This window comes from Manis pentadactyla, chromosome 12 (genome assembly GCF_030020395.1).
Source record: "Manis pentadactyla isolate mManPen7 chromosome 12, mManPen7.hap1, whole genome shotgun sequence".
NCBI lineage: Eukaryota > Metazoa > Chordata > Mammalia > Pholidota > Manidae > Manis > Manis pentadactyla.
Genome location: NC_080030.1, coordinates 36,199,461 through 36,343,639, shown reverse-complemented (window position 1 = coordinate 36,343,639; position 144,179 = coordinate 36,199,461). Strand labels below are relative to the sequence as shown.

Genomic DNA, 144,179 nt, shown 5'->3' with positions numbered 1-144,179 from the left:
GCACAATGTTTTTTTTCTCTTTTTTTGGAAGGATGGATGGATAGGTACTCATGAGGGGATGGAAATTTCAGGATTGTAGAAGCAAAACCATGACTTGAGATAATTTAAACATTACCAAACTTTCCTATCCAAAGGGCAGGACTTCTCTCTTGATGCAAAACTTTGTTAGTAAACGAGATCATTTGAGGCTGTGCTAGCAGCAGGTGGGCTCTGTGAGCTCAGATCCTGATGGAGGTGAATGTCTCAATTCCTCATCCTAGTCTCTTTATTTGGCCCCTTCTAGGGGCATGACCTCCCTTCTAAGTTAGATTTGTTTACAGTATCCAGGACCAATGGTTTCCCCCAGGGTCCCACTGCAGAAGACAGTCTTTCACTCCTCCTGTGCTAAATGGAGATGAAGGAGAGGAGAGGAGGTTGGGCCGAGGAGCCTGTGGGTGGGGATTTGCAGGAAGCAGGCTGGTGGCTCTGCGGACCATTCTAGAGGGAGATGATGCAGGCTGAAGCTGGCGGGGTCATGAGGTCCTGCTTCTCATGAACTGGGGCCCAAATGATCCTGCTTTGGGTGCGCAAAGGATATAGTCCCCCAGAGAACTGAGGGGCCACTTCTTTCCCTCCCTACCCTGGGCCCAGTTGAGAAGCAAGGAGCACAGGGCACATGGCGTGGGAGCCTGTGGGGTGACAGGTGGCTGTGGTGGTGATGCCATCATGCACTCCACGCGCAGGACAAGCAGGAGGGGATTCACCCACGGTCCACACAGACACCCCTGGGGTTCCAGGCCACAGCAGGGAGAGGCTGAGAGGCAGGGCAGAGAGACCAGTCTGGCGAGGCCCTGGGGGCACTGCCTTCCACATGGGGTATGATTCTCGTTTTCAGGAGAGTCAGGTTGTCGTGGAGATGTATCTGATGCAGCCCCATCCCGGCATCAGGAGGCGAGGTGTTATGTTCCCCATTTCTCTTCACCTTCCATGTTTCCCCCAAGTGTCCCTTCGCTCACAATTAATGACGGTGTCTTTCCTTCCTTCCCAACTCCTATTTTATTTATTTTCCCCACTGCTCAGTGCAGTGATTTCTCTCATGTGCTCACATATTACTTCTGTTCACCCAGCCAGCTTACAGTGAGTTCTTTGAGGATGGGGACCTGGTCTCACATTTTTTTGTTTGTTTGCTGAAGGAATAGCTCGGAAAGCAGAGTGAGTGCCTGCAGATGTGGTCCCTGCAGGCAGCAGAGCGGCACAGCTCCTCCTGCCCCAGTACAGCCGCCCCGGCACTGGCCTTTGTGCTATGTTCAAACGCTGTGTCCCTTTGTCCTTCCACCCCAGAGTCCATCCGTCCTGTGAAGAGCCTAACTGACTTAACTTTGGAGACAGAATCTCTGAGGACTGTCCTCTCATCTTAGAAGTCATTTTAGAATTTCCGAGACCAACTTGAGTCCTGGGAGTGTGTCTTTTTCTTGCACATAGTAGGCACTCAAAGTTTGTTCAATAAATACAAACACATAAAGTAATAGGAGAAAACCACTCTCATTTGAGTTATTTGACTGTATTATTTCCACATCATCCTGTGCATAGCTGGGTAACGAAGGCGGCCTCATCTTTCCCATGATGGATCTCTACTTCCCTCTGGTGGCAGATCCATGCACTGTAGTTGATGTTTTTGAAGCTCCAATGCAGTTAGATTTAAACAGAATGGACTGCTAAAATTCTGAGTCTTTGGACGGTTTTGATTCCAGTATTTCTCCAGCTGGACTGTTGTGACAGATTCTGAATAGCCTCTGAATTCTCTACAAGATTAAAACTTTGACTTTCAATGATAATCTAAAATATAAGCATATTCTGGATGATATCTATGACTACTTTCTAATCACACACTGTCCTGCAACTCTGTTTTCTCATTTGTGTTTGTGTTTATGGTCAGGCTGGTGCCAGGTGTTCCTGTATCAGTTGCCAAGGGAAACCGAGTGAAGCTCAGACCAGGTGAGTTTTGCCAGTTGAGTTCTATCACTTATAGCGTCATTATTTATTTTTTGAAAGGTTTAATGTGCTTTGATGATACTTAAGGCCTAGCTCTTCTCTTTTAAAGTGGTTCACATGTTCATCTTGTTGAGATGGTGCAACCGAGGTTCAGAGGAGTGACGTCATTTTCCCAGCAGGACTTGCTCAGTTGGTGGCAGAACCAGAAATGCACACAAAAGGTCAGACTTTCAGAAGCTCAGTCCTGTGTTCTCTCTATTGTACCATCTGAATGATCTGGGTTAAAAAAATTTATTTTAGTATAAATAAAATATGTTCTTCCCTTCATGTTGATCAACAATCATTTAAAAATAATAGACATTGGGGTATGATACTCCTTTTTATGTTGATTCAAGTCAAAATGTATTTCACATTATTCACAGCACATTGCTTAGTACCATAAAATGTCTTACATGTGATTCTTCCCTGCGAGCAGTTTGAAGTTAAATTGTGGGGAAAGACATACATGGGATTTTTAAATAATTCATGATCGTGCAGCAAGATGAACAGCAAATGAGTGGTATGGCGCCAGCTCTGTCCCACTTGCCTGGTGTTTCCTTTTTGCATCTCAGCGGTGCCCTTTCTGTAAAGTCTCCCAGGAAGCTGAGGATGATCCTATCCCCTTGTACCAGGGGCACATTTGCTGGGCTCTGGGGCTGCCACGCCTGTCTCCAGAATGGCCCGGAGCGTTGCTCGGGGCCACATGCTGGAATAGGTGGGCTGTCCCTGGGAGGAGCTCGTCCCTGATGAACAAACTTTCCTTGAGGCCTTGCCACATGGGGGCTCCTCGGAAGAATCCGGGGCGCTGTGGCTGGTCATCCCCTCCATCAATGAGCAGTCTCTTTGCTGTGGGCATGGCCCTGTTGTCCCTGCTAAGATAGCAGCAAGCGCCCGCTGTGGTTGGCCACCAGTCCTTGTTCCCAGTGTCCCCAGTGGGGCTGCACATGCCAAAAGCCCTGTGGCCAGGAAGTGTGTGTGTGTGTGTGTGTGTGCACGTATGTGCCTGGGTGTGCAGGTGGCCGGCTTCCAGGTGGAGTCTGGGTGCGGCAGGCAGTGAGGCGTGCATCCTGTGGGGGTGCTGGAGTCAGGGCGGGGGTGTTCCTGACTCGCTGTGGACTCCCAGAGACAATGTGATTCCACCCCAAATCCCCAGACACAGGCGTGTGGTGTTTCCTAATTAATTCCAGCTAATTAGCTATAAACCCAGAGAGTGTCCTTTGAAAGTGTGGTCCAGTGTCTCCGGGGCCTATGGACACAGCCTGGTTGCTCTAACATGAGGCAGGGAGTAAGCAGGGGGAACAGAGGGCACACTAGCATAGCCCCCATCCTTTCACATGCAAATTATCCTTTAATCCTCAAACAGGGCATTTTATTATTTCTCACCTTTCTCTGGGTGGGTTAGACCAGCTGGACCGATAGTCTGGTGATGTCATTCCTCATGCCCTGGCTGGCCTGGGCTCCTGCACGGGTCCCTGTCACCTCTGCTGATGTCCCATTGGCCAAGACAGGTTGCACAGCCAAGCCCAGCCTCAAGGGGGTTAGGGAGTCCGTTAGACCTCTGGGGCATGGGAGGTGGGCGTAGCTGCAGAGTCACTTGCAAAGGGCATGGGGTCAAGGGATTGAGGACCTGGTGGGACTCTCCTCCATATGCAAAAAGCAAAGATGCAGAGTTGAGTAAACCCAGCAGCCGCCCCTAGTGGTGGGTGGAGGCTGCTGGAGGGGGCTGCACAGGGCAGGCGTCTGCAGCCCAGTGACAGGGACCCCAGCAGCGACACAGCTTGAGGTGATGGGGAGTGGGGTGGGGGGCTGAGGTGGATCTGGAGGGTCCCAAGGAGGGGAGGAGACAGGCGAGGCCACCACTACAGCTGATGTGACATTGTTACAGAAAGGGTGGTTCCATATTATTTTTAGTTAGTCTCATATGCTTGCTCAGGTGACTCAAAATTTTATTTATAATAGCCCTCACAAGTTTACCAGAAAATTGTGCCACTCTTTTCCTCTTTCTTTTTTTTTTCTGGCATTTATTGACGCAAGCGACATAGCTGAATGGAAAATATGCAGATGAATTTATATCACTAATCTAAGGATAATTTATTTAATCCTTCTTCAATTTCAGATGCATGTTGACATTTCTGTGGGAGTTACCCTTCTTATCCCAATCATACGGTCAAAGGAAAAACAAATTTAAAATTTGTAGGTGGAGCGGTTGAAACTTCAACTTTTTGGATTAAATTTGGCACCAGGATTTTGGCAACATTAAGAGCTGAAATTGCTGGAGATGCATTTACTATGGCCTGCGGCCACGGTAGCAGAAACAGAGTTTTGTTGGAGGTTGTAAAGAAAAGTGGCTCGAGGATTCAGGAAGGCCAGTGCTGGGCCTCTCCGCAGGGCCCATCGGTGCTGCCCGCGGGCAGGCGGGAGGAGCGGCTGTGTGCTTTCTGCTCCCGGACCGCAGGGCCTCGAAGACGCCCACCTGCCCCTTCTTTCCTGCTGTCCTCTTCCATTTCTTCCTCCTTCGATCCTCCGCCAGCCCCCTCTCTGCTCCCTTCCCTCCCTCGTCTTGCTTTGCCCCTAAAAGGGGAGGAAGCCATCTGGACACTCTCTAAGGCCCATGCACAAACCCGGAATAGAATGGCGACCAGGCCTGCCTGGCGGGTCGGCTGGGATGGGAAAAATCATGGGCTACTTTTCCAGAGGGGCAGGCGGGTATCTTGCTCAGAGACAGAGACAAAATACAAGGAGGTGGATGAGAAACTGGAGTTTTAACATAACCTTTTTCATCAGAGCATGCCCCACCCACCTGAGTCCCCGCATCTATTGTAGGTTTGGCATTGGGTGAGTGAAAGAGAGGCAGAAAGCTGAGGCGAGCATTCTCCTTCCTGACCCCTCAGGCCTCGGTATAAGGAGAGGGGAGGGAGGGAGTGGCGGGGACCGGGGAAGAGGCGCTGACGTCTGTGCTCCAGCACGTAGTGTATAGACCAGAACTATATACTTTGGGAAGGAGATTGGCAAAATATCTACTCAACTAAGCAAAGAAGGTTCAGGAGTGTTTGTGGCAGCATTGTTTATAATAGTGAGCTGTTGGAAACCACTTTTACATTCAATAATGAGGCAGTAGTTAAAAAATATGGTTTCTTTTCCAATGGGATACTATGTAGGTATAACACAATGTAGCAAACCCTTACCTATTGACATTGAAGATATCCACGATGTACTTTTAAATGAAAAAGCACTTTGAAAAATGATTCAGAACAACACTAGTATGGTTTTATTTTTTTAAATGAAAAAGTATACCTATGTATATCTGTGCATGGAAAAGTCTGGAATGACATACACCAAAAAGAACTGGGATTTTTTTTCTCTAAGTGGTAGGATTTGAGGGCATGCTACATTCTTCTTAATTTGTTGCAGTATGTTCTGACATTTTAAAATAATGAACATGAAAATTTTTGGAATTAGAAGATCATTAAAGGTATTGTCATTTTGAAAATAAAATCCATCTTGTGTGTTGCCTCAATAAGGTTTCTTAGAAACTTAACTCCAAGTTCATAATGAGAACTCTTTCCTGTGCCCTTTGTGCCTTTCTGTACCATGCACTTGGTTTTCTAAATCAGTGGTTCTCAAACTTGAATCACCTGGAGGCTCCTGAGAATGCAGATGGCTGGGCCCCATCCTGGAGTTTGTGACTCAGCTGGTGTGGTATGTGGCCTGAAAACTTGAATTTCTAACACACTTTTAGGTGGTATTGCTGCTGCTGGTCTGGAACCACACTTAACACGCTGTCAGAACCACTGTTCTAAATAAGCAAAAAGGTGCTTCAAAGTTAGAAATAATGATCTCCTTTCCAAGTTTTCCAAACTGTCTAGAGCAAGTGTTCCTTTAAAATATCATATACAAACTTTTATAAAAGAATTCCTGAATTTTTATGGGACCATCTTTTCTTAAACAATATAGCACGCCTGTCTGAATAAATACTATAATACCTACTGCCTCCAAATACTTGTACCTTGAGTTTCAGATAAAAGTAATTCTCTGCTTTGTCCTGGTATATGCCAACAGACATTTTGTATAGGTTGACAATCTCTATTTGCATTGTGTGGTATTTTTGCAGTTCTATTTGATAAATTCTTGGTCTGAAACCATTGCTCAAAAAGTCACACTGTTGCTGACATTACACGCTGAAGAATCTCAGTGAACCAGAGGGGTGCACACCCTTGTTTGGAGTTCTTTAAAACATTTTCTTCTCTCTGTTCTGTGTGTCTTAACATGTACAGCCCCCGACTTGGGGCTGCAGTGGGGTCTGCTCCCTTCAGTGCTTGCCTTCAGAAGTTCTTGCCTCACCTGTCAAGTCAGTAGGGCAGGTGGGGGTGGTGCTGTACCTGGCTCTGCCCAGGTCCCCTTGGGCTCTCCTGTACCATGTCTGTGTGCTCCCCGGCCCCTTTTAAAGGACAGCTCTTGGGTGATGCGAGCAGCTTAGCCCCAGCACCCACAGGGCCCTGCTTCCCGGCTCCTATGGGATAAACGCTGAGGTGAAATGTATCCTCCAAGACCCATCTGTGGGATCAGGCTCCCTGGGGCTTGGGCTTGAGACTGAAGCTTCGCTGGGCCGCTATCTTGCCTTTCTCGCTTCCCTGTTGGCCCGGGGACACTGCTTTCATAATCATCACATCACCTGCACACAGATCTTCATCACGGAGCCCCCTCCGGATACTTCTGACTCAGGGAGGCGTCTTCCTACAGGAAAGCCAGACGTACCTGAATCTATGTAATCCACACAGGACTGTTATCAACAATAATGCATGGGGGGTGCGCTACTGACCAGTGAGGACAGAGATGAGAGCCACAGTTGTTGCCCTGGAGGGAATCAAAATCTTGCAAAACACGAAGGACCAAGTTTAATAATGCATGGGGACAGGATATTATTAGGACACATTAGCCCATGGTTTCATCTTCAGGCGGTTCTTGACCACCTGTGGTGTGCTGGGGCAGCTACACGTGTCCTGACTGTCACACGGAAGGCACAGAGAGCTGGTCAGTGTGAAAGCTGGTGTGCTCAGGAGCGTGTGATATCTCCGAGGGGTCTCAGGTGGACAGATGAGATGATGGCCAGTCGGCACCCTCCCAAAGGCTACACTCCTCTGCACTCCTAAACTCATACATTACTCCAGGGAAAGGAGAGAGAGACCCTGATCTGACAGATTATATTTCTCTTCACCTTGGCAGGACAGGGTATCAAATGAGAAATTCAGAAGAAGTACATACAGAAAAAGAGGACTGAGACCCTTACCCGATACACACATGGGGCCCACAGCAAATCAGTGGTGCAGAAGGCAGTCCCAGACATTGAGCACAGGAAACCTTCACGGGTTCCAGAAGGCTCAACAATGTGTGTGTCTTCTTGTATAAAGTCTAGTACCTTAGACCTTCAGGGGAGTCAGACTTGGTTAAACCAATGAATAGGAAAACCCCTAATCAAAATCAGTCCTTCACTTTATGTTTTGCTTTGACTAGCTGTACTTTTAAGCTTGCCAAAGGCCAAGTAATCCTCAATTCAGGGCTGGTTGGAAGGAATCAGAAGAGCTTTGTTTAACACAGCAGAGGGAGGTCAGCCCTTGAAAAGCAAAACATTCAAGGGATTTAATTTTTGAGCACACAAATGCATCACCTCCTGAGTCCGTAATCTAGCCTAGAGTTTAGGTGGCCCCTGGGCTTCTTCGGGCTAAAGAGCGGTGGGGGACTTGCTTGCCTGGCTGTTATTCCTCCTCATCTTTCCTTCATGGTAACTTGTGGAATTAAAGATGAGTATGTCAGACCCTTGCTCTTCAAAACACTTCTGTTAACAATTTCTTTTTCTGTTTGTAATATGGGGAGGATGATATTTGCCTTGCTAATTATTAAGGCAATGAATCATTTTAAAGACTTTGTCTTGCATAGAATATGACCTGAGAACACCAATGCTTCTATGATTGATCATGTTGACAGTGGTATTGACAATAATAATACTGATAAGCCTCTGTGGATAAAATGAGAGTCCCTGTGGCCAGGATTCTCACCTGGCCCTGGCTGACTAGCTCACTGCACACCTGTGGGCAATACATGGCTGTTGACTCTATTATATAAAGAGCTCCGCCCAGTGCTCTGGGTGCGACATGGTGGCAGGGCTGCAAGGCTGCAGGAGAGCAGGGGCTGGAGTGGTGGCAGCACCGAGGACAGAGGCCCAGAGGACGGCTCTGTGGGACGACTGTGCAGGCAGAGAGGCCCAGAGGATGGCTGTGTGGACAGAGGAGCCCAGAGGCAGAGACCAGCTTGCTGCACGCAGGCTTGCTCTGAGTGAATGGGATTCTAGTGACTGACCTGCCACCTGGAAATAAAGTTGGGTATAACCCTTTCACCCTAAGAACGTTTTGCTGTCAATTTCTTCGGTCACATTGAATCCATAGCAAACTTGCCCGGGGCTGAAACCCATTGGCAAGACAGCCTCTTATATCAGTCAGGGTTTGATTAGAGAAGAGGCCTGGAATTCTGGGGAATGTAGTTCAACCTAAGCAAAGTGGCACTATACCAAGTCATCGTGCCTCTGAATAACACTTGTCTCAGGACTCTCGTAGTTCTCACTTTCAAGATCTTTCAAAGTTAACTTTGACTTTTTAAAATAGCACGTCCATTGGTGTCTTTTGGCAAATACATTTTGTAGTTCATAACATAACTAGTGATATTTTAGTACATATATTTCCATTTCTTTTTATGTATATTTTAAGATATATGCAGTAATTCTTCATATACAATTTCATAGCCTTGGACACATTTTATATGCTCATAATTATCTTTTCATCTCTTTAAAAATTATTTGTGAACTGAATTGTAATAGCTGAATATTTGATTGTGTACCTGTAACAAATATACTATCATCTCCCTATTCTTGGATTTTTATATAGTTCCTTATTTTCCACTATTGCAAGTGATGTAAATAATGATAAGATGGACCTCTTTTTGCATAAATCTGATTACTTCTTAAAATAGATTCATAGAATTGAATAATAGGAAAAACTTTGTCACTTGCTCTATATTAATATGTAGAAATATGTTTCAAACATTTTGATAGGTTACATCAATTTATACTCCCATCAGAAGTTCATTAAATCCATACATTAATTTGGGAAGAATCAATATCTATCATATTCAGTCTTCATATCTGAGAACATAATATATTTGATTGACCCCCTTTTTTTTCCTAGTATAACATCTCTGAAATTAGGCTTTATTTACATAGATGACATTTCATAATTTAATTTTTTTCTTTCTAGGCGTTACATACAATAATGGTAGTTTGACACTCCATAGCAGTTTGTATTTGTTGAATCTCTGCATTTAGTCAAGGCTTTTTCAAAGTTCTAAATAAGGTTTATAGTTTCCCATATGGTTTTGTTTGGCTTTATTACTCAATACAGATTTGGCTAAATTTCATAAATTTTTAGATTTTTGTTTAGACCAAAAAATTTTATCGAGCACCCACAGGTTATGGAAAAACTCTGTTACAGGTTGTACATTCAAAGATGAAGAAAATGGCTTTCTTGTCCTCAGGAACTCCTAAGATAGTAAACTAAAAGACTGGATTTTTAAAATTTTACTGAAATCAAGTGTCCACTGTGTATATTTGGAACAATATCCCATGGGCAACCTCTGCAGCTATATTCAGCAGCTTTAATTGCCTTAAAGGGGATTGAGAGGCATTGAAGTAGGTTAATATGGCTTCTAGAGCATCTGATGACCCTGCTAATTATTGCACCTTGACTTCTGCTTTATATTGGGAATATTTTCTGTAAATCACACTTTTTCTCTTTCAAGGAACAACAATGATTGAGTCACTCTGACTCCTGGTAATTAATACTGCTGGTAACCTGATGTTTCAGAAGTGCATCTCTAGTCAGCTTTTGACTAACCTTGACTGTGAAAGGTAACCAAATGAAGTCTGACTGTAATGAGGTTCCCTGTACTTTGCCTCTAAGTACTTACTTTAGTTTGGAAACAAAAGTGGATTTTAAAAGTTCTCTTTTTGGTTTTGTGTTGCCTGACTATGCAAGTGTGGCTATTTCCTGTCGGTTGAAGAAGCATAGATAGTCAAAAATTGTCACACTAGTGACAATCTGAGCTTAATTCTCTTTAATTCTCCTTCTTTGATTTTCCATGCACATAAATGATTATAATTTCAGAAGTGCCAGATTGATGTATCAAATAGCAAGTCTCATTAGTCATATTGTTAAAACATTCTTTTTGAATCTTAGAAATGAAAGACTACATTTATTTTGAAATATCTGAGAAAATTATTTTAGGACTATATGAGTATTTGTGATTAAAAATTGAAGTTTCCAAGATGGATACTAATAGTTAAAGTTCTCATAGAGTCCATACAGAAGTACGTGTTTCAATCAAAGTAGATTAACCACTAGCTGCTTTAGCAAACAACCCCAGCATTTTGATGGTTTACTCTAATAAGATGTATTTCTTGTTCCTATCAGAGTATAACACACGTTGGGTTGTTCTGTGAACTAGGATCCTCCCACCTAGGGGCCCAGCCATCCCCAAGGGCCTCGGAATCCTCTGCTGGATTCTCTCCAACCTACAGCTGAGAATGGAGCTTGGGAGGGGGCCCACCAGAGAAAGCCTGGAGGTCCTGTGGGATGTTTAGGGGCCAGGTCTTGAAGCCATGCCTGTCACTTTCATCTGCCAAGGAGCTTTGCTGCAAGGAGAAGCTTGACCATGGCCTGCTTGCATTCACCCTGCTTACCCTCCTTTCTGACCACAGCACCTTCATTGTCCTTCAGGGAAATACAGAGGTAATGAGAAAACATCTTTAATTTTGTCTTCTGCTGTTTGTGTTTTTGTTTTTTAAAACAAATACAGTGGGGCCAATGTTTGTCCTTTCTGGGGAAGAAAAGGTCCATTCTGCCCTCTTGTGGGAAAGCCAAGTCATGTGACCCAGCTAAGCCAATCAGGTGCTCCCTCCCAGGAACTGGAGTTTTGAACAGTGACACAAAAATGGGAAGCAGTTGGAGAAGTTTTGTCCCAAAAAGGGTGCTTTAAAGAAGCTGGCTGACTGTTTCTGCCCTGGAGTCCTGAGTCCTATTTTCCTTGAGACCTTATTCGTCAGCCTTTTCTTCAATCCAGTGAATGACTCCCTTATTCCATTAATGTTGTGGGTTTTTCTGAAACTTAATTTAGACTGAGTGAGTCTCTATTGTTTGTCAATGATATAAAGAATATGTACATTTAATATTTTGGCAGATACCTCCATTTTCCCTCCAATCTGAGGCAGCAGTTTAAACTGCCACTAACAGTTGGGCACTTGTGGACTTCCTTTTATTTCAGTTTGCTTTAAATAGTTCTGTGGTGTTATGCATAGACAGTCTCCTTTTATTCAGGTTCCCTCATACAATACCACTTTGATTTCCTGATAGAGTGATTCTATTTCTAAATGAATGAAACATCATTTGCAACATGTTGGCCAACAAATAGCTCATTTATTGTTGCTAGCCTACATCTGGCTTGTTTTAGCTTGCCAGAGGTATAGTTGATGAAATGGCCCCGTGTCTAATTAATTTTATTTATAAGTGGAGTGATTCACAAGGATATGAGCCACAAACTTGGACTCCAAGTATTCCAAAACTGAGTGTTCTCACATGATCACCTTAGCAACTGTAAATAATGATGTAATTGTCAAATACCAGCAAAAACAATAGTCAAGCATGCTACAAAAAGTTCCCTTAACTAATATCATGTTTGCCAATTACTTTATTCTTACTTTTTATATGTGTTAGGAAAACTGGCTCTGGAAGTAGAACAATTTGTGATTTGAATTGAGAACATATGAAAAAAAAATTCAGATTCTCCAACTGGGCAAATACTATCATTAAAAGGAATACATGTAAGGTTCATTGCTTTGTGTAAAGAAAAATGTCCAGGGGATTTATGGACAATGGGAACTGTAAAGATGAATGATAGTCAGTACTCGATCACTAAGAATTGTGTGTACCAGGGAGAGTATGGAGAAATGAAATCATGCCCACCACCAGCTTCTGAAATATTTCCTGCAGCATGAATAAGGGAAAGATGTGTATACATTTGACTTCTATCTCTTCTCTTCACTCCTTCTACTTTCGTTGAAATTTAAAGAAAAATGGGAAATTCCAGAACAGAGAGAATTATAATGTTAGAACAGGGGCTTTGCAAGGTTTTGCATAAGAGCAAGAGAGTTATTTCAAAATATTTGACAGCTAGTATGATAATGTAAATCAATGTATAAAGCAAAATTAAATCAATTACCACCACATGTTTTATTGGGTTTTAGAAAGAAATATTACCTAAGTAAATAAAATTGGTCTGTTCTGTTACTAGGATACATGGAAAAGATTGCCTTTCACGTGCCACTAAAAGAAATTGCCAAGTGCCTGAAACAGATAAAGGCTAGTTGCCGAGGCCTCCAGTGTAGTGGGCAGGTGAGAGTGGTCATCCCAGGCTTCTCTTGTTTCACAATTAAGAAAGGTGTTTGCATGTGGAAGCTCTTTATAGATACTATTCATCCACTCGTGCAATCCGTCTTGTATTTTGAGCTTCTTAAGAATTTTTTAGACATGAAAGGATGTTGAATTTCATCTAATACTTTTACTGAGTGAAATGAGAAGACCAGATGGTTGTTCTCCCTTAGTCTATTAATGTGGTAAGTTACATTTACTCTAATTTTAAACCTCCCCTGAATTCCTGGGATACAGCAAATTTGGACAAGATATATTTTTGTTTCTATGCTTGTTTGGATTCAGTTTGTTAATGTAGTTTAGGAGCTTTGTATCAATGTCTACCAGTTAGTGTCTGATTTTCTTTCATTGTATCCTCTGCATCTAGTTTTGGCATCAAGGCTCTGTTAACCTCACTGAAGGCTGCTGGGAGAATATGTCCTCATTTTCCATCTTTTAGAAGATCGAACGATTTTTCTTTGAAAGTTATGTAGAACTTGCTCATAAAATTGGCTGCACCTGCTATTTTCTTTATGGGAAGTTTTTAAACTACTGACTAAATTTCTGTAATAATTGTAGGATCATTTAGGCCTTTTCTTTCTTCTTGAGTCATTTAGTAAGTTATAGCTCTTCAGGAACTTATTTCTTGTGTTTCCAAATTTATTAACATTATATTTATGAGCAGATCAAGTAATTATAATGAGCAGATGAAGCAATTATGATACTTCATAATATTCTCTTTTCCTTTTAGTATCTGCTGTTTGTGTAGTTGTGTCTTTTTAAAAAAAAATTCCCATTACTCTATTTGTGCTTTCTTTTCCTTTTTCTTGTTAAACCTCAGTAAAGATTTGGTTATTGTAATAGTCTTTACTCAGTACCAGTTTTGGGGGGAATTATGCTCTGTGTTGTAACTTCATGTCTCTTATCATTAACATCTACTAATTTCTTCACTATCTCCTTCCTTTTCCTTTAAAGAGTTTTTCTTTGGTTCTTTTCCTAACTTCTTAATTGGATATTCAGCTTATTTTCAATGTTGTAATTTTAAATACAAGGGTTTAAGGCTATTTATTTTTTTCATATATAAATATTTAAGGCTATATATTTTCCAGTTTTGCAACATCCTACAAGTTATGATATGTACAAGATTTATTATTGTTCAGTTCTGGGCATTCAAAAATTTCTATTATGATTTCGTGTATGATAACTTACAAAAGTAGATAAAAAATTGCTTTGATTTTGATTTCTGACTTCATTACAGTATGGCAAGAGATAGTCTATAGAATACCTATTTTTCTTGAAATTTGGGATGGTTTCCTATGGCCAATTTTGATAGATTTGAATAATTCATGGCCAGTTTTGATAAATATCCCATGTGTTCTTGAGAATACTGTATATTCTATACATGAGCACTAAATCAATCTTGGTAATTGTATGGTCCAAATTTTTTATAGATTTATTATTTCACTTGATTTATATACCCACAATGGATGAAGGAATGTTGGAATCTCTTCTCCTGTTGGTTGAGAAGTTATACACTCTATGTTTTTAGTTGTTATTCTTAAAATTTTTGCAGACTTAATAAAAAAGTCCAAAGTTAATTTCCCAACCTTCTTCCTGAACAATACAAATTGATTTTAACACTCCTAATAATGATTGCCCCAGCTGTTTTACTCTTTGGAGAGCCAGTATTTTAGTTGTCTCCTTTTCTAACTCCATGACTAGACATTATTTTTATTATGTTGAATAACTGGTGTTTGTTTAGATTTTCCTACATATTTCCTTTTGTTCACCATTCCTTCCTGTATCCCAGACCTTTATTCTGAGGTCGTTCTTTTCTTCCTGAAGTACTTTAACAAGTTCCTGTAGAAAAAGTCTTTAGGTAGTAACTACACTCAAACATTATTTATGTGAAAATGCCTTTATTTTACCCAATTCTTGAAAAGTAATTTTGCTGGGTACACAATTCTAGATTTGTAGTTATTTTCTCTTAAAGTCTGAACATATTATTTATTCCACCATCTCCAACCTCCTGTGTTGAGAAAACTGTTGTTTAACTTTATGCTTTTGTAAGTCTTCTCTCACTTATTTCTGGCTGTGTTTAATCATCACTCTACATTCTGTGTTTTCAACGTCACTACAATGTACTTAGGTGTGGATTTCTTTTTCTTTATCCAACTTGGTATTTGCCGTGCTTCCTACATCCCTAGATTTATATCTTTCATCAGTCCTCAGCCACTGTTTCTTTGAATATTGCTTCTTCTCTATTCTGTTTATTTTTGTCTTCTGGGACTTCAGACAGATGCTAGACCTTTCAATTCTTCTTTTCATATATTTTCTTTCTTTATAGTTCCCTGCTTGCATCTCTGTACCACACTCCTGGTTAAGGTTTTTGGACCAACCCTCCAGGTTCCTAATTTTCTCTTCTGCCATGTCTAATCTACTATTTAACCATCCACTCAGTTTTCATTATCCATGGAATATTTTTCACTTATAAGTCTTTTTAGCTGTTGCTATTATAAACACGGTCTGATGATTCTTTATTTCTCTCCCTTCTTATTCCTCCTCCTCCCTTCTTCATATGTTGGGTATTTTGTTCTGTGCTCTTTTTAGGAGTGCTCCCATCTAGAGCAGTCCCTGTAGGATGCCCTGTAGAGGTGGTTTGTGGGAGGCAAATTCCCTCAACTTTTGCTTGTCTGGGAATTGTTTAATCCCTCCTTCATATTTAAGTGATAATCGTGCTGGATACAGTAGTCTTGGTTCGAGGCCCTTCTCTTTTATTGCATTAAGTATATCATGCCATTCTCTTCTGGCCTGTAGGGTTTCTGTTGAGAAGTCTGATGATAGCCTGATAGGTTTTCCTTTGTAGGTGACCTTTTCTTTCTCTCTGGCTGCCTTTAATACTTTGTCCTTGTCTTTGATCTTTGCCATTTTAATTATTAGGTGTCTTGGTGTTGCCCTCCTTGGATTCCTTGTCATGGGAGTTCTGTGTACCTCTGTGGTCTGAGAGGCCATTTCCTCCCCTAGTTTGGGGAAGTTTTCAGCAATTATTTCTTCAAAGACACTTTCTATCCCTTTTTATCTCTCTTCTTCTTCTGGTACCCCTATAATGTGGATATTGTTCCGTTTCGATCGGTCACTCAGCTCTCTTAGAATTCTTTCATTCCTGGAGATCCTTTTATCTCTCTCTGCATCAGCTTCTCTGCGTTCCTGTTCTCTGTTTTCTAGTCCATTAACGGTCTCTTGCATCTCGTCCATTCTGTTTTGAAGTCCTTCCAGAGCTTGTTTTATTTCTGAATTCTCCTTCCTTAGTTCTTGCATATTTCTCTGCAAGTCCATCAGCATGGTTATGACTTTTGTTTTGAATTCTTTTTCAGGAAGACTGGTTAAATCTATCTCCCCGGGTTCCTTCTCAGGGGAAGATGTAGCACATGCCGAAGCTGTCTGGGTTAGTCTTGTCTGGATCAAATTTTTTGCCTTTTCATGTTGACAGGTGCTATTGACTGTCAGCTGGGAGGGCCAAACTTTCCACTTGCTACTGGCCTTTCTTTGCTGGGACAACTGCGACCCCTAGTGGCTTGTGTTGGACAATTGCGTGTAGACTGGGTCTTTGTGTCTTGCCCTGGCCGGTATGGAGGAAGCTCCCTTGCTGAGGGCGTGGCCAGCCTCAGGCTTCTTCTCTGCTATGGCAGAGCCCCTGAGGGGTAATGGATGGGGGGCTGTTTGGCTGTTTACCTCCGTGAGGGGTCTCAGAGCTGTTGCCCAGGGGGTTAGTGCACCTGGGTTTCCCTGGAATTTCCAGCTGCTGCACTGTGACCTGGGTTGTTTCTGTCCAGCTGTTTCATCCCTGTCCCTTTAAGACTTTCAAAAAGCACTCGCTTTTCTTTGTCCCAGGGGCACCGGCTGCAGGGACCCACTCGCAGGTTTTACTGTCCCTTTTCCCTAGTATCCAGCACCCCCCACACACACTGTGTGTCTGTGCTCTGGCCCGGATGGCTGGGGCTGGGTGTTCGGCAGTCCTGGGCTCTGTCTCCCTCCCGCTCTGACTCCTCTCCTCCCGCCTGGAGCTAGGGTGAGGGGCGCTCGGGTCCCGCCGGGCCGGGGCTTGTATCTTACCCCTGTCACCAGGCACTGGGCTCTCACACGTGTGGATGTAGTCTGGCTGTTGTCCTGTGTCTTCTGGTCTCTCTTTTAGGATTAGTTGTATTTGTTGTATTTTCAAAAATATATATGTTTTTAGGAGGAGATTCCCACTGTCCTACTCATGCCGCCATATTGGCTCCACCCCCATTTTAGCTGTTGCTAAAATCATTATTTATTTTTATTTCTTTAAACATGATATATAATTATTTTATATTTTCAACTTAATAAGTCTAACTCCAAAGCACTTAGAAGCCCAACTCTTGTTTCTGCTGACTCTTCTTATGGTGTTTTGCTTTGAGGGCTTATGATCTCATATGTGATTAATGTTAAACTGTAGAAGTCCTGAGGGCCTAAACTGGGGATATCCCCTTCAACCAGGGACAGATGACTTCTCTGATCAGGACACTCAGGAGTCCAGGCTGATGTGGGGGTTGGAGTGCTCAGATTCAGTCTCTGCCTTGGATAAGCTCAAAGATTGATCATGGGGCCCCTTAAGAGCTTCTTTCCCATCACACATATACCACAGTCGGTTAATTTTACCACATAGTATCCTGCCTGTGAATTCACTTCTCTGCTTCATATTGTAGCCAATCTCCTTATTCACTCAAACCCCATCTTTAATAATTCTTCAACTAAACATAAAACGTACTGAAAAGATTCTCTGCATTTTAAGGGAAGCACAGTGGAAACATCCCCGAGAAGACCATGATGGTGAGCCCAGCATAACTGTACCCATAGGCTCCCTGAAAGATTTTGGTATGAAGAAAGGACTGGAATTTGGGTGTATTCAGTGGATGATTTCAGGGGACTTAATTCTGAAGAGCTAAAAGGCTAAAAAGACTTTCTACTGATTTGTGTTTTATATGGGAAGGAAGGGGAATAACTCAGAATGAATGAATGAGTGGATCCCAGGGCTGGTGGCAGTGTCTGTGTGCAGAAGGGTATCAGAGCAAAGGCAGGGGGTACCTAGTGAGGGGAGCCAGTCCTCAGTCCCTCTGCTGGAGAATCATGCTTGCCAAGGAGACTTGCCCTGCTCCTTCGAGAAGCCCAAGAGGTCTTCTTCTTGGAGAAACTAACAGCCACCTCATTTGGTGGCTCAGCAATTTCAAGTTTTCTTTGTGATACTTGAAACTTTGCATATTTTCTTCCTTGCTAACAGTTATAACAAGACATCTTACTTTTAAAAATACATTTCAATGACATTTTCATGTTAGGCTCTACAAACCAAACCAACAAGTGCTCAAAGAGAAAGTGCAGCTTGATTAATTAGCCTTGTGAAGGAGTTTGCTAACTATCACAATATGCAAAATGACCACATTTTGATAACTTGGTTGGAACCTCTATTTGATTAAAGTTTGCTTAGCCACACAGATAAATCACACTTGGAAGTGAACGATGCATGACTGAACATTATGCTTTCTTGCTACCAAAATATCATTCTTCTGAAAGATCTTCCAGACACTGTATTACTTATGTTTGTGCCTTTGGTATTTAGTATAGTGCTTGACACATAGTTAGGTATTCCATGAATGTTTATTGAAAAATCAATTAAGTTATTTAAAAATTATTTTCTAAGGCCTTTTGTCTTCTCTACATTCTTCATAGTTCTATGGGATAGTGAAAAGGAACAGGAATTTGCCATCAATCCAGGGACAAGAACATGTGATTATAAACTGTGTGATGCAGACCAGAAGTACTAAAGAAATCTGCAGGGAAACATTCTTTGAGGGTCTAGTCAAGATGCTCCCAGAAGGAGGTAGCAGAAGATTTGAATATATGCTGCAAAAAAAATTTGTTAAAGTCAACTGCTTAGGTGAAGGGGAGAATGGGTGGGGACGTCTAGGTTAAGGGAGGTAGGTGTGTGAGAGAGTGCAGAGGGGCGGCCTTGTGGAACAGAGAAGAGGAAACACCGCACTGCTCTACAGGGGGCCCCAGGAAGTGCAATGAGGCTGCAAATGGAATCCTGGATGGAACACTGCACAGAATTTATGAGCTGCTATACATGTCATGTTTTATAAGCACATGAGAAGGGTCCTTGCTATAAAAGCAAACGAGAAGGTCATCATCTGTTTTTAAAACATGCTCAGGGATCTCGGACAGTGGGACACATGAACAAAAGGCAGCAGAGGCAAGGGCGTAAATAAGAAGGGAAGGCAAGGGTGGGCAGGATGTCATGTTTTGTGACACTGAGGAGCAAGCATGCTAGGGCCTGTTCAGGTGATCTGCTTTCCCAGCAGTGTGGCCTCAGTTGGAACAAGGGTAAGTGAGCTTGCAGGGGAGATTCGAGAGAAAGAAATCACTGGTCAGTGAACCCAAGGATTTGTACAAAGGCAGGAGTATCACCACAATGACAGCATCAGCCTGTGTTACCTGGCCCCCAGGTGGGCCCTCCATGATCTGCAGCTCCTGGTATTCACACCTTTGTGTAGTCCCCTCCCATGCTGAATCAAGGTTGATCTGTGTCACCAATAAAATATGGTGGCAGTGGCTGAGAGTGACTTCCAAGTCTGGTCATAGAAGGCACTGTCACTTCTCTTTGGACTCCTGCCCTGCTTGCTCCAGAAAACACCAACTGTTGTGTTCTGAGGACACGCAGCTCTTTAGGAGGCTCAGATGGAGATGAGACCCCCCATCTAACAGCCAGCATGAACTTGCCAGCCATGTGAGCAAGTATCCTTGGAAGTGGGCCCTTCCGCCCCAGTCGAACCTTCAGATGACAGCAGCCCAAGCTGACATTCTGACTGCAACTCCCAACCAGTCAGAAGCTAGAACTTCCCAACCATTGGCATATTACCAGACTCACTACACCAGCAGTCCAGAATGGAAAGTCTGGTATTTCTAAATTGTGTTTGCTGGAGTGTCTCTTGGCCTGAGGGCATCTTCCCACTGGTTCATTGACTTGCTGGTTATGTGTGGAGGGTATTCAACACAGCCAGAATTTGGGTGGGAATGGAGTGGCAGTAAGGAAGAGGCCCAAGCTTATACTTCATTCTTGCAGAGGCCAATTCTACCAAGCTTGCACTACTGAGTACAGAATGCCTTCAGACACTCATGCACGCCTATGTACTCTCGATAAACATTTGCTGTGTGCCTGTATGAGTCAGGTCCTATGCCAGGTCCTGGGCTCTGGAGTGAGCAAAATTGGACATGGTCTCTGCACTCATGGAGCCTACAGTCAAGCTGTGGTGATGCAAAATGATTAAGCAGAGAGATAAGTACAAGCACACAGCCATGAGAAGGACTGTAGAGGAAAGTTGCATGGTGCTTTGAGTGGATGTAGAGGGGTGATTTTACCAGCTCACAGAGGTCAAGGGAGACTTTGATATGAGCTGAGCTATGAAAGATAGGAAAGAGGGCAGAAAGGAGTAGGGGAAAGAATTAGCTGGTGCAAAATTCCTGTGGGAGGATGCAGCATGGCAACTCAGGGACTGAAGGCAGGCCAGGCCGGGGATTGGGGAACACAGCCCGTAGCTATTGCAGCCCCCAGCACAGATGAGGTCTTCTAATGAGGGATGAGAGGGAGAGGACAGAAGGGCTCTGACTGCAAAGGAGATAGAGGCGGAGTGGTGGAAGACCCAGAAGAGAAACTGGGACAGGGATGAAGGTCAGGAGCAAAGGAAGGAATACCTCTGAAAGGCAGAAGCGGTGGGGCTGAATGCTGCTGAGGGCCATGAAAGTAGGGTGAGCAGGAACAGAGGTAAGGCCCTTCCCAGCATCTAGGTAACCTGGGAAATAGCTCAATACACTTTTCAAAAGATCATATAAATAATTATTAAGAGTAACTCTTGAGATGCACACAGATTTGAATGGTACAAAATCATAGAATGTTTTTGCCTAGATGCCTATTTTGGGGTGGATGCTAAAGGATGTAAAGAAAATTGACTTACTTTGCTTCTCAAATGTGGCCTGAAAGAGTTGTTTATAATGCTGATGCAGTAAATGGTGCCTTTTCTAAAGTCAGGGAAATCCGAGTGCAAGTGTGAGAGGCCCTAGTCCTAAAGTGCTGATAATGTGTTGCTGCTAATTCACCCAGTTGTTCTTTCCATTGGCCTATAACACTTGGTTTACAGACGGAGTGTCAGGATTTACCTCCTGGCCCTGACACTTCTAACTGGAACAGTGTAGGCTGGCAAGTAACCTCAGTTTCTACCTCTGTAAAACGGGTAGAACAATGTGTCTGTCTCCTTCATGGTTCATGAGGATGAATTAGATCATGCTTTGGGAATTGCAAAGACCACCTACTTACAGATAAGCCTGCCTGAAGCCTTATCAGTCACTTACTCATATTTCAGCCAAAAGGAAGTGATCAGAGCCTTCCTTGAAGGAAGGCTTGATGGGTGGGGGGTGCAGACATGAGCACCAAAGGGTACCGTGTGCCTGGGTACATGGTATGAGAGGGGATGCTACCCAGGAGGAAAGGGGCTGGAGGCTACACCGGGTGGCAGGTTGCTACCAGCCAGAGGCGGGCATCCTTTGGGAAAGAAGGGCCCTGCCAGGCACCAGGATTTCACTGAACCCTCCTGTGGCTGGCCTGGGGACAGCTCCTGGATGCTGATAGCAAAGCCCCTGTCATCTGTCCCAGATACCATTTAGGAAGTGACCACAGGTCTGTGTGCCTTTGAATACAGGCCAGGTATGCAATAGGAGCTCATTAAAGCCTTAATGAACAAGTAATGTCCCCATTTTGGGCATGAGTGTCTGTCAACATGCATGGGGTCTGAGGTGTGTGGCTGGGGACTGGCTCTGTGCACAGAACTCCGTTCCCAAGGCCTCTGTGGTGCCTACTGCTGGCCGCTGGGCTCTGCTCTCAACAGGAGGCAGGGTCAGGCAAATGCAGGCGGGACAGCAGCCAGACATGTGTTTTCCTAGCATAAGGCTGGGGCCAACTTCTAGAATTGCCAGCTGCAATTGGAAGATTGCACATTCTGAGCTTTTGTTCCACCCGATTTACTAGTGCTTCCTCCCCAAACTGGGCTCTTTTTATTCCACAGAGTTAGAAAGAATGCACCCCGATATATGTCTATAGAAAGTGCACATAGGGTTTAAATCTCCTTGGGGAAAAAAGAGAATAAGGGAAGGGGAGAGATAGACAACATGCAGAACAATTCCAGCAAGCTTCACGGCCTAAGTAGCCCACTCTGGAAGGTGGTTTTGTTGTTTTGGTTTGGTTTTGTTTGTTTCTCCCTCACCTTGACTGTGAGCTCTCGGAGGCAATGGTTGTTTGGGTCCCTGTCACATTTGTATCCCCAGATCCTAACACATTGCTTGCTTGACACAAAAATAAGTGTTCAACAAATGTCATATGGAGGAATAGATTAATGAATAATTTCTCTCGATATAGCCCCAGCCCTGGGCCCATTGGCAAGTGGTAGATGATAGCCCTGGAATATCTAGCTACTTCTGTTTGCAGTATGCATGCCTTATGACCTGGGGCACCAGACAGAAGCTGAGGAAATAGGTCTGTGGGCTTGTATATCATGGCAATAGAAATGTTCTCAACTAGAATCCTTAACAATCCATATGCCACGTTAGGTGTGTGCCATCTTAATCCTTTATGTTTCACTAATTCCCAGTATATTCGTACAAAAGAGAACTTGTCTTGGTGCTGCCTTGCAGTAGAAACAAGTTAGAACTGTGCAGAGGAGGCACATTTCAGGCAATGATGGATTTATGGCAGATTTTTAAGGAGCACCTTTTCTTTCCCACACTTCCGAACCCTGAGAAGATGAGTGACATAATACTGAGGTCTTGTGTAACTGTTTGCTAAGAAGGATGGCTCACATTTGGATGATGGAGTACCGGACATGGGCATGTAAAACGTACTGTTACCTGCCCTCTCAGCCTTGATCCTGATGCTTTTATTGAAAATCTGGTAGATGCTGGGAATGCCATGTGCCGTGGGAAAAGACCTACACTTGCAGTCAGAAGCTTGGGTGAGACTCTCACCCTCCCCAGTCACAGGGTGAGTTGAGTGAGCCATACCACCTTTTGGAGTGTTGGTTACCTCTCTGTAAATGTTGAGCAGTGCCTCTAAGCTTGTATGAATCACAACAGATGGCTACTGCTCAAGACGAGTTTAGTAAAGCGTTATTTTATTTGACTACTGGTTAGAAGCAATTTCTTTTTTCTCCATGTCAAGGTGAAGTCTACTTGCCTACCTGTATTTTCCTTTTCCTTTCCCATTTCCCCTCTGTTTATGAAATTCTAGAGACTGCTATTTTCCTTGAGATCTGTGTGCCTGAATTACTGATCTCCCTCCTCCCACCCCCCCATGACTACAAGCACTGTGGACACTACCTCTCCTTTATTCTGCTTCTATGCAGAGTCTTTTAAAAGCATGCATATCACCATTGTGTGATGGGGATTGTATAATGTCCTGCTGCTGTCACACCATATAGATATATTCAACCCTGTTACTTAGAAAGGAATTAAAGAGCCACGTGAGCCAATTTAAAGCCTGAACAAGAGTTTATGTCAGATGATGGTACAAGACACGCACTTTCCAAACTCTACTGGAGTGTGTGCTGGATGGTCATTTGAACTTGGTTTCCATGTATCCACATGAGAATAGCATTTCAGTCTACTCTACCACATAGGAATGTCATGACAATGTGTATGGGGAGTGTTGAACTCTTTGAACGTATGGTGATTTAAAAAATAACTAGAACCAGACGTAGTGTATGTGGACGCAGATTGATTAGTAAAGCTAGAAATAAATCAGAGAAATAACTTGGAGGCAAGCTGGAAAAGCATCCCGATTAAATAGTGATGATCTCTAGCCCGAGTAACATCCACTCTTTTCTGTTTTGATCAAAAAAATAGAAGTAATTACCAGGAGCTTAAGAATTATGTGAAAAAATAGTAACATCTATCAGGACAATAGTAGCAACGAGTGAACTAAAGCATTGATTAGAAGGAAGAAAACTTTTATTTTCAGATGATCAGGACAGATGACTATAACTTTTAGGTCAGGTTTTTTGAGGTCTTTTAAACCTAAAAGTAATGATAGTCTTGATGTTTCCTTTAGGAGTTTCAAAAATGAAATACACTTTCAAATTTGTAGTTAAAATCAGAATCCAGACTCATAAGCATTAGTAATTTCAGTTAATCTCTGACAACCTATGGCCAACTGTTCCAATCTAGTCTTCAAAACTCTAAAGGTGGAGTTAATTTTGCATTGTGTTTCACGCTGAAATACCCAGTACAAAAGCTGCTCTAACAAGTTACATGCTGGGGAAGTGAGTACACATACATTTCACAAGGAAGGAAGGACACTACCCTGCCATGTGATAATGTCATTAAAACTAAATTGAAGAGAGAAATCCTAAAATCCCCAAAGTCCTAACAGGGAGGTAACGACCAGGGCAAAAGAGTGTGACTTATCATATTGCCAATTCTCTTTCTCTTCTCCCCCTGCATCTGATCAGTGAGAGAATCATCCCCCCTTCAAGTGGTACCTGAGTCTCATTAGTCCTCGTCCCCTCTGCGGCTATACTTCAGGTGCAGGTACCACCTTCCCTCATCTGGATGAGCCTGGTTGCTGATCTCCCTGCTTCCACAGCTCTGCAGGCCAATCTTGTCTTGTGACTCCTCCGATCAGAATCATCTGGAGACCCCCACACCCTCTCAAAGCCTAAGTCCTTACTGTGGCCTCTAAGGTCTTGATCACTGCCTTTCCTCATCTCCCTTATCTCCCGCTAAGTTTTACTATCACTGATCCCAGGGCCTCTATGGAGTGGTGTCGAGCAGGGGGTAGGTACACAGTAAATCCTTACTGAATGAACAAATGAATGGCAACTAACCTATCAGCATTTCCTGGAAGTTACTGTGTGCTCGGTACTTTGAGGGACTCTTTTGGATGCATGACAGGAAGGGTAAATTGCACCCTCTTAAGGACAGGGGGATATCTCATGGTTAGGACTCATCGGTTACATAGGACAGAAATCCCACTCCAACTTAGCAAAGGGCATTAAGTCGGCTAGCGGAGGTCTGCAGGAAGGCAGGGCTGGAGCCCAGGCTTGCACATCTGTAGGGCACTTTCTTTCCATCTGCCGGTTCTGCACGTGTTGGCTTCATTCTTTCTGGACAGTGGCCCTCAAGGCAGGAGCCAGGGACACAAGCCCCTCTTGGCTACTGATTCAGTTTCCTGTGGCTGTTGTAACAACGACCAATCTGTGGGCTTAGAACAACAGAAATTTATTCTCTCACAATTCTGGAGGCCAAAAGCCCAGAATTAGTTCCACCGGACTGAAATCAAGGTGCCGGGAGGGCTGTGCTCCCAGCAGATCTCTGGGGGAGAGCCCCTCCTCGTCTCTTCCAGCTTCTCCGGGCTGCTGGCGAGCCTTGGCGTCTGGGCTGCCTCGCTGCCCATGTGCCCCTGTGCACACATTATCGTCTCTGCATGTCAGATCTCCTTCCCCTTTTTACAAGGAGGCATATGATGGCATTTAGGGCCCACCACATAATCCAGGATGGTCTCCCCATCTCAAGATGTTTAATCACATATGCAAAGATCCTCCCTCCGTAACATTCCCAGGTTCCAGGGATTACGACATGGACATTTTGGGGCGCCATCTTTCAGTTCACCACAGCTACCATCCTTCAACATCCACACGTCACGGGAGAAAGAAGAGAAGACTTTCTCTCCATCTGCACTTAGAAAAGTCCAACTCTAATCCAGCTTGGGCCACTGGGGATCCCTGGACCAGCTGGGGTGGGGAAGAGGGTGGTGGGGAGGGGACAGATTCCCCTGGAGTTTCTTGGGTGGAGTGGGGGAAGGGGCTACTTTCCGAAAGAAGCTCAGGGGTGGGAGGTGGCTGGGCAGACGGAAGCCATGACTGCGTTACATGGCGTGTGGGGAAACAGCGCAACACTGCAGCAAGGGAGTTTTTATTTAAACATTGAAGTGCTTGCACACTACATGAGCTCTGCTGCGCACAGAGTTTGCAAGATAAATGAAGAAGGAACCCTCACCGGGAACCAGAAGAACGTCTTCCCGAAGGGAAAGCTCTGCCACGGTGGATGTTATGTAACGCCTGGATGTGTGGCGGTGGTTTCAGAAAAGAGATGCTGTCTTTTTCATCAATCCACCATTCATTTACCAGTCTGTTCCTCTGTGCACAATGCCACAAATCTGGTCACATTTTGGGCTATCACAACAGAGAGCTGACTCAATGTCAGCGCTGCGCTTCTGCCGGATCAGGTGCGAGGGACCGGCCGCGCGGACAGAAGCCCGAGGCACCAGGATGGTGGGCCGCCCTGGCCCGGGCGTCCTTGTCGCCTCCGGAGGCGCTCCCAACCCGCTTGGAGCAGTGCTGGGGCTTCCAAGGCCGAGAGCTGACAGCAAATAGGTGGGAGTTCGGAGCAGGGGGACCCTAAGCAGTGCTGACATCAGGGAAGTTGGAAGCAGCGAGGCCCATCAGTCCTCAGCCTGGGCTCTGCGCGTACTTGGAGGCGTCTTCCTCTGAGACTGCAGAGATGGCAGCCGGGGCAGCAGCGTCTAAGGCCACTAAACCCCCTCTCAGGGGGCCCCGGGCGTGGGCAAGGTCAGGCTGAGCGGCAGGACTAACACGGTGTGCAGGGAGGTGAAGGGCTTGGCTCCCGTTCCCAACGTGGAAACCAGAGGTGTTTATTTAAGGAGACACAGGGCCTTACTGGGCTTGGGATCCACTGGACGCAGAGCCATTTCCCGAGCCAGAGAACAAGAGGTTAGATCATAGGAGGTACTTCCCTGGGCGCTTCCCACACAGGAATCCCCGAATTTTCAGACCCGGGCCGCGCGCCCCGCCCGCCCCGGCCCGCCACCCCGCCGCCAGCAGGGGGCGCCCCCTCGCGGCTAAAAGGCGCGGCCGGTAGCCGGCGGCCTCAGTGCGGAGCGCGGCGGGCGGTGCGCGCGCCAGAGCCATAGGCGCAGGGCTGGAGCGCGCGGGCGCGGCGCAGAGCGCGCAAACCCACACGGACGGCGGGGCCCCGACAGCTGCGCCTCCGCGCTCGCTCTCCTCCTCCGCCCAGCGCCCACCGGCCGGCGTCCCGCCCAGCCCGCCGCGCACCCCGGCTCCCGATGGCGCCCGAGGCTGGGGAGCCCCCGAGCGCGCGGCGCCCGCTTCCCTGGGCGGCGCTGCTGCTCCTAGCCGTGCTGCTGCCCGTCGTCTTGTCGGTGGGGCCTCCAGGTACGCGCAGCCCCGCTCCGCCGCCCGGCTCTCCGCCCCGCCTCGCGGCTTCCCTGTCCGCCCCGCGTGCGCGCCCAGCCCTGCCTGTCGCTCGGGGAGCGCCGCACCGCCCTGTGCGTGTCCTGTCGCTAACCCGCGTGTCCTCGTTGCTCAAGGGTCGGGTCGCGGAGGGGCGTTTGGTGACGCGGGGCCTGGGCACGTGGCGCCCTGCGCACGGGAGGCGGGCGCGGGGAGAGCATCGGTGCCTGCGGACCTCAGCGCGCTCGGTTTCCCCTTGGCCGTCGAGCGTCCCTCAGTCCAGAGCCCGGGGGAGTCTAACTTCCCGGGGGGATTCAGGCAAAGGGAAGAAAAGGAAAGCGTCTTCTTGGTTGCGGCGCGGGTGGGGGAGCACCTTTCCTTGGCCCGGTGCGTCTCCCAGGGCATCCTCCTTTTCTCCAGCTCACCTGCCCCGAGGCAGGCTCTGCCGGAGCGCGGCCATCAGGAGACCAGACGGGAGGCAGTGAGGCTGGACGGTCCTAGGAGCGCCCAGCGGGAGGCTGCGGCCACCAGGGCCGTCGGGTACCCCGGCGCCCCAGGAGAAGCCGCGCTCACCCAGAGGCCGGGGCGTCCGGGTGGGAACTTTGGAGCTGGAAGATGACAGTTGTCTTGAGAGGAGGGACAGGGAAGTGGGAAAGCTTTCTGCAGAGGCTCACCCTTGCCCTGAGGCTGAGGACAGATGCTTTCCCTGGGGCTGAAATGTGAGCAACGCTTTTCAGAAAATGCCAGCTGCGGCTGTCAGATTCCTTGTACATTACCCGCAGAGAGAAAACAAGTTTGTGGTGGGTTTTTCATCCGTAAGCCTTTGGTGGCCCTTGTTCCCACCTCCTGTGCAGGCATTTTCGCACTTGAAACTGTGTGGCTTTTATTTATGTCATCTGTTTGTGGGAATCCAAGAAGTTGACATTTTTGTTGATACTGTTCACTCCCAGCTGGGGTCTGAAAATTTGGATGCGATTCCAGTGAGGGCTGTTTGCTTTAGGACGGATGCCATTTCGTGTCTCTGTTGCCCTCTTAGTACAAGGGAAAGGGAGAAAACTTGGGGGGTCACATTGTCTTTGACTCTTTTTGGCGTGTATATCATGCATAACGTTTGCTTCAGGTTTGCACCAAGGGCTGGGATGCCAAACGCCACTTTTCATAAAAGCCTGCGCCAGTTGAGGGTTTTGTTTTCTTCTCTGTTAGCCATCTGTAAGATAGCATTCACTGAATATTTTGAACAGAACTGAAGAATAAAACTATTTCAAAGCTTTTCAGCTTCCCAAAGTACAACCCATGGCACTTTTTTCCCCCTTCTAAATAAAAAATCTCTGAATGTTGGGAGAGTTTCTGTTTCAGAAAGTGGACTGACAGTGGAACTAGTACTAAACTGGCTTCCTGATGATTGCAGCTTTATTCCTATGTGATTCCACTGCCATCTGCCAGATGGGCTACATTTGAGTGTGTCTGGAGTGACGGCTGTCTGTGATAGCCCCCAGAGTCCTGCTGTGTTCCCTGCTTTTCCTTCTCTTGCCTTCTGCTCTGTAAATCACTGGGCTGTGGAATGTTGGAGCTGGGACACTTGCTGGCACTTCTCTCAACTGTGTTGACGTGGTTTTGCAGTAAAATGATGGCCAGACTTGAAATGGACAAAAGAGGACAAGCACCTTTTGAAATGAATATCTACTGCATTTAAATGAAATAATAGAAGGAAAGAAACAGACTAACCTGTGGAGAACTCCTCACTGCTGTACAAGAAATGGGACATGTAATTTATTTCATCTGCTCCTCTAGAAGGATTTCCTGTCTGTCTTGCCGCATGTATCTACAGTTACTGCACCAGACTTGTATTCTGGGTCTGGCAGCGAGGGCTTGCGCACACTACCCCCTCTCTGGCTGAACCAGTGCATGAGCCCAGCAGGCTGCCTCTCCTATCCACCAAATCTTTGGGGCCAGAATCCCTCTAAGGAAGTCTCCCTGATCCACATTAATAGTGGCAGACCACCAGAGCTCAGAGGGACTTTCCCTAAAACAGAGGTGATTTGTAGGCCATGCTGAAGAGCTAAATAAACCCTGCAACTTAGTAGTCAATTAAAATGTAAAACAAAGTAAGCAAGTGATGCCTCCCCACCCCCCAATCTATCCCTATAACAAACTACTATCAACTATTACAATTATGGTGGTGCTTGCCAGTCTGATAGGATACATTTTTCTAAAAATGGGGGGACACATACACTCACATGCATTTATAATGGTTATCTTAATATGATTATGGGTGATTTTAATTTTTTTCCTTAAAGGTGAAAGACACTTTTCAGGGAATCCCAAGGTCAAAACTATTTTCAAAGAAATATTAAGATACTATTTAGCTTGGTGGGTAAAACTGCTGGAACTTTAGTGTGACTCAAGGCATTGACACCATAATGAACTAGTAGTCTTTGAATTTTTCAGGCCTTTTATTTGAGAAAAGATATGCCAGTTTGAAGAATGTCCTTGGTGCAACAGTAAAAATTACTCATTTTACCAAACCTCTACCCTTGAATGCATATCTTTTTAATATTCTGTGTGAAGAAATGATGCATATCTGCTGACTACCCAAGTTCAATGGCAATCCTGAGAAAAGCACTTACATGACAGTTTGAGTTATGAGCAGAACCAACTGCTTTTTTTTTCATGGAATACTGTATTTATGAGAAAGCGTGATCACAGACAAATTAGTTATTCAAACTTGGGTATCTGGCAGACATCTCAGATATGAACAAAGTGGCCCATCACTTCTAGAAAGATAACTGCTAGCATGCCTTGCCAGTGATAAAATTTGAGCTTTCAAGTGAAAATTGGAAATTTGCCAAGTTCTTTCTGCCATCATAAGTTGAAAGCTTCACCATATGTAAAAACTTATCTATCAAGACAGATGGTGATACAAATAAATGTGATTTTTAAATACTGTGGTATAAAATGTGTCAACACTTAGATGGTCTGTATAACCAAGTGCACCAGTAAATCCAAGTGACCAATACTTGGTGTTGCAAAATCTTGCCTGGCTACAAGACCCATCCAAAGTGCAAGATAGCCCAGTGGGTTTTTAATGTAACAAAATATGAAAAATTCTTTATAAGGTTTCAGATTCTACATTGCAACTAACCTTTAAGAAACTACTACTTGATGAGTTTTGGTGTAGTATCAAAAGTTTTCCAAAAATCTGTGTGAGGCCAGATTTTCTTCAGGTACTTCACCCAGAAAAGACTGAAGGAGACCCTGCTGTCTCCTATTAATGAGATTTGCTGAAATACAAACAATGCCCACTCTTTGCACTGTTTCTTTTTGTTTTGGAAAATAGTTATTTTTCATAGCATACAGCCTTTTCATGTCAACATTTAATGTTTTACTATTGCTATTTTTAAATGAATTAATAAATACATAGTTTAACCTCTTCCTAGTTTTAATTTCTGGACAGTAGATTTCAGTAGATAAAACTCATGTAAACATCACCTCTAATGCATGAGGTTCTCATTAATTTAAGAGGAGAAAGGAATCTGGAGAACAGATAGTTTGATAACCGCTGGTTTATGGAAGGTAAGTAAGGGAACATCAAGATGCCTGAGTTCGAGTGTCAGTGCTGTCATTCCCCGCATGTGGCTCTGGGCCAGTTAGTTAATCTCCAGTAGACAGAGCAAATGGAATGAATCCTTCCATCTCCAGAAGCCCTCAGAGGCTTTTCTGTGGCTCAACCTACGTCTAGCTCTATACGGTTTCCCTCCTACTTCTATCCTCTTTGAGAGGAGGAGGTGAAAACACCTTCCTTTTATCTTGCTCATTGGTGCCCACCCAGTGAAAGGACTGTTTTATTCATCAGCTGAGCATGAAATTTGTTACTATGGGATTAGAGATTGTAAGAGAATTGCAGACTGACTATTCATGTCCCTGGAAAACTACCAACCAGACAGTTCCAGAGCATTGAAAATGTCTTACCAAGACCATTCAAATCTCTATTTAAGTCATGAAGGCCCATTCTCTGAAAACAGTTGGGGTTTCCTATTGTTGTAACAAATGGCCACAAATGTACTTGTTTAAAACAACACGAATTTATTAATTTATATAGTTTAGGAGGTCAGAAGTCTAAAATGGGTCTCACTGGGCTATAATAAAGGGCCATGTTCCTTCTGCAGGCTCTGGGGGAGAATCTGGTCCTTGCCTTTTCCAGCTTTGAGAGGTGCCAAGTTCCTGGCTCACGGCCCTCTCCCACAACCACATCACTCCACCTCTATCCACATGTCATCTTCTCTGTCTCCCCTTTCACTTATAAGGATCCTTGTGATTACATTGGACACACCGAGATAATCTCCCCATCTCCAGATCCTTAGTTTAACCACATCTGCAAAGTTCCTTTTGCCATATGAGATCAGATATTTGCAGGTCTGGGGATTAGGACATGCACATCTTTGGGGGCCATCATTCTGCTTACTGCAGGGGGTGAGGGTGTGGATGGGGGAGTCTATGTGAACATTTCAGGAAAGTTCCCATCATCCTTCCCTGATTTAGGATCAGGCCTCCTTCCATTGCTCCTAGTGGATACTAAAGGATTTCTTGAGTTATAATTAAACTTCTTATTAGGAGCTATTTTATATATATACATATATATACATATATATATATATATATATATACTTGTAAATCCACAGAATATATTCACATTAGGATGCATCCAGAGTTGAAACCTTAGGTGCCTTCGGGGAGAACTGGCTAGCTGGGGGCGGGGTAGGGAGGCATACCATTTCATTATTTATTTTACCCAGTTTTAGTTGACATATCAGAGCAGTTGGGTCAGGGGGTATTGGTTATACATATGAGCAAATATCCTCTTTTTCTTCTTTCTAGAAGTCTTCCTTGTCTTAGTTACAAAGACTATGAATTTAATTCAATTTATTGGAATCGTGTTATTATTATTATTTCATTAAGGAAACTTCTCCGATATGGACGAGATGGTTAAAATTTAGAAATTTTGATTGTTAGGCGACTTGTGGAAGGCACTTCTCCCAGCTCCTGCCTTTTCTGGCGCCCTCGCGGCCCATAGAGGGCGCTCCTGGCCTTCCGGCGGTTCCACTGCCCGCTGGCCCCAGGCATCCCGCCCCAGCAGAGGTGACTTCAGATAAGAAAACTGGGACAGACGTTCAGTTATCTGACTTTTTCTAATTTCGCTACTCATATCAGACAGGAAGGACAAATCACTCATCGAGAGTGGAAATGTCTGCGTGTTAGTAATTTTCAACTGGAAATTGGTGAAAAATAATTTGAAGCCTTAACCTGAAGCTGGGTCGCACACCTTTAGCTGCTGGGGCACCCCTAGTGTTTCTGCAGGCCTACATAATTCTACACAGTCTACATAATTCTGCGCTCTTCCTGCAAACTACCCGGGATCCCGTTGGTTTGGGTGTTTAAATATTTCCCTTTTCTTCTCTAGGCTGACAGTGGAAGCTGACAATGCCACTTCTGATTTGCTTGGGATGATTCAATTCTACACCCTCGTAACATTGCCCTTGGCTGTTGAGAAATGATTGTCACACACTGAAGCGTGTTGAACTCAAGTAGGGCTTAAGATGAAATTGCAGTGAACCCTGTTCCCTGTTAAAAATGCACTTGGCCTTTGGGTATAAGCAAGACCCTTGCTCAGTGGATCCTGTGAAAACATGCCCTTCACACCGGTGCTTGGGTCTAGTTTGTTACATAAACCCGTCATGTTTAACACGGTGGTTCTCTGTGAATGTTTGATCCTTATGATGGAATTCTGAGCTTTGAACCTGTCAGCGTTGTTTTAACCAGAAGGTTCCCAGAATTCAACTTTGTTTGCAGTGGACCATTTAAATCAAGGAACCACACCGAGAAACAGCAATTGCTAATCTAGGGGCTGACAGAGCCCTGCCTCTCACAGAGGTGGTGGGATTGTAAACTAATAGTTAACGTATTAGGAACTTCTCAGGAGAAATGTGTCATTTTAATGCTGGAATTTGCTTTTAGGGATTATTTTACAGTGTCACACCTCTTCATCCACATCACACGTCCTGATCCAGCCACTGATGTGCACTGTGTGAGGGAACTGGACTGTAGAGGTGCTAAGGCACCTACCTTCTGGCTCTAACTCAGTGTGAGTCTCCGTTTTGCAGCCCGTCCATCCATTCATCCAGCCAGTCAGCAAGCATTCGTATGTGTTGGACACGGGGCTGCCAAGTCCAACAAACCCCATTCCTGCGGGGATGCACAGGCGGGCGGGGGTGGGGGAGAGGAGACAGACAGTGTGGGGCACTTTAGGACAGTCCCTGGGGGGAGTCAGGCTGGAAGGGCCAGGACAGCTGTGCTGGAGCTGGGTTTTGACGAGGGGGTGGCATTGGTTAGAGAAGGAAGAAACCTTGAGGAGGAGTGCCAGCGCCTTGCTACCTTGGAAGGCTCAGAGGCAAGAAGCATCGTGACATGCGTGGGAACGTCAGTGTTGTAGGTGGCTACTGCAAGGTGGTCCCCCGGGGAGCCACGGTACACGGGGCGGAGGGGTTGTCAGGCAGCTCGGGAAGCTTGGGGTGTGGCTGTAATCCAGAACAGGAGGGTCTGTGGCGCGGCACATCTCTGGGTCGCTGGGAGGTCACCCGGGCAGCTGAGCGGAGCACAGTGCTGGCGCCTGGCCGGATGGGGTAGCTGAAGCCTCCATTCAGTGTGCTCAGGGGTTCTTTCATATATGCTTACTTTTTTGGATCTTTGAGGCCTTCTTCATTTATAATACAGACCAAGCTGATGGTTCCTAACTATTTTTTTTTTTTAACCTTCAGTTCTATCTGAAATGGTTCATATATTCTAGAACAATCCATTTTGGAGTGGGTTCCAGGGTACCATGTCTCACGAATTCACATACGGGCAGATTGGTAGACTTCATTGTTAAGGTAGGTGTGTAATGACTTTAGGGTCAAGGGCAGGTCTATGGACAGAATTCAGTGCAGTTTCTAAGGGAAAAAAGGATTAAAGAGGAAATCAGTGGATATAGTTTATGTAGACTTTACAGTGGTAATAGTGATGCTCCACTCTGCAGTCACCTGTAAATGGGTTTGAGAGCTGTTCCGTGTGGTCAGATGGTTGGTTAAAGCCAGCAGACACACACTGGGCATGAACCCATGCTGGTCTTGGAGGAAGGGTAGGTGATGAGTTCCCTAGGCACAGACGCTGTGGCGGGAGCCGGTTAGTGTGCAATAAACAATCTGAGCAGGTGGTGTAATCATGGCTCCCAATTTGAGATGACACCACGTTTGCTTGGAGATGAAATCTCAGCTGGGCCAGGTGAGGGTGGCCCAGGGTAGGTGATCCCTGTGTGCTGCATTCTGGAGCGCCAGGCCAGGGGCTGCTGTTGAGGGCAGGATGGAGGCGCAAGCTGCCTTAGTGGCATGGTCTCATGGGGCAGTGTCACCTCTTCCTCACAGGGTTTTCTAAGATAAAATTCCTCTACAGAGAAGGTTCAGTTTCTGTGGGCTAGTGGTGGTACAGTTGTGCTGTGATCACAATGAAGCTTCTGCTTAGAAGATGGAAATCTTAGGTGTGCCTTTCATACACCGAAACCTTGTGGTTTATTGTGGCTCAGGTTCAAAGACTGTTTTAAGTGATCATTTATGTGAGTCTACTTTGGTGTGCTTTCCACCCCCAGGCGTTACGGGGTCAGAGTTTGGGGCTTCAATATAGACATAAAGGGCTATTTTTTTAAATGGCTTCAAAGTCTTTATTTTGAGATAGTGGTAGATTCACACATAATTGTAATCCCACGTGCCCCTCACCCAGTTTGTAACATCTTACGTAACCATAGTGCAATATCCCCATCAGGAAGCTGATATTGGCACAATCCATTGATTATATCCAGATCTCACCAGTTTTGCAAGCTTGTGTGTGTGTTTCTGTGCACTTTTGTTATGTGTGTAGATTGTGTGGGCCCACGGTCATGATATAGAGCATTTCATCAGAAGGATCCCTTGTGCTTCTCTTTTACAGCCACATCCACCTTCCTTCTATCCTTCCACCGCAACCCTGGACAGCTACTGATCTGGTCTTCATCTGTCATTTCAAGAATGTCAGATAAATGGAACTGTACAATATGTAACCTTTTGAGATTGGTAAAAGCCTATTTTTAAGAAGTGCTTATTTTGGCCCATTCTGCTTGAGATCACTGCAGTTAGCTGGCAAGTATTTTGGTTGTGCTAAGATTTCATGGTATGTAATTTGGCACAACAGAGAGGTACTCCTGCCACCCTGGCCCAAGACACCTCCCATGGATTGTTGCAATAACCTCCTTACTGCTTACCCTGAGCCTGCCTCCCCTGTCTGCGCTCTATTCTCAAAACAGCAGCCATGGTGATTCTCATGATGCATGAAGTCACAGAACCTTCCAGTAGCTCTCCGTTGCTCTCAGGTAAAAACTGAAGTCCTAACAAGTTTTCAAGGCTGCACATGACCATCGTCCCCACCACAGACTCCCTCACTATCAACTCTAGCCCCTTGGCCCCTTGCTGGTTTTCTAATGTGCTAGGTACCTTCCAGCCCCATTGCCTTTGTGCTTACTATTCTCTTGCCTGAACAACTTTCCATAAACATCTGTGGGTTGATTCCTCACCATCTTCAGGTCTCTATGCAACATCATCTTCTCATGAAGTCTTACCTGACACCTTCCCCCCATTTAACAGTGTGATCCCATCCCTACCATCCCCAGTACTCCTTACCCCAACTTTATTTTTCTCCACACCTTTATCACCACCTGAGGATTTCACTTTTGTATTTGATAATTGCCTGTCTTCTCCCATTTTGGAACATAAACTCCACGAGGGCAGGACATTTGTTAGTTTTAGTCACTGAAGTCTCCTTGTGGCCTAGAATGCTGCCTGCAAACAGTAGATGCTGAGTAGGTATTTGCTGAACGACTGGATGTGCTTTCTTTGGGATTAATTACATATGATGTGCATTACACATATTTATGTATGCTGGCCTGACACCAGCAGGACTTGTGGGGATGGTGTGTGAGACTGCCTCCTGCATCTCTCTCGGCCTGGCTCTGTGCGGTCAGCATGTGAGCTCTGAAGAGTGTTGGCTGGTGTTGGAGGTTCAATCTGCTGCTGGAATGAAGAATTATATTTATGCTCTAACAAACTGGGTGGCCTTAAACAACAGAAATTTATCCTATTGTAAATTTAGTAAATTAAATTTGTTCTTTAACAGAAATTTAGGTCTGGAGGCTGGAAATCTGAAAGCAGAAGGGCAGGGCCATATTCCCTCTGAAGAGCAAATCCTTCCTTGCCTCTTGTTAGCTTGCGGTGGTTCCCAGGGATCCTTGATGTTCCCTGACTTCTAGATGAGTCGCTTCAGTCTCTGTCCCCAGTGTCATCTGGTATTCTCCCTGTGTGCCTTCCGATAAGGATACTGGCCATATTGGATTAAGGCCAACCCTAATCAAGCATGACTTTATTTTGATTACATCTGCAAAAACCCTATTTCCAAATCCCATTCACAGGTGCTGGATGATATGACTCAACATATCTTTTTGGGGGACACAATTCAACCCACAACAAATGGTATGCCTACCAACATGATTCCTTTTCAGTAGGTGAAAGAATTCATGTAGCCTCTGATCCCAGGCTGTAGTTGAGATGTGGGAAGATACGAGTCACTGCACTGCGTTATGTGTATTGACCCATTACCCCAGAGTTCCAAAGACCCATGCACATTCTGTGGGCCTGATTTACAGATCAAGCCTGTCTCATGCCTTCAATCATAAAGTGAGTAATTAAGTAACTAACTCAAATCTTCTGTGGGCAAGTAACTGTGCTAGGCTCCCAGGCACAGGCTACAAAGTTGGGACTGATGAAGAAGTAGTAATGGCATTGGTTGTGGTAAGGGCAGCAATGTAGGATCATCTAGTATGTTCTAGTCAACTCCCCTCGCCAGATACAGTGTTAAGTTCTGGGTGTTTTTACACTGACACACGTAGAATTGTAAGATCAGCAAGAGAAATCACCAAATTCATCTGGGGACTTTGGTGTGCACACTTTGATGTTAACTCAATCTGCATTTTTTCCCTGTTCAGTAGAATTCGGAATGTGCCACTATCTTTCTTTTATCTAGATTGTATCCTCTGGAGGAGACTTCTAGGTGATGAGATGAGGCAGCCTTGCTCTCCCACAGAATGTCTGACTCTTTTTGACACTCTTTATGTTCTGGAAGGCTGCCATGCTCTTTCTGCTGTGACGCATGCCCTGGCCCTGCTCTGTTTTTTACCATTTTCTACCTCACCCAACAACTTCCTTCTGCTATTTCCTGATAAACTGGGAGAACTGAGGCATCCTCTTATGATTAATAACTCTCAGAATCCGCGTGTGTACCTACAGCTCTCCCAGCAAACCATAGCCAAAAGGAAGAGAAATGAGGGGCAGAGAATACTAAGCTCCTTGACTTGTCTGAGACCTGGGCTGAGTGCATTTTACAGCTGTTGTCATGACTACATTTTGATTCTAACACCTATGGAGGAAAAGGTCTGGGAGACCAGGCGCAGGCCATTGTTTCAGCAGATTGCTTGTCTCTCATAGAACATGAAGGTTTTTGACTTGGGGTCTCTGGGATGAGTTCCATATAGTCCCCTGATGCTCTGAGATGTAATGAGTTTTCATTAAAGGAAGCAATTCAGAGCATTCTGAGTGTAAAGGGGTAGCCAGGGTAGTCACACAGAAGGCTTGATTAAAAATTCTCTTAGAATTCAAGGTGTGGAAAGCAGTGGCCTGTGGAAAGAGTGGGGAAATCTCTAGCAGAGGCCCGTCTTGAATCCCACCAATGCCATGCTTGGTTCTCTGATCATCGTAGCTCGAGGAGGATCCCTTTCCTCAGCCTTTGCTGCCCTGAAAATGTCTAATGTTGGCGTCACTCAGCTGATATCGAATGTGTGATACCCTTGCTGTTTTTAAGAGCCAATATAGTGCTTCACACAGGAGATCAAAGACCATTCCCTTTCTTAATTCTGTGAATTAATTCACTTGTATTCCTAGATCAATGCCTTGCTTAGTAACTCTCTGTTACCCAACTGAGTATCAGATTCATAGAAATTTCTTTGGAGGTGGGGAATGTGTTATATTTGACTGGGTGGAACTGTCTTGTCATGGAAAGTATTGAAGATCATTTTAGACACAGAATTGATAGATTGGGAAGGGGAAGGTAGATCAGATTACCTAAGTTTCCTTCCAACTCTCAAGATCCTAAAATTCTAACTCCAAGTACATTTCCTAAATTTGAGGAATATGGGGACCCGAAGCCACTCCTGCTATGGAGGAGAACTGGCCGAGAGCCGAGGTCCTAGGAATCCCGCCAGATCATTTTCTATTGGGTTTTAATTGGTGACATCAGTCCTTCTGTGGCTCTTCTTCTCACTACTCTATCTCACATTTGTTGAGTGTTTTGTATTTTCTTCCTTACTTTTTTCTCGTATCAATGCTTTGAAGGTAGCTATAGAAAAGGAACTAATTAAATTTGGTATGTGTGGAGAGAAACTTCGGTGGCACATTTGCTTTTTCAGGGGGCCTTGGATGGGGGTGGACATTTTCTAATTCTTAATGGAGAAAATAGGGCCCCTCTCAGCCTTTACTTGACACTGATGGACAATCCCATCTTCCTGAAAATTGCTCCACTCCTGTCTTCCACCAGGCAACTTGTTTTCTGGTTCTTCTCTTTATCACTAACATTTCAGATTTAAAAGGTCTCCTCCCTGGTCATCCTCCAGGCCCCTGTGTTTTTCTGGTCCCACTGGAGACGTCAAGTAGACAGTTGAGCATGGTGGACCTCCAAGGAGAAGCCAGGGCTGGAGTTAGGGATTTGGGGGCCGTCCCTATTTGGATGATATTTGCAGCAAAGGATGAGAGGTGCTAATGTAGAGAGAGAAACAGAGAGCGCATGCCAGGAGGGAGGGCCAGCACTGGGCTCGGAGGCACCTTGATGTTCCAGTTCTGGCGAAGGAGACTAAGGCTGTGGGAGAGAAACCAGCGAGCCTAGTGTCCTGGAAGGTAGAGGCTGTGGGGCCAGGGAAGACAGGTGAAGGGGTGCTTCCAGGAAAAGCACTCAGCTGTTGTTGGAAGCAGACTAAGGCAAAGTCCAAGAGAGGGGCGCTTAGCAGCATGGAGTCTTCTTGACATTCACAGGAGTTCATTCAGTGTAGTGAGGTCATGGACCCCTGTGCATTCATCCACCACTGATTGCTTTAAATTTCATACCTTCAGTTCTGATTTATCTCCAGGCCTATATTTGTGCCTTTTAAGTGTAATTACAGCTGAGAGACAGCAAAGTATAGCAGAAAGAGCATGGTCCATGGTTTGGGATAGATCTAGGTTTGACCACTGTCACCTACTAGGTGTGTGCTCTTAGTGAGCCACTTAACCCTCTAAGACTCAGTTTCCTCACTTATAAAGATGGGGATTCCAAAGACAGTTTTCAGGGTTGTTACGGAGATTCAGGAGCTAATTGTTGCAATAATGCAGAATTCTTTTTAATCACCTCCGGATCCCTAGTGCCCAGCTCAGAATCTCACACATAGTAGATACTCGACAGGTATCTATTGCGGAAGTCATGAGATGGCTGGCATTTCAAACTGATCGCTTCCTTTCTTCTCCTTTACTTCTCCATGTATTTTGTATTTACCACTGCAAAACTTAAACTCCTTGCTCAGTAGGTGTGTTGTGCATTTTTTCTTCTTTACTGATGGATTATTTTTCTATGCCCATGGTTAACTGTTAAGTGGTTATCTGAAATGTTAAGAAAAATTTACATATAAAACATTTTAAAAAATAATGATCATTAGCAGCCTGGGTTGTTATTGGGTCCACGTGGTGCCTGGCTTCTGGGGCATTTCTGTCTCATTTACTCTGTTTCATGCCTACCTCTTCCCAACATTTGCTTGGCTTGTCTTCTAAGGCTATTTTTTCAAGGAGCTTTCTGACCAAGATGAGTGGTAATTTCAGGGACAGGAATGCCCACGTATTTAACATAGTTAGACAATGACTTTCACATTTTGGGAAAAGGAATGAGTTTTCAGGGAGGTTTTTTTTGGCTGGCATCTCAAGCAGTTTCTAGTAGGCCGAGTTTAAGCTGGACCAGCAAACAATGGTAATTCTTTAAACGGTTTCTCAGTAGGGAATTGAATTTGAAGAATGTGCAAAAAAATCCCACAAAAACCTGCAAGTACTACTTTCTAGTGGGGTCTCTGATGCTGGCCAACAGCAGGCATGAGTTCTGAATTCATTCCCTTCCCATCCATATGTATTTTTTTCTTTAGGGTCCCCTTGTATTCTTACTGATGTTACAAATAAATAAATCCATGGAATGCCCCCAGTTGCATTTCCCTAAGCCCTTCTGGCAAGCTGGTGGTTCAGATGGGGTAAAACGCTTTTGCCTCTTTTCTGGAACAGTAGCTTTTGCTTACATTGGTTCCTGGATAAAATGGCCAAGAGCTTTCAAGCTTTAAATCCTAATGATCAAATTCTGCCAGCTTTGCTGGTTAAGTTCACTGTAATTTCTGGCTGCATCATTTTCTAGACAGATGTACTTACTCAAGTCAGTGGCATACTGACAAATAAAGCATCAACATAGTTGAAATTAAATTTCCAAAGTAGATCCCTTATAAACAGTAAACAGAAAGAAATTAAAGTTAAAACAAAGCAGGTCTCATTTAGGAATCAAGAGAAAATGTGACTTGATTTTATGGATCTAGAAATGAAAACATCAGGTAGCAATGGCTTGGGCTGCGGATCTGATGAACTTGTGACCTTGGGCTGCTGATGACACACCACCTGATGAACATGGGACCAGACAGGCAAGAGAACTGTTTATCTCCCTCACCAATAAACTGGGCAGCAGAGAGGCTGCAGGGACCCAGGATCTTTCCATTTTTCTACTCTGCCACCCCAGGCCTGGACACCATGTTCAGGCCTTGTCACTTCATGTTCCAAGATGGCATCTTTGTGTATCATGCTGACATTCCAGGGTGGGGAAAGGAGAAAGATACAGAAGGCCAAGAGCACGTGACAGCAGATCGTGACCCCTTTCTGAAGTCTTCCTGGACTCTATAAAGCTTCCTCATATGTGTCATTGGCTAGAATATATCACATGACCTCCCCTAGCAACCCGGGATGCTGAAGGGTCCTGACTATTTAGTAGCCCCGCCTGTCCTATAGAAGGAAAGGGAGGAAGAAGCTGGGAACAGGTACCCAGCCCACAGCGTCAGCCACGGCAGTTTCTGTTCAGCGTAGGCTGCTAAAATGTTACAAATGAGTTGGGAAACTTGACTTGAATGGGACTAATAAAAGCTTAAAACATCTCAGAAAATATCCTGAGAGAGGAGGCAGATTCATTTGGAGTATCCTTTGGGTGACACAAAAGTCCTTGCTGCTTCATTTTGTTGTCCATTTTTGCGTTTTTCTGCTTTGTAGATCTTTCCCAAGTTGGGGGTGGGGGATGGAAGAAGGAAGATAATGAAAGGGAAAAATGTAAGGTAAACAAATATTCTTTCTCTTTTCACCCCAGTTTCTCTCCAAATACAAATAAATAACCTAGAATCTAGAATATTCTAGGCACTTTGTCCGTAGGAAGCCATTAACCCTTGGGGGAATGAGAGCATGTGAATGACAGCGTCACAGGATTGTGGCTGCAGTGAGGTAGCAAGTGGCCTGGGGCGGGAGGTTGGGGGGCAAGTCCTGAGGAGATGGGGACATGACACGGGCCACCTGAAACTCGCCCAGGGTGGAGAGTGCTCGCACAGAGGAATCAGGGCAGTGGCCAGCAGTCTGAGAGGATGGAAGTCGACTCAGACCAACTCTGCTTAAGTTTAGATTTGGAGGCTTCGCCATATGGCTTCTTTGAGCTGATGGAGAAAAAATGTGATTCACAATTGTATTCAGTGACCATCTAGCACCCTCATAAGCACATCGGCATGTACACATGTGAATTTGGCCTTTTAGTCTGAATAAAATGATCCTTTGTTGTTATAAAAAAATACTGGGAAATGCCTGAGGGGCTGGGAGCAAGCACAGGGACCTCAGGTTTAGCTACAGCCAAAGGGGAGGCAAGCAGGACCCTGGAGAAGCCCAGCAGCCCAGCTGGGCAGCAGGGACCAGGAGCTCCAGGCGCACCCAAGAGCAGCCAGCACATTTCGAATCTTGTAGCTTCCCACTGTCCTCGTGTACACCCTCACCGGGTAAATATGACAGTACATTTTGGCCATAGGGGTTGAATCCTTTAAATGACAGTGGCTCAGGCAAATTGATTGGGTTTGAGGAATGTGAACCTGGGATAACGTCTGAGGAGACCTGGCTGCCCAAGGGACCAGGGCCATCTGCTTGCCTGGGTGTTTCCCTCCGCCATGAGGACAGCACTACGTGGCTTCCTCGTCATGGGGTCAGAGGTTCTGTTTGCAAAGCTCTTTCAGCTCCCTGGAGTGTGTCCTAGATTTGAGGGCTCCAGCGACCTTTTGGTTTCATTTTGTATGGTTATCCCTGGAGAACCGTGCCTGCTGCAGAGAACACTCTCACTGACCCCCATGCACATTGTGAAATGTCAGAAGAGCCAGGCCATTATCATAATACTGAGACTGTGTCTCCCCGGCCCCAGCCTTCCAGGTGGAAAATGCAATCAAGCATCTATCACTTTTCCTAGTATCAGTTTTACTTCACACAATTGCAAAACAACCTGTACTTTCTCTGTTGCTTTTTATTATTTGTTTTCAGGGGAGGGCCATCATTATTTGGCAAATATAATTCCAACATCCATTTTAAAAATTATTTAAACCTCACTCAGTCATTTCGATGTTTCACCCACATGTTGCCAACCATCTGGATGTTTCCACATTTCTGAATGTTCCTGTGCTGTCTCGTATCTTATGGACAATAGCTGAATTTTCCCACCTTTCCTCAGACATAGTCTCAAAGTTGCATATCACCTTGATTCCTACCCCTTACTCCCACCCCACCTATACTGCAATTTTAGTATATCCTAACCTTTTTTGGCTTATTGATTGGAGTTTTGGTCAAATGCTCGTGGTTACACTGAGATCTGTGTTTTATTCATTTCAGAGTCTGGGAAGTATTTGGCAGTTTCCACTGGAAAGTAAAACTTGAATTTCAAACAAAGATCAAGTAGGGAGACTTACATAAACATAAAGTTTTGTTGCATTAAAGAGCAAGCCTTGGTATACTTGAGAAACCGTTTTAGCATTCTTGGGGTTTTAAGGGACTAGTTTATTTCACAAGCTGTTCACATTCCTCTGGGGGCTGTCTTCTTGACCTGGGTTGTCCTCCCCTGCTCCTCGGTACTGACCGCCAGGCTCGGGGGCTTGCGGAGTACCCGGCTAGGCACGGCAGCCCGCCCCGGCTGGGATCTGCCTTCATTTTTTGGGTGTGTCTGCGCTGGCAGCCTCTGTGACCGAATGTATTGGCTGCTAGGGTGGCTTCAGACAGTTATTTTTGACTGTTTGACTGATCACAGAAGATCCTGATTAATCCATCAGGGTGTGACGACAAGTGGCAAAAACCCAACTTGGACTAACTTAAATGCTGAAATTCTTTGGTTTGTGAAGCCATCATTGGGAAGTGTTGGGGATGAGCTGGCCATGGGGATGCCTAGAGCCTGGGCACTAAATGCCCCACCTCTAAATGCCCAGACTCTCTCTCCATTTCTAGCCTCTTCTCTGTGACAGTGAGAGCTGTCCCCAGCGATTCCAGGATTCTGCCTTCCCAGCCTCCAGACCGGAAATCAGGCAGCACCCAGGGTCCAGCTCCAGGTGGAATAATGCCAGGGAAGTCTCCTGGGCCGTCCAGTGTCACATGACCACAGGTCTCTTACCAGAAGAATCGGGGGAAGCTTCACTGGGTAGACAAAAACCGTATGTGTCCTTTATACACCACATTTTGGATACCCTGTCTGAGAGAGATTTTAGGATCTCGGGACTCTTTAAGAATTTAGGCAAGTGGGAGTCTTTGGATTCAATTATTTTTCCTTCAGGATATCCCCAGGAATCTACACAAATTCCAGTGAAAGATGGCAGGAACTGCAGTCCCTGAGGGAACCCTGACCCCATCTGGGCATTGAATGAATCTCCTCAGGCTGAGGCTAAACGGCATAAGTAAGAAAGGAAAGAAATTTGCGCTTTCCTTTCTTTAGACTTTAAAGATTTTAAAGTCATTCTTGAACTTTAAATTTTCCTTGGGAATTTTGTAATGGGAGGGACTTACTGAAATTGGGACATTTTTATGATTGCTGGTCTATATTATCAGAATATCTGTGTGCTCATCTCCTTGCTTAAACCCTGGCGGGCTATTTTGGACAGTGTGAGCTGGGGAGCAGCAGGCCAGGAGTGGATTTTCAGCCTAGAGGTCAACTTGCCTTTGGAGTTGGCTAAGTGAGCCTTTCAGAGCCTTTTGGGCCCTAGGCGGTCCCCCACCTGTAACGCAGGAGGTACTTAGTAGGACAGTGGTTAGTACCGGGGGAGGCTCCTGAAGGCAGGGCATGTGGTCCTGCCTCGCTCTGAAGAGGCAGCCACAAGCTGGCCTCAGGCTGATGGCCATGCCCAGTGGGCTCAGGGAGCCTCCTGCCAGGGATGTCTTGGGGCCTTCTGTTTTCCTCTCTCTCTCTGTCTGCCTTCCTGTAGGAAGGCTGCGAAGGGCTCATCGCTGCTCCCCAGGAAGGGCACTGGGCGGAGGCCCAGGCCTGTTGTTCCCGCCCACCTGTGAGGCAGTGTCCTCAAGTGTGTGCCCAGCAGGCTCAGGCCTCCCTGCCTAGTTCACTCCGGGGTCCAGAATCACAGAGGGGAGCAGGGCCAGGAAGCATGAGGGTGGTCACACATTACACCCACCTTCTCCAAGCCAACCTTACCAGTCACAAACCTGGATAGCTTGATTTCTGACTCCCTTACCTGTTTCCTCAAATTGGTTTTGATGCAGATGTTCATAATAAGCACATTTGTGCCCTGAGCTTCCAATTGAGGGAAATCTGCTCCATCTGTTTCATACACCACTCAGTGAGGTGAAATAAATTGGATATGGATTTGTTGTTTAGAAACAGTGAGGCCCTTTTTATTGCTCACCCAAATAGATTCTGTTTGCTATTTTAGAACTCACACATAGGTTCTAACAATCTATGAATTGTGGAGTACACTATGACCATGAGTTTTGAGATCCAAATCTATTTTTCAAATTTGGTTTTCAAATCAAATCAAACTGACATTTAATTGGAGTGATCGTCTTCAGGAAGTACACAGTGAGAAACCAAAGAAGAAATGACCTTTTTTTTTCTTGCAACCCTTGCAGCAGTTATGGTTTTGGAAAATGTGTGGTTCTACCTACTCAGCATTTCATCAGTGGATTTTCCTCCCCGGCTTGTGGGTTTCAGCCTCACAGTCCGCAATATATGTGAATGGTAGCACTGATCAGGGCAATCACAGAGATGAAAAGATTTAAGCGTGCTTATTAGCAGCTGTTTTGTTTCTAGATGGCAGGTTGACTGTATATCAAACAAAGTGGCCATTCATCCACCCAGTATTTACTGAATTCCGACCCCGTGCCAACACTCCAGTGCATAGCGTACTTGGCTAACATCTTCAACCTCAGGAGCCCTGAGGGAAGTGCGCCAGGATGAGGCACCTCTTGCAGTTTCTCCTCGTCCCGTGGGTCTCCTAACGTCCCCTTTCCCTCCTGTCAACCACCCCTCCCTCATCCTTCCTCTGTTTGCCTGTCTGGAGAAGATAAGGAAGTAACCATATGTGGTTTTTTAAAAAGTAAGACAAAGTGACAAACAACCAACAAGCAAAAACAACACTTTGGGTCCAGGAAGATTCAGCTGTGTGCCTGAATCAGAGTCTTCTAAGCACTATTTCTCCATGAACTATGTCATTTTGTGATTACATCTACCACTGGTTCATTTTGTTGGCTTATTCTGAACTTCCCTTCTCTTTTGTCTGAGAAATAGCCCTTGATAGAATTCTCTTTCTAGGAACATACTTATTTTTGTCCATTGTGTGTAAGTCTGCACATTAAGAATGGGTGATGATGTCTGAACCAGGAGAGTGAGCAGTAAGAGAGGTAACATTTTGAGCACGTTGAGTTTGGACCTCCCATGGGACTGTTAACAGGCAGCAGGGACTGTTCTGGAATGGTGAGGCCGGAGCTGGACATGTGGAAGTGCTCAGTTTTGCTCGCAGCTGACCCCATGTAGCCTCCCACGCTCCTGAAGCCGTCCTGGGATGGATCTTCCTGACCCCTTCGGAGCCCAGGCCATTTTTTTCTTTCAGAGACTTTAGGTCTACTAGGGGAGGGAGGGAGGGAGGGAGGTCTGGGGTGAGGTCTGAGTCCTTGAACAAGTCTGTACCTAAACTTAAACTGAATTGTGCCTTTAGGCAGAGTATATACTCCTTAATATGTCTTCACTGATTTCCTTGATCTTCCTGCTCCTTGGAAGTGTTTGGGGTGGATCCCCTTTGTGAACCTCATTAGTCTAAATCCTCCTAACATCTTCTTCTTCAGTTTATCAGCCATTTAAATGAGCACTGGGGGTGTGGTCAGTACCCGGTGCCAAGAGAGATGCCAGAGTGGGAGGGTTGAGAGGGGCAGGTGAGGTATCGTGCCCCTGTCCACTGTGATAAGTAGGCCCTGCAGATGTTGGTTGGGCCAGGCTGGCCCTGTGACCTAGCTCTGCACTCAGGCTTCCTGAGGGCATCTGCCAGCCCTGAGGCTCCCTGGAGGTCACTCTGCAGAAGCTAGAGCCCCTCCAAGGACAGGCATTGCAGAGCCATGGGAATTTTGTGTCCATCCTTGAGCAGATACAGATCCATACTTCCACCCTTGAATCAAACTGGCCTCCGAGGGCCCTCTTGGGTAAGACCTGAAGTTTGGATCTAGGCCAAAGTAAGAAAGAACTCCAGGTCAGTACTGCACCCTTATTTTCCATTCCCAAACAAATCAGTATATATCTCCAGGGAGCCATGGCACGGAAATGCCTCATCTGGCAGTTGCCAGGTATCTGAAAGATCACCAAAATATCATTTTTATTCTTGGCACCTGGAAAAATATTCTTGGACCTGGACAACGTTTACTCCTATGAACTATGGAAGCGACTTTGCCTTGGTATGAAACTGAGTCATAGCAGACTCTACTGGCTTCCCTTTGTCTGGAGCACCGTACCATCTGGTCTCCACTCAAAGACAGCCCTGAATGGGGAGAGATGGGGGAGGACGTGGACAGGAAATTCCTTTTGCTTAACCTAAGATCCTTTAGGCTGCAGATTAAGTTCATTTCCTCATTTTACACTCTGTGGAGAAGAAAAAACATCTTCACATGTCATGTACACTCTGTGAGGTTACCTCCCAGTGTTCCAACCTCTATTTAGCTATATAATTCCAATTGCATTGACTTCGGATTTGTCCTTTTCCCTCTTTAGGGAAGTCGTTCATGGGATATATATATATGACTTTCAAGAATGTACCCAGTATCATCTTCATTAGATGAAAATACTGATGACTTTTACAAGAGGATCGTCTAGTCTAAGTTTCTAGGAACACTTAAAATACATAAGGAGCCCAAATATTTCATCTCTGTGCTGCCAGAATGCAGATCCCACAAAATACAGAACCCAGATTGCAGTCTGCAGACCCTAAGCCAAATTTCATACTCTTTATGCCTTTACTTCACATTTAAGGAATGAAGTCATGGGGCCTACAAAACAATGATCAGGAACAGAACAAATTGTCGTGTTTCTGTCCCTAAGAATAAGCTTTGTCAACTAATCCAAGTTCATGCACACTGATAGCCTGGAATGGTTACTCCTTAGAGAGATGCTGGTTTGATGAATTCACTCAGAGCTCAGGCACTGGGGGTCCAGGGTGGGGCTGGGATGACAGATAGGAATGCTTTTTATTCAGCCTTCCTCCCCTTTTTGTCCAATTCTTTCTGAGCAGGACATGAATGGTGTTTACTTGGAAGCATTAAAAATGACATCAGATTTAAATATCAAGATGATGAGAATCCAGGGAGTGAAAATACCTCCTAGTCAAGTCACCGTGGTGCTTTGTCTAGCTGGCCCAATCTCTGTGGGTTGGGAGGCCGGGGTTATGGAGGATTGGCCTAAGGCCTTTGGAAAACCCTAGTCAGGTCTTTTGGAAGTCCAACTGAGGTCTGATCTTACAAGGAGACTGACCTGAAGGCTGCCTCAGAGGTAGGATTTCAGGCTTCCTAATAGTCTTTGTGTTAAAAAATGACCTTCATTGAGTAAATCTCTAAGGCCTAAAAGGTCCCTATTAGAAAGCTGCTTGTCTGGTCTAAGGTTTAGATGTCGAATGCAAATATCCCTGAGAGAGTATCTCATTCACTATTCCATCCCTTCCAGAGAGAGGGGAGGATGAGGATTTTCCAGAGAGAGAGGTGGGGTGGCAGGGGGGCGGGCAGGAGCATCCCCCAGAAAAGAAGACAGAGGGGAAGGCTGGGTAGATGGTGGAAGAAAAGGCAAACTCATCTCTGGAGGCCTCACTTTGGTTTAGGAGTCACGGCTGCCTAACTTAATTTGCAGGAGGTGTGTCTATGGGCCGTTTGTGAGCAGGGACGGGTTCTGCGGTCTGCGAGCTGTGAGAGGAGCTGGACAGGGAGCTGGACAAAGCAGGGTCTGTGTTTGGCTCCATGCCTGGTGCAGCTGGGTGACTGGGCCGTTCTCTGAACCTCTTTGCCACAGGCCTTCTTCCTCACCTGTAACACGGGGGGAATAAATAAGAGCTCCCAGGTTGTGTGTGTTATGAGGGTCTCATGCAAGCTGAGAGCAGTGGGTGGCAGATGGTAGACACTTGGGAAGCCCCCTTTTCCTGTCAGTTGCATTCCCCCATTTTTATGTACTTTAAGGACTCTCACACCATACGGCCCTTTTCTTAGCCCAAATGCTGGTTCAGGCAGTTAGCAAGTTGAGACACACTGTTTAATGGTACATAATCATTGGCAAGAGGAGAACAAACAAACTCAAGTATGGACACAGTTGGGAACTGATTGCATAAGCAGAATAAAACAATGTTCATTAGGTTTTGGCAATCGTGAGGTATTTGCCCCTTACCCTTCTTCCCTTTGTTCATCTTCCTGGAGCTCCTTGAAGGTTTTGAATGTCTTATGCTGAAGTGATGCCACCAATTGCATGTGGTTTCTTATGTGAGTTAGAAATTATTCTATGCTGTGTCCAAGGATAAATGCAAGGCATAGCATTTATCCTTGGACACAGGGAAGAACAATTGAGTGTATTTATAAATTGTTCTTTTCAGAATATCAGTAATGAAAGTAATTCATTTTCTGGCCTAGCCAGTTGTGTACTGATTGAATCACAAGTGGCCAGTGGAAAAAGTGACAGCATTTGGGTTTCACAGATCCCTCATTTCAAACTGTCTATCCAAGATCTAACTTTCCGAAATGTGGATTTGGAATTGAACGGTAACGAGAGGTGTTGTCACATCTTCATTCATTCTTTTTCTTCCTTGGGAGAGTTACCCAACCGTGAGCTTCCCTTTGTAGTTTCTGGAAATCTTGCTTTGCCTCTTCACACCTTTTGGTCAGTGTGAAATATCAGATTCCTGGGGTTGATTTCTGCTGTTGTGGGAAATAGAGATTGCAACTGGAAAAAGCTAGGCAAACAGATGGCAGAGAAGGAGGAGAGGTTTTTGTAGTGAAACTACAGAAATAAAGGAAGGGAACCCCAGCCATCTGGCTAAGAAAATCCTGCAGAATTTTTGAGAGTTGAGGAAGGGTAAATGGGAATTATTGAAAATAAGGTTTCAAACATTAGGTAACATTAGGTTTCAAAATGTCCCGTCATGAGTTTACAAGAACCTCACCTCTGAAATTGGGGAGGCAATGCTTTGTGTATTTGGTCTGTACCCAGAGTTTGACATTGCATTTTTGTTTGCCAAATGGACATTCTTTCTCTAGTGCCTCAAAGATCATTATATTCACACTCTTCTTTTTCATTCCTTGGATTCCTCTAAGCGGAGTCACAGGCGTTTTCTACTTTTCTGATCATTTTCCTTGTGAGACAGTGGGAAAAGTTGGGAGGATTAAGTGATGTGTGTAAGAATCATCTGTACTGACTCTGTTCAGGATTTTCACTTGTACTAAAATTGAATGCTAACTAATCTACATGGCGCCATGGGAACTCTCCTTCTCCTCTCTCCTTCTGAGATGCCAAATTCATCTTCCCTAATGTTACTAAGTTTAAAGTTTCTGGATTTTTAAGGTAACTTTTCTCTTTCCTGAGAGTTCCTCACATCGTTGAATAATCAGTTTCTGATCCAAGTTTGCGTAAAATCTATTTGACTGTTGCATGTGTATTTAGCATATTTTTATATTACCTTACATTGCAATATCGGTTACAGTGTGAGTGGAGAGATATTTGTTTGACAAAATGTTTTGTCTCATTTTGGTTATTTTTAAAAATCAAGACTACTTTTATGGAATCTCATAACTGAAGATAAAAGTATAATTGTGCTTTTTAATGACTTGTTTTTCTTCTTCTGAGACAAAATATGGAAACACTTGAATTAGCTACATGCAGGAAAACAAGAGGTTTACCTCCCTCTTAAGGTATTGATGATCTTGGGTTTTTGTTTTGTTCTGTGGGAATGAATGCTTCTGTTATCTCACTTTGGATGCAGTGACTATTCCTCCTGATCCTGAGAGCTGCGTGTTATCCTTCCCAGAGGTGTTTTGAAGATTGTCTACCTTGCCATACAAAATACTAAAAACTTATTTAATCTATGAATGCCTCTGGAGAATATGTCAAGTTACTAATTTGTTATTCTTGCACTAGCAAGGCAACATAATCAAGTTGGAGAATGCCTAGCGTTTACTGTGATTTGTTTCACTTTTATTGTAAATTTACCACCCACAGTTACCCAAACTACATAAAAGCTTGTGGGTTTGGTATGTTTGTTTTGCTCTTATACTGTAATGATGTCCAAACACAACCATACTTAAACTCTTTAGGATTAGACAGATTTAAAGTCATTTGCTCTTTTCATAGCAGTATCAGAGAACATTGGAAAAATATTCGTTTTCCCAGTCTGCCCTTCCCATAAGTTGATAGTTGCCCTGTTTGCATAGCTGACCACCCACTGAAGCCAAGGCACGTGAAACTGCTGTCCACTAAAATGGGCCTGAAAGTCACGTGGGACCCACCCAAAGATGCTACCAGTAGACCTGTGGAGCATTACAACATTGCCTATGGGAAGTCAATGAAAAGTCTTAAATACATCAAGGTGAATGCGGAGACGCACTCCTTCCTTATTGAGGATGTGGGTAAGTGACACTCTAGTCTTGTTCCCAGTCAGAACTAACTGTACACCAACATCCCCAGTTCCACCCATAGGTTGACTGCTTGTGATGGTCAGACTCAAGCTTCTTTGGGAATAGGTAGCCAAGGTCAGGGGGCTGTTGTTTAGTAGTGTTCACCTCGCCCCAGGCTCCCCATCCTGCCTTTGAACTGAAGTATTCCTGGGTATCTCTCCAAATTCATATAGGAAATGATTTTTAGTTTCTCCATGTTCTCTTGGAAAATATGTTGGTCCTTTTTAGTCTCATAGAAACTTCACTAGTGGACAACTTTGTAGTCTCATTTTGAGATTCATAATTGATAAACCATTTTACAATTAGAGATTACTCAAGTAAAATGTCCATCTAAAGGTGTGGGTGATTATGTTATGCCTAGCCACATCTGGTTCAAAGATAACATTTTTCCCCATTAAATTTGATTCTGGAAGCTTGGAGTATTTTAAATCTTTCCTAAATATATTGTTTTATCAGCACAGGTATATGTGGTTTTGCTCAAGCTTTGAGTAGCTTCCTAGGGTTGCTCTATCTTTGGCTGTTTTGATCCCAGTAGCCAGAAACTCTATTTATTCTACCATCAGCCCATGGTTCAGTCTTAAGATGGATCATAAGAAAGTAAAAAAAAAGTGGGGATCTGCGACAACCAGGTCTCCCTGCACCTTCCTTTCATGGCTCCAAAACTGCTGGTGGCTCCTCAGGTGCCTGGCTGTGGTCCACCACACTTACTTCTTCTCCAGCTCCTGCTCTGAAATATTAGGCTTTCTGGGTAACAGAGCAGGAAGTATAGGAAGGAGGTAAAGGGGACCAGACTTCCTACCACATGGTTCCTGCTGAACATGTGATGCTGAGTCTGTCTCACATCATGTGGCCCCAGAGTCAGGCTGTGAGGTTAAAGGGAGGTTCTATCAGATGGAAGGCATGAACAGGGTCATATTTGCTTGTCCAAACCTTGGACTGTTATGATTGCTTTAGAGGAGAAACACATGCAAAAAGAGAGCCCTAGAACTCACTGAAAACAAATAGTGTCTCTCAAGCAACTTACTGATGGGTTAACTGAATGGGAATCAGAGACATGTGGGTTGAATTTCTTTGAGTATGGTCAGAACGGGAAGAAAAACTACATGATTTTACATTCTGTCTGACCTAGGGCATTTCCCAGTCAGTCTGCAGGTTGTGCTAAACCCTAAATGCCACCATGCCCTGCCATAGTCAGCAGAAGTCATACCCGCCTTGGGCACAGCAGGCATCCTACATGGCATCAGCTGTGTCACCTCTGGCTTGAGAACTGACCTTTTGTTGAAGGAACACTCCTCACTTTGGGAAACGCACTTACCATATGGCCTTTGACACAAGTAACTCACCACTACAGCCCTTTGTCCCATCAAATGCCTGCAAGCTTTCAGCTCTTCAAGGAACTGGCAGCTTCACTTACCTTTCACAGGATAGTAATTCATCTGGACAAAATCCAGCAGCACAGAATTGTGCTTTTTGAAGCTGCAAGTTCAGGGTACACTCCCTTTGTAGTTTGGTGTCTTGGTTTCCTTTTGTACCCCAGCAACTTCAGAAGCCCAGCCAAACAGACCACCGCTATTTGACCTTGACCCCTAGATGCCAGTCAAAGAGTGAAGCCCAGTTATTTCAAGATTAACATATCCAAGATTCCAGGAACTATTTTTCTAGATTTTTGTTGAAATAGTCAAAGACAACATGCAGACATAGTAAGGGGAATATTTTATTGTGAAAAGGAGAAAATTTCATAAACCTTTATATATTGCATATTGCAATGAAGATATTCCATGTACTACATTTTATGAGTTATATTGACATTTTCTTCCTATTTTTTGGAGATTTCTATTTGGAACTTCCAAAGGGAAGAATTATTTGTAGTTACTAACACTGTAGGTTGAAACCCCTATTTAGTAGACTGAATTCCTGTTTCCTACATTGATTTCACATTAAAAAGCTCAAAAACCTTTTTTGTTGAATTGCTCAAGGACCCAGGTTTATCACACATGCTGTGTACTTTGTACTAAATAAATTTTGTGTTCTATTATTCAGTTGTGTTTTAGTTGCATGAGAGAAATGTTAGCAATTTTGATTTTTTAAAAAAGAGAAGACTACAACTAGGTTTGTCATTTAATTTAGATTTTTATGTTTGGTTATACCTGGTATAAGGAAGACAGTGAATCAAACTGTCGTTCTTGGAGATTTGAAACGGTGGCTTCATATAAACCGTATGTTTCAGAGCCGGGGGTAGTGTACTTTGTGCTGGTTACTGCAGAAAACCACAGTGGAGTGAGCCGTCCAGTTTACAGAGCTGAAAGTCCACCCGGTAAGTCTCATCTAGAATTGGACGCTGTATATTTGTTACTTAGATTGAGAGAAATATCCCTCCTTGCTTCTTCAGGTCAATATATTAGAATCATTAAAGAGTTCCTGTGTAAGAAACTCTTAGACTTGCATAGCAAGTTGAAAGATTGAAAAGTAGGAGAGATTTATCTCTCCTCTTAAAATAATTTTAATGTAGGTTGTTAGCATTTTGTCCTAAATTTTTGCGTACTTGCTAGCACACCATTTGCAAAAGATAAAAAAGATGTGTTGTTCATAAAGCTTGGGTGCTCAACCACTAGTATGGCCTGAGCAGATCCTTTTGAAGACTCTTGAAAAGACCACTTAAATATATGTTAGGGATGCTTTGAAATGTGGAAAATCCCATAGTTCTCCTTTCTAACTATCAAGTTGCATTTTCCTAATTTAGGAGGTGAATGGATCAAGATTGATGGTTTTCCCATTAAGGGTCCAGGACCATTTAATGAATCCATCACAGGTACTATTTGCTCATCCGGTTCATGTCTTCACTGAAGCACCATCTCTCAAGGGGGTTGTGCTTCTGTCACACACATGTGCTCACAAACCTTCATTGAGTTCCCATCGCTAAACTAACACACATGCCACATGGTTTGAGTCGATCTGCTCTGCACCTGATGGACCAGACCGCAGCCAGTGTTGCTTATTTCTCACTGTTCTTTCGTGTCCTGGCGTGGGGAAGTGTCTGTGTCTACATCTGGGAATTCTGTTGTGCTGTTAACAGGCAAATATGGTGGTTGAGATGGCAGTCCTGGCCCGATGAGGAGGCTCACCTGTGGTTGGCATAATGGAATGGAACCACCAAACAGGGGCTTTTATTGGCTAATATGCCACATCTAGTCTTGCTCTCTTTTCTTATAACCATGGGATGGTTTCTGATGCGTTACCTACCTGCCTTCCATCTCTGCTCCATATTTGTATATATTTGTTTTATCATTTGGATGTCGGTGTTGTCCAGTCATATTGTTTTACTTGTTCAGAAGTGTTGACATTTCATGTGTGTTTTTTGAATATATTTAATCGATGGTGAAAAAATAATGCAAAATGAATGAAGTTGTTTCAGAGCATGGTTGGGCAATATCCCAAAGGCAATATGGTAAGGAGCAATGTTCTATTCTCATGAAGCATGTTTTTAAATACATCAATCTGGTATTATTGTTGAGAGGAAGGTGAGTACTTTGAAACCACAACCATAATCTGCTTCTCAGATCCATTTTGATGGGTGTAGGCCGTTTTCAAAGTCCCTTTTAAATGAAAAGGAGGTGGAAGAGCAAGATAAACAGAAAAGGAAGCTGGCTTTGGAGATAAAGTGATATGTTCTTGTTCAGATATGTTGGATTTAAGGAGACCATGGGTGTTGTTTTGAGATGCCTTATAGGTGATTCGTGATGGGGGAAGGAGAGTTGGAGAGAAAAGAAAGAGGCAGACTTGGATTCAGGAGTCGTGCTACAGTGAGAGTTGAAGCAGAGGTAGTGTAAAGTGAGTGAAAATTAGGAGAAACGAGGAATTCCGAGGATCAAATGCAGGAGGACATTGGCAGAAAATATTCAGGAAGGTAGTACACCCAGGAAATGTACACAACAGGAAAGGAGTAACTCAGAGGTTGTCTGCACAGGTCAACATTTACATAAACCTTTTCCTGACAAATGTTTTGTGCCTTGTATTTGAATCTGTATTTTGTATTTTAAATGACCATTTTATTTTTATAATCTTCCTGATAGTTTTCTGAATGACAGTTTTAGAAAAAGTAATTTTCTAAATTTTTTGAAGTAATTAATTTCTTACGCCTTCTTTAATAGAAATGTGTGTGTGTGTGAGACCTTTCCGAGTAGCATGTGTTACAGAAACCCTGAGAACTGGGCATCAGAAACAGTCATGCTCCAGCTCATTATTGATTTTTGGTACTGTGAGATCATTTAACCTTTCTCTGCAGGAGCCTCTGTAGGCCCTAGTTGTCAAAGAGTACTCTGCTATGATACAGAATTCTATATTTGTCATACATAATGATAAAAAAGATACTAGAAGAAATTGCTAGCTGAAACTATTTACGGCATGTGATACAAAGCAGATTAAAAAAAAAAAGTTTGAATATCCAGAATGCATAGAGTGGGTAACAGTGCTTCTGAAAGAAATTACATTTCATTGTTAATAAAAATAAGAATGATTTATGAGAATTATCAATAAGTGATCAACATACATCTATACCTTTTTTATAAGGCTTGGGAAATATGCTATGCTGTTGTTCTTAGGAATGGTTACTATATGATTATCCTGTTAAGCAAAAAAAGTATTCTGAATTTCAAGTATATCTTCATTCAAAGTAAGGATTTGTCCTTGAAATGCTGACATTAGCATCAGCACCTGGTGTAAAGCCCCAAGATTTGCTTTGGTGCTTTGACTGATAACACCTCGTATTCTTTCAGGTTTCATTAGAAACCAGAAGAAACTCCACTCTTTTATTCTGCTGGAAGCAGTGGTTTCAGTTCAAATCCCAGAAGGCCTCCTTTGCTGCTGAGACCTATCTCCACCTCCTTGCCTTTATTTAAAAATAGGACTTTTATTATTTAATACATTCACTCAGTGCCTGTGATTTTCCAGGCACAGGTCTGGGTGCTAAAGATGCAAGAGTGAGTCAGATACACAAGGGCTTGCTTCATGAAGACACATGCTGGTGGGAAAGGAAGACGATCAACATGTGGGCAGAAAGCCATGCAGAGAATCTGTATTAGTTTGCTAGGACCACCATAACAAAATGCCACTGGCTGGGTAGCTTAAACAATGGAAATTACTTCTCGCAGTTCTGGAGACTAGCAGTCCACGAGCAAGGTGTCAGCAGGTTTGATTTGTCCTGAGGTCTCTCTCTGGTCTGTCTTCCCCTTTGAGCATCATTCTTGGTATCTCTCTGTGAGTCAAATTTCTTCTCCTTGATAGGACACAGTCAGATGGGACTAGAACCCACCTGATGGTCTGTCTCATTTGAACTTGATCCCTCTTAAAAGACTCAATCTCCAAATATGGTCACATTCTGAGGTAGTTGGGGTTGGAACTCCAACATAGGAATTTTGAGGGACACAATTCAGCCCACAACATCAATTCTTTGAAAAATAAACAATACCGTGATATGGAATAAAGAAGGTGGGGCACCTGGGAGGTGCTGATGACTGGTGGCAGCAGGCTCAGGCTGAGACCACTGGGCCACGGGAGCAGGACGACAAGCAGGCAGGGAGTCCAGTAGGCCGGCGGGACTGGAGTGCTTCTCAGGCTGGTCACGCACCCAAGTATAACAATTCTTAGGGTTCAGCAAGTGCAAGGACTAAGCCCGGTGGCAACTCCCCAGTGGAAGCTCTGGCCTCATATTTGGGTGGCTCATCCCATATTCTGCAGTTAGAAGTTTTCTTTGTTTTGCAATGTGAAATCCCTCCTGTTGAGATATAAAGCCCCTGTCCTTTTATTTTGTCCCCAGGGAATATCCCTTCAGATACTGGAATTCTATTATTTACCTTTCCTGTAGACTTTTCTGAAGTCTTTCTAGTTTTTTTTTCTGCGACTGGATATGGGGTTATCTGGGATGTACAGGGCCAGACCCTGGGGGAGCAGGACAAGGGTCACGGCCAATCCTGTTTTCAAGCAGCGTAGGGACTTAGTGGGGGTAGTTAAGTTGTTTTCACCAAGCTCCTCATCTGGGAAATGTTTGCTCTCAGTAAGGTCACATGTATTTTTAACAATGTTATGGTTTTCTAAAAATCCAGTTGTTTGTGCTTCTTAAGTATGGAGCCCAAACCAGGCACAGCACTAAAATAAAAGTCAGATTCTGCCTCATATTTTCTTTACATTATGTTTTATAGTTCATGAAGCTTGTTCCTGTTTTTGACAGTTAAATTAGAGCTTGGACTCAAGGTCAGCATAGAGTTCACAATTCTTGGCCATTCTCAATCAATGCTGGCATGATCAAGCCATTCCTATTCTCCTGGTCACCCCCTGACCTCCAGGCTGCTCCCTAAATGCAAACAGCATGTAGGCACTTGGCTCATAATGTGCCCATCCCCGCCAGCATCCTGGATGCCATTGGCCTCCATGACCCTGGCCTGTTTGATGACCTCACCTTGTGGCTTCCCACTGCTCCTCTGTCACCTTCAGTAGACTTGCTTCTCCACCACCGAGAAGCTCGGAGTCCCCCCCTTCTCACCTCTCCATCCCCCTTCTTATCATCGGTTTGCTTTCAGACCTCATCAGGCCTGAGATCTGTAGACCCTCCCATTTCCAGAGTGGAGAAGCTGTCTTCTGGTTCGTTTCTTCTTTACTTTATCCAGGTTCCAGCATTTGAACCACTCCCATGTCAGCCACTCACCCCCATCACCCCTGGGGCTGCCTCACTGGACGGCTGGTTCCCAGGCCAGGGCCGCCCACCCTACCTGGTTTCCCCTCCTACGTGCTAATTGCTGAGCATTGGGGAAAAATAAAAAGCTAAGGTGGTCAGCATTGTTATAACTCTTCATAGCTGGCTTCCTAACTCCATCTGGGTCCTCAGAGCTGCCTGACAATTCTTCTGTTTGTCCTCACTTGGCCCCCTTTCTTTCTTCCAAAGCGGGAAGTTCAAAATGTTGCCACTTTACTTAAGCTCCTTCCTCCACCTGTCTTCCTCTCACTTCTAGCGATAAATGCCATCAGCGTGACTCCCCCTGTCTCATTTCTTATGAATTTGAAACCCTCTTCTCTCCCTTTCCTCCTCCTGGCTCTGAGGGAAGTTGTCATCCCCACTTCTCTTTAAGGCTGGCTTCATATCTGTAAGGCTTCTCTGCCAGCGCGGTTAGACCCAAGGGCAGGTCTGGGTCGGATTGGTCTTTGGACACCACCACTCGCCACGGTACCTTCTCAAAAAGCTGATACCTCCTGTGGGGCAGGTGTCCAGTCATTTGACAGCGAAACAATGGAACTATGAAAACCACAGTCTGGCATCTTTGCTTTCTTTCCTGGCACTCCTTTCCTAGGAAATATCTATGGCCATATGAGAAACAGCATTTTCATAAGCTGGAATCATGAATTTTGGCCTTTTCCAGCAATAGTTCATCAAAATGAGCACCAACCCTTGGAAATATTTTCTTGCCAGTTTGTTTATTTAAATGCGACTGATGTGGACTCTGAAAACTCTAACCATAGTGTCCTGAGATGGGCTCCCTCCCGAATCTGTTGATGTAAGAGCAGCATTAATCCATCAAGCGACAGTCACGTCCACCATTGGCATGTGCACGCCTGGCTCTGGCTCCAGCATGGCCCTGACAGGCAGCTAGCTCAGCCATCAATCAGCAAGAGCCCATCTTCTCGGGGCTTAGATCTCTCAGCCACAAAATGCTGGGACTCGACAAGAAGGTTCTAGGCCCTTTTGCAAGAACCATCTCAAGGTTCAAGTTCAAATCTAAGGTTCTAGGGTTCCTTTCAGCTTTGAAATTTTGAGAACTTATGACACTAAGTGGACCAGTTCTGTCGCTTTTAATGAGTGATCCTAAGCTTTGCAAGCAGCTGGGAGTCATTTGGATTACTGAGAAATGGCTACCCATCTTTTTTTCCACCTTACTTTAAATGTTTTAGGTCAGCAAATCCAAAAATCATTTTGGAGAAGGAAGAAACCAAGGTGTAGTTTCTGGGTATTGCACAAAGGTGCACAGAATGAAGAGTTGTCCCCAGCGATACACTGGAAGGACCTCTCCCAATGGCCCCCTTGTCTGTGCCACCCTCTGCTTCACCATATGCAATGGTAGGAATTCTGCCAAACAAGCCAGGGAAATAGCCACATTACCTTATGGAAACTGACACATGTCAGCGTCTCTCAGGTACAAGGTGCTGGCGTAGTACACCAGTGGGCAAATCTCAGTGCTGCCTCAGGGATGCCATCAGGGAATCCTGGAGCCTTACCCATGAGCTGCTCTGTGCCTGCTTTTTGCTTAAAGTGTTCAAAAATTTTAAATGAATTATGAATCAGACTGTCCTCTTTTCACATACTAGTTTCAGTTAAAATCTTTTGCCAATGGGGAATTAATAATGTCTGTGGCATTATTTTCTCAGTCACTTTCTCATGCAATTACGAGTTTTATTAAGTATCTAATTTGCAGGGCAAAAATCAGTTTCTGGTTCATGGCCTGGATGGTGAAGTCCTCAAGGGTAGGATGCTTTGATTTACTCATCTTATCTCTCCAAAGCCTGGGACAAGTACACAGTAGGTGCTCAATAAATGTTAAGTGGAACTGCATTTGGAGACTTCTTCTCCATGTCTGTGCTCCGGTACAGCACATGAGCGTTGACAAGAGCTGAGATACCACTGAGGCAGAGCTGTCAGTCAAGACAGAAGGTCAGGCTCACCTCTGTCTAGTTCAGCCACTGACTCAGGGAGTAGTCCTGCACAACAGTAAAAAATTGAGTTAATCAATGGCTTTTTAACAAAACAAGGTCTTTCATTTCCAGAAAACAAGTGCATTATTTGCTATTCTCTCCAGGGAGATGATGGTGGAGGAACTTTAGACCAACACCACCAACCAAACCTCCAAACGGAGGCAGTTTCCTTAGAACATTAACCCTCCTGCCTCTTAACTCGCCTAGTCTGTGAGGCCACCTCTGTGTTACATGAAGAAACGCCAGCTGTCTGCAGCAACTGAAGGGGTAAAGGGGGATAGCTTCCTTTGCTTTCTGTGGCCCTCGTGAGTCCCCAAGAAGTGCCACTGATCATGGCTGCACCACCAGATGGGTCTGGAGCAGATGCTCTAATGCCTGCACTTCAACATCGCCAGTGGAGGAGACCTTCCAGCTGGGCGTCTGGAGAGGCTCCCAGCTATCCAGACTGCCAGTGGGCCAGGGGAGGCCCACCTCAAGCCCCCGTAGCAGATGGCCGAGGACATTGGTATTGGTCTCCCAGGTTACAGATGAGCCACAGCCATGAGTAGGGCTCAGAGATCCTATCCCTGCCTGCACAGAGGTGGAGTAAGACTGCTGGCTTAATGCAGGGAGAGATGCCCCTCAAGGGCTTCTTCTTCTGTGAGAACTGAGGACATGTCTCTGCACGTGGTTGCAGAAGCTCTTAGTTCTTGCGCTGGTAGCAGGCTCATGGCCAACTTGTGCAGAGTTCTCCTGTGTCATCAGTGTGGTGCTGGCCCCCATTTCAAGGTGACTTGGCCTTTTGCTGCCCTTGTCTTCGGGGTTAAAAGTAATGGTATGAAGTACTTGCAATGATATTCATAGCAATACCAGCATCAGGGTCTGCCGCTGATGGACATTTTGGATGACATCCTGCGGCTGTTTGACATAATGGTTCTCAGCTTCTCAAACTGGGGTTCTAGAACTTGGGAGAACATGGCCCTTCCAGGAGTCCAGGAAGGTACTGGATAAACTAGCCACATCCAATGGACAGTGTTTTCTTCACCCTCAGTCATTTAAAATGTTACTGTTTACTTTGAAACAAACACCAAAATAATAAGGAGTGTTCTACAAAATGCAAAGACAGTTTTGAGATAAAACTGAGATGGTGAATAAATCGCCATGCTCCAGGCTTCTGGGGATTGAGTTCATGTTCTTTGCTGTTTGATAAGCTTTGGTGAAATGTTTGAAGGGCTCTGTTAAGTGGTAAAATGATTCAGCGCTTTTGCGAAGCAAACAGCCAAACAAAACAGACAGACTTGAGTGGTTTGAGGATGGCTGCAAGTATTTGCTGTGTTTGGCGACAGTCTTCGGGCTTTTGCAGACCACGTTTTGGGGCACAAATGCTGGCCTCCACACCCTGGCCTGAGGGACTGGCTTCTGTCCCTTTCTGTACTCCATGTCAAGAAGGATTCCCTGTGGCTTCCTCATGGGGTGGCAGCCTGGACGCCACTGCCTGACGCTAGAAAGTAGGAAAGAAGAGTGTAAAGGACTGGACAGGTCCAGTGGGCAGCAGAAATCTTGAGCTGAAGGCACTTAGGTTTGTTAGTTTGTTCAAAGAGTTAGTTTTAAGCATTGTATAAAGGCTCTTTGGGCTTCCACAGTCTGTAATATTATCAGGAATTGGCACTGACTAGCTTGGGGAAAATCAAGGGTTTTTTCTTTTTTTCTTTCCTTTTAACAACTATCTTCTCGCAAACCTGGGAAGGCAACAAGGTGTTACGGAGTGCAGGTGTTGGCCGAGGGGTGCTGTTCTGATGTTCCCGAAGGATGGTGATGTGTGCATTTGCACTAATTGTCTCTGCAGGGTCCTGATGGCTTCCCAGGCATCTGGCCCATCGGTGTGGCCAACTGGGTACCTGGCTCTTCACCAGATGGTCTTTCCTTGAAGAACTGGAACGTGTATAAGAGTCAGGGGAACAGTGTGATGAGTGGCTCCTGATGGGACAGGAGCATGACTTCCCCTGAAGGGTGCCAGGTCCTGGGGTACTTGACCAACCTCTTCTGCAAGTGGGTGTACACGTGGCATGGAGGTCTGCACAGTGACTCCTGGGGCTGTAGAGCAGATCCTTCACAGGGGGTCTGTGAGGCACCAGGGGGCCTTCTCCTGGAACAGGCACCATGCCTGTGCCACAGCGTGGATGCTGGCCACACGGCTCTGCAACCACCAGGAGCTCTGGAACGAAAGTGAGTGGGCAGAGGCAGGGCCACAGACAGGCAGCCCCGGGTTCCAGCTCTAGCCAAGCATCTACTGCCGCCTGGCTTCCAAGTTCTCTCTTACCCTTTCCGAGCCTCCCTTTTTTTGTCTGTAAACAGGGTGTTATCAGGTTATTGTGAGGATATTTGCAAAATGCCTTATACCTGGTAGGGATCCAATAACTAGGAAAGTTTGTGATGCTGTGACAGACACTATTCCAAAATAAAGAAATAAGATCCCCTTTCTCCTTGTGAAATAGTCACACATAAACTCAGAAGCTAAAAGTATTGAGGTTGTTTATTGCAAAGTGTGGCTTTGAGAGACTTTAGAGTAAGTATTGCAAATATCGGTGTGTGAAAGAAAAGTTCTGTGAATCATTCAAAGGTGTTTCAGGAGGAGCAGGTGTCAGGACTACCCAGGAAGAAGGAGCCCTTGGAAGATGGAGCTGGTAAGGTGTTTGCTGAAGTACCTTGGCAGATGTCAGTCAGCCCTGGGGTCATCGGGGTTGGGGATTCAGCCTCAGAGGAGGGACAGCAAAGCACGCAGCCCGTCTGGTCCGGCAGTCTGCAGCTTACCTTCCTCCTTTTCTAGCATATACCCCCACCCTGTCCTTATGCTTGTTCGTCAGCTGTGCACGTCAGCTCTGGCATCTCTCCTGGCCCGGCTGAGACACTCCAGTGTGAAGGCCACCACTGTAGCCCCATGGGCTGCACGTCCCCCTCCCTTTCAGAACAGCGTCTCTGCTTGCCTTGATGTTTGATGCCTGGGATGGTGGGGAAGCTGCCTGGGGCAGAATATGGGTGGGCGGAACTCAGTGAGCAAGCAGGCCTGCCCTGTCAGGCCACAGGGGTGAGGCTAAGGGCCATCTTTGTGGAGCCTGGAGGTGAGCACAGTGGGGCGTCAGGGTGGCCAGTGGACAAACCACTCGCTCTTCCCAGCCATACACTGAGTGATACCTCACATGCTGCTGGACAACAAGAATGTCCTGTTAGCGGAGACCCCTGGCCACCAGACAGCAGACACCATACTCTTTTATACCCAGGAGAACAGGGGCTTGCTCAGAGCACTTGATCATTGTTAGATCTTGATGAAGACAAAGGATAGCGCTTTTAGCTTATGGCGCAGAAGAAGTCACCTGGATATAGACAACCTCTTATCTGAAGAGGTTTTCAGTGTACAGTCTTTGGTAGTAAGTCCATCACTTTTTATGTACCCTCTGTGTGAAAGTCCTCGAGGTAGGCTCTGTGGTGTGACCATGGACAGGGGGCCACCCACCCCTCCAGTGACCCTGATAAATGAGGGATTTCATTTTTATCACAACCGCAAACAGAACTAGCAATTAATGGCTTGATATATGCCAAGCCCAGCATTAAATCTCTTATGTAGATGATATTACAAACTTGATATGCCACCCACCATTTTACAGAGGACAGAACAGGTCAGTGAGGCACATGGCCAGTGAGCAGTAGACTCACATTCAGACCCTGACCTTATAGCCTGTGGAAGCCCAACTCAGAAAATACCATGTTTAACTAGCATTGAATCGTAAGTGGGCACAGCATCATGTTGAATTTTGGATTTTTTTCCTATGTGGAAAAGACATATTTTGATTGCATATAATTTCAGAATATTTACCAATTAGTGTTGCTGGAGATACAAATCAGGAGAGATGTCCTGATCCTGTCTGGCTTGCTGATGTCCATTGCAATCTAGATGGTGACTGGTTCACCCAGCTGACCTGCCAAGTGGATGGTGTGTAATTAATCCCTGCAGGTCTTTGGTTACTAACCAGTTCTGGGTAAGTCCTACCTGATTCTGTTGTACCAGGAGCAATGGACGGAATGTGTTCCCCCAAATTGAAAATATACTTGGCACTGGTGGATGTGAACGTGATTACTCTTGGCAATTGTGACTTCCTGTTTTCAAGATAAAAGACTTAGAGAGATTTATTGGAAATTTTTCAGAAGGCTTCTGTGAGCCTATCACATGTGACTTAGAGAAAACACTTAAATAATTTCATTGCAAATGAATTTGAACCATATGGATAGTTTTTCTTAATGTGCCCTTTGGCTTAAAAGAGGATTACCAGATGATCTATTAAAGATGTTTGATGGTATGTATAACCCCGAATATTAAAGAAAGGAAATTTTCAAATTGCTTATTAAAAAAGATTGTGGTTGGGTTTTCTAACCCAAAGGTCTGAAAGAAGGCTGTGTTTAGAGGGGTGGTACTCTCACTTGACTGTGTGGTTTTTCATCAGTGACCTCCATGCAGTCTGGGAACAGTTCCAGGGTGCAGTCTTGGGGAGGGGACCTGTCTTGCTCATTTCCCACCTACTGAGTATACTGTCTGGCCTATTAAAAAAAATACACAAATATAATGCCTACTGTGCCAGACATTGTGTGCCCACTCTGAAGGGCTGGTCAGGCAGAACCTTTGTGCTAACGCTTTGTTGGGTTGATACCCAGGGGGAGAGCAGAAATTCAAGGGGCCTAGTCAGATGCAAATGGTACTTGGCTCATGGTTGTTGAATTCAGGTCCCTGTTGGCACTTCACTGTGTGGCTCTGGGTCAGTCACTGCACCTCTTTGAGCCTGTTTTCTCATGGGGGTTACGACATCTGTCTACTTAAGTGGGAGCTCTTGTAAAGAAAATTAAAATAAATCACATGTGGGCTGTGACAAACTGAAATTCTACATAAGGCAGGCAGTGTGTGCGGCTGGACGTAAGGGCTGGCCTCAGCCTCCCTTCCACACCTGGAGAGGCCTGGCTGCATTCTCAGACCTGATGTGCAGTGGACGGAGAGCAGGCCAGGGCCTGGGGTGACCTCTTTCACACCCTTACTTCAGAACCGGTGGAAACTCAGATTCAGAAGCTATTAAAGTTGAGGGGGCAGCTACCATCCCTGCCACTGGGCCATGTGGCGGGTGTTTGGTGGACCTGGCATGGGTTAGGACAGAGCCAGAGGTTGGGCACCTCAGGCAACCAAACTTGTGCCATCCGGGACCCTACTCGTGTCCTTCGAACCAAACTCCTTCTGCCTCCTCAGAGACCCTGCCACGTAAGGACACTTTGGTGGTCTTTCTCCTCTGTGCTGTTGTTTCAGTATTTTACTGTTGCCTGTCAGGCATCGTTGGTCCCGGAGCAGAGACCTGCAGCCCTCCCCAGGGCCCAGGGGTGACAGTGCACACCCAGGAACACTTTCCATGGCAGCAAACATGCGTGGAAGCGTCCCAGGGCTGGAGCAGGGCCACAGAGAACACTGTCTCTGTCCAATCATTTATTTTCTAGCTGACTCCTGTAAGACCCAGCCACGTGTGTGTTCTCGGTGGATTTGCCCATTTTGCTGGAGATTATCCCAGAACTCCCATGCTGTGGGTTGCTTTCTGCAGTGGGGGAGAGCGTGGCTGTGGGCCACAAAGGGCTATAGAACAGAGCTGTGGAGGGTGACTTTGAGGACGGTCAAGCCAATGACAGCACCATGGACGTCTGTCCCGTTTCCTGCTGCCCCGGGAAACACTATGGCAGTGGTGGCTGGGCAGTGACCCTGTCAGCTCCACCTGAGCAGCCAGCAGTGTGTGTGGCTTGGGGCAGCTTGAGCAGCAGTCACCTCTCAGCCCCACATCACTGGCAGGTTTCCATGAGGGGGTATGAGCTTCTCATGAAAGTAAACTAAACACCATATATGATTGGCAGAGGTCATTTGCACCTTAGAGGCTTTTTTTAAACATAGTTCTGATGCTTGGCCAAAGCTGGGCACCCCATGAGATCAAACCCCAACCTCAAGCTGTTCACCCTTAGGCAGTCTGTGGTATCACCCATGAGAGGGTCTTCTGTTAAAACTGAATTTTGTGTGTGAGGTGGTAGTTTGTATTGGAGGCCCACAGAGGGGAAAAAAATGACTTAGGAGATGTAAAAACAGAATAAAGCCAAGCTTGTTGCTTCCTTTAAGTTTTTTTCTCTCAACATCTATTCTCAGGCTCTTGGCTCATATAAAGTCTATTTCATAACTTTGCATAAATCTGAAAATGACATGAACACTATTTCTGCAGAATTAAACTTGGTTATGTATTTTGTTCTGATGAATGTCCTCCAAAAATCTGCTCACTTTAAAACGCAAACCAAATGTCATGGTTGATAAATGAGACTATGCATGCTGCTCCTTGTCCAGATTCTGCTTTTCTTAAGTAGATTTTGTAACACATTTTCCTCAATATTAAAAAGAAGTTATTCTTACCGTAACCCCACACAAGTTCTACTCATAAGTGACACATACTGATGAAGAAAATTCATGTCCACTTCTGTGACGCCATCACCCACGAGCAACCCAGACACTTAAGATTTGCAGCCGGATTTCTAGAAACATTGGACATCACACTGTTATAAATATGAAGCAAGAGATCCCCATTGGGAAGGCATAAGAAAAATCAAATCAGAAGATTAATATAATAACTCACAGGATTTATTAACTCATGAGATTCATATCCATATTAACCCATCCAGTTAATCAACGCTGGGCTACCAATGAGTTGGACTTTTAGAACTAAACACTTTAGGTAAATTATTTACTTTTGAACTACATAAATGAGCATATATGTCATGTCCATAGCTGCTGGATGGTCCCTAATTTTTATAGAGGCTAGACCTTGAAACTGAGTTGTCAACTCTTAACTTGGAACAAAACTGAGATCAGTTTAGTATAACCCATGAAAGTGGTTACACTAAAAACTCCAGGATGGTAGGCGGAGTTTCATATAGTTAGCCCACTGCATATGCTATTGGATTAAAAACAAAAAAATCTTAATAATTCCTATTTTAAATATTGGGAAAAATATTTGTTGAACCATAACAGTATTCTCTTAGTAACTGTTGTAACTGTTAGGAATGGGAGTGCCCAGTGACTGATCAGGTAACTCCCCGTAATGTACAAAAGGACATATTCCTTTGGATTAGACCCAGGACATGCAGCCAGGTGTATGGTTTTTCAGAGTAATAATCTCCAATGGCTATTTATGTAGTGTGCTAATTGAAGCTCACACGAACTCATGACATTAGATTTTGTTTTTATATCTTTTAGCTGGGAATTTTCCAGTGTAATAAATTAGATTTGATAAAATTAAATCAGATTTGATGGTGGAGTTAATGGATATAGTGGAGGAAGCCTGCCTGGGAAGTAACTGGTTTGCTTAACAGACAGGTGCTCATTAGCCTAACTGGATCTCCAAATAAGGGCTAGAATGAGACCTCTCCGTCAGAAATGGGCAATGTAGTTGTCTCACTGTCCATGTCCCCAAACCTATCAGCTCTTCATTGATATAAAAGCAAAACTTCAAACATTAAGTATGGGCCATCAGGGTGCAGTGCTTTGAAAAGTTAACAATGGGTGTTTCTTGAGATTGAGTCACTTAGCAAGAGGATTTCTCAAAACTGATTAAATTAGCAAGAAGGAAACAATAGAGGTTGAGGATAACAGCATGGTTTGACTGGAGGGGCAAGACAGACATGTAAGAAAGAATAAGATCAAAACCAGAAATCAGTTAACATTTAGACTTTAGTGATCCACCTTAAAGACAAAGAAAGCCTGTCTTTCAACCTTATAGTGGAAACGCTTCTTGGAAGACAGCTATAAATAGCACACAAATGTGTTTGCTGTATATTTTTGCTGACCTGCAGCTCTCACCAGAGAATACATAGTTTTGGCCTTAAGGAGGCAAAAGGAAATAGATGAAAATAAAGATCGTGAAACATCTCAGACTTCTGGCTGGTGGTCTCACACATGGTATGTTTTCATTTTAAGTTCTTCTGACCTCTTGGTCTGAAATGAGGTGCAGAGCGTGTGCATGGAGTGTCATATTCTTGGGAAGAAAATGTTCTTACTGGAATTGATTCCCAGAAACACATGTTTTAAGCCCAGCTACTAATTGCTACGTCTCAGCCTTTAGACAGGTGTTCTATTCTCGATGGTAGACTCTAAGGGGTGTGTAATCGCTTCTGTGTCGTGTCCTCTTTAAGAAAAGGAAGTGCCAAACAAGCCCTTGCGTGTCCGCGTCCGATCCTCAGACGACCGGCTGTCTGTTGCGTGGAAGGCACCACGCCTGTCCGGAGTCAAGAGTCCACGCAGATCACGAGGTTTTCTTCTGGGCTATGGAGAAAGTGGCCGGAAGATGAATTACGTTCCACTGACAAGAGATGAGCGAACACACGAAATTAAGAAGCTGGGTGAGTTTAATGTTCTTGGCATTCAATGTTTTGCAATCATTTCAATATTTAGAGACTCATTCATGAAAGATCATTGCATTTCAGTTGTAATGTTCATTTTCCAGGTATTACAATTGTTCAACATTTTACTCCTCATTCTCCCCTCTGTCCGTGCCCCCATCCTTTTAACCTTCAGTTAGCAGCAGGACAAGGCTGCCCTCCAAGTGCCATTTTTCCGGACATGAAAGGGGGTGAACACTGTTCTTATCTTGGCTCTGCTCTCATTGTTTTGCTGTTTAAACTTTGTCTTAGATCCTAGGGTATTGGATGGGTGCCATCAATATGAAATGTGGGGGCAGTTGATAACACCTGCAAATCAGGCCTGCCTTCCTCTCTCTTTGCAAACCCTCACTGGGTGAAAGAGGCGCTGGCCCTGGAACTGTGAAGGGAACATTTGCTGTGAGTGGGAGAGATTATGTATGTTGTTCCAGCTTGGATTGAGGCCTGTCCCTTGCTGGCCTTACTCACTGACAGGCCTGGACAGTGGACATAGGCCATGGTCCAAAAGGGGCAATGCTCATCCCTCATGCTTAGCACTTTCTTAGTGTGGACCAGCTCCAGTAGTTACAATGCTCCTGACTTACTCCCCCTTCCCTCATGCCTGCTTATTTACTTAATGAGTTTGGCAGGAGGCACTGGGTAAGCACGGGTTGGCCCCTTCATATCTCCTCTTGGGGGGAAGCCCAGCCACAGAGAGCACACTCTGCCCCAAGTCATGCAGAGCCCAGAGCTGCTGGGGCAGCAAGGCCTGCGATTTTGGGTTTCAGTACTAGAAAGTATATTTTCTCCCCGGTTCTCCAACTTAGTTGGCACCTGCAATAAAAATTCTGGCCCCGCTGCTTCCTTTCCTGTCATTTCCCAATTGAATCAGTACTCAAAGAAGAGGGTGTCATCTTTTGGGCCCTCCTGGAAGACTCCAGTAGGTCCAGCGGGCTCTGCACTTACTCAGGTGGGGCTTAGCTTCCAGCATCTGAGACAGGAAGGAGGCCTGGCTCCAGGCAAAGGCCATGAGCTGAAGGACTGTGTGCTGCACCAGAAGGGTGCCTGTGGCGCACCCTCAGTTACCAAGGCGAAATCTTCCCTCAGACATGACGAGGGGCAGGCAAATGGTGGGAACTAAGACTGGAGGGACCAGACAGAGGGCGGAGCCCAGCAGAGCTGTGCAGGGGTGGACCTCGGAGGGAGCTCAGAGAGCAGCCGGGGCGGGGGCGGTCTGCAGTGTGGAGAAGGCCAGCCGGTGCCCTGGGGGTGCAGCCCACTGCTCCAAAGGCACAACCACCCCGCATTCTGGACAAGCAGCCCCACACCAGGGCCCCCAGGCTGGCTGCCTGGGCTGTGTGGTGGGCACTGACCAGGGCAGATCTGAGCTGGTGGAGACACTGTGAGGAAGGCCAGGCTGGCTCCCCCTTGCAAGCAACCTCAGAAGGCACCGTGCTGTCCCCACTGTGGTCAGCCACCTGCTGAGACTCCTGGAAAAGTCCACTGGGTGCTCATGGCACAGGGTCAGCTGTGGCCTGCGGTGGGCTTTCTGTGGACTCCCCGTGGCACACGCAGCAGTGAGCCAGGCAGCGCAGCGAAGACATCTCAAGACAAAGGCTTCAGACTTCTTCCAGCTGAAAGAGGCTAGTCACCTCTCTGCCTCAGGAAGCCATGAGGGACTGAAGAAGCAAGCGGGGAAACCTGAGCTGTCCGTGCTTTTGCAGTGTTAGCAGCGAGACCTCAAGCTACAGGCTCAGTCACCTGGGGCCACAGGATAATGTGGAGATCCTTCGGTTGTTCACTCCTGAGCGGACCCCTCGCCCTGAGTAGGGGTCCTGTGCAGGTTATAGGACTCTGTTTTGGTGTTTCAGGCCAAATTCCACCCAGACTATTGGCAGAAGAACAGAGTTGCCGCTTTTGCACTTCTGATAGTGCTGGAGAGCATTTTTAAGTGGAAAGTTTTCATTGTTGTGAGTCTTTCATAGATGTCCCACATTAAAGTGTCACTTAATGTTGACAAGTTTTTCAACTGGCTTGTTCTGTTTGTCTTTTCATTTCCTCAGTAGTGAGCCCCTGACTAACTGCAGGATAGCAGAAGGGTTTCTTTTTTTTTTTAAGCCAATGGTGGAACCGAGGTCAGGGTTTGGCCCCAGCCCCAGCCTGAAGGAGAGTGCAGGTCTTTGTTGCAGTTCTGCTACGGCATGTTAGCTTTTGAATTTTCACCAAGTAAAAAACAATGAACTTGCCTTCGTGAATGACCTAAGAGGTTGTCAGAAAGAGGAAGGGGTCTCCCTGCACGTGTGCTCCTCCAGGATGGGGAGCAGTGGGTAAAGTGAATCCCCAGGGAGAGGTTGGAGCAGGCCTGCCATGTTACCTGATGCCTATCTCCTTATGTTATCGTTGGATGAGTTTAAATTCCTCTTATATCTGAGAAGCCATTCAAAATGTGGTATTGCAGAGAATGGCCAAACATTATAGAGACATGGAGAAAAGTGGGCCTGAGGTCTGGTCAGCAGAAGCCCCCCTTCCAAGTCCTTCATTAAACACGTCTTACTGGGCATCCTCTGTGGCAGGCCCCATGCCCAGCCCCGGGGTCCCAGCTGTCCCTCCCAGAGAGGCAGTGAACAGAGACAGAGCTCACCCGCGGAGGGCACCGGAGCCCCTCTCGCAGGCCCGGGAGGCAGGAGGTGCTGCTGCACAGCACGGGGTCTGAGAAGGCCACAGGGAGGACGGGGCTGTGGGAGGGAGGAGGAGATGACCAGCCCCAAGAGCTCAGATTGGGAGCCAGACTGTAATCAAGAACAAATGTGTGTCAGTGTGGAGTCTTCCCAGAAGGCATGACAGACCTTCCCAAGTGGAGCCCCTGGGGGTCCCGCACGTCACACTCCTGAGGTCGGGAAGCGAGCCCGCGTGGCGTCCCTGACAGGGAGGGTGGTGCCTGGGGCTACAGAGTCACTGGGCTGCAGAGGCCATGGCCATTTTGGAAATTTTATTTCCACCCTTTATTCAATAATCAGGGGCACCCAAAGAAGGCTGTTTGTGCACACCTGTGTCTTCGTTACATTGCTGTGATAAAGGTGGGTGCTGCACGGCCCGCTGGCGGGCACTGTCTTGGTCCAGGAAGAGCGCCTGGTCAGCTGGGGGCCCCGCGCCCTCCGCGCCTGCATCACTGAGCACCGCACTGACCTGGGTGTGGGACCCGGCTCTGCTGCTCAGTCCCTGGCCTCCGGGGGTTGGCTCACCCCTGCACCGGGTTCCCCGAATGACAAGGAGACAATGACAGTAGCTTCCTGGCAGGGCTGTCGTCAGGACTCCATGAAGAACTGACACGAAAGATCCCACAGAGCCGGGCTGTTACTGTGGCTACTGCGGTACACAGCCCTTCCCTCCTGACCGTCTTGGGCCAAGTTCAGTTTGGAGAACACAGTAAATCAAGAATCCGGGCATTAAAAAAAAAAAAGGAGAACTTCAATGAATACATCACAGACATGTAAAAATGTTGACTGTGGGATGGTTCTCGATCAGTGACGGGCTCCTGCTTTTCCCATTCAGCTGTCTATACACGCTCCTGGGCTGTGAGGTTGGATGGCAGGGATTTGTCCTGGTTGACCTTTGGCGTGGTTCTGCTGTCAACCGCACCAAGAAATTAGTAGACGGGAGGGGACTCCTCTGTTTAGAAGCTTAGTCTGATGTTCCGTGAACCCAAGTGTTACAAACTTGATTCCTTCCTTTTATGAAACCTATGTTTAAAAATTCTCTAGTAGAAGAAGGTCTGAGGGCCTTAGCCTAAATAATAATTTACTCCTGCCACAGCATGAGTTTCACTCGCCCTGTAGGTGGAGGCGGGGCAGGTTGTAGATGATTATCCTCTTCCCTTGCAACCTGCTTAGCCTACAGCAGCGTACTTTACATAAAGAGGTTCTGTATGTGAGGTTTTTGAACACAGGTCTCCTCTTATGTTTAAGTCAACATGCTGTTTGTAAAAACAAAAGACTTGTTTTCCCACTGCCCTGTGGAAGTCAGCAAGGCCAGAAGGAAGGGCGCCTGTGTACAAGTTTCCTTTGGGATCTTGGTGTCACCTTTGTTCGTTTACTCAGATATTACTTGATGGCAGAGCTACCTGCATTAGAAATATATCAGGTTGCCTCATTTTGATTCTTTAATTGATTAAGGCTGCAGGAAGCTCGGTCAGTCAGTAGAGTCTGGAGTTAGGCATTAGCAACCTCAGATTCAGAAAATTATGAGTCCTTCTGAGCGGTGTGCCCTTGGGCAAATCAATCAATTTTTGGGCTTTATGTCCTTATTTGTAAAATAGAAGGTCCAATTGAAGGATAGCCAAGGCTTCATCCGGGTCTCAGACTCTATGATTCCACAGTACTCAAGAGTAACAAATTTTTTTTTTTTTTTTTTTTTTTTTTTGATAATTATTTTTTATTGAAGGGTAGTTGACACACCGTATTACATTACATTAGTTTCAGGTGTACAACACAGTGATTCAACATTTATATACATGATAATTCTAAGTACCAGCTATCACCATACCAAGTTGTTACAATATTTTGACTATATTCCTTATGCTATACATTACATCCCGGTTGCTTATTTATTTTACAATTGGAAGTGTGTACTTTTTCTTGGTTGTTGTTGTTAGGGCATCTCTCATTTTTATTGATCAAATGGTTGTTAACAACAATAAAATTCTGTATAGGGGAGTCAATGCTCAATGCACAATCATTAATCCACCCCAAGCCTAATTTTCGTCAGTCTCCAATCTTCTGAAGCATAACGAACAAGTTCTTACATGGAGAACAAATTCTTACATAGTGAATAAGTTACATGGTGAACAGTACAAGGGCAGTCATCACAGAAACTTTTGGTTTTGCTCATGCATTATGAACTATAAACAGTCAGTTCAAATATGAATACACATTTGATTTTTATACTTGATTTATATGTGGATACCACATTTCTCTCATTATTATTTTTAATAAGATGCTGAAGTGGTAGGTAGATACAACATAAAGGTAGAAAACATAGTTTAGTGTTGTAAGAGAGCAAATGTATATGATCAGGTGTGTGCCTGTAGACTATGTGTTAATCCAAGCTAGACAAGGGCAATAAAACATCCACATATGCAGAAGATTTCTCTCAGAACAGGGGGGGTGAGGTTCTAAGCCTCACCTCTGTTGATCCCCAATTTCTCACCTGATGACCCCCCAGCGACTGTGCCTGTCTTAGGTTGTTCCTCCCTTGAGGAATCTTACCCGTCTCTGGCTAACCAGTCATCTTCCGGGGCCACACAGGGAAATGTTAAGTTGGTAAGTGAGAGAGAAGCCTTATTGTTTGAAATGGTTAGCTTTTTATTTCTTTGCATATTTATGCCCTGTGGCTTCTATGCCCAGCATTTGTCTTGAGGTATCTTTACCACTTGGAGGAGTTATGATACTCGGTAAATTTGATATGAGGCACGAATTCTATTTAAGAATTCGTTGTAATTAGGAAGGAAGAAGAAAAGCTATAGAAGTAGCAGGCGGGAGAGAACATGGGAAGATTGATTATTTCTTTGACGTATCTTCTTGTAGAGTAACTTCAGCATGTATATATTTTAAGCTACTACTTAAATTGCGCACACACATTAACATAATAGGAGTATAGTTACATAACCAAAGCATACCTGTAATTACCAGCCATCTCCAGTGAAACCAAGAAAACCAGTTAGGCACCCTAGGCATTTGTGAAAACTTATCAATGATATGATGGTTATTATCTAACTGAATTTGAATAGTTTGAGAAAAATCAGACAAATTAAAACAACCCATTCCTGGGCACTGTTCACATCCCATATGTTCTTTTAACAGTAAATAGTCTGTAGTTGTAAGATTTTGGAGCGCTACAATTTGCACTTCTCCTAATTCTTGGTTGAGTTCCAACAGTATAGATCCAGTCAAATTTGTTGTTTTACTGTATGCACAGGCCAGCTTAGATATCTCCTTCATTCCCATGGCAAGTCCAGGAGCTGGTGGGATGAGTGCATCTACAGCTGTAGCAGTGCGTGGATCTTTGTTGGGGTTTTTTGATGATCATCTTCTGGCATGAGTCTTCCCGAGAGTGCTGATGTTGGAAGTTCTCTTTCATATCGTTTCTTAGTTCATTTTCGGAAGAGTAACAAATTTTATCTCATCGTTTTAATTTTTTTCCTAAATAAAGTTTTCAAGTTTAGGTTAAATTGTATACTAGTGGGCCCAGTGTACAGTTTGGAGAGGGATGGGAGACTAGCTGGAAGAACAATCTAGAGATAGAGGATGTGTTTAAGCTCTTACATTTGCTCTTAGCAGATCTTCAAAGACTCAGTTCTGAGGATTTTAGTTCAGAGAGTAAATCGTCAGCTCTGGGCTGCTAACCAGACACTCGCTGTTTTTGTATCTCTCCTTTCTATTTGATGACAGATAAATACAGAGTCACCTCTCTTCTCTATTTTGGAGGTAAAAAGAAATTGGGGGAATTATGTGGATAAATATACTCTTCTTTTCCTTTTTGAACATTGTTCATCTTTCTTCGATGCTGATGAGATAAAAGTTTCATTTTTCAGGAATTATAGGTAAAACTCACTTCCACATTTCCTAACGTAATAGTGTTCTCTTGCATTCAGTTCCTATGTTCTTGGGCTCTTCTTCCATTGTCCCGAGGAAGGGGAATGCCCAAGGAAGATGAGATGGGAGGTGGGGTTGGGAACGCAGACCCCTCGGGATGTGTGTTCCGGGGGCTTCTAGCCCAGAGCCTCACCCCTTGCTGTCGATCCACAGCCTCTGAGTCGGTGTACGTGGTCTCCCTGCAGTCCCTGAACTCTCAGGGGCAGAGCCAGCCAGTCTACAGGGCCGCCCTCACGAAACGGAAGATTTCAGGTATGCTTCTAAGGATACATCTGCTCAAGCCACGGTTTAATGTGACTGCACATGGTCCCTAAAAGAAAAAAGAAAAAAGAAAACAAACGAAAACCCCAAGAGAATAAAAAGCAAAACTGAAGACATCTTGTTAAGTTCTCAATTTATGTTAGAGGTTGAACAAAACTATAGGCTTTGTGACTCTGATGTATTCTGTTGGAAATTGGAAGATGAATTCTATTTTATATCTGAATATAACTTTTAATCTGTCTCGGAATCGCATGTTCTCAAATATGAGGACATTTAACCCAATGTGATTTGTGCAGTTGTTTGAACCAAAATTTCCATTTCATGTCATGATCACCAAGGAAATACTCTGATTTGAGCTTTTCTTCCCCTAAAATATTGCTTCCCATAAAAATGGTATAATTTCCCAGCAACTTTCTAGTGTATATTGAGAAAACAGTGGGTTACTTGGAGTATCTTCGATTAAGGCAAAGCATCCCTTCTGTACTGTTCTGTATGTCAGCAAGGTTGGGCAGCTTTTCAAGTGAACTGTCCATTTTTTAGACTCTGTGCAAAAAGAGCAAGAGTGGAGATTTTGGTTTTTCTACAATGACCAATCAAATAATTTTGGTTTAAATTTCTGTTCATTTCATTATACCTAGATTATGCAAAAGTAATTCAAAAATTATAGGGTGAATAATAAATTCCGGAAGCCAGGGGGTACTCAGGGAAGAGCCTGTTGTTAGAGACAGCCTTTCCATGTGGCCCATTGTCATTTCAGAAGAGGATGACCTGGACATCCCTGAAGACATCAACGTGCGGGTCATGTCGTCTCAATCTGTGCTCGTAGCCTGGGTAGACCCTCTTGTGGAAAAACAGAAGAAAGTTGTTGCATCTAGGTACTTTTCCATATTTGCCTTTATTTTATACATGAAAGATGTGTTTTTTCTGGTCCTGACATGACACATCTTTTTTGAATGATTGAATCTTCTGACACATATGAATGCTAGCCTCTTCTGTATAGGAATGGTAGGCTATTTAATGACATCTAGCTAATCCTGAGTGGGGTCACACATATCAGATGCTCCCAAGGCCTCATGTGGAATGCACACAGCAGAATCTGCATCTCACTTGCTCTGGAAATTTTCTAGATTCTGTTTCTTTCTTTACCCCATTTATGTTTTGCTTTGCCTCATGATCTGTTCCTGTGCGGAGAATGTGAACCCATCTGGGGGGTGGGGGTCTTTCTGTTCCTTTTGTGATCCAGGAAGAGAAGAAGTAGGAAGGATTCTCCCGTAGAGGGGTGGACATTTATCCAGTGCCTTGCCCACAATCGTTCCTCTTTAGACATTCTTCAAACTGCTGCTTGAAGTTTGAAGTTGGCTGCTTCATGTCCAACCCATTCATGCATAGCAAAATGCATTGTTTTTCTCTTAAGACATGCTGTTAGGCTACTCTGGTTTTCATATTGATTTGCAATAGCAATGGAAGAAAAGCCAATCATAAAGTTAAAATAACTTCTACGTTTAAAAGGCCACTGTGAGCACCATTTTTAGTTAGTGGTAGATTAATAGAGTCATCAAAACTCTACATGTTAAATGACTGAATAATTTATATAGCCAAGAGAAAGCCAAAGATTTGGTGGCCTAGTCACTATGTGTTAAGTTTTGAACCGACCTGCAACCTGGAAAAGTGAATGTACTTTAAAAAGCGGACAGATTATAATGCTAAGAATATGTCTGTATATATGTGCTATTATTTGTATTAGATACAGTTTCATTGTCTGCTAGTAAAAAAGACATCTGGTGTTTTTGAAAGACCTCAGAAGTTTCACAGTGATCCCCTCTCTAGCCAGATGGTCTCCCAACATTAAGTGTTCTGGATTATCACTGAACTTTTATTTCCAACATCTTGATGCCTTCCAACAACAAAAGAGGGCTTGAGTTTTTTTAGCAGAACTCCTTTTGTGTTAATTAGTGTGCCATGTCTGCAACTGCAGTCTTATCTGGACTTATTAAATATCATAATGAATAGCACATTCTTAGTGCATCAAATGTTTTCTAAAGAAATGTGGCTACAAAGAAAATTTCTTGGAAAAGGAATCCAGTAAATGCCATTGCGACTCTAAGAATGTTGAGGATGTCTTCTTCCTCTAATTGTTGAATATTACCATGTTTGGTCACACCAGTTTCTCTCCATGATCATCACACAGTAGAATTCCTTTTGTACGCTCTCTGTCCTCCTCCAATTTTTATATAGGTTTTTGCTCCTTCTCACGGTAAAAAGGCTACTCAAAACCACATGTGGCCTTTCCTCCAGAACCTATAGAATATATGCCTATTTTGGCATGAAATAAGACTTGTCTTTCTTTTCTGGAGAGCCAAGATACCTTGGGCCAGTTCTGGTTCTTAATATTGCCCTTTCCACACCACACATGTAAACACACACACACACACACACACACATACACACACACACACACACACACATTTGCCTCACAAAAGCTGTCCCCTTTCTATCCCTTCCTTTCTTGATCTCTGCTTGATCTTTCGAGCAGTAAGATGTTTTGGCCTTGAAAAGACACAAACTCCATCTTTCCTGGCCACTTTAGACACCTTTCTGTGGAATTTCAGTAGATTCCTTGAGTTCATAACATAGTCAGAAGGTTAGATTTTTCTCCTTGATTTCTCTACTTCCAAAAATCATCCTTTAGAGCAGGAACCTAGTGTTGTGTTGCAGAGAACAGGTCAACAGTGTTGCCTTGTGTTCTCTTACAGACAGTACACTGTGCGCCATCGAGAAAAGGGGGAGTCAGCAAGGTGGGACTACAAGCAGGTTTCCAACAGACGCGTGCTGGTCGAGAACCTGATTCCAGACACCATGTATGAATTTGCAGTCCGTATTTCACAGGGCGAAAGGGATGGCAAATGGAGTACATCTGTCTTTCAGAGAACACCAGAATCTGGTCTGTATTTAAAAGAGCCTTTGGACTTTCAATTTGGGAGTTACCCCTAATATAAGATTTAAGAAGCCAAGTGATAAAGGCCAGCTGAGGCACTTTTTTTTTTTAACATTAACCTTAAATCTTGGAAATGTTTCGATATATGAATGCAAAGAGTTCAGGAACTGCTTCCTTGGATATATGTTTTATCCTTCACTGGTCAGTTTCATCAGCATGTTATTCTGACCCACGAAGCACATTAAACCCCAGTGTGGAGTATCTGTAAATCACCACTACTCATGAGCACCCCTGAGTAACGTGTCTCTGAAGTCTAGGAGAGACTCTCCTAAAACAGAGCTTGAGTTTGGTTCTGGGGGAGAATTTTGCTTTGTATCCAAGACTACAATTATTTTCTTTTAAACTATGTCTTTAAAAGCTTTATTTTAAAAAAAGGTGGAAATGGATTTTAATCTTCTTTGTAGATTACAGTGTTCAGCAATGAGAGAAATTCTGAATTCCTAAAAGCATTTCCCTAGATAGTTCCAAACTCACTATATCAGTTGGTAGAACTGACATAAATCACTATATTACACAAAAAGCAAAGGTAGAATTTTATCTCTTATAATAAAAATTAACACAAAGTTCTTCAATAAAAAGTGTGTACACAGGCATCAAAACCGAAAGTTTCTGTGATATGACTGCCCTTGCACTGTTCACCATGTAAGAACTTATTCACTATGTAAGAACTTGTTTGTTATGCTTCAGAAGATTGGAGACTGTTGAGAATTAGGCTTGGGGTTGATTAGTGATTGTGCATTGAGTCCCCTATACAGAATTTTATTGTTGTTAACAACCATTTGATCAATAAATATGAGAGATGCCCTCTCAAAAAAAAAAAGGTGTGTACACAGGGACCATCGGCCACTGATGTTTAAATATCCCTCAGGGCATTTTTAAACCTTGGTCCTTGTCCTTTTGTAGCTCCTACCACAGCTCCTGAAAACTTAAACGTCTGGCCAGTCAATGGCAAACCTACAGTTGTGACTGTAGCTTGGGATGCACTGCCTGAGACGGAGGGGAAAGTGAAAGGTAGGAACTCATTACTTGAGGGATAAGGTGTGCACAGGAGTGGGATGCCCCAAATGGAGATGTGCATGTACACTGACTCTGAGGAGCACTGGTTCTGACGGCAGGCTCACCAGCCACAAAAGCAACAGGGGAGCAACATACGTATATGGGGTGCAGACCCAGTGGACAAGGATGTTTCATGCCCGGTGTTCATTGTCAGTAAGACCCAGGGCATAGGGAAGATGCCTTTTCATCTTCCCCATACACAAGGATTGTGGCACAGCTCTCAGAAGGGGTATTTTTAATTGGATGAGTGTGTCATTGTCATGACCTTTACCCATACAAATGACACCTTTTTCATGGTATGGATTCTTTCACTGTGCCAGTAAGGTCATGGAAAGTAAGACTGAGTAGGAACCCAGTGGGACCATAAATATTTAATGAGTTTGAAAATCTCATTAAAATTTTATTGAAAGTAATAAAATCAAATAGACAATGGATTTTCCCCCACTTGTTAGCCTTTTTATTAGTTAACTCTTTTGATTGAGGAAAATATGACCTTAAAATAGAAAATAAAAGTACTGTAGATTAAAAAAATTTAAATAGAATAGTCACAACTAGTGACTATTTATTAAATTAAAAATAGTCTGTTAAGAATATTAAATAAAAGCACAGACCACTTCATTTTAATACAAAAACATTCAAGAACCTTTCAGAAGTCTATTTCAAGATATTTTAATGGGCTGTATTGAAGTTTTTCCCTGACATTACCTATACAAACGTACCCTGAAGGTACTTTTCATTGTTACTTGATTTTGGAAGGTAACTTTAAGTCTAATATGTCCAGAAACTATGGAAAGTTTGTGTAAGCTTGAAATCCAGACTATTATCACTAATCTCCTTTGAGAATTTAATAAGAAAAATTGAATGGTTCTGTTTTGTATTCATCTGTAAGTTATCTTTGCTGACTTGTAAGGACAGCTTTCCATGGAACAACTGAAGTTAAGGAAGTTAGATGTGGGATCCTATTTTCTAAACTTAATGCTTCTTGTTTTCCAGTTTTTTTAAAGATAACATACTGTACTATTCTTGCCCATTTTTTTTTCAGTGGAATAAGCCAGAATCATATGAAGAAAAGAAATATTTAATTGGTTCCTTTGAACTATTCTTTTTATGACCATTCCAACACTGGTTCCTTCTGTGTTAAATGTGTGGTACTGAAAAGGCTTCTGAAAATTGAAGACATTTTTCGGCTGACCACATTTTTTAGTTATAAAAATGCCAATTTTTGCTCCTTCAGCGACTACTTACTTGTTTTCTTCCCCTCTCCCACATCTTAGTTGATATTTACAGCTCTTTAGTGGAACAAGGCCACTGGTAGTCGATTAAATACTTCCAGAAATACTAACAGCTACTGAGTTTTTATGTCCAGAAGAGCACCATGTCCTAACCCTGCTGGGACAGTTTTCACAAAGGGGGAGTGGTGGGATTGAAAATTATAACTCTACTGGGGCCCTGATATAAAACATCATAAAAGAACATACCTTTACATGGTTAAATGCTTTCCAGATGAATTGGATCTATAAAAAAATCCAAATTACAAAATTTTATAGACAGTGGGTTCTTTTCATTCTTACTTTTGACCACCACAAATGACTAGCTTGTTCAACAAGAAAAGAATGCTGTGTTTTTTTTTTTTAACCCCAGACAAATGCTGCAAAAGCATTTTTGGTTGAAAGTTTTAAAATTAGTTTAGTTTTAAAAGATTAAATCTTAGGGAAAAAGAAAAGATCTCCCACGCTCCTCTCTGAAGCATGGTAATTGTTTGGTATTTCCGTAATTTAAATTCTTTTTCTTGGTTAGCTCCTATTCATATTAATTTGATAAGTTTTATAAATTTTAACTCCATTGGGAGGAAAAGAGGCATGACAGTTTTTAGTTGAGGGTGAAAATTATGCTTTAAAACATGGCTTCTGTACATTACAGTGTTTCCATATAAGCATAGAGATATAGTAAAGTCCTTGGACTGAACTTGCTATGATTCTCAAAGTTCAAGGACAGGATATGTTTACAGATATAGCCATTTAAGATGGAAACATTAGACATCACAGAAATCTACTAGGCAACTTTTCTAGTTTTAAGTACTATGAAATATCCTTATCTGCATATATTAAGAACTTCTATAGTTCCTACAAAAATGAAATTATATTCCAAATGTGGACTTTATTTGGCTTAATGTGCAAATAAAAATAGCCCGGATTAACAAACTGGAACTCCTAAAGGTGTCAGCAGCTATTCAGAATCAGTTCCCATCAGTTGTCATTTCTTTTTGCATGGTTTCTTCTGTTTAGGATATATTAATTCTGTCATAGTGAATTAGCAATATATATAATGGCAAAAAAACCCACAGTATAAATATTTTTGGTAAATTGTATGAAGACTGGCCTCCTGGGTTCCATATGTTTAATTCGCTGAAAGTGGAAACTTGCCAGCTAAGTAACTACACAGCCCTACCCGGTAGCCTAAATGAATGCTAGTTCACCTTCTACTGTGTCTTTATGCTCCAGCTGCTGACTTGGCGTGCATTGCTAGACTATTAATTTTAGTAATGCACGTTCTAATTCATCCTGCCCATACAGTCTGTCTGCTGGACACAGGACTGTTTTCAGTTTCCTCCTTCCAACCGTCTGCCAAATCATTTCAGAATACATTCTTTCATACGCCCCGGCTCTCAAACCATTCGGAGCCAAGTCCCTCACCTATCCTGGAGAGACTACTTCTGCGCTAGTGGATGGTCTGCAGCCTGGGGAACGCTATCTTTTCAAAATCCGGGCCGCGAACAGGAGAGGACAGGGGCCTCACTCCAAAGCCTTCGTTGTCGCTATGCCAAGTAAGCGCTGGGTATTCGTGACTCCCTCTCTCTCTTCATTTCTGCATTACTTTGAGTTGTACTCCTGGGTTTAAAACTGCTTCATTGATTTTGGGGACAAAGTTTACACACTGATATCTAAAATATTTTTGTAGTCCCTTTGGAGATGAGTCTTCCCCAAAGACTAAAATGTTATTGATTGCTGAAAACAGTAATTATTTAAAATTATGAGAACATGAATATATTAATAATGTGCTTCATCTTGTATCACTATACAAGTTTGGGTTTATGATGACAGAGAAAGAACATTTTTACAGGTGTACTATGACATTTTAATTGTTGCCTCTCTTTAATTTCTAAATAGCATTTAAATGTTTTAATCTGTATTCCATTATTTTGGGGAACAGCTTTTCTCAGAAGAATCTCAGTTACCTTGTTTATTTGATCAATATCAAAACTAATTAGGTTAATAGAACCCAAAATCAGAGTGAGGTATTTTTGGACTGTGTTTTTTGCTTCCTCACATTTATTCCAAATACTGGTGTCTGCCTCCCTCATTATGCACTGGGACCCACAGTACACTGCAGTGTGGAACCGTGCCATCCTGGAGAACTGAAATAGATGCAGTTTGTATCCTCTGGATCCCCCATTGCTCTATGAATTCACCTCCCCTTCTAACATCCCTTCTAGAATTCCTACTCCCAAGAAAGGGTAAATTAGAGGGTACACATAATACGATGTTTGCTCCTCCCAGAAGTCTTTTTATTTAAGGCCCTATTTTGGGATTACGAATGTATCTATTATTAGAGGTATTTTAGGCAAGTAGGAAGAAGCAAGCAAGGATGTGGTAGGCAGAATAAGAAGCTCGTCGTAAGGCCTCAAAACTTACAAATTTGTTGCTCACCCAGTCACCTGCACATCATATACAACATATCCCCATACAGTTTTAAGTCGAGATCACTCAACATTTGGTACCAGGTTTAAATGTATTTCTTGCCTACATAGTTGAGAATGTTTATAATGCATTCTAATATCCTGACAGTTATATTAAGAAAATCCTACCTAAGATTTTGAATTTACAAAGTCAGTGGACACTTTAAAGTTCTCAATTTGGAATTCCTTCAAATAATAAGCTGCGACATAACTTGATTCACTTTATGGAAATTCAACACACACGTTTTCTAGGGCTGTAATTACTTAAAGCAAAACAGAACTTTAAAAAGAGATTGCTATAACTGGGAAAATATGTGTCCCAGATCTAAATAATGAAAAGTTATCAGTTAGAAATACTAATTTTAAATGCCTCCATACTGCCATCTTAAATACTTTCTGTTGCTCAGCTTTTGACGGCAAATTCTTTGAAATCCATTACAGCCCTTACCAGTGAGACGGATGGTCAGCAGAAAGCAGACTCAGAGAACTGGAACCCTAAAAAACCCGAACCTCCCTCAGCGCCTCCCAAAGCTCCAGCTTCCTTAGGACACACCCATTTGCCTGTTTCTCCCAGGGGCAGAAATGTCAAGAACTCTCTTCTTGATTTGAAGAACAAAATACTGGCCAATGGTGGGGTGCCCAGGAAACCCCAACTCCACCCTACAAAGACTGAAGGGTTGGATCTTCAGTCGACAGAAATCACCGCAGAGTTGGAGCTGGATTCCCAAGGCGACCCACCAATGTCACCCTCGGAGACCCAAGACCAGAAGCCACAGCAGAGGCCACCAAGTAGATCTGTCCACCCGATTCTCACTTCTGGAAGGACTCCAGTGAGAGCGCGAATGCCAGTGCCGCCCCGAAGGGAAGGCGTGGATAGGGATGGCTCCTCCCTGGCCTCCCACCCTCGTCCTTCTTTCCCCAACAGGCCCACCGAGGGCAGCGCTCCCCGCCCTTCAGGGGGGCCCTCTTCCAACCTACCTTCCAGTTCTGCTGACAATGACTCCGTGGGCCAAGAGGAGGAAGCACCAGCCGCAGGTTATCCGCACCCCAAGGCCACCGCCTCGCAGCAGCCGCCTCCCAAGAGCCCTGTCCATGCGCGGCCAGCGCTGGGGCCCAGCCGCCAGTCGGCCTCGGGCGCCCTGCGGGACAGCTCTGTGCACTATGGCACAAAACCAGCCCTGCCCGCTCGGAGGGAACCCCATGTTGGGGATGGGGAGGAAAATTCGAGTGCTTCAGCCCCACCGTCGAGACTTTCTCTATCCCAGGGGGGCTCATCTTGGCCACTGCCCACCGAACCACAGCCCGGATCTCCCCTCTCCAGGGGCTGGAAGGATGGGCAAGACGGCCCGGCCGCCAAGTCCTATGCGCCTTCCCGGTCTACCAAGCCTTCCTCGGTCTCTTCTCGTCTCTCCTCAAGGGCACAGGTGTCCGAGGGAGTGGCCGCCTCTGAAGGTGATGGTGACAACGACGCGCAAGTTGGAGGAAGGCAGGCCGAGGCCACCGCCCCGACGTTTCGGGCCCGGCTGCCTGCAGGTCCACCTGTCCCTGGACATTACAGTTTGCTCAGAAACAAGCCCTTTGTTGCCCACAGCAGGTACCCAAACAGGCTTGGCAGCGGCCGGGGACCCCGCTTACAGGTTGCCAGCTCCCCGCCAGCCACTGTGTCCCCCCGCGTTCACTCGAGGGCGAATTCCCACCCAGCTTCTGACCACAGGCGAGGCTTGGAGATCCGTGGGGACAGCGAGGAGCGAGAGGCAGAGGACGAAAAGCCCCTCTCTGCCACCATGGGAAATGAGCGCGTGCCTTCCTCCAGGCAGCCTGCCTTCCGGAGCAGGGAGCACCTCAGGCGAGGCCCCCAGCGAGGGGCGAGCCTGCAGCGGAAGGACGCCCTGGCGGAGACGCCCCTGTCCTCCAGGCCCCCGGCGGCCCCGCAGCCGCCCCGTGGCCCGCAGCGCCTGGACGTGGGGCACCCGCCGTCCAGACCCAGGCCCGCGCCCGCCCCGGTGGGCCGGCCGCACCCCACGCTGCAGGGCGGCGCCTCCTCCGACCCCCACGAGGCCCGAGGCAGTCAGTCTCCGCTCGCAGCTAGCTCCCGAGGGGTGCTCCCCACGTCTCCCCGGAATCACGACGAGGACTCCGAGCGCAAACTCGGCGGAAGGCAGCACGACGGCACGGAGGCCGAGGCCGAGGCGCGAGCCGTCGGGTCGCCCGCACACCCAGCCCAGGCCAAGGACGCCGCCCCGTCGCCACCCAAGCACCGCCAGGTGGACACTCGGGCCAGGGGCTCGGACAGCCTCCTGCGCAGACTCCCCGGCAGGCCCGGCAGCCACCACACCCACATCCGCCCCAGGGGGTCGGGCAGGGCCGGGCCCCGGGAGGCGGGGAAGGAGGACGGGGCCCCCCGGGCTTCGCCGCCCAAGCGGGAGCCCCTCACGTCCAAGTCTCAGCAGTCCGTGTCAGCAGAGGCAGAGGATGAAGACCTGGCGTTTTTTAAAAGAAAAAAGGACGAGGACTCTCTGTCCTCAGTTTCAAAGTGGCCCTCGTCCTCCATCCCCAGGGGCAACAAGTTTGCCGATGGGAACATCAGAAAGGGGGAGACAGCGCCGGCCATAGTGCTGGCGCCCCCGAGAGTGAGTGCCCCCGCGGACAGGAGCGCCACTCCGGTGAAGCGTCCGCCTCCTCCTCCAGGCAGCCCTGCACGGGCCTCGCTTCTCCCTCCCAGACAGCCCCCTGGCAGCCCTGCCACCCCAAGCCCCACAGTGGGCACCCCCGCCCCACCGCGGTACACCACCCGCGCCCCTCCCGTCTATTCCTCCACCACCCCGATGCTCTCCCTCCGCCAGCGCATGATGAACTCCAGGTTCCGGAACCCTTTTTCACGCCAGCCTGTGAGACCCCCTTTCAGGCAAGGTAATCTTTTTAACTCAACATTTTCCTTATGGCTCTCAGTGTTCATAGGGATTCTTGAGAAGCCTTTGTTCTATTGAGCATCTACTATGCCCAAGCGCTCTGTTGAGAGCTTTACATGAATCAGACATGCTTTCACCCTCTTTGCCATCTCAGGGTTTGCACCCCTTCTCCTGGTGTACAGAGGAGGCTAAGGCTTGGGGATCTGCGTGCTTTACCTGGAGTCAGCTGTGAAATGCCTCCCCAAACACTCTAATTCCACAGCCCTGTCATTCCACTATCCATCCTGCTTCTTTGAATTATTTAACATATGGTCTTAACCTGTCAAAATGTGTGGCAGCCGTGGTACCAGACTCAGCTTCCTGTATTTTGGGTTATTTGTAGTTGCTCACCCTGCCAGGATTATTTAAAGGACTCACAGTAAGGAATTAGCTACCTGTGCATGTTGGATCTCTGCTGATTCTGCACATAAAACTCTCAATTGAACATACTCTGAGACAAACTCAAATGTGTTGGGTGTGAAGTGCTTAGACATCGCCATCAGTGAATGTTGTGTAAAACCTCCAGAAAATGCAGAGTAAAGATGATTGTCACCCAGGGGAGTAACAGGCAGATGTGTGACTCACACTGAGGACAGAATGCAGACAGCTATGACAGGGAGGCTACGTGGACCCCAGGGCAGGATCTAAGTATTTACCCTAAGTCTCTGTTCAGTTAATTGGCAACTTGCACTGTCTTTGCATGGAATCAGGGCCTAATAGAACATTATTGAATGAATGTGTTAGTATTTGTTACTCTGTACAAGGTACTGTTAGTTTAACCCAATGTAAAGATATAGAACAGCGTCCCACTTGGAGGTCAGTTTTCCATTGAAATTGGCTCCTTCAAGGAAACCTAAGACCCTGAAAATAGATGTGAAACCCACATTCCCATGTATATAGTAGAAACCCAGTATTTAATCCTCATTAACTCTTTGAGTAAGAGAAATGAGTCTCTGATCTGCAAATAGTTGTCAGAAAGCCCAAGTACTTCATCCCCTGGGTGAGGCTGGACCACAGAATGCTCCCTTTGGGGCCTTATGTAACTGTAGCTAATCAGAAATGGCCTGAGATGAAGAAAAAGGGCAGGTGCAATGAGCAGGCAGACAGCAACTGAAGGGGCAGCTAACCAGACCTCCCATGTCCTCTGAGCAGCTACTTCTCAAGCAGCCACAGAGAAGTCAGCAAGCATTGAGTGCTCCCTGCCGCATCGGCACTCAGTGATTGATGGTTGGTACCTGAGTCAGCTAGAAATAGTTGCTGGGTTTAGAAACGGCCGAGAAGAGCAGGGCAGCATCTAATACACTCTAGAGATAATTTTCTCCATCCTTCCCACTCTCCCTGCCTCAAACTTCCATCCGGCTGAAATAAAGTTACAACCACTACAATCTTAAACCTTATCTGGAAAATGTACTTATACTGAACACTGTCATTTCCCCAGTGTTGTTAGAAAATTGTGGCTTTCCCCTCCTCTTATCAGACATTCATATCTGTCATGTAGAAATCACGATTTAAGATTATCATCTAAAATGTATGAGCTGTTGGTTTAGAATTCTGTTTAGTGTTTCTGTTTGAAATGATATGTTACTGCTTATAGTTTCAGTATGAAGCCAACTTTCCAGGAATGTTGAATTTACCAGGTTCTGTTGTTTTTTATTGCACTGTGTAGGTTATAATGGCAGACCAAATGTAGAAGGGCAAGTACTTCCTGGTAGTGATGGAAAGCCAAGTGGACAAAGAACTATCAATGGCCCTCATGGAACAAAGTGGGTAGGGTGAACTTCTTTACACACACCAGTTGTTCTCACGCTGCTGGGAAGAGAGAAATGGTGGACACCAGTAACAATGAATGAAGTGGTCTTTTTTTTCTTTGGTAGTTTTAATCACACATATGTCATTATGCTTGTGGATTGTTTCTTCTAGTGCTCAGAAAAATTTTTGATTCTCCTGAGTAACTAGTTCGTCTTCTTCTCGTAGCTAGTAGCATAAGACATGGGCCTTTGCTCCCTGTCTGTCTTGACTGGTAAGGAAGGCCATAGCAGTTACATGGAACCTGATGCCTAGCCTCTCAAATGAACTTCTTTGCTGCCGCTCCTGGTATCTTTTTAATTTTTTTTTTTCAGTTTTGTTTATTTGAATAAGTAGTGTACATACTTTCTGGAAATTGTCTCAAATCCTTTGTAAAAGGAAGCAGGGTAAAAACAAATGGGCAAACCCAAATCCCCTGAATCGAAGAGGCAGTTTTTATCAGATTGCCTTTCAAATATTCCATCAACTGTTTGACTAAAATAAAAAATAAGTATTTCTACTTTATGTACATTTAAGTTAACTGACTTTAAGTTCCTGGGGTTAAGACAAATGTTCAGAGGGTTTTTGGTGGGTTGAGGGTAATGGACAGAACACTTTATAATGTTTAGGGACTTAAAATATTTTCAAAAAAATCAAAAAATTATTCGTAGTGAAATTCCCAGTCAAAACTTACCATTTATAACAATAAAGATTAGGAAACCATATTGATGGACTTCATAAAATGTTAAGTCACAAGTGATCTGAAGATACATTTTGTCATTTGCCTTACCATTCAAGCAAAATGTCATTGTAAACAATTTTGAACTGAAATGGTATGGAGTAGAGTTCAACAGTAGGGTTTGTATATAATTAAGTTTTAATGACTGAGACAGCACTGAACAAAGTGACCTGTTTGCAGGGGTTCCTCCAATGGCTGGACCAAGCAGAGCAGTGATTCTCAAATATGAGTGAGCATCAAATCACTGGGGGCTTGTCAAATACGGTGACAAGCAACTGATGGGGCAGCTTGTCAAGTACTTGATGAGTTCCCAGGTGATACTGAAGCTACCAGCCCAGGGCCACTTTAAGGGCCACCAGTGTAGAGCATGAGGTTGTTCCTTAACAAAGATAATAATAGCTTTTTTCCAAGTTTATGATTCCCTAGAATATGAAACATTTGCATGCATAGTGTATTAGGCAATTTAATTACACATTCAATTGTTTTTGCTATAGTAACTTAACAGCAAAGTGGAAACATATCATTGTTTTGATGCACTAACAGTTCATGTTCATGGCAAGGAGTTAAAACAGTGCTGAAGTATCTGAAAAAGATAATAAAAGTAGTAAGCATGCAAACCAGTTCCCAGAGATAAGCACTGCTGACGTTTGGGATATAGCCATCCAGAGTTATTCCTCTGCAGTTTTAAGTTTATATACACAAATGAATATATTTTAATTTTTGCAAAATAATCAGTCCTATAATCTGAGTCTACATCAGTATGTATCAGTTCATGTAGACTAGCCAAATCCTTTTCATTGGCTGCTAGTATCCCACTGTGTGGACAGGCCATGATTTATTTAATCTCTAACTTTCATTGATGAACACTGAGGTTACTTCCTACTTTCCAGCACCACCTGGGAACTAGTCAGGTGTTTGACAAGCTGCCCCATCAGTTGCTTGTTACCGTATTTGACAAGCCCCCAGTGATTTGATGCTCACTCATATTTGAGAATCACTGCTCTGCTTGGTCCAGCCATTGGAGGAACCCCTGCAAACAGGTCACTTTATTCAGTCCTGTCTCAGTAATTAAAACTTAATTATATACAAACCCTACTGTTGAACTCTACTCCATATCATTTCAGTTCAAAATTGTTTACAATGACATTTTGTTTGAATGGTAAAGCAAATGACAAAATGTATCTTTAGATCACCTGTGACTTAACATTTTATGAAGTCCATCAATATGGTTTCCTAATCTTTATTGTTATAAATGGTAAGTTTTGACTGGGAATTTCACTACGAATAATTTTTTTATTTTCTTGAAAATATTTTAAATCCCTAAACATTATAAAGTGTTCTATCCATTGCCCTCAACCCACCAAAAAACCCCTGAACATTTATCTTAACCCCAGGACCTTAAAGTCAGTTACCTTAAATGTACATAAAGTAGAAATACTTATTTTTTATTTTAGTCAAACAGTTGATGGAAGATTTGAAAGGCGATCTGATAAAGCACAGAACACTGAGGTTGTTTCCTACCTTCAGCATTACACACAGCATACTGAATGGTAAAAGTATTTTGAACATCTTTTGTATATTTGAGAACCTTAAAACAATTTACATATTATATGGGTAAGCAATTATAATATGAAATATGACCATTTTATACTTTTTTCTTATTGAACCTTGTGCATGATGCAACAAAAGTAGTTTCCTACTCATAGTATGGTTTCCTTCAGTGAAAACCATACAGGTGTTCATGTTGTTGGATTTATGCAAACATTTTGAAATGTCCAATATATTTTTTAATCTGTGTCATGAATTTAGGTTGTGGATCTTGATCGTGGGTTAGTATTGAATGCAGAAGGAAGGTACCTCCAAGATTCCCAAGGAAATCCTCTTCGGGTTAAACTAGGAGGAGATGGTCGAACCATTGTGGGTAAGTGAGAATGGTTTTGAAAGAGCAAAAGTGTACTGAATTAGCCATAGAATAACTTCTCTCTCCCATCGTTTTCGTTGGGCCCCTTTGGCCCAGTAAAAGGAGTGCCTCAAAAGGGACAGAATGTAGCCTTTTCCCTGATGAAACTATAGTTATACTCTTCCTATCAACTCTGCCCTCTAGAAAAGGGAGCGCTCAACTTCACCGCTGAGACTGGACGGCTAGAATTAGAAGTCAGCAAACCATGTCCTGAAGGCCAAACTCTCTCTGTTGCCTTTTTTTGTACAGCCTATGAGATCAGATCAGTTGTTACATTTTTAAATGGTTGCAAAAAAATAAAAGCACAATAATATTTGAGATGTGAAAATTATATGAGGTTCACATTTCAGTGTCAAGTTTTATTGGAGCATATAAACACTCATTGGTTTGTGTACTGTCTATGGCTTTTTTGCCCTACAGCGGTAGAGTTCAGCAGTTGCTATATGAAGCTTGAAATATTTACTCTGTCACCCTTTACAGAATAAGTTTGCCAAAGAAACATTTTTCCTCTTGAGGTGTAGGAATGAAGAGGCAGAAAGAATTACTTTCCTAACCAGAGACTAAAAATTATTTCAGGGAAATGGGGCACACTGATGAAACATCTACATATTTTTACAAAGTAATATAGAGTAATCTGCACCATAGTAAACCCAGAACTTTCTGATAGCAGCAGATACCTTTTTAATTAGTCCTTTGCCTTCTGCTCATTAAAATATACAAATGCATAAGCTTTGAGAAGACAATTTCCATTTGCTTTTTACTTCCTCTGAATTGTTTCACCTTGCTGCATAGCTTTTGTTTGATTTTTGTTTCAGATCTGGGTGGGACCCCTATGGTGAGCCCTGATGGTCTCCCCCTCTTTGGGCAAGGGCGGCATGGCAAACCCCTGGCCAGTGCCCAGGATAAGCCCATTTTGAGTCTTGGAGGGAAGCCCTTGGTGGGCTTGGAGGTCATCAAATCAACTATCCACGTTCCTACCACAACCATGCGACCTACCACTACCACAACCCCACGGACCACCACGACAACCCCTCAGCCCACGACTACCACCACCCGCCGCACGACTACCACCACGCGCCGCACGCCCACCACCACGCGCCGCATGACCACAACCTCCCGCCGCACGACCACAACCACACGCCGCACAACCACCACCACGCGCCGCACAACCACCACCTCCCGCCCCATTACCACCACCTCCCGCCGCACGACCACTACCACGCGCCCAACCACCACCATCCGAACCACTATGCAGACAACCACCACCACCACCCCTGAGCCCACCACCCCCGTTCCCACCTGTGCCCCTGGGACCCTGGAACGACATGATGAAGACGGCAATCTCATAATGGACTCAAGTGGGGTCCCGGAGTGCTACCCTGAGGAAGGTAATCATCTTTGTTGTAGTGGTAACCAGGTAACTAGCATGCTGCATTTCAGAGTAGGGTCACAAAGGCTGCAGGGAGGGTGAGCAGGGTCGCAGTGGAAGAGCAGCTGCAGACATGTCTAATCTTGTAAGGTTGGTTTGACAGTACTGTGTCACAGTGAGGGTTATTAGATTTAGCAAATAAAAATATTGCATAGGACACACTTGATATGAAAAATTATTTGCTGTTCATCTAAAATTCAAATCTAAGTGGGTGTCCTGTGTTTTATCTGGCAACCATTGTCACAACACAGGTCACAAATTTAGTTGAAACATGGGACATGATTAGTTTGGATTAGTGTTTCCCAAACTGTCCTACTGGATATTAGTGGATTAATATGTTTATATTAAAAATAGAAGGTTTTGTGATTAGCTATGTGATTTAAACAAGGTTAAATGAATTTCTTACTGTTGGACTGTGTGGATCACTGAATAGTCTCATTGTGAGTTTCTAAGAGCAGCAGTTTCCCAAGCGCACTGGGCAGCTGAAGACTCCTTCTTTGGGAGTGCTAACCCTTGTGTGGCTGGGCTCTGGTGGCAGCAGAGCTTTCCACTGGGAAGGGCCACACCATTTCCCATCAGGGCTGTCCCCCTGCTGCATCTGCCTACTGAGAAGGGCCTGTTCCCCCTAAAGAATGGAGGCGAGGACACTTCAAGTCAGGCCACAGTGCCGCTAACGTATCTTCATCTTTTCGGCTCCCTGTTGAAGTGTTTTTGGTGGAGATCATTCTGCCCTTGTGTCAGGCTTGGAGGAGGCAAGTGCATTTATTTTTCTCAGGTTGAGATGAATTACAATATCAGCTCTAAAGCTTAAGTCTTTTTAAGCTAATGCAGAGTGAAGACCGTTCATTTCAGGCATCATTTGTATGCCCGAAATTCTTAACACAGCCTCGCTGGTCATGATAAGCCCAATCAGTTTGAACTCAGATACTCTGTCCAAAATGGGAATTCTGTTTGAAGCCAGTCTTTCCAAAGAAAAGTTCCAAATACACAGGGACATCCAACACTAAAAAATCACACCGAAAAACAAGGAAACCCACCAAGGAAGAGAACTGGGAGGAAAATTCTCACACTATCAATTGACCCAGTGAGCACAAGTCGGAACTTACCTTCGGATTTCTGGTGAAAATAGCACATACTTTCCTTCACCTCTTACTTCTATACATTAATGTGTTTGTTTTTAAAGACTGATGTTTAATCAGAACAGTATTTACTTAATAATTATTTGTAAATTGAAGAGGGACATATGGATATGGTTTTAATTACTATTATAATTAGTTTTGCATTTTCTTTCATTTGCTTTTAGAGAGGAAAGCACGTTTGCTTTCTCGACTTTGTAATTCTGGACTTTCATGTATCAGGAAAGTCAATATTTTTCTTGGCATTTTTGTTTCTTCTTTCCTTTGCAAATTATGATATAGATGTATACTTTTTACTTCACTTGGGTCCATTCTTCTGATTCTCTAGCCCAGACCAAACTAGTATCCAAGTGGTAGTAATAATTTGCCTCTAGGTAGTGTTTTCAAAATAAGTACAAATCAACACAACATCTTGTGGAAAGAGCAAGATATCATTCCCATATAATACTGGAATGTGCCATATTATTCTTAAATGCTTCTGCATGAGCTGTCTTCCTGTTTTATTTCTGCTGCTCTACTAACAACTTTGTTTTCCTCCTTACATTAATTCTACCCATAGTTATTTTTATTCAAACACTTTTAATAATAGCTTTTTTTGAGAGATAATTCATGTACCATAAAGTCCACCATTGTGAAGTATATGGTTTAGTGGTTTTAAGCATATTCACAGAGTTGTACAACCACCACCACTATCAAATTCCAGAACATTCTCATCACCCCCAAAAGAAACTCATATCCATTAGCCATCACTCCCCATTTCCCTTCTTACCCCTGGAAACCACAAATCTACTTACTGTCTCTTTATATTTGCCTATTTGGACATTACATGTAAATGGAATCATACAACATGTGGCCTTTTGTGTCTGGCCTCTTTCACTTAGCACAATTTGTCCCACAGGTTCATACAAATTGTAGAATATATCTGTACTTCATTCCTTTCATCTGCTGACCAAAATTCCATTGTGTGGGTATACCACATTTTTTTCATGTATACCCATTCATGTGGGTATATTCATTTTATTCATTACGTATACATTTGATTTGTTTCAACCTTTTCTGCTATTATGAATGGTGCCACCATGAACATTTGTGTGCAAATTTTTTTACCCCTTGTTTTCAATTCTGTTGGGTATATACTTGGTAGTAGAGTTGCTGTATCCAGTGGTAACTATGTTTAACTTTCTGAGGACCTGCCAGACTGTTTTCTACAGTGGTTATGCCATTTTACATTCCCATCAGTAATGTACAAAGCTTCCAATTTCTCTGTATCTTCACCAACACTTGTTATTTTCTTTTTGATTCTAGCCATCCTCGTGGGTGTGATGTGGTATCTCTTTGTAGTTTTGATGTACGGTTCCCTAATAACTCATGATGTTGACATAGTTTTTATTTTTATACTTTATTGGCTCTAAAGTGAAAGTGAAAGTGAGCATGATTAAATTTTGTGTCTAGATAAACCCTGATTTAAAATTGAGTAAATTCATTTGATCAATGTTTCTTTATATCATGACTATGATTTCATTATGAGAAAACCTATGTGGTCATTTAAAGAAGATGGAGTAGCTCTTGTTTTTGTTTTTCTCACTTTATTCATAATTTTGAAAGTAAAATGAAATCCCCAATGATCATGACTCACTACTCCACCTGGACCAGGTCCTGTGGGAGATGCAGAAAAGCAAGTGCCGAGGCTGTGCCTCTGACAGGCTTAAAGTCTAACAGAGATTACAGTTACTAGAAACAGCTCTCTCATCAAAAAGCCAAATTGTTCATCTTTAAAACAGAGCAAGACAGATAAAGACAGGAGCATGTCACAATTAACCCAGAGAGTTGTCCGGGCTGGAAGCCTCTGTCTCTTTTGGTTTCTTTTGCTCTTTCATCCCCGTTGTCAGGTCTCACCAGTTCCCGCTGACCCTGCCTCTGTTACTTTTCTTAGATTTGCTTCGCTCGCTCCATGTCTAGGCTGGCCTTATTGGCCCAACGCTCAAATTATTATTCCTTGTTGGGCTTCCTTACACTAGCCTCCACTCACCTTCTTTCCGGATGTCCACCTCAACATCCATCTATGGAACGTCACTCTGGGCCTGACACTCTGCTTGCCTTGGGAGTACAGAGCAGAGTCCCTATTTCATCCCTCATTGGAATGGAACACGTCCAGGCTAATGATGGAGAGAGGCATAGAAATGAGCATCTTGGGAGGGAATTAGCTTCTCAAGATGGCTTGTTGTTTGAAAATCAGAGTGAAGATTACTTTGGAAAATCCTATGTATTGCCTCTAAATAGAATAGAGTGGCCATTTCTTGGTTAACACCTTATAATGGCTTTGATGCACCAAACTGCCTTCTGTAAATTCTGTAATGATGTGGAGTAGAGGGATGCTTTCAGTAAGAGGCTCTGATGCCAGCCAAGGGACAGCCCCAGGGCTCCCCCTCATCACATGTAACCCACAGACCACCCTGTCTCCGTGCTGCTTGCCCTGCTCTCACAGTTGTTTTTTCTCTTGTACATCTTTCCTGTTGTTGTAGTAAATATAGTTCAGTCCATACTGTACACTTACAGGTGCAGGGGCTCCACGTGTGTACAACCAATACTTACTAAGCAACATTCTGGCCATGACATTTTGCAGCCCAGTAGCCTGAAGTATTTGCTGTAGTGCTTATGATTTAGGATCTGCACTGTTATCACTGAATGAATGCCTGCCCTCCCAAGACCCATCTTCACATCCCCCATATAGCTTACCATTTGTCATTACTTTCTGTCAGCAAAGTCTTAAAGTGTTGTTTCTAGCTCTTCAATTTGAAGTCATCTTTCAAATCTCAATATCTTGGCCCCCCAGGTTAAATCATGCCCCCTCCCTTTCCTTTAAGGCACTGTTTTATATAACGTTCTAGGAATAACTTCTAGGAATAACGCTGTCATTCTACCATTCCTGTAACTCAAGGAGAGTATTTATGTGCTTCTGCATTTGTTATGGGTGCTGTGTTTGTATGTCTGTTCCTGTATGTAAAGGTGTTCATAGCGTGCTTATTTCCTGTGTTGTTTTGCTCCTCTCTCTCTTTCCTTATATACATACACACAAACATGTATACACACACACGCTTTTTTTTTTGCTTGATATGACTTCCTCATTAAATAAACTCCTTGCAATAGAGACAGTGTCTTCCACTTCATCTCAGATTCCTCTTGGTACCTAATTATTCATCTGATCTAAACAATCCCCTCTCAACAATACCCTCAGCAGTAAGCATTCTCTGTTTTCGAGCTGAGAAATAAAAGCCAGGGATCTCTGTGTTTCAGGTTTCATTTCTACAGCAGATCAGACGATATCATGTGTGTTTGGAAATGCTATGAGCCAGCTGAACATCTTCCACACTTTTTAACTTGACCCTGCGGCATGTTTCAGAAAAACATCAGTCATTATGGAAAATGGTTCCACCTGCCCCAGCACATCCTCAAGACAGAAAATACAAAGAGAATAAATTGAAAATTCACTTGAGCTCAACCAGCCATACAACTTGCAAATATCTCTGCATTTCAAATGGCTGTCATCTACCTTCTCTTCAAACTTCTACTGTGAATATTTTTATAGTTTTTTTCAGTATTTCTGGAACTGAGGCCCTAATCCTTTCTGACATTTTACATTCATTTTTTTTTTTCATGACCATTTGGCTAAACCACTCAAGAAAACACCATACCACCATGGTTGGGGGATGGCAGCTGCTTTGATAAGAAAAGGTGGAGCCTTTTGACTTTGATGCTGAGTTGACTTATAAAACATCTAGTTTTACAGAGTTCCAAATGCTTCAAAATGGCATTCAGGTGGGACAGATTCTTATAGTCATCTTTTTAAAAATATTGTAGAAGTACTTCATTACATTTGGAAGTTACTTTTATTTGGAGTTAAGATGGTGCTAATTGAGAAAAATTATGCCTGACTTTAGTTGGTCTTTTAAAAATTTTCTCAATAGGATGTTTATTTTTGCCAGAAGACTTCACTGTCACTCACCCAAGAAATGATGTCTGCCTGCAGGTAAAAAGCATCATATCTGTGGCCTGCTGATGTACCAGAGTATTTCAGCACCTCAAGAAATTAAACTCAACACCAGGAATCAAGGAAGGAAGCACTTTACTTTTCCCCTTTCTTGTTCACTCTGGGATACAAAATCGGTGTATTCATTTTTGACCTGGCTAAAAATAATAATGAAAAGAAATGAATCTGAGCCAATAATGAGGACAAACAAGACTATGTTCTTAAATGTTATTGGAAAAAGTTGGAAAGCAGTATGGAGGTTCCCCAAAAACTAAAAACAGAAATACTATACAACCCAGTAATTGCACTTCCAGGAATTTACCCAAAGAAAACACAATCTCTGATTTGAAAAAATATATGCACCCTGTGTTTATTGCCACACTACTTATAATAGCCAAGATACGGAAGCCACTGAAGTGTTCTCAGTGGATGAATGGATAGAGATGTGGTACATGTGCATAATGGAATATTACTCAGCCATAAAGAAGAAGGAATCCTACCATTTGTGACAACATGGATGGACCTAGAGGGTATTATGTTAAGTGAAATAAGCTAGGCAGATAAAGACAAATACCATTTAATTTCACCTATAGGTAGAATCTAAAAACAAAACAAAACAAAATGAACAAAATGGTCATAGACTCATAGACACTGAGAAGTGACTGGTGGTTACCATTGGGGAGGGGTTGGGGTGGGCAGTTGAAATAGGTGAAGGGGATAAAGAGGCACAAAATCTCAAGCATAATATATACATTAGTCATGGAGATGAAAGTACAGCATAGAGAATATAGTCAGTTCTGTAACAACTTATTATGTAGACAGATAGTAACTACACTAGTTGGGGTGAGCATTTAATAATGTAGATAACTGAAAAAAGAAAAAAATGTTACACTGACAAAGGAATGAGATGGTATTCTGGGAAACAATGGCAAGGTAATCCCATACTTTCTGGTGGTGTGAATTCGAAAACTGTCTGATTTGAACCAGCCCAGAAGAAATTCCTCTTGGATCTGGACACACTGACATTGGAATGACCTAAGGAAAAATTATGTCCAAGAGTTTTTCTTGAAATGACTGTCCTGAAGGTGAATAGTGATGTATAACTTCTCACTTGTTGACATTCATTGGCCCCATCAGAACACACCCAGGGTCAGTACCTCAAGGGTGAAGCAGGCACGGGGGTGTCTCACAGGCCTCTGGGGCTGCCGGCTTTCCATTGGAGAGGGCGGGTGTTAGAAGGTGGCAGCAAAGCCCCGAGCGCCATGTCCCGTCACTGGTTTGCCGAGTTAGGATGTAGGAGAGGCAGGAAGTCACCCTGCTTCTAGGACAAGTGAGTGACAGGATGGCGGGGGTGGAGAGGAGGAAGGGGTCATGAGCGGGCTCACAGGTGGGGGGCTCTCCAGATCCTGAGCACCAACTGCCCACCCCCCTTGCTGCCCCGAGAATGCCTGTGCTCAGGCCTGTGACACACTGGCCCAGGGGCCCTTCCATTGGCACAACCACGCTTGGGCAGGCAGGCCAGTGGGCCTGAGTGGCGGGAAGGGAGGGCAGAGATCTGGCTGTGCCAGAGGGTTGGCATGCTGTGAGGCACCAGTCCTTTGATCCTTGGAGGGCCCTTGGGCTCAAAGGCGAGAAAGCCTGGACTTCATCTCTGTGTCCTGATGCAGGCCCTCCAGACTTAGCGACTTTCCCATGAAACAGTCCTTGTGCCCTGGCAGGGTTCTGAGACGATGCAGACGCAGCTGTGGGGCACTCAATGACCTTCCTCCCCTCTTCCTTCACTAGATGGTTTCTCAGGGTTGGAGAGCGACACAGCAGTGCCCACGGAAGAGGCATACGTGATCTATGATGAAGGTACTGACGGGTTTTAAACACTCTCTTTGGCCATTTCTTTCCTGATCAGAGGCTCTTATTTTACTTACTAAGTGGGTGGTCTTATCTGCAGTTTCCTTCAGAACTCTGGGCTGGGTGGTAATGCCCAGAGAAGGGTGGCTGCACCCCACCCTTCCACGTTAGCCCCTGTGCACGTTTGACCCAAGGGAAAACAGTGAGCTCCATGTGCAAGAGCACCTTGCAGACAGTCCCTCTGTCCCCCTTCTCTCCCTGCCACCCTGCCTTCCTCTAGAAATTCTGGGGCTTCTTCCATTGGGGCCTCCCCCTTAGCCATATTTGACACCACTGGGTTTTACCAACCTCTCAGCTTTCTCTCTTGGCTTTTCCCATTCCTATTCTTCTCTTTTCTCTCTTCCTTTCTAATTACATAAAAATGTGATGCCATAGATGAGTTAATTTTCATCATAGGATCTTTTTAAGTAAGGGTAAGCTTTTAAGATCAAGACTATAACATGCCTTGGGTCTGGAACAGTTATCTGATGAATGGTAACTAATGCTGTTCACCCACTTAAGATCCTGTGACTGCTCTGTGTGCTTTATAATTTCCTCTGCAGGTGAAGAACTTCACGCAGGCATCTTGTGCCCACCCCACTCAGGGTATTCCCACTTCTGTGCTCCACTGTGCCTGTTCTTACCTGTAGCTCCAGTGGTCTTAAATCACCAGTGAGGGAATGATGGCCCCTTTGATGCAATCATAATAAAGTTGCTGTAGTGGTTTAGTCCCACAGCAGTCAAACAAAAACTGACTTAAAAACGGTAGATGTCAGAAGCAAAGGAAGGTGTCTTAGCACTTTTGAAAATACTAACCACCTTTCTCATTATCTCTGAGCAGTTGAAAAGGGAGCAGTTTTATTTTCTGTTTTAAATGTTAAAGGATTAGTTCTCTTAATAGGATTAAACTCATCCCCACCCAGGAAAAAAAGCTCATACACAGAAGATGAATTTTTACAAAATCAAGTTTATTTTCCAATGTGTACCTTTTATAGTTCTAAAAGGGAAGATTGTTTAGGCAGAGCATGACCTTGGACCAGCAACAGGAACAAGCTAAGGTGGGAGATTTCTAAGAGTCTGTCCAGCTTTGATTGATGTAAAAATCTCATTTTTCTAGTCACATGTTTCGTTTCTTCCTTCCTTCCTTTTACCTGCAGTTGCTTTTCTGAGGGAACTGCAATGGGGGGAGAAATGTGTTATTGGAAACAAATTATGTTCAGGCATATCATTTATTTCAGAGTGGGCATACGTGTGCCCGCTTTAGTTTAGAGTTGAATCTTAAGGAGGTACCTTTACACTGCAAACCATGCCCCTTTTTCTGGATATACGTAGGTACAAAAGCTTCATATCTTTTCAGATTATGAATTTGAGACGTCGAGGCCACCAACCACTACCAAGCCCCCTCCCACCACGGCCGCCCCCGAGGTGATCCCACCAGAGGGCCCCATCAGCTCCTTTCCCGAGGAAGAATTTGATCTGGCTGGAAAGAAACGATTTGTTGGTAAAGAGAACTTCCTTAATCAAAGAAACCTGGGTTTTTAACTTTTGTTCTTTGAAGACATGCATAACTAATCTCTTGGCCTGGCCACTGCAAGCACGTTTGGACAGAAGCTTTCTCAGAGTGAAGTTTCCGTTTGCAATGATTCAGTGAGTCAGTCCTGCTTAGATGCACATTAACTTGCTTTCTGCAGAAGTCAGGAGAGGGGAGCGTGCAGGGGAACATTCAGAATCCAAAAGCGTAGACTTTACAGAGGCTGCCTGTGTAGACTGAGAGTAAAAAACACTTCCAAAAATTATCAGAACCAGCGAACATGAGCATTTTTATTGTAGCTGACTTTTCCAAGATGAGACTCCCTCTAGGCCTCGCTGCACACGGTTTGTTACATTCTTCCCCCCAAATGAGCAGTTTACTGAACTGAACTGCTAGTACTTCTGAAAGTGTCACAGAACCCAAGCTGTTTTCCTTCAGTCATTTCCTGTAATTCTCATTAGCTTCAAGAACTTGAGATCTAGAAGTTTCTTTTACTCTTCTTTCTCAGTTACTAAAACTGTTTTAAGAGGAAATTCTATTTCACTAAACTATGTTTTATTCTCTTTAGGAGTCTTCTTTTCCCATGCCCTTAATGAACTTCACTAATGAGACAGATTGATACATTATTAAGTGGAAAAAAATAATATATTACCAAGTGGAGACAGGCAATAGCTTAAACTAACATCACACTTTCCTGTTTCCAAAAACAAATGTTCTGCCAGAAGAGGGAACAACTGTAGTCAGCTGGGATGTAGTATCGAGTGCATAAACTGAATGAACTTGAAGAACAAGAATATTAATTTGAGGTAGCATTTGAGGCAAATCCTAATCTGGCCTTGGCATTCAGCAGCCTGGCTAGATTCGCCGAATGTTCCGACTCTTCTCTCTGTAGTTTCATGACAGCAATTGAAATGCCTGCAGAGCTATTCTTAGCTCTTCCAGGGAACTCTTCTGAGGACTGAAAGGCTTACTGTTATCTGGTATTTTTATATGTCTGTAGCGCTATAAAGCATAGTAGATTGTTCCCCAAAACTTCCTGATGCAATCCATGGACAAGCTCTAAAGGCCTAATTTTATACAAATTATAAAAAAAATAGAGGAGCTAAAAATTGCTTTTAGTTCTAACAGCCACTGACAGTGATAAACTGGTACCAAAAGATGGAAAAATGGAACATTTAGAAAGTTCCAGAAATTGTTACTTGAAAGCACTTGGGAGTCTTGCATGTATGGACTCCCCGCCGCGATTCCTCGGCATGTCTAACTTCTCACAGAGCACATCAAATGAAGGAGAGTCTCCCATCGACCCTCTTAGCATCATTAGGCTCAGCTAGAGCATGGGATATCAGTCCACATCCTGCCTTATGCCCAAGGCCCTTGTATCCACTCAGACAATGTGTGTAGAAAAGCTTGAACCTGTCCATAGACGTGAGTAGCTTTTATTGTACTGAGCAGTCATGTTGGAGAAGGCTGCTCAGACCTGGCCTTGTGCAACTATTCCCGCTGTTCATGAGGCCCCTGCAGCCCTAGGGAAGGCCACCCAGGACTGGAGGCTAGAGGCTGTATACCTTGATCAGTGTATGTTCTTTTTCTGGTCCCAAGATGGTCTAGGGAATGAACTGTGTGGAGAGAGCTCTCGTTAAGAGTCAGCTGGGCCTGATTCACACTTTTTTCAAGTTTTTGAGCGTAGGAATAACAGAATGCTACAGACTTATACTACATTGATTATAGTTTGGGGATCTTTCAAAATTACTTTGAGGGCACAGCCATCAATGTTGTGGAGCAATAGGATCTTTCAGATCAGCAGATTGAAAGATATGAATGTGGGGACCCATTGAGGAGTGGGCAGGGATGGGCTGCTCATTTTGGCAATGGGGCCGATGGCCCTGGAGCCCCTGCTTGTCAGGGAGAGATTGAAGGGTGGGTCTACCATGTGGAGCAGGTGTTATGTTTCTGCCTCCCAAGAAAGCTTTCAGCGATCTGATTGGGTGTCTCTGTTCTTTCCCAGCTCCTTATGTGACATACCTAAGTAAAGACCCCTCAGCTCCGTGTTCTCTGACTGATGCCCTGGATCACTTCCAAGTGGAGAGCCTGGATGAAATCATCCCAAATGACATGAGGAAGAGTGACCACCCCCCTCAGCATGCTCCCCGCAACATCACTGTGGTTGCTATGGAAGGCTGCCACTCATTTGTCATTGTGGACTGGGACAAAGCCACCCCGGGAGATGTGGTAACAGGTGTGTCCAAGGCAGACACTCTGACTTCCCATCAACTTATAGGTGGGAAATACAGACGATAAGGGATGGGTGGATGAGTGGATGGATGGATGGATGGATTATGGATGGATCAGATGGTTGAATGATGGATGGTTATTTGGATGGATGAATAGATGACCCTGCACTGCGTCTTGTGTGATGTGGTTCCTTAATGCTCATTGGGTTATTCCTTATTTCCAATCATAGGTTACTTGGTTTACAGTGCATCCTATGAAGACTTCATCAGGAACAAGTGGTCCACCCAAGCTTCATCAGTGACTCACTTGCCCATTGAGAACCTAAAGCCAAACACAAGGTATGATGTCAGTCATTTAAAAACAAACAAAAACCCGATGCCTTTGTGCGTGGTTGCAGGTACCCTTAGGCTGGAAATGAAAGGATCAATCAAAATGTTTTCATGATTTCTTCCATATGTTCTATTTACTTCTCAAAGAACATCAGTGGACATTTACTATATGTCATGCATTTTTCATAGAAGAAATTATTATATATATTGTCATTGCTAGTCTGTTGTGTTTGTGCTTTGTTATCTATTTTCAAGAGACCAAATGCTACCTGCCTTTGGCGAAAGAAAGGTCATTCTATGTGTTAAAAGAGAATCGATCCATTTGCAGCCACCCATGCGGCTGCATCAGGCAGCATAACCTTCATATGTAATTATTAATGGAGCAGCAGTTGATAAATACTTTAGTTAATGGATTCTCAAACCTTATGATGTAGAAATTCAGACCATTCAAGGAAAATGCATTTTATACTTTAATAAGGGCTACAAGCAGTCTTCCTAAACTTGGCAGTGGCTGACTGGTCAGAGGACCATCCAAGAGCTAGAGTCTATGGCCCTCAGTGTGAAATATATAAAACTTGTTCCCAAAAGTTAAAAGAGGGTCAGTGTGCATTTCCTCTTTCATGCCATCTGGCTTTGGTGGTAATGGTCATTGGGAAAGCTGCTCTGGTGGGTGAACATGGGCAAAACACCAAACACATGATAGTCAAGCAGCTCTCTGGGGAAAAAAATCCCTGGTTTCTGGGGTTTGCCGATTTCTGTGGTGTAAATACTCCCACCGTGGCCAATTTCAAGTGACCAGCAGGCCTGCAGAATTCCTGGGCCTTCGCTCAGGTCTGTACAAATGAACTCTGGCACACCACTGTCACATCAAGCCACTATACTGACATAGCAAAGATGTGGCTGTGCGCCTGAGGTCTCCTGTCTTCTCTACAGTCAGAGGAACATGGACGGGGTGGAACAAGATACTGTCCTTAAGCAGAAAAGTGCTAAAGGGGACAGAAACTGGACCATAGGCATGGGTGCTGAGAAGACCAGCTGAGAACTTCCCTTGGGTCACTTTGATGTGCCGTGTGGGCTGACCTGATGGAACTTTCATAAACTATTATGAATTTCAGGATTTGGTAAATAAAAAACAAGTAACAAAACAGGAAACTGAGAAAGCGCTTTCCTGTATTTTTCCTCAATAGTGACGAAAAATTGATTAAGTAAAGGAAGCAAAAACAGTGAAATGAAAGAAAATGGAGTCAACCCTGTTTTTTTCCCTGTGTGCAGACTGGCAGTGCTTTCATGGTGATGGCCACAGTATCGGAACGCGGGAGAGGCCTTAGAGGTGTTTTGGACATATCTCCTTGCTGGAGAATCTGAATCCCACCCAGCCTCCTGACCCCCCACCCTCCAGCCAATGTTCTTTCCACAGCTTTTGCTGCCAGGTTGATGCGGAGTTTTGAATAATGTCAGGGGATTGTTATGTAGGATGAAGGTTTATTGACTCTTTTCAACAGGTCTGAGTGAGGGCCCACACTTCATTCACCAGGTATTTAGTGCTTGCTGTGCACCAGGCCCCAGCTTCACCACTGGGGGGCAAGACGGGGGAGGGAAGCATAAAATACCCCATGGCCCTGTCCTCACGGAGCTCTCAGTCCGGTAGAGACAGATTGCTTTGCAGCAACATAAATGTAAATGGTCACAGGTCGGTATCCCGATGGACAAGCACATTGTACCTTATGTGTAACAGGGGACGTCCTCCTGAGCTTGTGGGGAGAGGGGCAGTCAGGTCAGCTTCCCTGAGGAAGTGAGATAAGCTGCAGGGAACCTGGAGAAGTGGGTGGGGCAAGGCTAAGTTGTTCCGGGCAGAAAGGAAGTTCAAAAGCACGGTGTGTTCCAGGAAGGAAAAGAGGCTGATACGGTGGGACAGGGAGAGGGGGCCGGAGGCTGGTCAGGCCAGTCCCAGGGGCCTTGGGAGGCCCTGTGGCTTCTGTCCAGACCCCGGTAGATGCCTGGGAGCAGCAGCTGCTGTGGTAGCCTCGTCCCTCAGAAGCCTGCCCCATCCTTCTGATGTGGGGTGCCCGCTGGGACACAGAGCTGGAGCTGCTCCTCCAAAGCGCATTTTCTCAAAACCCATCAGAGCAGCAGCTACACTGAACAGCTAGGAGAGTGTGGCTCTGATGCAGGACGCTCCTCGGCCCCCCGCGTGGCCCAGCGCGTGGCATCTCCAGTGGCCTGATTAGGCACCTTTACTCCTCGAAGATGCGCTGGGTCAGCACAGTCCCGGGCCTCTCGGACCCACCGTCGGGTCTGTGCAGGAGAACGAGAGGTCAGTTGGGAGGACCTGGAGAGGAGCCCAGGTGTACAGACCGGCTCTGGTTCTTTATCACTGCATCGTGTTTTTGACTTGCCATGGGCACTGTGCACCTTATTCCCCTGGTTCAGCCCCAGATCACTTTCTGGAGTCGTGTTTTAATCCATACTTAAAGTATACAGATTTGTCACTGTGGGCACTGTTTAAAAGAAAGTACCAAAAGCTTATATAAGAAGACAAAGCATGGATTGCTCTTGTTACCTGGGTGAGGCAGAGGCCATTCAGGGCATGAAATATATATCTAGTCCATAGAAAAAATTTAATGGGGTTTTTGAAAATAAGGACTTGACTTTTTTCATAATTCCATGTTGTTTCTCAGCTCAGCATATTTAAGTGTACTTTGACACATCAGGTGAAGTGCAAACGGAAATACCTTTGGAATTAGGCTGTGTGGGTGTTGTGGAGGAGAAAATAGTTGTATGGCCAGGGAAGGTAGATTAGGAAAATAGGTTTCCGTGGTGAGACAAAATCAATGTAACAAAAAATTGGAACAGTCTCTCTCAGCCAACTGGTCACCCTCTGCCATCTCCTTTGCCGTCCAAGGGAGCATGGGAAGTCACATCAGGAGAGCTCCAGGGACGGATGGAGAAATATTCGGAAGAAGTGCTCCATGTAGCCTCTGAATGGAAGTGTCATTCCTTAGGTTTTGATTTCCTTTTATTTAGGAAGAAAAAAAATATCTGTAAAGTTTGACTGGTGTCATACGCCAAACGCCCAGCTTGAACTGCCTGCAGAGTTTTGCCTTAAATAACTCACAAACGCTGATACAAGCATGCATTACTGGGAAAACCCAGGCTGCTGAGTGAATTGGTATTTGGAAACTCATGTGTTCTTAATTGTGCCTCTCTTTTTTTAAAACTGAAACTTATAAAAGGATTCTCTCCTAAATGAGATGTGAATGACTTTCTTGGAAGGCTTAACTGAAGACTGAATTTACCAAATGGGCTTTTCTTTGTTCTCTGTTGAATCAAACCCCAAATCAGATGTTTGTGTGTAAGTGGGAGGCCAGGGGCTCCCTTGGTGATCTCAGAAGCTCAGAAGGTTGGTGCCAGGATGGTGGTGCAACAGAATATGCATTTTTGCTCTCTGAATGTCAATAATTCACCCTTTAAAAATTTAGTGCTTTTTAATTTGTGCATAAATCTCTGTGCCTGACTTAATCGAATAAATACATTTGTAACATTGACGTGTAACTACAGCTGGCCCAGTGCCCCAGGGAGAGGCTTGTTAGGAACTCTCTAAAATGGGGGAGGGCCACCGCTCGCTGGGATTTTCTTATCCTCTTCTTTACTTGTAAGTAGCTAAGGACTAAGAGAGCATAGATAACTTCTGGAAACCCCCAGGGAAGGAAAACACAAAGATTGGTCGTGGAAACAGGGGGCGCAGCTGTGACTTTGCTTACCAGGATTCTCTAACCACCACTTTTTGTCCTGTAGCTCATTAAAGGGCAAAGCAAGATGTTCTGGGACTCCTAACATTCACTTGACTTACCCGTGTCCCTCCAGATGAACTAGCTGATTCAGACAATGTGCTCTCTAGCACATTCGCTAGAAATTCGTTCCAAAACAAAGGTTAATCCTGCAGCCAAACCTGTCCAGGCCTTTTCCACTTCCCATTCCCAGGCTTGCTTCTCTTTCCTGGAGGCACAGAAGCTCCAAACTCAGTGACTTTTAGAGCTCCAGGGCCACCCATAGCACTTGTCGGTAGTTTGGGAATCTGTCTGAATGCACAGAAATTAAACGAGCTCCTCTTTTAAAAAAAGTTTTCTTCCAATTTCAGGTATTATTTTAAAGTTCAAGCCAAAAACCCTCATGGCTATGGACCAGTCAGCCCTTCAGTCTCATTTGTGACAGAATCAGGTATGGTACCTTCACATTCTCATTTCTCTCCTTTTCTTAAAAACAAATAATTTGGAATAATGACTGCAATGGACTAAAAGCTGAAGAAGTAAAATCCTTACTTTGCCGCTTGGTGAATTCATACTGGAGATCGCTTTATAAAACAAACATTTTCTTTCTGACAGGTTTAAACTTGGCTAATAAAATTAAAAGTAGTCATCACTGGAACTGTCTGGGAGGTTGAAAGGTCAAATTCCAATGAAAGGAAAAAAATCTAGTTTTCAACCACGTGGGACAGATAAGTTTGAGTCTATCTGTAAAAGACTTGTTGCAGACAGAACTTTTTACTGCAAATGGCTGAAGAGCATAACTGTCGTGTGGCCTGAGAGAAAACTGCTTCTTCCAATTAGTCAAGTCTCTTAAGATGCTTCCCTTCCTAGAAGACAAAGATATATTTACTTCATATGGAGAGTTTAGTTAAAATACTGTTCAATCTCACAAGCAGTATCACTCAGAGGTTGCCCTTGCACTTGGAGAAGCTGGTGTGCAGAACTCTCAGGCCCTGTGGTCATGGTCTGAAGCAGGACACACAGAGCTGGCCATGGAAACAGTCCCAGATTAGCAGCCTCTCCAGATACGAAGCCACACTGGAGAGTTGCAACCTATGGCTCGAAGCCAGGCCACCCTCAGAAGCCCAGCCAAGCCAGCACCACACTAAGAGAGCTCTAGCTTCTCTTTGGTTAGATTATTTCCTCCATATAGCTTGATCCCAGAACATTTGTTACTGGAAGGTATTTTTCAGGGTAATGATTTGAAATCTACTGAATCAAAATATATGGAAAAAAAATCTCTTGTGAGAATATGCTTTACACTGGAAATGCAGGCAAAGGACCCCAGAAGTATTTTCACATATTTCATCTTAGAAGTATGCTTCTCATTAGGAATTAAGAAGAGTTAGAGAAAACCATTATCAGTGGTTCCTTTGCTAAAGTGAGGCATGTGTCTCTGTTTATGGCTGCATTCTAGAATGGACCTTTGGCAGCCAACAGAATTAACATGATGAAGGTCTATAGAAGAAAAAGCAAAAAAATCTAAATCTAGAAAGTTATCAAGAAATTCACACCTGAAATCTATCTGATAGTAGAAAGTGAGATAAAGTCATGTCTGAGACTGCAATGTACAAGTCTGTACACTGAAAAGGCAACTCTCTGCTGCCCCCTCCCAAGAAAAGTCCCACCATGCTCCTGCCTACTCTTTGTGGCCTCCAAGGGAGGGGTGATGAAAATCCACGGCCCACCCAGACTTCCGAATAGGACCACGGATGCCCACTTTCAGTCAGCTCCCCGGAGACCCTCACACACACATGGAGAGGTGACAATTACCTGCTCTGGCCACCTGCACTGTATAGTCGGTTTACTCAAGTCCCTCCTTCAGTTTGTACGACCCTGATGAGAGTGGTTAGGTTAAAAAGGAAATTATCAAGTAACTGAATGATGACACTTAGCAAACATAAAAACTAACGTATGAAGTAAATGTATGTTTGTGACAGAGGCTGCACAAGGAGTAAGGCATTGTTGTTTGTGGTGTTGTTTCCATTGTTCCCATTCAGAGTGTTTGGGATCTTTTCAACAGACTATTAAAACTTCCCAGTGGAAAGCCAGACAAGCACTTACCTTACAGTTAATGGATACCACTTTATTTTGTGACCAGTGAATTTTGTCAGAATGAATGGTCTGTACAAAGGGGCAGAAGAAAGGAGAGTTGGGCTGATGGAAATCTGTATCCTGGTTGTGGAGGCGTTCCGTGAATCTATACGTCTGAAGAAATTTGTAGGATATTTTACCCAAAAAGAACAATTTTACTCTATGATCATTTTTCAAAAATAAAAAGAGAATGGCCCATAGTTTACCTAGCCCATGGCATTTTATAAAAATGAACTTTTTCTAAAGCAGAATTCCCTAAAGCCGGTTTCATGTTGTCTTAAGTGGCATCATTTGGGCTGCATGTTTTAAAAACTGTGCTATTGAGGTATTGATGACATACAGCAAACCACATACTGACAGTGTGCAGCTGATTAAGTTTTGAGGTATGTTTGCACCCTTGAAGCCATCCCACAATCTTGCCAGTGAACACGGCCATCACCCACTGCAAGGCATTCTTCCTACTGTTATGCAGCCCAGCCCCCCGCCCCTCCCTCTGAGCCATCTTCTCTTCTGTGTCCAGCAACCATTCATTTGGTTTTTGTCAATACAGATTAGTTTGCACTTCCCAGAATTTTCTATAAATGGAATCATACAGTAGGAGCTCTTTTGTCACACTGTCTTTTTGAGATCTATCCATATGGTTTTATGCAGCAATAGTTCATTCTCTTTTATTACCTAGCAATTCCATTCCATTGTATGGCTAGGCTGCCATTTGTTTATCCATTCACCTTTTGATAGACATTTGGGTAGTTTCTACTTTTTGGCTATTACAGATAAAGCTGCTATGGACATGCATGTATGTGTTTGTATGGACATACATTAAAATTTTTATTTTATAAAAACTATAAGAGTAGAATGGACAGATCACATAATAAGTATATGTTTACCTTTTTAAGAAACCACCAATCTGTTTTCCCAAGATAGACCCTTTTAAAAATAATGAGTATTGAATTACTTTGTAGCACCAAAAGTCAAAATCTTTTTATACTGAGAACCCAGAGTTTCTATATAAATAACAAAACAATACAGCTAGAAAAGGGGATTTTTCTCAAAAGGAAATTATTTGGAAAGTAAAAGCTAAGGATAACACTGGCATCTATCAAAAAACCTTAAATTTTTCCATATCAATTCCAGATAGCTCTTTGTTAGCTCTTGCAATTACAATAAACATTTGAACAGTTGCATAGTTGTGCAATATGATAATGAAGTCATTTATATCTTTTTCATTCTACAGACAATCCTCTGCTTGTCGTGAGGCCGCCAGGTAAGTTCCTTTTCTTGATAAACTTGACATTCTAGTAATCAAGCTGAATACTGAATATGAAGTTGCTAATTGCTATGATTACTCACAAGTGGAAATGCTGGACCATTTTTGCATTTTTATAATTTTCTGACAAATTATATGGTTTCCTTGAACCCTTCTTCTTAATCTAGGGAAAAGAATGACCTGGGAATTTTTTAATAGGACCACAGCAGCAAATATTTATAAAAAAAAATATTAAGGGTGGCCAATATCTATGAAATAGATAAAACTTTATTTATGTAACCCCTTTGAATATTTTAAATTGCTGAAAAGATAGCAAAATACATTAAGTGTACAGCAAATTTTTTCCTTTGCTTTTCAAGTAAAATGTGAAAACCCTATTGCTTAAGTTCAAGGATAGGTCGTATGAGGGACAAGAACAGTAGGATTCCATACTTCAGGAGGGGGGAGGTAGGATGGCGTGCCCCCAGAGACCAGATATGCCACTGTAGCTTATTTTGCTTGAGGCTTAAAGGGGTTTTTCTTACTCCAAGAATTCCTTATAGAAATGCAAATACCTTAAACATGTTTTGATAAAAGGAACTCCCCGGCTGATCTTCAGCACCAAGGAAGGTGGGGAAAAGGAAAGAGGGTGCCCACTGGGGAGGTGGGCAACTGCTCAGAGAAGCCCTGAGAGGAGGGGAAGTTGCAGCGAATGAGCCCAGTGTTCTGATATTTTGTGCAAGAATAAACACTGTGGAACACCGTGACTCAGGGGTGTTTCATGTTGTCAAGGCGGCGAGCCCATCTGGATCCCATTTGCTTTCAAACATGACCCTGGCTACACTGACTGCCACGGCCGGCAGTACGTGAAACGGACATGGTATAGAAAGTTCGTGGGAGTCGTTCTCTGTAACTCACTGCGGTACAAGATCTACCTCAGTGACAACCTGAAAGGTAGGTCTTTGAGCATAGAGTGGTATGGGAAGTATGGGAATTGCTTTATTTTATTAGGTAACTAACTTGATATAACAAGGGCATCAGAATATTTTTGAGGTGTGGACCCATTCTATCTCATGCTGGCTCAAATGCAAACCAGTTTTGCAGGCTTTACTTGGGAGTTACTGGTTTTTACTTTGGTAACCAGAAATACATATATTTTAAATCTGCTGCATTTTAGGAATAAATGCATCAAAATTTTGTTGAAAATTTAAAGGCTTATTTTCTTTGCTAATTCAATAGTAATAGGTATGAGTGTAAGCCAGAAGTATTGAGGAAAAGTCCCCTTCCCCCACCCTCCCTGCTGTGGTCACATTACACAAAAAATGTAGACAACGAAACATATATCCACAGTATTTTTATTCTGTATCTACATAAAAATCACATTGTTTTCATCATAGTAGGGTATTAAAACAAAGAATAATATGTAAGTTCCTTGAACTACTAACATTTCAAAATGCCTTTTCTAACTAACTGGCTTTGACTCACCCACCTACACAAACTTTTGTTATTTATTTAAAAACTTCAACAGCTTTTAGTTTTTTAGTACACAGTTTTTAAACTTTCCTTCAGCTGGCCTGTATTTTGTTGTTCCCCCTGCTAACAGTGATCATTAAAGACAATGTCAAAACAAAGCCTTCCCTACAATCCTCCACTCTGGCAATTTATCTGAATATGTCTCTCCCCAAACCCACCATGTATTTGTTTCTTTCTGCTCTTTCTTGTCCCTTCCACCACCACGTCTTTCCTTGCCTGATTCAAACTTCTTGAGAGAGGTTGCACAGCCATCTCCATTATTCCAGGGCTAAGAGAAACAACTTTGCCCAACTGTGTAGCTGCGGTTCAGTACCTTGGACAGCGTCTAATGCCACAGACACACCCCACTTCTAGGTATAGATGAAAATAGGTTCTGGTTTTCTAGATCTTCATGCCTTGCACAATTATTTAATAATATATTATACTCTGACTATCAAAGTTTGCTCTTTTCCTTTTTTTTAAATCAAGGACTATTAAAGAAAGGCCTAGCATTTTTAGACTGAAACTGCCCATATATTAATAGTTTCTGTTTATTGAACACTTGTTAAGTATTTGGCATACATGATCTTACTGAATCCTTACGACATATGAGGTTGGTGCCATTGCCACCATTTTTTTCAAACATGGAAAGTATGACAAACAGAGTTTAAGGAGAGTCCCCAAATTCAAATGTTCTCCAAAGCTTTGAGCAAACTCCTAAACCAGCAGTAGCATTTTCAGACCAGTCACCCAATATATTTCTTTATTCAGATACATTCTATAGCATCGGGGACAGCTGGGGAAGAGGGGAAGACCACTGCCAATTTGTGGACTCACACCTGGATGGAAGAACAGGGCCTCAGACCTATGTAGAAGCCCTCCCTACCATTCAAGGTAATGAAAATAAAGCTGTCTCTGGGGGTGGGAAAGGAAGCTAATATAAGGAGAAAATTCACCATAGATTTGCCATTGTTTTACCATTTGAATATGGATGTTGGTAGCATTTTGGATTATAAAAGTAAGGAATCAGCAAAATACTACCATGTTCTGGAATTGGGGTGAACCCAGGAAAGGAAGGGATACAAAAGAATAGAAGGCTTATCCCTACTCTCCGGAACATACTCTCTAGCCAGGAAGAGAAAACAAATACATGAAAAGTAACTAAGAGTGAACTTACGTTATAGATAATGACAACAGTTGAGTTGTGTCATGTGATCATCCTATTGTCAGGTGATTGGGCAGATTATACCACCATCTGCATTCAAGAAAGGCAGGCCACTTGAGGCTTCCCCGAAAGGTTTTCAAAGGAGGCAAAATCTGGGCTGGGTAATAAAGATACCTAGACATGCAAAGACTGGAGAGTCTTTTCAGATGGATGGAGAGTGACATGAACACAAGTACAGAGAAGGAAAAGATAAACAAACATGCAAACCAACCATATAGTTACTTCATATAGTTCAGGAGATGATGTATCAACTATTTGATTATGGCATTTCAAGGTGAGAACAAGTATATTAACCACAAAGGTTAATGACTTGAAATACGTTACTAACTCCCTCAATCTCCCAAACAAAGAAACACAATTGAAGGAAGTCCAGCCCTTTTTTCCATTATGCATTCAACCCTTAATGCTCTGCCATTTTTAAGAAATGAGATGTTCCAATCAGTTTTTTTAGTTTGAAAAAAAAGTACCATAGGCTGATACCCAAGTTACCTATTTTGAAAGAATTAAGATACAGTAAATACACAAAACAGTAAAATAAGTGTATTTGTCAGGGTTCTTTGAGATATAGCACCCATAAGAGAAAAGAGAGAGATGTTTAGGAAATTGGCTCATATGATTATAGAGGCTGGCAATTCCAAAATCTGCATGGTGTCCAGGAGGCTCAGAAAAGAGTCAATGTTGCGGGTTAAGTCTAAAGACAGTTTGCTGGCAGTATACCTCCTTTTTTAGCTGAGGTCAGTCTTTTTCTATTAGGGCCTTCAACTGATTGGATGAGACCTACCTACATTATAGAGAGTCATCTGCTTTACTCAAAGTCTACTGATTTAATGTTAATCTCATCTAAAAAAACACTTTCACAGAAATCTCTATAATAATATTTGAACAAATACCTGTGTACCACCACCGAGCCAAGCTGACACCTAAAATTGACCATCACAATAAGTGCACAAAAAAAGTCCCATTTCTTCATTTTTTCAGGATCCTTCCGTGCCCCAGGGTTACTATGCATTATTTGTGTTTCACTGTGTTCCTGCAGCTTCATGGTTTGATGGGTTAATCCAGAATACACACTGGTAGAATGTCAGGTGACCTTTCATCTGGCAGAAGTAAACAGGGTCAAAGGAGTAAGAGCAGTTGTTGAGTTGCCAAAAAATTTTTTTTGAGGAAGTTGGGCTTCACTTCTACTTTAAGGGAGAAATGGTCAGGAATGTTACAGCAATCTGTCTTTTGAAAAATGTATTTCAAAGAGCTGAAAGTCTACCACACATTTCAGGGACTACACCGTGGAAGCTTGAGGTGCCAGGCAAGTCAGGAGGCCCTAAGCTCTGGGAGGACCAGACGGGAATCTCACTTCCGTTTGTTTGCCCGGCTCAGGGCCTGCTGTGCTGTGAGCGCTCCCTAGAGATGGGCTGACACGATCCTTCGGGGGGGAGGGAAGAGACATAGAAAGGGCACAAATGAAGACTCTACCCGTGTCACACGTGTGGGGACTGGACTATCCCCACCATTCATGCTTGGTGTGAACCTCAGAGACTCCTGTGACCCCCCCCACAAAAATGGTTCTGTTTATCTGGAAGTAGCATTTGTCATAGGAACAGCTTACCAGCAGTCTGCTGTCTGAATGGAGACCGTCAGGATGAGAGTTGTTCCTGTTGGTTTGGGCACTTTTCATGCTGTTATTTGGACACCAATTTCCAAGTGTGGGTTTTTTCCACACCAGCCAGCAGTTCTCCAACATGAGATGGGTGTCCACCTGGATAGAGCATCAGACCCCGTAGGTTAAGAACTCAGGCCTACAAGACTGTCCCCACCCATTTAGATGTGAGTCCCAAGTTCAGATTGTTACCTGTGTTTCTGACCTGTTGGCTACAGATCGGGGGTTCCAGCTACCCTATCAAAGGGTTCAGTTAATTTGCAAGAACAGCTCGCAGATCTCAGAGAAACATTTTACTACTGGACTACCAGTTTATTATATAAGTGTGTAACTCAGTGACAGCCAAACAGAAGAGAAGCATAGGGCAAGATATGGGGACAGGGCACGGAACTCCATGTCCTCTCAGGGTGTGCGACTCTTCTGGCTCCTCTGCATGTTCACCAACTCGGAAGTTTCTGAACCACGTGCTTTTGAGTTTCTATGATGGCTGGATTGCGTAGGTGTGCTGGATTAAATCATTGGCCCTTGGTGACTGACCTCAATCTCCAGCCCACTGCTCCTCTCTGGAGGTCAGAGGTGGGCCTAAAAGTTCTGACCTCTAATCATGTGGTTGGTTTTTCTGGTGACCAGCCCCCACCCCTGGCTGCTTTCCAAAAGTAAGCTCATTGACATAAACTTAGGTGGGGTCTAACAGGGTTTGTTTTGAGTATCAAGACACCTTTAATACTCATCACTTAGGAAATTCCAAGCTCTGTGCCAGGAATGGGAAAGAACACCCAATAAATATTTCTTATAAATCCCAATCTCACAGATGCATTTTCTCTCCCTGTCTTTCCTTTTACCTTCCCAGGCTACTATCGCCAGTATCGCCAGGAGCCAGTCAGCTTTGGTAACATTGGTTTCGGGACCCCCTACTACTATGTGGGCTGGTATGAGTGTGGGGTCTCCGTTCCAGGAAAGTGGTAACTACAGGACGATGGCGCTGAACGCTTGCCCTGCCCGGCCCCCTTGACTTACTTGCACTAGGGGCCGAGAGCAGAAAAAGAAAGACAGTGTCCCAAGCTCCACTTCCCACAGGTGACAGCAAGGCCACGAGGTGGACGCCGGACATGTCAGGCATCTTCAGCCTGGAACTCAGTTCTTCTTGGCCCAGACTACACACAGGATTCAATGTTGCTCTTAACCTTGCCTCTCCACGTGTTTTGCTTGTAATAGCACATTACAGAGATGGCAGAGACATGCCCACTGATTCCGTGTGATTTTCATACTTTGGAGGCCCCACACGGAGACGTGTCGGTGTCTCCAGGGAGCAGCATAAGCATGCTGCGCTTGCTTCATGGAACGCTACACGCTTTCTTTTTTCTCACTGGACTCCAAAATTGAATTTGGACTCTCCAAAGCTGAATTTAAGCTTCGGAACTCTTCCTATGCAGTAGAACGGAATTACTAAACACACCACTGAAGGAAATATATCCTACTTAAGATTTATTCTATGGACTTAGCCGCCGGTAGACCAAATGTATCAAATCTTATTTGTAAATTCTCAATTTTGATATATATATGTATATATGCATATACATATCCACACTTGTCTGCAAGAACATTGATTAAAATTGCTAAATTTGTACTTGTACACTACACAAATGTGTGTGGGACTTTTTAGAACACAGGTGCTGTTTATTAACATCTCTTAGAAGTGTCCAAAGGATGTGTACTCTCCGTAATATGTCACCAATGGAAGCATTCTTCCTTCGAGTGCAGCTGAACTGTGGACATGACTGGGACGCCCTGACACCAGCAGAAAATTATTGCAAATCAAAGACCAAGGAGACAATCCAGTTTTTAAAAACTCCTTTTCCCTTTCCTACCTATCTCAGTACCTATTTCTCAAAATTTAAGCATCTCATCCCTCTTGACCAGGTGTATATAAAACATGTGATTCTAATTCTTTGTAAAGCATGGTGTCCTGCCCATGTGCTCGCTCCTCCGTGTCCTCAGGCAGCCCTGTGGAATGAAGGCTTTGTTTTGTTTCCTACAGTTTCAGCATAGGAGAAACAGTGGTGGGAACGAGCTGTATGTAAACACTTTTCTGAGGCCCACAGGCTCTTCCACTATGTAATTGATATAACAGCAGAATGCAGTCCAGGCTCCTGGAATCAATTATTTGCAGGGCCGGTGCTGTACTGCAGTAACCCTGATGTGTCTGGTAGGTGTGAAGGTAAAGTTTACAAGGACACAAGTAACTTGGCAGGGTCTTTGTGATGGGGCTGTGATAGTTGGCACTTTCCTCAAATTCCACAGTCCTTTTTCCATAGTAAACAACAGTGAAGAAAATGCAAGCATTCTGACAGCCTGGGAAAATGCTACAACTCCTTAGGGGGACAGTTTAGCTACCCAGTTCATATGTTACACTTTAGTTTGCAAAACAGGACAGGCATCTTTAATAGCTTTTATGACTCTCATACATGAATAGTGGATTATTTTAAGAGGGATGCCTAAAAGCACCTATTTTCACACTGATTAACATTCAAACATACCTCACAATGCCAAGCCAATGATGAGATCTTTAAATATAAGTGCATTTTCCTAATCAGTGTGTAACTTCCTTCCTTTATTCTCCCACCTGGCCCTCCAAAGCTCTCTCTGGTTTTGGCCTCCACTAGCCTGCCGTTGGAAAACACAGAAAGATGCCAAAATGAGGCCCTTGATGGGCAGAGCACCAACAGGTTGCACATTTCCCAAAAGTGTTTCCTCAGGTATAAATAATTCATTAGCAGGAAGAGAAGGGCCAGTTGGCCTGTTCCACAAGCCTGTATTGGTTACAAGGCCTCCTTTGGAAGAGATGGGGATTTGGGTCACACAGAGAGGCAGGCAGCCTCTCCCTTGCAAGTCACACTTTTCATACAGTAAAGGTCATGTTCCCTGTCTCCCCCCAGCCCCAGCAAGGGTTTTATGCTCATTTCATATACTAAGGACACATTTCTCTCAACAGGATTTTATGCTCACTTCACAGAAATACTAAGAATTCACTGGCATTCGCTCATGCAATGATTTTCAAACCCTGCCTGGATCCTTAGACTGTATTTGATTATAGAATTCTGAACTTTTATTAAAAATAAGTGTTTGCAATTTTCTATGGAAATTACTACAAATCTCAGATGATAGAGCAGCCAAAACAAAAAGAGAAAAAAACCACTGACTCTAAGCATAGGTGGTGTCATTACCAATATTCTGTCCAAATTAGGTTATGTAATAGTTCAAATGAGTCCACAGTGGTTACATCAAGTTTTGTACTGTGTAAATTCTGGAGGCCACATCTCAGAAATGCCATGAGCCTGAAAACCATTTGTATCAACTTAGGAGGAAATTAATGGGACTGTTTTCCTATAGAAAAAGGAAATTCATTTCAAAGGCTCTAAGGAAAAAGAATTTGCCAGCTCTAGAGGTCAGAAGTAGACACAAGTGGGAATTAAAGGGAAAGGAAATTGGCTCAATATGACAAAGAGTTTTAGAAGAACCCAACTATCAAATAAGCCACATGGGAAAACAGTGATGTGTCCATCACTGGAAAACCTTAAATGTAACTAGAAATGTCTCAGCTTGTGATCTCAGAATGGTTTCTAACTCATCTGAAGGGCTGTGAACAAAATGAAACAAACACAGAAGCAGAAAACCAGTAATATGTGACAGAGACCGTATGAGGTTCACAAAGTCTAAAATATTTACTCTCTTAACTTACGAGAAAAAGTTTGCATACCCATAGATTAGAGTTTTTGGGGGTTCAAAAGTTTAAGCAAAGTCCTCCTTTTAAAACTAGCACATACTACTTTGTTCTCTTTTCTCTTGAGTTGCATTTGTTTTCTATTTCCAGTGCTTAGCCTAGCCTGACCTCTCCCATGGAGGGGTGCGATCCTGTGTTTCCAGGTTTCTGTTTGGGAAGCCCTTTGTTTGTGCAGACGCCCTAGGAAGTATTGTGCTCTCTGGGAGGCTTCCATATATTCATAATTAAATTACGGGCTAGATTCACTCTGTTACACCTATGTTTTTAAAGAAAAAAATGAGTGCATTTCTTTTATTGTCTGAGATGCTCTAGGAAAATCCATAATTTTGAACAGAAATAAGAAAGCAATCAAATAGTCTTTCTGCAGCTTTACTATCAGACCAACTAAGAAATGAAAAACCAGTATCAGAATAATCTTCCTGAACAAGATAGAGTGGATTAGTTAGAGATGGAACGTTCTTGAAGCCCTGCTAGGTAACTGGCCCTGAATGCTGACTGGGGAGGAGTGGAGTGTCTTTGGAGTAACCAGTGGGTGCCCTGGGTTGGGAGCTCTGAGGAGTCCAGCTTCTTCAGGGTGAATGCCAAGTCCTCCCCACAGCCTCCAGGGTGCTCTGCCCCCCAGCACACACTCACCCCACAAACCCTCTGAGCTGCCCCCCAGTCTGCTTCTGCCCATCACAGAGTCTGCACAGAATAGGCTCCCGGTAAATATTCATCAAGTGGGTATATGTATGACTAAAAATGCAGACAGGAATTTAAAAGGCAGTTTTTCAATCCAAGGTGGTCAGTGAATGTTTTGCGTTCCCCAGCCTGCCAGCCCATCTCTGCTTCCCTCTCAGCATCCTGCAGCTCCCACAGCGGCATATCAGGCTGTCCCCAGGGTCCTCACACTCAACTCCACACCCCCCTTCCCCCCCCCATCCAAGGCCCCCTCACTTAGGGTGGACAGAGCCCGGGTGGGGTCCCTCTCCCACAGGTAGCCCCTCGCAGCCAGCGCCGGCCCCCACAGGGCACAGACCCCGACCTGTGACTACAGGCCTCCCTCCAAAAACTCGGCCCCAACATTCACACACACTCTAGTCTTTCTCATCTTAAAATTACTTTTAAAATTTAAATTAAAAAACACTTCCCAGTGCCCTGGCCCCCCTCAGCCACTGCCATCACGGCTGCCCTTCCGAGCCGAGGCCCCCACGCATCACTCCATCCTTCTCCCACCTGCTGCCCCGGCCCCTGTGACCTCTCCCAGGCCCGTCTCCCCAGGGCCTCAGTCCAGCAGACACGGCTCAGCCTTTCCCGGCTTTGACCTTTGGTAGCACTTGCCAGCATTCACCAGCGGGGCCTCTGAACCCTTCTCTGCATGATTTGTCCCTTCCCAGCCCCAAAATGGTACCCAGGCCTTCTCGTCCTTGTGTAAGGGGCTTCAGAATTTCTGGGTGAAAGCAGATGGCCCTGAAGGCAATGTTCCCTCTGATTTTTCTTTCAAAAGCCTGCATACATAAAAGAGGTTGTGGGGGTACGGGTGCTTTGGGGTCACTGTGGAGTTGAGCCAGTAGAGGACACATGTCCCCCAAGATGGGGCAGTCACTAGGGGGCTTCCACAAGGAGCCGTCCCTCCGGCCTCCCAGAATCTGGTGCTGTGGGGTGGCCGTGGTGAGCCCACAAGGCTGCACCCAGGCACATGGAGCTTTCCAGCTCACCCCATCCCCAGCCTGCTCCCACCAGCATGGGTGCAGGAGGCTGTTTGCCTTCAGGAGCCATGGAAGCCTAATGCAGAGTTAGTGACGAGTCACTGCTGCCCCCAATCCTTCAGCAAATGCCAGCTGAATCTAAAATGTGTGCAAGACACTCTTTGAGATGCCATGGCTGCGTGATGAACAAATACGCTTGGCCCCTGCCCTCATGGAGATGGCATTCTGTTGGAGCAGACAGGAAACATCAAAGGCAAGCACGCGATGTCAGCTGCTGAATGTGGATGAGCACAAGAGAGAAGAGTGGGCAAGTGGGGACTGGAGACAGTGAAGAGCCCCTCACGCACTCGGTTCTGGGGAGGAAGTGGCCTCTGATGCCAGTGGTTGGAGAGAAGGGGGTGTGCGGGAGAGAGTGCCGGTAAGGACGGAGACAGAAGGGTCTCCACATTGGCGCATGGGGTCTCAGACTTGCCGTTTAAAAGCAATAATAAAGTGATACTCATTTCATATTCTCCGAGCTCAGGAGACCCATTATGTTGTTAGAACTCTGACACCGTAAAGGAGGGCATCTTGGTCCTGTCCCACCTGAGGGCCCGCTGACCCCAACCCAAGCCCACCCACCCAAGCAGTCACCCATCTTCAAGTCCAGACAGCAGCAGGGAAGAGGACGGACTAAAAGGCCTTTCCACCCAAAGACCTCTCCGGCAGGCCTCATCCCTCCGGTGTTTGACAATGGTCTTCAGTTAGTTTATTCCCAGTTCTGTGACAATGTTTTCTGCTTTTGTGATTTTTTTTTTCCATTTAGAAATTGGAGGCTCAATACCTGAATATATTGTATGCCACTGTAACACAGAACCTGGACTATAAAAGTTTGGTATCTCAAGGCTATTCTGCTTTCTTTCTTTTTTTCCAGAAGCAAGAGAACTTATGGTTCGGGTTGAATATTGGGCAGGGGAAGAAAACCCATGTGAAAAGGGGCCCCTGAAAACCTACTCCTTCCCATGGTCTCCCAGAAGGCCAGGTGACGCTAGGCAGTAGGAGGGCCTGGGTGGGAGCCGCATCCCGGGCAGGGAAGGGTGGAGAAAGGAGAGTGGAGACAGGTCTCTGTGTTGACCGCCTGCTTCCCACTCCTCCCTGGCCTGTTCGTCATGGCTTCGAAGTCCGCTTGTACTGGACAGACCAAGACTCCTCAGAGCACCTGCAATTTCATTTCCACCTGTGGTCCCTCTGAGAAAAGCACCTTTGTCAAGGAGAAAGAGTTGGCTGCCCTGCTCATGTCCCACTGGACTAGAATAATGCTGGAACTAGTGGGTGACTGCAGGGACACTCCAGCTATGTCCATCGGATATCCCCTTTAGGGAGACAGATGATGATGACGGTGAGAGAGAGAGAGAGAGAGATAGGTATGGATGAGAGAGAGTACAACCCCCATAATTTCAGCAGCGACACTGAGAAAGGCCTAGAGAGCAGTAGAGACTCAGGAAGAGCCACGGTCTCCAGGGGCCACATCCTTGTGGGGTCCGGGATGATTGCTCACCATTCTTCCCTGTCCTGTCTCTCTACAACCTTAGCCAGGCCTTTTCAATGATACAGCCAACTACGCAGTCCTAGACCTCATACATATTTCACTGATTAAGCAAACACGTATTATTTATTAACTTGCGAGAAGCACAGTGATGGTGGATTGGCACCCCAACGGGAAGCAGACCCCACATTCAAATTAGGATCGTGCAAGGAGGTTTAAGAAAGGGACTATTTAATGTAGGCAGGGGTGGGGACCACAAGGAACACTGCACCCATGGGCTGCTGCTGCCCCTCGAGGAGCGTGGAGAGCCTGGGGAAGGAGCGGTCAGCAGAGTCCGGAAGGAGGGTCTCACGGGGAAGCCCAGCTTTAGAGAAGCCACGACCTCACTCGAGGCCCACACCACGCTTCCTCCTTTCCCTGCCCCTTCCTCCTGCCCTCCCTCCTATTTCCCCAGTGTGCCCCATGGCCCAAAGCCGTAGGGAAGCCAAGGTGGATAAGACCGAAGCAGGTGGGCCTTGCTGCAGAGAGCAGGATGGAAGGAATATAGAAAATCTGGAGAGAAAAAATTAGAAGCACGCACCACATCTGGGAACTGATAATGTGTTTCTCATAATTGTTAGTTACTTCCAGCACATTATGATATCATTGGCAAAAATGAGTCAAGGACAATGTTTAGAGTGCTCAACTAAATAGAAAGGGCCTTCAAACTCCCGTCTCTTCCTGGAGCTGCTGGAGTTCAATCACTGAAGTTTAGGAAACTGAGCCCCTAGAGCTGAAATAACCTCCCAAAGTCACAGATGTACTTACAGGCCATGCTGTTCCCGCCAGTGGCAAAGACAGTATGAGCACGTGGGCCACCACCCCTCTTTCCTTGACCTCTGACAGACATTGCTAATCAATCAGGGCATTTCTTTCCCCATGAATCTGCATTTGACTAGAGCATCACTGTCGACACTGACCCCTGGGCAGTTCTCTGGTGGCATAACTCCGGCGGCCAAGTCCAAACCCATTCGCCGTCTCTGCACTCTTCTGCCTTGTCACTGTGCTTGAATTGTCTCCTACTTTCGATTCCTGACAAGAACTAACCTTCTACTCCTCTACATACTACCCCTGATGTGTGGTCAGAATAGGGGGAAAAATGATAGTTTGAATTAATCAGTGTTTTCCACCCAACAGGGTCCAGTCTTTGGTTTAGATGACAAACTTGGCTTCCTTCAGCACTAAGTTTTCATTCAGTTCCATTTGCCAAGGATTCATTAAGCTTTCATTATGTGGCCAGCACTGTGCTGGCTGCTGTGGAAGCCAAGGGGAGAAAAGGTGTAAAGTTTAGTCAAATTTAGGGAAGGCATCTGCACCGCTCCTCCATGTCCAGGCTGGCTCCGGAGTGGCTACTCTCAGGCACTGTCTGCAGCTGCGTCCTGGGACCTCCTAGCCAGGACAATGGCATCCCCTCTGTCGCGGCCTCAGCGTGGAGCCCAGCACATTCCTTTCCCAGCTCTCCTGCCGGGCCATCTGCCCACCCTGCAGGATCCCAGTAAGTCCCACCCTACTACCACCTCCTTGGGAGGTTTGCAAATTTACAGATTTGCCTCAGGTTGAAGATGTAGGAGAACTCCCTGGGGAATTCAAAGCCGGACCTTGAAAATTCTATATGGGAGCAAGCCCTGATCTCATCACAGTGTGAGATTCATCCAGGAATGAATGTGTATGGAGCCGAGCTCCCTGGCACTACCTGCTCACCCTGACATGAGACCCTGGGGGCTCCAACTTCGGATGCAACTCAGCCTGTGCCCTCAGCACACGGGGATGTTCAGAAACAATGTCAGGCTTTCTTCATTGCTCGGCACTGATCCATCCTTCCTTCGATCCAAAGAACTCCCAATGACAATAGGCACCAAGCAGTATGAATGAATGATAAATACCAACAGCTCACGCCCATCTCACAGTGAAAACAATACTTGAAAAGCTGGACTTTTAAAAAATATTGGGAAAATTATACCTAAATAATGGATATTTTGTGTTTGTTTCTCTGTGTGCTGTCATCTCTGTTGTTCTATTTCCATGTGAAGCACAGCTGCTTTGAGACTCTAAATCCCATTTGCAACATTTCTGAGTTGCCTTGTTGTGTAGGAAATACTTATTTGGTGGCAAGGGCTCCATTCCGTTTTTGAGGCTGAGTAGCAAAATGCTGTTCCTCCACTGGGAATGCTTTAGTTAATGAGAACAAATGGTGGTCTGAGAGGGACAAAACTTATTGCCCAATCCAGAAGATTTCCTTGCTGTAAATTCAGGGCTTTATCTGTAGTCAGGATATTTCTAAGTCAATTGGTAATTACTGAGTTGTAAAATAGTTTGTATTCTGGTTCACAGTTCAAAGACAAGGTCAATAGTATTAATGCATCTATACATGCATCCGTAATAGCCAGTTTTAGTAAGTCCCAAGCACAGATTCATTCTTTGTTTTTATTTACTTAGTTTTATTTTAGAATCATTTCATTGAGGTGTGATTGACATACAAAAAACTGTATATAATTAATGTATAGAACTTGATGAGTTTGGAGTTAAGTATATTCCTGTGAAACCATCACCACAATCGAGGTCATGAACATATCCATCACCTTCAAAAGTTCCCTCCCGCTCTTTATTATCATTTTTTGTATATGATATGAACACTTAAGATCTACTCTCTTAGCAAAATTTTAAGCATACAACACAACAGTATTAACTGTTGAGTTTAGACACTATGTTGAATTTAGACTCTATGCTGTACAGTACATCTTTAGGACTTACGCATCTTGTGTAATTGAAACTCCTACTGTTTGCTCACACCTCTCCATTACCCCATCCCTAACCTCTGGCAACCACCATTCTACTCTCTGCTTCTATGAGTTTGACTCAGTAAGTCTATTACCATCCCTCACCATACATAACTTTTAGCATTTACTCTCCTAACAACGTTCAAGCATGCACCACAATACTGACTATAGTCACCATGCTCTACATTACATTCTCGTGACTTATTTATTTTATAACTGGAAGTTTGTACCTTTGACCCTCTATACGTTTCACCCCCACCCTTTCCCAATACCTCTGGCAACCACTAACTTGTTTTCTGTATCTACGAATCCAGTGTTTTTTTTTTTTAGATTCCACACATAGGTGAAATCATATGGTATTTGTCTTTCTCTGTCTGACTTATTTCACTTAACAATGCCCCCAAGGTCCATCCATGTTGTCACAAATGGCAACATTTCCTTCATTTTTATGGTGGAATAATATTCCACTGTATATATAAAATTGCATTTTCTTCATCCATTCTTTCACTGAGGGACTTTGAGGTTGTTTCCACGTCATGGCTATTGTAAACAATGCTGTGATGAACATGGGTGTGTATATCTTTCAAGTTAGTGTTTTGTTTTCTTTGGATAAATACCCAGAAATGGAATTGCTGGATCATATAGTAGTTATATTTTTAATTTTTTGTGGAACCTCCATATTATTTTCCATAGTATCTGTACTAATTTACATTCCCATCAACAGTGCACAGGGATTCCCTTTTCTCTACATCCTTCCCAACAGTTGTTATTTTTTTATTTTTATAATAGCCATTCTGACAGGTTTTGACTTGCACTTCCCTGATGATTAGTGATGAGCACATTTTCATGTACACATTGGCCATCTGTATGTCTTCTTTGGAAAAAGGTTTATAAAGATCCTCTGTCCATTTTTTTAAGTCAGATTTTTATTTCCTATTGAGTTGCATGAGTTCTTTCTGTATTTTAGATATTAATCCCTTATCAGATACCTGGCCTGCAAATATTTTCTCTGATTTGGAAGGTTGTCTTTTTCATTTTGTTGATGGCTTCCTTTGCTGTACAGTATTTTTATTCACTTTTAAACAATTTATGTAAAGTAGAATTCACTTGTTTTAGCATACACTTCAGTGAATTTTGAAAAATTCTTAACTAAGGAGATCTTGGTGATGCTTGGGGAAGGCCTGGCAATGGCTTCTGATAAAGGCCTCTGAATGGAGATGCTTGGGTTAGGCATGCAGGTGTGCATAAGAGCGTGGCCTGCCAGGGAGGCCTGAGTCCTTGACTGCAACTCTCCTCAGAGACTGGGGAGCACTGGCTTTGCACAAAGTCTGCTGCGGAGGGGGAGGCTGATTTTCTCTGTGACACCTGCCAGGCAAAGTATTTGCAGTTATGATCAGGCTTGACTGCACAGCTTCAGGCTGTGTCCGCTGACACCCATAGGCCCCAGGGGGCAAGAGAAGAGGGAGGCCCACAAACCACATGTCTAAATATGAAGTTACAAATCAACATAATTAACTCTAAACAAAATCTATGCTAGTCTCCTACCTTGACAGACATACCCTCACAATTAAAAAATAACATGCAAAAATGAATAAGGCAAATGTGAAAAATAAATACATATAAATAAAGCCTATGTATAAAGCTATGGTTTTTATGTGATTGAAAGTTTGGAAAATATCAAAGAAGATTGTGTTTTATAACCATCATGATGCTTTGGTGTTCTGTTGATGGACTGGAGATGTCTGGATAGGTAATAAAATAAAGACCTTCATAAATTCTCTTATACTCTTTCCATCATGTTTATTTTCCTTGCCTACATTTCGATAAAATCATTATTATGTCACAACGATTTTTTACACAATTTGTGTTATATAGGCAGTAATGAACTAAGCATTAAAAATTAAAATGTGTTGTTATGTCAAAGTAGACAAAATTTTAAGATATTTTCATGACACAAATGTAAATTAAATGTAAATAATTGAAAATTTGAAATTTTTCACTTTTCAACAGCTATTTTTCTTTTAAATTATTCAGTTGTCTATATAAAGAATATAAAACATGACTATTAATACCAAATTTTAAATAAATATCAATCAAATAAAGCCAAAATATTTTAGAATTTTAATTAAAGCATCATAAATACTTGAATAAAAACTTAACTATTTTGCAACTAAGATTCAACATCTAGTTGTCAATGTAAAGAACTGGCACATGTTTTGTGCATATTTTGAATACACACATATATATGCAAACTTAAGAGTCAGATGAATTGTTCAATATTGCAAAATATTTTTCAATGGCCATGTGTAACTGTTGCAAATACTACACTGATTCGTGATAACCTCCAGGTCAAAAATTAGAATGTAAAGAGAAGGAAGAAAATAGATATTTGACATCATTGGGAAAAGAAAGACAATTCATTACACAAGAATCTCCTGCATTCAAGCTAAGGATTTAGTAAGCCAATCAGTCTGTCTTTCTCTTACCTGCGAGCTTCAGCCATTCAATCCTCTCTGCCCTCTGATGTTAGCCAACGTCCAGCCCACCATCTGGGCTTTGGAACACAGTTGCCTGTGGTTATGTGTAGAGTTATGGAGGTTATGGGTAGAGTTATGGAGGAGCATTGCCCGGGGCCCTAAACAGCACTGGTTCTAACGGCAGATGTTCAGGGCTATGGGCAGCCCTGTGCCAGCTCTGGGCACCACATTCCCGAGGACCCTGACTCCCATGTGTTCAACAGATGTATTGTGTGTGTGTTTCTAAAGCATGGGCCTTGGCAGGTCAGCTTCGCCTTGCACCGGCAGGTCTCTTTTTCTGCAACAATCTTCCAGATATCCAGGAGGCTAATTCCCTCCCCTCCTTCAAGTCCCTGCTCAAATGTCCCTTGTCAGAGAGGCCCCTTCCCCTACCTTGTGTAAACTGCTGTCTCCACCTCTGTCTCCACCCAGCATTCCGTACACTCCTCCCCTTGCTCTGCTTTCTCTGTTTTGCACAGCACCCACCTCCTGGTAACACCCCATGCAATTGACTTCCTCTATTTATTGTTTACTGCTGGTCTCTACCCACTGGAATGGTATATCAGTCAGGGTTCCCCAGAGAAACTTCACCAATAGGATATATACACAATCAAGGAGGCCAGTAAGTCCTGCCATCTGTCATCTCCATGCTGGAAAGCCAGGAAACCAAGGGTGGAATTCAGTTCAGGTCCGAAGGCCCAAGACCCGCAAATGCCAGTGTCACAAGACAGGAGAAGGTGGACACCTCAACTCAGGCAGATGGCAGGTGCACCCTTCCTCCACCCTTTTCTTCTGTTCAGGCCCTCAGCGGACTGGAGGGTGCCCATCTGCATGGTGAGGGCGACCTTCTTTACTCCATCTGCCAATTCAAATGCAAATCTTTTCCAGAAACACCTTCACAGACACACCCAGAAATGATGTTTTGCCAGCTCTCCGGGCATCCCTTTGCTGGGACAAGATGATGCAAAAAACTAACCATCACCAATGGGAACTCCAAAAGGGCAGGGATCTGTGATGTTTCCAGTTCCTGGGACAGTGTCTGCTGCCCAGGTGAATGAATGAATGTCACTCGGCCATTTGCATGCACTAAAACCAAATGACTTTCCCAGGGTTACCCAGCAGGAAGTGGGGATGGGGACCATTACCCAGAGGACCATTGTGAGGACTCAGCAAGGTAATCTGTTTAAAGTGCTTAGATGGTGCCTTGTTTGTAGTAAACATTCAACAAATTGCAGCTACTCTTTGATGAACAGCCTGCCCTTGGTTCTCTGGCCAACGTGAGAAGCCACACATTCACAAACGCATGCTCTTTCCTACGTGTCTTGCCGTGTTACGGTGGATGAATCCCTCTCAACCATTGCTTATAGGCTTTGGGTTTGATCAAAGCACCAACGGCATTTGTGCAGCCTCTTTCTGCAATCATGAAGGCCATCCACCTATTAATAGTAACTGGGTTCCTACAGTGATGTTCATTTACTGTCACTGTCATTTTGTCACTGACTAAAATTCTGCTCAGTTGGAGCCAAGAATACTTCCTTTCCTTTCGAAAAAAGCAAGAGTCATATTTTTGTAACTGGGAAATAATAAAAATCTTAATTCATCTGAAACTCTAACCTTGCTAACTTTCAGTAGCTTCTGATCTCAGCCAATACGGGAAGCTCTCAGTTTATGGAAGAGTCCACTTTCTCTGGTTTTTGCAAGACAAACATCTCTCTACATTCATTTCCCCCACAAAAGCCACCAAGCTCCTCTAAGACGTCCAAATGCCTGACTGAATTTTGCTGACAGACCACCTGAAAGAAAACCGCCTGAACTCGGCCATCATCATAAAATGATTTCTTAAATATGGAAATTAAATATCTGTATATAAGACAGGAATTAGAAGTTATATGTCTGTTGCAATAGAAAAATCAAGTTAGTTGTACAGTGTCTTTTAGAGGAAAACTCTCTTGCTTGTGTAACTTTTTTAGGCATTGTAAACACAGCCTGTAGCCAGGTCTGAGCCCTGGGAGAATTTTCTAGGCACTTATATTTAATGATGTCAGCTTGAGGGTGTCTATAAAAACTGCTGCAGAGCACGTGGACTGAGCTATCATAATTATGCACATAATAGTGTATAGGCTGCACACTGTGGAAAGACCTATTTAAAAAAATGATTTTTAAGAACTCAATCTCTGCTTTCTATTAGCTTCCTCATATTGCAAATAATCAAAACCTGTTGCTGAATATGGAGCAAAACTGTAACTTTCATTCATATCAGAAGATATAAAGTACTTCGCTTTTTAAACATGCCAAGTTACTCAAGGGTCCCAGAACCACCAACTGATTTTGTCCTCTCTGCTAACCAGATGCCGGGCCTCATCAGCCAGAGCTCCAAGTGGGACACAGGACTCCTCCAAACAGAAGCATTGCAAGGAAAATCTTAGACCTTGTCAATTCCAGAGTTTCTTTTCTCTTTTGGAGTGAGGCGGAAATTCAGATATGATGACGCATTGAGAATCTTCACAGAGACACGGGAGGCTGCTGAGGAAAAAAAGCAAGGGGAGAGGGAGGTAGAAAGGTCCTACCTGGCAGTTGGCATGTTTTCATTCCCTCTGAGTTGGTCTATGGCTGCAGAAGTTGACCTGGATCTGTCAAGATCTGTCATCTACATCAGACGTAAGGCTCGTGTGACCATCACAGAAGTGTGTCCATAATGTCCAGGGCCCTTCCTTGTTACGGATATGATTGTCTTTATTAAAAGTAGACACTGGTCATCACTGCCCATGTATCCTTCAGGCTCTTCCTGAATGTTCAGGAATTGTCTTCAGGAAACAACATCAACATCAATCAGAGAGTAAACCTGGGCTGGCCCCTGACCCAGTTGAGTTTACCTGGATTAATGGCTATTTTTCTGCTGCTATTCTGGTTCTCGAAAAGAAGAGTTCTCTTTATTTTTGGCGACAGCCTTTCCAAAGGATTGGGTCTAGTTTTGTCCTTGTCCCTTTCGGGGAGACCTGGAAAGAATTCAGGGGGGAAGAGTATTTAGAGGAGGAGGCAAGCAAACCTGTCAAGTCAGTTTCACAGAAACGGGAGTATCTCTCTGCAGAAGAGAGGGCGGAGGCGTGGCTTCCAGACTGGCCTGGAGTATCTGTGGGTGGTGGTAACAGGCTGCCAGCCAGGTGTTCTTCGTCTCGCAGCGCAGCAGAAGGGTTTATGATGCAATTAGGGCGATTTAGATTAGAGCAGAGGAGGAATTTAATGGTGAAAGGTTCTTCTAGGAACTGCTGCATTCTCATCCAAGAAGATGTTTTAAATATAGCTGACTTGCATCTTCCTCGGGAGGCTTTTAGGAAAAAGAAAGACCATAATGACTTGTGACCTGGGGGAAATCTCAGCAGGGCACTGGGCCCTGGGATCTCTTCATGCCTCTATAATGGTGCCAACAACTTCCTAAAAAGGCCCTATGTGAGAACGTGGAGACCCCAGAATTGGAAACAGTCGAAATCACTAAGAAATCCCACAGTGGAGCCGAGAGGGGCTGTGTTTTCCTCCCTGTCCCCGGGACTGCTTCACCGTTAGTGTAGTTTGTAATTAGGTGTTGGTTTAGCATCTGACACCCTCACTAGGCTGGGGCCATCATCCCCTTGCCCAGACCGCTGCCTGGAGCTCTAAGTGCTCAACCAACATTTGCCGAATGAACAAAGGAAACTCTTTCTTCTCTACAAAGGAGGAATCTAAGCCCCAGGAGCTCCTCATACTACTGGTGAGGGGCAAAGGCATTTTCACCCAATCTCCTGTATTTAATACATTGACCACATAGAGGAGAAGCACCCAGTTCAACTGACTATAAATCCTAGTCAACAGGGAACTATTTTCTAGGCAAGGTCTAATTTATTTTAGGATTTGTATTTATCTTAAGTTGCAGAGATTGGTCTTTGAATTCCTCACACATTCAGGTCAAAGTACATGTGGTGGGATGATATTTGGGAAATATTAACCTATGGCTTCCACCCTCCTTCTCTAGGTTTCTTTCTTCCCTTCTTTCCTTCCACTCTCAGGCTAGTGTTTTGTGCTCACTGTCTCAGGAGGGGATGTGGTGGTGTGAGAGCTAATATCCATTCAGGTTTATCTATTCATACCCATATCCAGGCATGCATTCATTTCACAAATACATGCTGAGCCATGTGCCTACCTTGGATCTTGGTTCTGATGATCAAGCTGTGAGTAATGGAGCCCCTACTCTCTCCTGCATTTGTGTTTTCAGCATCTCCGTGAGGAATCAGGTGGTTCGAGCATCAGTAAGGTGTTGGATGGCAAGAGCTTTCAGAAGAGCGTAGGTGGTTTTCTTCCTCCCCTGGACAGTGGCCATGCACCCTACCTCCTAGCAAGGCAGTGAAGCCTGGGGTAGGTCCGAAGAATCTGAGGGGGATCTATGTGGTGGCTCCACAAGAGCCCTGCCTAAGTGGCTAGACCTGGCAGGGGGGACCAGTGGACAGACAGACAAGGCAAGTTTCCCAAGCCAGGAACAGAATAATCCCCATGCCCCAGGGTGAGTGAGAGAAGTAACAAGCACGCTCCTGGGCCTACAAGGAGCCGGGCCAGTGGAACCCACATGGATCCATAACCACAGACCCAATGGGAGGATGGATATCTCAGCAGACACCTGCTGGGATGGACAACGCTGAGGCCAGTATGTCCCCTGTCTGGGTCCCATATGCACTATGGCTCAGTTCAGTGTACATCCCACAGAACTTGGCCACAATGCCAGAGAAGGAAGAGGGCAGACCCAATGAACTGAGACTCAGCTTTTGTCCCCCAGTGAATTTGGGAAAGTGAGGCTCAAAATCAAAGTTATATTTCTGTGCACATACTGGACTGCAAGACATATATATTAGGTGTAGAAATTTCTTCCTAGAGACATTCTATACCTGAAACCCATGCAGGAAACAAGCAAAGCAAGTTGAACACATCTGCAGGTAAACAGACCTGTGAATGACCAGGCAGGTGCCTTAGAGTGCCGCCTCCTCGCAAGGGGCAGGGGAAGGACCCATCTTCTCTAGGGCCCCTGGGACACCGTGCCCTCCCAGTTCTCTCCCACTTCTGTGGCCTAGTCTCTTGGGCACCTTTGCTGATGTCCCCTCTTTGAATTAATTGGGAAAGCTTAGACTGCCCCCAAGGTGGGCCCTAGACCCTCCTCTCTTCTCATTCCCTGCAATAGACTGGATGCTTGTGTCCTTCCAGAATTCATATGCTGAAGCCCTAATCCCAGTGTGATGGTATCAGGAGGTGGCACTTTGGGCGGTGATTAAGTCATGAAGGTGGAGCACTTCTAGGAAGAGACACCAAAGAGCTTGTTTTTTCTCTGGCGCATGAAGACAGAGCCAGAAGGTGGCCGTCTGTCAGCCAGGAAGGGACGCCTTGCCAGGATCCGACCATGCTGGCATCCTGACCACAAGCTGCCAGCCTGCAGAACTGTGAGACATAAATGCTGGTTGTGCAAACCACCGATCTATGGGATCATGTTGGGCAGCCCAGACTGACTCAGACATACTCTCCTCTCTGCTTTGTGCTGAGAATAGGAAACTATTGAGGAAAACTGGGAACCAAGCTCAATGGGAAGGGATAGTTTGCTCCAAAATAACACAAGCGAAGAGAGCCTGTAATCCTCGTGATGTTCCAGATCTCTGTGAGGTCAGCTCCTTCCTGTGAGATAATTCAATCTTGTTTCTCATCATTCTTTTAAAAATGTCCAAGAATCAATTTTTCATTATCTACATTCCTATTCTTTTATGACTGCTGATAACTAAGGAGCCAGGGACAGCACAATTACAAAATACATTGAATTTTGTTCAAATCTAATTTTACTCCAGGACCCTATGCTTTGATACCCTACAGACAAAAAATTTTTAGAACTCATGTGCCAATTTAACTTAACTTGTTGAGAGAGTGTCACAAATGTAATCTAGAATGTTTTTAGGTATCGCTGAAAATATGTTTGGCCTCTGAGTGGATGTGTATTCCTTGCTGAATATTTTACTTTGATGGCCTTTTGTTGGTAAACCATTTAATTCAAAGTGATTCAATTTGATTTGATTCAGTTCAACTCAGTTCAATCCTATCACACTTATTAATACTTCTAGCACCTATATTTATATAGAGCAGCTTGCTAGGCATTTCAGTCACAGTCCCTAAGTTTGAAAACTCATAATCTAATTGGGAAAAGGGGAAAATTTCAAGATAATTCATAAGCCTAACCATGGTACTCAGGAGAGACTTGGGGTGACAGATGTAGGCAATCATCCTACACTCCACTCGCACATCCGTGGTCGGTGCTGCTAATCACTGCGTTATCTCTGTAGCTAACGGTGTCCCCAGGATCTTTCTCAGTCAGTTACTACCATCTGATCAGTACTGATATGTTCACCAAGCCTCTTATCCATCCCCATAATAAATTACATAAATGCTCAGATGGATTTCAAATTGGAGAATTTCATTTGGGTCTGTGCTTGTAAGTTTTGTGCTTAAGAAAATAAAGCGGCTTGACAATTAAAAGCCTTGGTTGGTCACAAATGAATTAAAGCATCATGAATCCTCACTGAATTTTTTCCAGTTGACTCACAGCATAAATTTATACACTACTGGAAAGAAACACTTGAGAGATTAATCAGAGGGTTTTTGAAATCTGAAATTGAGATTGAAATTTTAAAATCTGCAAAATGTATATATTGAGACTCAGAAGAGCAAGATTCCGTGGTACTTTGCCACTAATTAATTATGGGATCTTGGGCAATTCTCAATCCTTCTGTACATGTGAGCTTCATGATGGGATTAGGGAGTGTAATGTTTTTAAAGCATTTTTTCAAAATGATCGGATTTCATCACCTAATATAAATAACAGACAAAAATGCAATGTTCCTGGTTGAAGCTGAGGCTTGCAGCCTGGGCCCTGACCTCCACTGTCTTCCCCTCAGCCCCCACCTCAGTCTTATGGAAGCCCCTGGAATATCTTCAAGGAACATTAGCAATTTGAGGAACACATTTCAAAAACTCCTAGACAAAAGATACTTTAGATTATCTTCCAGCTCCACACATGTTGAAGAAGGCAAATTAGCTGGGTCTGCTTCAAAACCATTGTGCGGGGCATTGATAACAACAACAGTCTGGAAATTACGTCCGTTGGGGGGGAACATGGGCAGGTGGAGCAGACAGCCTTTTGCTCTGTTAGGGCTGTTTGCTTCTTCACTCACGAGGTGCTGGTTTTGGACCTTCTGTGCAACCCGTCTGGGGATTGTTTTCATATTCCTTTGCTCACTACCACGTGACAGGGTGAGAGCACCTCTGTGTATATAAAATGAGAGGAATGAATCAACTTCTCATCAGCTTGGAGGCCAGATTTTTAAATTCAATCTGTTTTTAGTATTTTGACATTTTCTTCTTGACACCAGCTCAATAACACATTAAGAGGCCTTTCCAAGGGCTATATTTATCATAAGGCCATAAAACAGACGCTTTGGATGCTGCACTTATTTAAGCCACAGGGTCAGCATTAGGGCCAGTGAAACTTACCCTTTGGCCACATTCTTCAAATATGGTTTATAGAAGAGTAAAAAAGCATAGAGAGGAGAAGTGGAATTTTTGTGCTTTCATGGCCACAGAGCAGGAGCTGGTGATTTGCCTCCTGCATTCTAGGGTCTAGAGTTGCATAGGCCTTGACCCGGCTAGGGGGTGCTGGGGAGACTTACAGGTTAGTAACACCACACCATTTGCGGATTCAGCCCTGCTGGATTTGAATTTGGAATCATACAAGGAAAAAAGGCAAATTAGATCACTTAATCAAATCTACTTTTTGATTGCTCGCTCATAAATAACCAAAGAGAACTCTGGAACATCCCTTCTGGGACAAACTTTCACAACAGATTTTCCAAGCTCTAAAGTTCTGAAAAACTGGATCTCTCACGGGGACCGAGGGCCTAATGTATACACTAGTAAGTGGCAAAAAGAACGTAAGGCTCGGCCAACATCCAATGTTGCAGGCCTGGAAACCAATGTCAGCAGCACTCACTGGGGCTGGAAGGGATGAGCATTAGAAATATTTTTCTTAACGGGAATTATGTTTGAAAAGGGTGGTGTCAAAAAGAGTCCCAAAATGTTGGGCTTCCAGCTTAGGGAGATCGGTTTGGGGGCTGGAGAACATATCAGACTTATTCTAACCTGCATTTTCTCTGTCTGGCCTCCACCCTGATATGCTTAAAGCTCACTGGCACCATGTATATTGCTTTCTGAAAGGTCGTGGAACTTCCCTCCTGTAAGGGTTGCATAATCTAAGGCAGTTCTCAAGCATGCTTTTGGGAAATATACCTTCCAGGCCCACCTCAAACTTCCAGAATTCGGATTTCTGAAGGCAGCTCCTACAAATAAGTATGTTTTCTAAGCTGCCTGTGTGGTTCTGCCACTGCCTAGTGAACACCTCCTTGTCTTTCCTCAGCACAGCCTTCCATGACTTTGCTATAGAATTGGTGCAGTGTTCCTTGTACACATATTTGCATGACTACAAGAGCAGGGACTGTGTCATTCTCCCTCACCCCCGCATGCCAGGTGGTAGTACGGCACCAGGCACATCCTGGTTGTTGAACAAGCATCTGCTGAATGAGCACATGGATGAACAGGTGAAAAGGGGAACGAGTGAGTGAGTGGTCAAGGAAGTAAATAAATGAGCATTTGGGAAGTGCTCTTGGGAATGAAAGCCCCATTGACAGGCCAGCTTATCTCATCTCTACCAGCATCATTGAGAAAGGAATTTGCAAAGTGGAGAAATGTATAAACTACATAAACTTTTATCCCAGTTTACTCTTCCACATAAGGACCCCTTTGTCACTTTGCCAGCTCAACGAGAGCAACAGATGTCATGCGGAGACCGATACGGCCCAAGCTGCGAGGCAGGCTCACCGTCTTTCTTACATTAGCCTGGCTCTCAAAGGAGATCAGGGTCACCCAGGAGTTTCTGTGGTGATGACTTTATAATGTGGCAATAGTCAATTAAGTCACCACTGCTGATTACCTATTACTGAATTCTGTCATAAGCAATGTTCACGTAGCACCAAAGCCATTGGATAATAAAACTGTCGGTTAGGCTGCTTATTTTACATGGTATAGAGCCCCAGCTTCAACTGCTGAACAGAACTGGCTGCTTGTCGACTGGGTCTCTTTACTATGCTACACACAGGACCAGGGTGAATATAAGAGATCTTGCAAGTTTTGACAGTTTGCAAATGATCTGATTATAGGGCCCCCAAAATGACAAAACAAGTCACTATGGGACATGGGCTAACTCAACAGATGCCATGGAAATAGGAAGGAACAGGTAGTGGATCAGATCTACAACAGGTAAGCAGCCCACTCCTTCTGGAAGTCAGCAGAGGCGAGAGGTCTGGAGGCTGCAGACCCAGGCCAGGCTTGCAGGGAGAAGGCAGAGACAAGCTCTAGTGACCACAGCCAGTCACTAAACAGGGTCCAGGAGCCCAGACTGCCAGAGGTCTGTGTCAAACCTATGGGCAAGGGTTCAGAGTTTCAGTAATCACGACCCATCTCAGAGGTCAGCCCAAGCTGAGAGTCCGCTAATCTTGCACATGGGTGCTAGGCACCCACACCATGCAGTTACACCCTCACCACAAAGTTATAAAGTCAGTATTACCATCACCACCTATAACTGGGAGTGGGTGATAGTTCCAGATAATAGTAGTGGAATAGTTGACATATTTATTGAGTATTAATACTATATTAATGTGTATTGATGCACTCGATTCTCAAAATTCAATAAATAGTTACCAAATGCCTACCATACAGTAGGGAGTATGCTAGGTGCTAGGAATTTAAAGATAAATAAAACACTGTCATTACCCTTTGATCTGAGAATCTAGAACAGTGGTTCTTAACTGGGGCAATTTTGCCTCCCAAGGGACATCAGTCTGACAAAGTTGTGGCTGTCACTGGGATGGAGTAAATGTGCTACTAGCATCTAGCGGGTAGAGGCCAGGAATGATGCCAAATATTCCACAATACACAGGACAGGCCCCACAGCACAGAATTAATGTGTCAATAGCACAGCGATTGAGAAGCACGGCTGAGCAAGGGGAGCCCCCTCTAGAGCTGTGAGTGCACCGAAGAGTCAGGTGCATGACAGTGGTCGGGGCAGTCAGGGGGGACCCCAAGCACAGGATGGTCTGAACGCATCTTCTGGGGTGGGCGCAGGGAAGGGAAGGGCCTCAGAGGAGACTTCTGGGAAAGGTGGGCCTTGAAAGATGAGCAGGTGTTGCCCTGGTAGTTGGGGTGTGCAGGGGTGCAGCTGTACAAAGCGAGGCCAAGGGCAAGGAAGGCTGTGGCCTCGTAGGATCTGGGAGGCTGTCCAGCGTTAAGTGATTGGTGTTAGGCTCCACTCAGTTACAGAAACTACACTTGGAGGTGTCCAGCCAAAAAGATAATTACACATTAGTCCTGCACTCAAAGAGCTTATGTTATGTAAAACCAGTCATACCTCTAAATCAAAGTAATTCCTCTTATCAAGTTATTGTTTTGCACATAGATGAGAAAAACATTATAATTAAGGAAATTCCCAGTATGGATTCTGAAGTGTGTTCTAGCCATTCACTACTGTTTGATTCACTTTGAAAGGCTGAGGTCCAGACAATGAAACTGACTTTCCCATCTGAGAGCTGAGTTTTCATGGGTAAGAACAAAAGAGCTAAGGAGTTGCACAGTAAATTTCCTTTACCAAAGAAAGCATAATGAGACCAAAAGGCTGTAAAATATTTTTAGAATTTGCTAGAACTTCTTGCACTTTTCCCTAGGGCTGTCACTTTGTTAACACTTTCTCATTTCAGGCCTATCCTATAGGATGAAGGTCAGCCTAAGCAAGCCAGCCCTCTTTCCTGGAGATTGATTTAAGAACAGAGGCTAAAAGACATTTCATGGAAATGTTACCTTGTATAGTCAGAACTTAAATGCACTCCAATTTACTACAAAAATGCTAATGAGATGTCAACATAAAATAAAAAGGTCAGTATCTGAGAACATAGGAGAAAATGTAGTGGGTGAGTCCCCGAGCAGGGGGTGGGTTACATAAAGTCTGGCTGACGTGGCCAACCGACTTTTCTGAAACCCTGGTATTCCAACCCTCTTCTTATGGCATAGGATAGGGTTACAGGAACATAATGTGCTGGGTAATTGATCAAACCATTAAAAATAACAGCATAAAGTTTAGAGCTTTGACAGGCTTGATTCTTTTCAAAGAAAAGCCCTACTTTCAAAAATGCTGATGTGCATCTTTGCAAAGTTCTATAAAATTGTGGTGAAAGGGAAGTTTATATTGGAACACCTCCACTCGTCAGCTGACTTTCCATGGCCCTGCCCACCAGACGGCCTCACTGGCTCCTGGCTGACTGTGCCTGGGCAAGGGAAGCCCAGAGCTCGTGTTCCAGTGTGGAGGCTGCCCCTCGCCCCACAGCTGGGACACCCACCAGAAGAGGCCGTCTGGTCAGGAAAGGCGAAGACATGTGCAGTCCAGGGGATGAGAAGGGTGGGACCAGTTTCTAAAGGGAAGAGGGCCCTGAATCACTGAATGAACTTTCCAGCAGGATGGATGGCAGGTGGTTTTGAAGCAACCTCATGCCTGGGCAGACAGTACAGAAGAAAACAAACTGACCTAATGGCATTCCTGCATAAAAAAATGGCAACACTGGGCTCCAAAATATTTAGAAGCAGTGCTCACAGGGTCCTTTCTGAATAGGGGAGCATGCCCCCCATGTTTCCTTGTCCCCTGTGATGGTGTGACTGAACCAGCTGCCTTGTCATAACCACCAGATCAGGGGTTGCTTATGTTGAAGTGGTGGAAACTTTTCCAAATCGTGTCTCACAATTTGGAAAAATAAGGTTGCTATCTTTTAAATCATTGCCACAGTATCCCTCTGGTTTTACTGAATTCTTCCTTCACTAATTAATCCCAGTTTTCTTCTCTTGCCCCTTGTTCTGGGAGGAGGCGGGAAGAGAGAGACTACGTCACTGGAGGGTCTGCGTGCTCTCAGGCAGACGCCACCTGGCACAAGAGTGCCCTGTCAAGGGGCACCACAGGCTGCAGCCCACGCCCCTACTCCCAGCTGTGCCAAGCCCTGGTCCCTGGCTCACAGCTGCTGGGCATAATCCACCCACCTGGAGGGGGCACCTTCTCCGCACTCCCATGAAGATGCTGCGTGTGCTGGGGGTGGCCCTGGCCTACACACAGCCCCTCTTCTCACTGGTTTCTTGTTCAGACCAGCATACGTCCATGTTCCCTCCTGTCCCCACCAGGCCCCCACCCAACCCCCACCCCCGCCACAATGCTGCAGTCTGAGCTCCAGGATCCTGAGGGCATCAGCTGCTGGCCAAGGAGGCAGAGAAGAGGCCGAGACATCCCCTCTCTGATGGCGCCAGGCACTCCCACATCCATGCTGAGTCCGTGTGGGCTGCAAGCCCCGCATCCTGAACATAGCCAGCCCAGGATTATGTTCCCACAAAGTGTCCCAGGACTGGGAGGATGGGAAGAGAAATAACCAGAGCTGGACCCAGAACCTGCATGCTTGGAAGCAGGCAGAGATCCTGAGCTCTGTAAATGGCATCAAAGCACAGGAAAGGCCCGAGTCCTGTGCATTCTCCATCTGGTCCTTGTGCCCTGCTGAGGCCAGGAGAGGGGGTGGGAGACCCCCTCAACACTCACCTAGTTCAGGAAAACCGTGACTTACGTGGAAAGTGCCCTGCAGCTAGACAAGAGATGCATGTTCTAACCCCAGCTCAGCAACTGCACAGCTGTGTCACCCCCTAGAAGTCAGCCACCCTCTCTGGGCTTTAAATTTTCTTGATGTTCTGATTGCTATGGGTTTAGAAGAATGGGTGGAATTGTACAGCTATGAACTGGCATAACATAAAAAAGGACCCCCCACCCCCACCTCAGCACCCCTGCCCAAACCAGGGCTCGCCTTCTCGACCTGTTCTTGTTTCCACAGACTAAGGGGGCTCACCTGGTCCGTGAGCCTCAGCCACCCAGGCCTGGCTGGGATGAGGAACGGCCTTAGGACAGGCATTCTCCTGCTACGGGGACCCATGTAACCCTAGACCCACAGGGCCAGGGCAGCAAGACAGGTGAGAAACAGGGAAATATTTCAGTAAAGAAATAATGGGAACAAGCTTCTGTCTCCCTTCCAGCTCTGAGCCCCTCCTTCCCTGATGCTCCCAAAAGAAACAGGACAGAATAGGTGACACACTTAGCAGGGGCCCTGGGCGGATGTCCAAGCTGCCAAACAGGGTGTCCTAGGCTTTCATGATTGAAAGGGGGTCCTGTTCAATTCCTAGTCTAGTGACAGTGGCTTTTCACTCCCCCAGCCCTGTAAGACCCCAGAGCCCTTGGAGGACAGTGGGAGCAGGTGGCTGAGGGACAGCTGACCACTCCTTAGAAACAAGACACCCTCTCATCCTGGGGGGGCAGCAGGGCCGCCTTGCTGAAGCCTCTGGGGGCAGAGCTCTGTGGGCAGACAGCTCTCCAGCAGCAGCCACAAAACCTCACCCTGGGGTGCTAGCCTGGTGGCGGTCAGGGTGGACGGAGGGGCTGCCCCGCATCTGCTGGCCCTGCAGCATGTGATCACGGGCACCCCCCACTGCCCACTTGGGCCCTGCCTGGGGGGCCATGCCCACATGCCTCCCGTCTTGCCCCACCCTCCACTCTCCCATGGCTGCAGAACCCGGGCAGCCTCAGGCCCTCTCTGCCCACACAGTGTGCTCAGCACCACGAATGGGCACCATCTTCCCTCTGCACCAGCCTCCCCACCTCTGTCTACCTTTCTCTGCTCCTGCTCTCACACCTTGCATCTAGATAGTTTGTTCTTGCCCACCAGCCATCTCCAACTTCCTCCCTACTCCTCTCAAACAATGACTGAGCAGAGAGCACATGTATTTACATAGCTGTCTGCCCAGGGGACCTTCCTCCCTGTGTTCCCAAAGACATCGTCTATGGTCTATAGGGGCAGTTAACACCCACAAGTCCCTACTCCCTGTGAATGCAGCTGCCTGAGCCAGCCTCACCTCCTCCCGAGGCCAGTTCTTGGTGCTGTACCCAGTGAAATGCTCTAGCACCATCTTAGTGGCCTCCCATCTCAGAGGATGTGGCCCCAAGTGGCCTGGCAGCGTGCACAGTTTTACTGTCGAATGTAGACAATCCTAGCTCCCATCCTGGGCTCTGTCCACAGGGTCTAGAGCAGTTTTATTGCAAACACTGGCCATTTTTATCACCTTATTAGGATCTGTAAAACAAACTAACAAAAAAGTGTGCTGTGACTTTTTTATAAATATACATGTTCAGGCCTTTGAATAATGGTGTTCTATGTGAAATATGAGATATCAAAAATTTAAATGTAAAAAAAAGTCTTAACTTAAAAAAAACCATGTAAATAATTGCCCAAGCCCATTTCAGAACAACTCATACACAAATATACTGATGGCCTTACGTATAGAAGGGCCTAACATTTTTAGACAAATACAAACTTGACATTGCTCAGATTTGGACTAAGTGGATTCCTTCTAGAAATGGAATACTTGAAACTCCATGCATATATTCTTCAGAAACGAAGTTGTTACTTATTGTTACTTACTAACAGCCTAAAGAAAATTTGTTTTCCCTTGCTATCTTTGGCTAAAGAGGACATTTTTTAGGACTATCATGTCAATGTCAACCAAGATGACCTAGTTATCAAAGGTGAAGCATTATATCTCATTTTCTCTGGAGGTCTAACCTAAGTGAGCGGACCAATGATCACAGAAGCAACAGCTAAGTGAATTTCAAAGGCTTCTCTTCCTTCAAGAACCATTCTTGTATATCATCCATATTACATCAAACAGACTAGAGGTCCCCAAACCCTGGGCAATGGCTCCTTGATGAGCAGAGGGCAGGGGGTCCATAAAGCCACAGAGACAATGAATGCTGCAGATATTTTCCAAATGTTATGTAGGTGCTGTTAGGATGAGTAAAATATAAATTAATTTAAGTATTCCTATTTGACAGTCAAATTTCTGACTGAATAGCTACTAAGTGTCCATCTGGGGTGCTGGGTGGCTATTGATATCCTGAAATGTGTTTTATGTTGCAAAGTTGGGAATCACATGAGAAAAGCTTTTACATCAGGTCTTTACATCAAGTTACCCATTCTTTTACATGCTTATTACAAACTTTAGAACTTCTAGGGTCTTTCCTTTGGCATTATTCACTACTGAGGGAACTTACCCCAAATTAGGTCTTATTTGTCAGAGGACTTTGCAAACTTTGTCATGTCTGTTTCACCCCAAGGATGACTCTTCAGTGAGGTTTTCACTAGGTCTGATTGTACTTGATACTGATTTGCACTTTCTCCTGCCAACACCTTTAAACCACCTCTGGAGTAGTCAAAGAAATGACTGCTGAGTTAGTAGCAATGAAGATTAAGAACTAGTATTGAGAGAAAGGCTAGTTATGGGCAATCTTAGAGTATGGTTCCACCTAATGATACCCACTCAGCTTTGTTCAGTTAAATGAGCTAAATATTTAAACAGATGGGCATGACTCTGGCCCAAAGTTCAGTATTGCTGGAAAGTGGCCTTTGGTGGTGCCATTCCCGTGGTCTTGATATGGTGGCCACCTAAGGATTGAGCCATTTCTGCAAACACAGCCGTTCAGGAGCAAAAGCTGGATAGGGAGATGAGGTGTGAGCTGAGCTACGGCGAGGTGGATCTGGGATCATCTCGGAAGAGCCCAGCCCAGAGCAGCTGCGGTGACCTGCTGCAACTGCAGAGGAATGGGAATCACACGCCTCTTCCAGGACATAAAGAGACTTTGCTAGAAGTCTAATGCAATTGAAAATCTACCCAAACATCTTTTTTATTACTTGTCATTATTTTAATGATCCAGGCACTCATTCTTTTTTCCCTCATATTTCAAGGTAAAGCATACTTCCAAAACTCTGTTCATATCTGTTAGGCACTAGACTCTCTCTACAAATGTCCAGTTCTAGAAGTGTTTTGTGGGACTGGAAGGAAGGTTGTCTTGGATATTGATAAACAACAGGATAACAGGAAGCATTTTCCTTCTGGAGTTACGTCTCTGTCCTCTCAGATGAAGAGCTCCCTGAGGTCCCACCCACTGATCTTTTCTCCTCATCTGGCTTTGAAATGCGTGATCCGCATCGGTGGTATGAAAAATCATGCCCTGTGGAAGGCTGAGCTGGAAGATGTCTGTGTCCTGGTGCCTCGTTAAATCAAACAAATGTTCTGAGCAGTAAAACACCCTTGGAGACACTATGTTTACATGTCTAACTTCTAACAACAAAGGAAACTGGAGTGAGTTAGATCGGAGGTCTGGGCTTCACTGCCAGCAGCATGCCTGGTGGGTATGCTCCAAGGTCAAAGTCATTGCGTTTCTGTATTTCCTGCCACTTCTCCCAACACGGATCCTCCTCATTTCCATTTCCTGAACTCCTCATTCCTTGATCATCCAAATGGTGGGCCATTTATTCCCACTGAAAGCATCCTTCCAGCCTCCTCAAGGAGGTTTGCTGAGTGCCTGTAACCTGACATCTCCCTGGTTTGTCTCAGAGAGGGACCACACTACCTTCTGCAGTAGCAAGGCTGACCCCTGGGGTCCTTACAAAATCACGGAACGTTTTTATTCTTCTTCAACAGGGATAGGAGAGAACCTGCAACAAATCTAGTTTTTACTATTCCTGCAGAAAGATTTAACCCATATTTTTTCCTACTTGGAGACAATCCTTATATATAAAGAAAACTGCCAACAGAGTTATGTTCCCTCACCTCAGAATTATAGGATGCAACTTATTCTGTTACGACGTGTGACGACAGTTCTACGTGTAGTGGATTCGACTCATAACTATAAAGTGAAAAATATATATCCAGAATTGGTACAAATTCTTGCCAAATACCCTTGAGGTTTTATTTATTAGTTAGTTTGCTTGTTAGGGACTGTATAAAAATAATTTGTTTTCTCACGATTTTAGATCTGTTTTACAGAACAGGGAAATCACCAAGGATGTAAAGTCTGAGATGGAAGAAACGGAAACAGCAAGTAAGTGGCCAGATTCCGTTCATAAGTAGTTTGGACTTGCTTCAAAAATAACAGCATACCATTCATCAAAACTGAATAGTG

General features: G+C 44.4%; 1 protein-coding gene across 2 annotated transcripts; it reads left to right on the top strand.

Moving 5' to 3' along the window:
* The first annotated feature begins 26,519 nt into the window (after window positions 1-26,519).
* On the top strand, window positions 26,520-117,252 carry FNDC1 (fibronectin type III domain containing 1). Of its 2 annotated transcripts, XM_036886755.2 has the most exons (23): window positions 26,520-26,827; window positions 51,001-51,195; window positions 53,471-53,557; window positions 53,984-54,052; window positions 68,203-68,409; window positions 75,231-75,329; window positions 76,096-76,213; window positions 78,092-78,279; window positions 79,237-79,344; window positions 82,028-82,213; window positions 83,567-86,035; window positions 87,740-87,840; window positions 90,407-90,518; window positions 91,373-91,945; window positions 98,935-99,003; window positions 100,391-100,534; window positions 102,570-102,800; window positions 103,026-103,134; window positions 107,264-107,343; window positions 110,260-110,289; window positions 111,064-111,225; window positions 112,555-112,677; window positions 115,513-117,252. In XM_036886755.2, exons 1-23 carry the CDS (start codon window positions 26,719-26,721, stop codon window positions 115,626-115,628), a joined length of 5,685 nt encoding a protein of 1,894 aa, XP_036742650.2. In that variant the 5' UTR covers window positions 26,520-26,718; the 3' UTR covers window positions 115,629-117,252. The 2 variants fall into 2 exon arrangements, with proteins under 2 accessions (XP_036742650.2, XP_036742653.2); XM_036886758.2 differs by lacking the exons at window positions 51,001-51,195; window positions 53,471-53,557; window positions 53,984-54,052 and having other exon boundaries at window positions 26,521-26,827.
* Window positions 117,253-144,179: the final 26,927 nt, after the last annotated feature.

What these genes read in the sequence shown, in the direction of transcription:
- FNDC1 (XM_036886755.2), top strand. Translation starts at nt 26,719, where the DNA reads ATGGCGCCCGAGGCTGGGGAGCCCCCGAGCGCGCGGCGCCCGCTTCCC. An exon ending in CTTGTCGGTGGGGCCTCCAG is followed by an intron (nt 26,828 to 51,000) that starts GTACGCGCAGCC and finishes CTGTTTGCATAG; the next exon opens with CTGACCACCCACTGAAGCCA. An exon ending in GGAGTGCTACCCTGAGGAAG is followed by an intron (nt 91,946 to 98,934) that starts GTAATCATCTTT and finishes TTCCTTCACTAG; the next exon opens with ATGGTTTCTCAGGGTTGGAG.